The sequence below is a fragment of the Nomascus leucogenys genome, chromosome 12, assembly GCF_006542625.1.
Source record: "Nomascus leucogenys isolate Asia chromosome 12, Asia_NLE_v1, whole genome shotgun sequence".
Lineage (NCBI taxonomy): Eukaryota > Metazoa > Chordata > Mammalia > Primates > Hylobatidae > Nomascus > Nomascus leucogenys.
Genome location: NC_044392.1, coordinates 78,027,072 through 78,171,250, shown reverse-complemented (window position 1 = coordinate 78,171,250; position 144,179 = coordinate 78,027,072). Strand labels below are relative to the sequence as shown.

General features: G+C 36.3%; 1 protein-coding gene across 5 annotated transcripts; it reads left to right on the top strand.

Annotated features, from left to right (window-relative positions):
• The first annotated feature begins 56,989 nt into the window (after nt 1-56,989).
• Nucleotides 56,990-143,926, top strand: PTBP2 (polypyrimidine tract binding protein 2). 5 transcript variants are annotated; one of them, XM_003260089.3, is made up of 14 exons: nt 56,990-57,257; nt 58,948-58,978; nt 87,988-88,063; nt 100,598-100,770; nt 101,595-101,738; nt 105,844-106,008; nt 106,095-106,205; nt 113,350-113,545; nt 132,896-133,035; nt 134,512-134,545; nt 134,959-135,051; nt 141,592-141,808; nt 141,912-141,989; nt 142,163-143,926. In XM_003260089.3, the coding sequence occupies exons 1-14, from the start codon at nt 57,250-57,252 to the stop codon at nt 142,290-142,292; spliced, it is 1,596 nt and encodes a 531-aa protein (XP_003260137.1). In that variant the 5' UTR covers nt 56,990-57,249; the 3' UTR covers nt 142,293-143,926. The 5 variants fall into 5 exon arrangements, with proteins under 5 accessions (XP_003260137.1, XP_012356007.1, XP_012356006.1 ...); XM_012500553.2 differs by having other exon boundaries at nt 132,881-133,035; XM_012500552.2 differs by having other exon boundaries at nt 57,073-57,257; nt 132,881-133,035; nt 142,160-143,926.
• The last annotated feature ends 253 nt before the right edge of the window (nt 143,927-144,179 follow it).

Below are 144,179 nucleotides of genomic sequence, written 5' to 3'. Positions count from 1 at the left end.
GGACTTGAACTCAGCTCTGCACCAAGCGGACCTAATAGACATCTACAGAACTCTCCACCCCAAGTCAACAGAATATACATTCTTCTCAGTACCACATTGCATTTATTCTAAAATTGACCACGTAATTGGAAGTAAAGCACTCCTCAGCAAATGTAAAAGAACAGAAATCACAACAACCTGTCTCTCAGACCACAGTGCAATCAAATTAGACCTCAGCATTAAGAAACTCACTCAAAACCGCTCAACTACATGGAAACTGAATAACCTGCTCCTGAGTGACTACTGGGTATAATGAGATGAAGGCAGAAATAAAGATATTCTTTGAAACCAATAAGAACAAAGACACATGTACCAGAATCTCTGGGACACATTTAAAGCACTGTGTAGAGGGAAATTTATAGCACTAAATGCCCACAAGAGAAAGCAGGAAAGATCCAAAATTGACACTCTAACATCACAATTAAAAGAACTAGAGAAGCAAGAGCAAACACATTCAAAAGCTAGCAGAAGGCTAGAAATACCTAAGATCAGAGCAGAACTGAAGGAGACAGAGACACACAAAACCCTTCAAAAAATTAATGAATCCAGGAGCTGGTTTTTTGAAAACATCAACAAAATTGATAGACCACTAGCAAGACTAATAAAGAAGAAAAGAGAGAAGAATCCACTAGATGCAATAAAAAATGATAAAGGGGATATCACCACCAATCCCACAGAAGTACAAACTACCATAAGAGAATACTGTAAACAACTCTATGCAAATAAACTAGAAAATCTAGAAGAAATGGATAAATTCCTCAACACATACACCCTCCCAAGACTAAACCAGGAAGAAGTTGAATCTCTGAATAGACCAATAACAGGCTCTGAAATTGAGGCAATAATTAATAGCTTACCAACCAAAAAAAGTCCAGGACCAGATGGATTCACAGCCAAATTCTACCAGAGGTACAAGGAGGAGCTGGTACCATTCCTTCTGAAACTATTCCAATCAGTAGAAAGAGAAAATCCTCCCTAACTCATTTTATGAGGCCAGCATCACCCTGATACCAAAGCCTGGCAGAGACACAACAAAAAAAGAGAATTTTAGACCAATATCCCTGATGAACATCGATGCAAAAATCCTCAGTAAAATACTGGCAAACCAAATCCAGCAGCACATCAAAAAGCTTATCCACCATGATCAAGTGGGCTTCATCCCTGGGATGCAAGGCTGGTTCAACATACGAAAATCAATAAACATAATCCAGCATATAAACAGAACCAATGACAAAAACCACATGATTATCTCAATAAATGCAGAAAAGGCCTTTGACAAAATTCAACAACCTTTCATGCTAAAATCTCTCAATAAATTAGGTATTGATGAGACATATCTCAAAATAATAAGAGCTATCTATGGCAAACCCACAGCCAATATCATACTGAATGGGCAAAAACTGGAAGCATTCCCTTTGAAAACTGGCACAAGACAGGGATGCCTTCTCTCACCACTCCTATTCAACATAGTGTTGGAAGTTCTGGTCAGGGCAATCAGGCAGGAGAAAGAAATAAAGGATGTTCAATTAGGAAAAGAGGAAGTCAAATTGTCCCTGTTTGCAGATGACATGATTGTATATCTAGAAAACCCCATCGTCTCAACCCAAAATCTCCTTAAGCTGATAAGCAACTTCAGCAAAGTCTCAGGATACAAAATCAATGTGCAAAACTCACAAGCATTCTTATATACCAACAACAGACAAACAGAGCCAAATCATGAGTGAACTCCCATTCAAAATTGCTTCAAAGAGAATAAAATACCTAGGAATACAACTTACAAGGGATGTGAAGGACCTCTTCAAGGAGAACTACAAACCACTGCTCAATGAAATAAAAGAGGATACAAACAAATGGAAGAACATTCCATGCTCATGGGTAGGAAGAATCAATATTGTGAATATGGCCATACCGCCCAAGATAATTTATAGATTCAATGCCATCCCCATCAAGCTACCAATGACTTTCTTCACAGAACTGGAAAAAACTACTTTAAAGTTCATATGGAACAAAAAAAGAGCCCGCATTGCCAAATCAATCCTAAGCCAAAAGAACAAAGCTGGAGGCATCACGCTACCTGACTTCAAACAATATTGCAAGGCTCAGTAACCAAAACAGCATGGTACTGGTACCAAAACAGAGCTATAGACCAATGGAACAGAACAGAGCCCTCAGAAATAATGCTGCATATCTACAAGTATCTGATCTTTGACAAACCTGACAAAAACAAGCAATGGGGAAAGGATTCCCTATTTAATAAATGGTGCTGGGAAAACTGGCTAGCCATATGTAGCAAGCTGAAACTGGATCCCTTCCTTACACCTTATACAAAAATTAATTCAAGATGGATGAAAGACTTACATGTTAGACCTAAAACCATAAAAACCCTAGAAGAAAACCTAGGCAATACCATTCATGGGCAAGGACTTCATGTCTAAAACACCAAAAGCAATGGCAACAAAAGCCAAAATTGACAAATGGGATCTAATTAAACTAAAGAGCTTCTGCACAGCAAAAGAAACTACCTTCAGACTGAACAGGCAGCCTACAGAATGGGAGAAAATTTTTGCAATCTACTCATCTGACAAAGGGCTAATATTCAGAATCTACAATGAACTCAAACAAATTTACAAGAAAAAAACAAACAACTCCACCAAAAAGTGGGCAAAGGATATGAACAGACACTTCTCAAAAGAAGACATTTATGCAGCCAAAAAACACATGAAAAAATGCTCATCATCACTGGCCATCAGAGAAATGCAAATCAAAACCACAATGAGATATCATCTCACACCAGTTAGAACGGCGGTCATTAAAAAGTCAGGAAACAACAGGTGCTGGAGAGGATGTGGAGAAATAGGAACACTTTTACACTGTTGGTTGGGCTGTAAACTAGTTCAACCATTGTGGAAGTCAGTGTGGCGATTCCTCAGGGATCTAGAACTAGAAATACCATTTGACCCAGCCATCCCATTATTGGGTATATACCCAAACGATTATTAAACATGCTGCTATAAAGACACATGCACACGTATGTTTATCGTGGCACTATTCACAATAGCAAAGACTTGGAACCAACCCAAATGTCCAACAATGATAGATTGGATTAAGAAAATGTGGCACATATACACCATGGAATACTATGCAGCCATAAAAAATGATGAGTTCATGTCCTTTGCAGGGACATGGATGAAGCTGGAAACCATCATTCTCAGCAAACTATTGCAAGGACAAAAAACAAAACACCACATGTTCTCACTCATAGGTGGGAATTGAACAATGAGAACACATGGACACAGGAAGGGGAACATCACACACTGGAGCCTGTTGTGGGGTGGGGGGAGGGGGAGGGATAGCATTAGGAGAAATACGTAATGTAAATAATGAGTTAATGGGTGCAGCACACCAACATGGCACATGTATACATATGTAACTAACCTGCACATTGTGCACATGTACCCTAAAACTTAAACTATAATAAAAAAAAAAAAGGGAGGAGGAGGGTGAGGGAGGGAGAGAAGAAAAGAAATGAGAGAAAGAAGGAAGGAAAATGAGAGAGAAGATGCATTATTAGTGGAAGACAAAGGAAGAAATTGTGTCATTAAGGCAATAATAGAATGAATAAAGGTATAAATCCATATTGAAAAGGTTTGGGTTTCAACAGAATACTTTTTTTTTTTTTTTTTTTTTTTAGATAAGGTCTCACTCTGTTGCTCAGGCTGGGGAGCACTGGCATGATCATGGCTCACTGCAGCCTTGGCCCCCAGGCTCAAGCAATCCTCATGCCTCAGCCCCTCAAGTAGCTGGGACTACAGGCATGTGCTACCATGCCTGGCTAATTTTTGTATTTTTTTATAGAGATGAAGTTTCACCATCTTGCCCAGGCTGGTCTCAAACTCCTGGGCTCAAGTGAACAGTCTGAAATTTTTAAAAAGACATATGTGGAGAAAAAAACTTATGAAGGACAAAAGCATCAAAGATTAAGAAAAGATTCTAGAATGTTTCAGACAGGAGAACAGGTGCTTGAAAACAAAGAATAACATTTGCATCAGTAACTCTGCATATTAGAAGATAATAGCAGAAGGCCTAAAAAAAGTCTAAAATTGAAAACTAGGGTTCTAAACCTGGTCAAGGATTGGATGCATGCAAGAACTTTAAAAGTTTACTACCCATATATATTTTTGTAAAACTACAGGAATATGCATTCCATACACACACACAAAATCTTACAAAGAGTTAGCAATGTGCTTAAAGGAACTGTGGAATTAAGACAGGCTATAGAAGTAAGAAAATCAACCTGCACATCCTGCACGTGTACCCTGGAACATAAAATTAAAATTAAAATTAAAACAAAAGAAAAGAAAATCACAGATGGCAGATCTACAGTGAGACTAGAAACTACTGGTCCACATTGATTCAGAAGTCAAGCTGCCTCTGTGAAGCATCACTTTAAAAAAATAAAAGTTGGTTCTTTTTAACAAAAATATGATTCCAAAATGTGGATTTCCACTCTCAATATAGAAAAAGAAAGGCAATTAGAAACTCCGGAAAACACAAAAGGCTATACAAGAAAGCCATGGTTTTAAAATGAAAAAAAAAAAAAATATATATATATATATATATATACCATGATTTTCAGTTGTTTATGTTTTGTAAGAAAATAACTCATCTGGCCCAACTTCAGAACATTCCATTTTGAGCAGTACAGCTTTAACCACCTACAATTGTATTTTCTTCTCTACAGGCGAATCACACAATTCAGATATCAGCATCTGATGTTTTATAATTATTATAAATACTGTTTTTCAGTTTATAATTTTTAAAATTTTATTTTGTTTACAGGGTCTTTCTCATTCACCCAGACTGGATGATTTATCTTGTTTTCTTTGACCTCTACTGAAAGGCAAAATGTTATAGTTTTTATTTATTTTTAAGATTATTTTTAGAGCAATTTTAGATTCATAGCAAAATTGAGAGGAAAGTACAAAGTTTTCCCATAGATTCCTGCCTGCCCCATTACATGTAATAGCCCGTCTCATTATCAACATTCCCACCAGAGTGGTACATTTGCTGAAACTAATGAAACTCTACTGACACATCGTAATTACCCAAAGTCCATATTTACATTAGGGTTCACTTGTGATGTGTACATACTGTGAATTAGGACGAATGTATAATAACATGTAACCATATATATAACACAGAGTATTTTCACTGCCCTAGAAATACCCTGTGCTCCACCTATTCATCTCTCCTCCCACCTCCAACCACTAGCAACCACTGATCTTTTTACTGTCCCCACAGTTTTTACCTTTTCCAGAACGTCGCATAGTTGGAATTACACAGGATGTAGACTTTCAGACTGGCTTCTTTCACCTAATGCATTTAATAGTTCTGCCATGTCTTTTCATGGCTTAGTAATTCATTTCCATTTAGCACTTAGTCTTTGGTTGCCTGGATGTACCCCTGTTTATTTATCCATTCACCTACTGAAAAACATCTCAGTTGCATCTAAGTTTTGGCAATTATAAATGAAGCTGCTATAAACATCCATGTGCAGATTTTTGTTTAGACATAAGTTTTTTCTTTGAATAAACACCAAGTAGCACAATTGCTGGATCATATAAGAGTATGTTTAGTTTTGTAAGAAATTACCAAGCTGTCTTCCAAAGTTGTACCCACCAGCAATGAATGAGAGAGTTCCTGTTGTTCCACATCCTCACCAACATTTGATGTTGTCAACTTCCCAGAGTTTAGGCATTCTAAAAGGTATATAGTATAATAGTATCTAGTTGTTGCTCTAATTTGCATTTATCTGATGACATATGTGGAACACTTTTTCACATGCTTATTTGACACCTGTATATATGGTCTCTGGCCCGTGTGTGTGTGTGTGTGTGTGTGTGTGTGTGTGTGTGTATTTGAGACAGAGCCTCATTCTGTCACCCAGACTGGAATGCAGTGACAATCTCAGCTCACTGCAACCTATGCCCCCTGGATTCAAACAATTCTCATGCCTCTGCCTCCCAAGTAGCTGGGATTACAGGTGCACACCACCATGCCCGGCTAATTTTTGTATTTTTAGTAGAGGAAGGGTTTCACCATGTTGGCCAGGCTAGTCTCAAACTCCTGGCCTCAAGCGATCCATCCTCCTCGGCCTCCCAAAATGCTGGGATTACAGGCATGAGCCACGGTGCCCGCTGGCCTTTTTTTTTTTTTTTTTTTTGTGAGACAGAGTTTCGTACTGTCGTCCAGGCTGGAGTGCAGTGGCATAATTTCAGCTCACTGCAAACTCCGCCTCTCGAGTTTGAGCGATTCTCCTGCCTCAGCCTTTCGAGTAGCTGGGATTACAGGCGCCCGCCATCACGCCTGGCTAATTTTTGTATTTTTTTAGTAGAGATGGGGTTTCACCATGTTGGCCAGGTTTGTCTCGAACTCCTGACCTCAGATGATCCACCCGCCTCGGCCTCCCAAAGTGCTGTAATCCCTGCTGGCCCATTTTTTAATTGCATTATTTGTTTGTTATTGTTGAGTTTTAAGAGTTACTCATATATTTTAAATAGCAGTCCTTTATCAGATTTTTTTTTGTGCAAATATTTTCTCCAAGTCTGTGGCTTGTCTTCGGATTCTCTTGACATTGTCTTTGTCAGATAGAAGATTTTAATGGATTCCAGCTTATCAATTTTTTTAATTGATTGTGTCTTTGATGTCATATCTAAACACTCATTGTTAATCCTAGGTTTTCTATTATGTTATCATCCAGGAGTTTTACAGTTTTGCATTTTATGTTTAGGTCTATGACTCCTTTAGAATTAAATTTTATGAAGGGTGTAAGGTTTGTGTCTAGATTTATTTTTTGCATGTGATTGTTCAGTTGTTCCAACATCATTTATTTAAAAAACTATCTTTGGTCCATTGCATTGCCTTTGTTCCTTTGTCAAAGATCAATTAACTATATTTATGTGCCTATTTCTGGGCTCCCTATACTGTTCCATTGTTCTATTTGTCTCTTCTTTCAACAATACCATACTGTCTGGATTACTAGATTCTTTATGGTATGTCTTGATGACAGGTAATATCAGTCCTCCAACTTTATTCTTTTCCTTCAAAATTGTATGGCTCTTCTATGTCTTTTACCTTTTCAGTAATCTTTAGAATCAATTTATCAAAAGCCATAGAATAATTTGGTGTGATTTTGACTGGGATTGAATCTGTAGATTAAATTGGAAAGAACTGACATCTTGATAATATTGATCTTCCTACCCAGGAACACAGAATATCTCTGTTTAGTTCTTCTTTTATTTCACTCTTAAGTGTTTTATAGTATTCCTCACATAGACCTTGTACCTAATTTTGTAAGATTTATACCTATGTATTTCATTTTTGAGGGTACTAATGTAAATAGAATAGTGTTTTTCATTTCAAATTCCATTTGTTCATTGCAAGTGTATAGGAATGTAACTGAGTTTTGTACATTAATCTTGTATTGTGCAACCTTGCTATAATTGCTTATTAATTCCAGGAGTCTTTTTTTTTTGGTTGATCCCTTCAGGTTTTCTACATAGACATAATTATGTCATCTGCAAACAAAGATAGTTATATTTCTATTTTTCCAATAAGTATACCTTTTATTTCCTGTTCTTGTCTAATTGCAATAGCTAGAACTTCAAGTACAATATTAAAAAGGAGTGGTTAGATGGGACATTTTGGGCTTATACCTGATCTTATTGAGAGAATTTCAAGTTTCTCACCATTAAGTACAATGTTAGCTTTAGCTTCTTCTAAGTTTATTGGTATGATCATGTGATTTTTCTTTTGTAGCTTGATGATATGATGAATATATTAATTCATTTTGAATGTTGAACTAGCCTTGTATACCTGGGATAAATCTCAGTTGGATGTGTTATAATTATTTTTATGCATTGTTGAATTGAATTTGTTAATATTTTGTTAAAGATTTGTTCATCTATGTTCATGAGAGATATTGCTCTGTAGTTTTGTGTTTTTGTGTGTGTGTAATGTCTTTTTCTAATTTTGTTATTAGAGTAATTATGGCCTCATATAATGAGTCAGGAAGTATTCCTTCATCTGCTTCTATCTTCTGAAAAAGATTGTAGAGAATTGGTAATTTCCTCATTAAATGTTTTGTAGAATTCACCAGTGAACCTATCTGGCTCTTGTATCTTCTGCTTTGGAAAGCTATTAATTATTAATTCCATTTCTTTAATAGCTATACTCCTATTCAGTTTTCCTATTCTTGTGTGAGTAGATTATGTCTTTCAAGGAACAGGTCCATATCATCTAGGCTATCAAAATTGTGGCCTTATAGGTGTTTATAGTATTCCCTTCTTATCCTTTTAGTGTCCATGAGATCTGTAGTCAAGTCTCCTCTTTCACTTTTGATATTAGTAATTTGTATCCTTTTCTGTTAGTATGCCTACAGAATTATCCATTTTATTGCTCTTTTCAAAGAAATAGCTTTTGATTTTGTTGACTTTTCTCTAATTAATTTCCTGTTTTCAGCTTCATTGATTTCTGCTCCAATTTTTGTTTTCTTTCTTCTTCTTACTTTGAATTTAATTTGCTCTTCTTTTTCTAATTTTCTAAGATAAAAACAGGTTATTAATTTTAAAGCTTTCTTCTTTTCTAATATATGCATTTAATGATATTAATTTCCTTCTGTGCACTACTTTCACTGTATTTTCATTTTCACTTGGTACAAAATGCTTTTAAATTTCTCCTTGACTCATATGTTATTTAGAAATGTGTTGCTAATCTCCACCTTTTCAGGCATTTTTCTGTTATTGGTTTCAAATTTAATTCCACTGCAGTCTGAAAGCAAATATTATATGATTTCCATTATTTTTAAATTTGATCTTTTAAATTTAAACAAATATGTTTAAATTTGTTTTATCACACAGAATGTGGTCTGTATTGGTGAATGTGCCATGTGAGCTTTAGAAGAATGTGCAGTCTGCTGTCAATAGATGTCAGTTATATCTAGTTGAATCTTTTGAGGGTTGCTGAGTTCAACCACGTCCTTTATGATTTTCTGCTTGCTGGATCTATCCATTTCTGATATAGAGGTGTTAATGTCTTCAACTGTAATAATGGAGTCACCTATTCTTGCTGTAGTTTTATCAGTTTTTGCCTCACATAGTTTGACACTCTTGTTAGTTGCATATATGGTAAGGATTTGTATGTCTTCTTAGAAAATTGACCCCTTTATCCTTGAGTAATACTCTTCTTTATTCTTTATTCCTGATACTTTCCTTACTTTAAAGTCTGCTCTGTCTGAAATTAATACAGTTTCTCCTGCTTTCTTTTAATTTTTGTTAGCATGGTATATTTTTTCTACATCCCTTGTACTTTAAATCCATAGGTATGTTTATTGTATTTTTTATATTTGATTTTATTTTATTTATTTTTTGAGACAGCATCTTGCTCTGTCACCCAGGCTGGAATGCAGTGGCACGATCTCGGCTCAGTGCCACCTCTGCCCCCCAAGTTCAAGCAATTCTCCCTGACTCAGCCTCCCAAGTAGCTGGGAATACAGGTGCCTGCCATTATGCCCAGCTATTTTTTAAAATATATTTTTAGTAGAGATGGGGTTTCACCATGTTGGCCACGCTGTTCTCGAACTCCTGATCTCAGGTTATCTGCCTGCCTCAGCCTCCCAAAGTGGTGGGATTACAGGTGTGAGCCACCACACCCGGCCTATATGTGCTTCTATATTTAAAGTGGAATTTCTATTTAAAAAAACAAATAAATGGCTTTCTTGTAGACAACATAAAGTTTTTTTCTCAACTCTGACAATCTCTTTTATTTATTTATTTTTATTTTTTATTTTTGGGTGTACATAGTACATGTATATGATTATGCGGTATATGGGATATTTTGATACAGGCATACAATGTGTAATAATCACATCAGGGTAAGTGGGGTATCCATCACCTCAAGCTTTTATCCTTTGTGTTTCATATAATCCATTTATGCTATTTTAGTATAAACAATCCAATTATAAACAATTTATAAACAATCTAATTATATTATGTGATTTTTAAAATATACAATTAAATTATTATTGACCGTACTAGATCTTATTCATTCTTTCTATTTTCTGGTAACCATTAATTATCCCCACTTCTCCCTAACCCAGTACCATTCACAGCCTCTGCTAACCATTCTTCTACTCTCTATCTCCATGAATTCAGTTGTCTTAATTTTTAGCTCCCACAAATAAGTGAGAACATGTAAAATTTATCTGTCCGTGCTTGGCTTATTTCACTTAATTAAGGGATCTCCAGCTCCATCCACATTGTTGCAAATGAGAGTTCTCATTATTTTTTATGGCAGAATAGTACTCCATTGTGTATATGTATATGTACTATGTTTTCTTTATATATTAGTCTGTCGATGGACACTTTGGTTGCTTCCAAATCTTGGCTATTGTGAATAGTACTGCAATATACATGAGAATGCAGGTATGGCTTTCATATACTGATGTCCTTTCTTTGCGGTATATGCCTAGCAGTAAAATTGCTGTATCATATGGTAGCTCTATTTTTAGTTTATTGAGGAACCTCCAAACTGTTCTCCACAGTGAGTGTACTAATTTACATTCCTATCAACAGTGTACAAGTGTTCCCTTTTCTCCACATCATCATCAGTGTTTGTTACTACCTGTCTTTTGAATAAAAGCCATTTTAATTCGGGTGAGATGATATTTCACTGTAGTTTTTACTTCCATTTCTCTAGTAATCAATGATGTTGAGCACCTTTTCATACACCTGTTTGACATTTATATGTCTTCTTTTGAGAAATGTCTGTTCTAACTTTTTGCCCATTTTTAATTGAATTATTAGATTTTTTTCTGATAAGAGTTGTTTGAGCTCCTTATATATTTCTGGTTATTAATCTCTTGCCAGATGGGTAATTTTCAAAAGTTTTCTCCTATTCTGTGGGTTGTCTCTTCACTTTGTTGATTGTTTTCTTTGCTGTGCAGAAACTTTTTAGCTTGATATAATCTTTGTCCATTTTGCTTTGGTTGCCTGTGCTTGTGGGGTATTACTCAAGAAATCCTTGCCCAGTCCAATGTTCTGGAGAGTTTCCCCAATGCTTTATTTTAGTAATTTCATAGTTTAATATTTTAGATTTAAGCCTTTAATCCATTTTGATTTGAATTTTGTATTTGGTGAGAGATAGGGGTCTAGTTTTATTCTTCTGCATATGGTCATTCAATTTTCCCAGCACCACTTATTGAAGAGACTGTCCTTTCCCCAATGAATGTTCTTGAAACCTTTGTCAAAATGAGTTTATTGTAGATGTATGGATCTGTTTTTGGATTCTGTATTGGTCTTTGTGTTTGTCTGTTCCCTTGGTCTGTGTGTCTGTTTTTATAGCAGTACCACACTGTTTTAGTTACTACACCTCTGTTTGAAAATGATATGCCTAGTTATACTTTTTTGGGCATTCATTCTACATGGTGTTCTCTGAACTTCCTGGGTCTGTGGTTTGTCATCTGACATTATTTAGTGAATTTCTCAGCCATTATTTTTTCAAGTATTTTTTGTTGTTGTTCATTTCTCTCTTTCTTCTCTTTCTGGCAGTCCCACTGCACATATATTACACCTTTTGTAGTTCTACCACAGTTCTTGGATATGCTGTTCTGTTTTTTTCAGTGTTTGTTCTCTTTGCTTTTCAGTTTGGGAAGTTTCTATTGATATTCCCTTAAGCTCAGAGATTCTTTCCTCAGCTGTGTCCAGTCTAGTAATAAGCCAATTGTTCTTTATTTCTTTTACAGTAGTTTTTATGTCTAGCATTTCTTTTTGATTCCTTCTTAAGATTCCTATGTCTCTGCTTACATTGCCCATCTCTTCTTATATGCTGTCTGCTTTATCCATTAGAGCCCTTAGCATATTAATAATAATGTTTTAAATCCCCAGTCTGCTAATTCCAACATCCATGTCATGTCTCACTCTGATGTGTGCTCTATCTCTTCAAAGTGTGTTTCCTGCTTCTTAGTATGCCTTGTAATTTTTTACTGATAGCTGGGCATGGTGTACCAGGTAAAAGGAACTGCTGGAAATAGGTCTCTAGTAATGTGGTGCTAAGATATGGGGAGAGGGGAAGTGTTCTATACTCCTATGAGCAAGTCTCAGTCTTTTTTGTGAACTTATGCTTCTAGACTGTGAACTTCGCAAGTGTTTCTCAGTTCTTTCCTCTCTCCTTTGGTGGGAGAGGATGGCCAGAGCTGTGTGGAGCTGAGTATTTCCCTTCCCTGGGTCAGTTAGGCTCTGATAATACCATAGCAGGTTAAGCTCTGGTTAACTAGTTTCTCCCGAGGGCAAGCTTTCTTAAGAACAAAGTGCTCTAGCACATTTAAAAATGGTTTTGTTTTCCCTCCTGCTATAGACATGAGTGAATTTTTCTCCAATATTTACTCTGTTAAACTGGTTGAACCCCTAGAGGTAAATATCACAAAACTGTTGAGCACCCTCCATGACTGGGTCACTCTGGAGTTTTTAACTCTGAGACTTGTCCACATTGAGCCTCCAGCAATCTGTTTATAGTTTATAGTTCTCATTTGCCTACTCAGGCTCTGGTTCTTGCAGCATTTCAACCCATGAGTGTCTACTCTGGTAAACCATGACTCCTTGTATTGGCTTATCTGTCTCTCCAATCTTGAGGGAAGCAGTTTGCCTTTTTTCCTCACCTATCTTATGGATCCTAGAAGAGCTGGCTATTTTTGAGTCTGCTCAGCTTTTTACTTGATGTTAGGATGAAGTGACAGCTTCCAAGCTCCTTACATGTGGAACCAGAAACTGAAATTCTTCATCCTGTTATAGTTCTTTAAGATAAACCTTAATTCGAATCCCACAAATTAAATGTGGCTAACCATTAAAATTTTTTTACACTATTTAGGCATTGTTAAAAAGAACATCGATTTTGAGGCTCAGATACATTATGGCACTATCTTCTGATTCGGTTGATTGGCAACATATTCTACAACCTAAATTCACTTTGGAAGGATTCCAAGTGAATTATCAAGCAAAACTCCCTGCAGAGACCACAAAGTGCAAAATGAGAATCAGGCCATTTTTCACTTGATGTTTCTGTTTCTTGTTGTCATCTCCTTTCTTCATTTCCAATGAAGGAAATAGCATCCTAATGCAAACCTAGTTGAATAGTTAATGTGAGCTTACCCTAGCTTCCTGGCTGTTCCAGCTGTAACAAAATTTCCAAACTGTTAGGTTGAGACCTGTACATACTTTAAGGATTAACACCAATATACATACCTGTACTGCATAGATTAAGAGTCCTACAAAGGCTTGCATGATCCTCTAAGGTCAAACACAAGGGAATATACTAAAGAAAAAAAGCAATAAAATTTCAACTGAATTAAATAATTTAGCAAAGCCCTTTTTCCATAAACTTATACAATACACATTTTTATGATATTTCAGGCATATAAACATCTCATTAAACCTACCTTAAATATATTCCTGACTTGTACTTTAATGGCAAATTAATAATTTAGAGCAGTAGTGTCAGTGGGGAAAAAAAAATTGTCCAAGAAATATATCCAAGTGTGATTCACTTTCTAAATTTGTATTTGAATTTTTAAAAGAAGGAATTAAATGCAGATATCTGTGATCTCTTTCACTAAATGATCTTTCAAGTGTTTTTTGAGTTAAACTTTTGTCTTTAATCGTCTTTTTACTAGTCAAATCTCTCATTCCTATAATTGCAATATTTAAATATTTAATTTAAAATAAGTACATAATTTGAATGCCACTAATTCAGGTTAGTCCATATCTTCCACAACCAGGCCAAATTGGTGATATTTCCTGGTACAAATACAGGGAAAGTGAAATGCTTAGCAAACTATGCCTAGTACACAGTAGATACTCAATAAATCTTTGTTGAATTATTCAATGAATGAATTCTATAAAACCAGGAACTGAAAAACCAATGTGGATCTTTTTCTTTTCACAAAACGTCAGCTCAAAAACATAGGAAAGGTCTCTTAGTGAAAGAGAAAGTGCATTTAATTCCTTCTGCATGAATATCCAAAAGATTTCAAAATCAATTTATGAAATGAATTTGTCCTGGATGTATTTCTTGAACCATTTTTTAAAAAGGTGGTTCACTATCCAGGCAACCTACAGAATGGGAGAAAATTTTTGCAATCTACCCATCTGACAAAGGGCTAATATCCAGAATCTACAAAGAACTTAAACAAACTTACAAGAAAAAAACAAACAACCCCATCAAAAAGTGGGCAAAAGATATGAACAGACACTTTTCAAAAGAAGACATTTATGCAGCCAACAGACACATGAAAGAATGCTCATCATCACTGGTCATCCAAGAAATGCAAATCAAAACCACGATGAGATACCATCTCACACCAGTTAGAATGGCAATCATTAAAAAGTCAGGAAACAACAGATGCTGGAGAGGATATGGAGAGATAGGAACACTTTTACACTGTTGGTTGGACTATAAACTAGTTCAACCGTTGTGAAAGACAGTGTGGCAATTCCTCAAGGATCTAGAACTAGAAATACCATTTGACCCAGCCATCCCATTACTGGGTATATACCCAAAGGATTATAAATCATGCTACTATAAAGACACATGCACACGTATGTTTATTGCGGCACTATTCACAATAGCAAAGACTTGGAACCAACACAAATGTCCATCAGTGATAGACTGGATTAAGAAAACGTGGCACATATACAGCATGGAATACTATGCAGCCATAAAAAAGGATGAGTTCATGTCCTTTGCAGGAACATGGATGAAGCTGGAAACCATCATTCTTAGCAAACAATCACAAGGACAGAAAATCAAACACCACCTGTTTGCACTCATAGGTGTGAACTGAACAATGAGAACACTTGGACACAGGAAGAGGAACATCACACACCAGGGCCTGTCGTGGGATGGGGGGCTGGGGGAGGGATAGCATTAGGAGAAATACCTAATGTAAATAAGTTAATGGGTGCAGCACACCAACATGGCACATGTATACATATGTAACAAACATGCACGTTGTGCACATGTACCCTAGAACTTAAAGTGTAATAAAAAATAAATTAATTAATAAAAAAAGATGGTTCACTATCACCACTGTTTTAAATTATTAATTTGCCATTGAAGTATAATTCATGAAAACATTTAAAGAAGGTTTTGTGAGAGGTACTTATGCAGGCACACCATGAAATAGCATTCTCTATAACTTTATGAGTATATAAATAAATACAATTATTTTTGAAATATTCAATGAAGGAGTTTTGCTGATATGATTATATAAATGTGCTTCTCAGATCTCCTGCAGTGGAGAGCAAAATTCACCAAAGCCTCAGCTGCTCATGCCCTTCAAGATCTACCCCAACCCCAGCCTGATCATGGCAAGACCACGTTCCCAGAAAATGGATATGGTGGGGGACAAGCTTAGTCCTGCAAGGCATGGCATTCCTTAAATGAGTTGCTTTGGCTCAAAAACTCTTTATTGGCCTGACCAAAACTCTTAAATATGGCTTTAGTCTGCAACTCCTACTACTGACTCCTTCCTTCCTCCTCTTCCTCACAGAGAGCAAATCTACCTTGCACACCATCTGAATGCTCTTTCCACTTTCTCTGGCTCCTTCCCCTTTATATTTCTCAGATATTTCCCCCAATAAATCTCCTGCACTCCTAACCCCACCTTTGTATCTGTTTCTCAAGCCAATCTAAAGAACAAAGCTGAATAATTCAGTTTAGTTGAAAGTTTGATTGTTTTCTCTTTAAAATCTTCTCTGGGATTTGAGGATCATGCAGGCTTTCATAGGACTCTTATCCTATCCAGTATAGATGTACATACTAATATTAACTATTAATATATGTATAGAATTCGACTTAATAGTATGGAGCTTTTATTGAGACTGGGAAGGACAGCAGGACAAGGTAAGCCCCAAATAGCTGTTCAATTAGGTTTGCATGAGATACTAGGCCCCTGGACTGGAACTGGAGAAAGGTGTTGAAAATCAGAAAGAGAGAAACATGGCCTCCTTCTCATTTAGCCCATTGTTGACCCTGCTTCTGAAATGCTTCTAAAGTAAACTCAGGTTGTTGAACATGAAAGCCAGTCAACCAAATCCAGGAGATATTGCCATTATGTCTTGGAACTCAAGAATTATTATAACATTTCTTTAGGATCGAATTGTGGTTAAAAAAATGAATCTTAGTGGTGAGCCATGCCTTGATTTGTGAAAATAAAACAAAGTTTAGCTTTGAAGATCTTATAAAACTTCCCTATTTTAGTAGAGGACAAAAAAAAGTTAAGATATGATTTTTTGGGGGCTGGGCGCAGTGACTCAGGCCTGTAATCCCAGCACTTTGGGAGGCCAAGGCAGGTGGATCATTTGAGCTCAGGAGTTCAAGACCCGCCTGGCCAACATGGTGAAACCCCGTCTCTACTAAAAATACAAAACTTAGCCAGGCTGTAGTGGCACATGCCTGTAATCCCAGCTACTTGAGAGGCTGAGGCAGGAGAAGGGAGAATCATTTGAGCCTGGGATGGTGAGGTTGTACTGAGCCGAGATCCCGCCACTGCACACTAGCCTGGGTAACAGAGTGAGACCCTGTCTCAAAAAAAAAAAAAGATGTGTTTTTTTTTTTTTGTCAAAAAAGTATTCTTATATTTAAAGAGCTCTCAAATATATGCTTGCATGTTAGTTAATTTTAAACACCGCAGTTTACTCCAATTTAACCTTCACCACTAGGCTGACAACTCTCTAGATGTGTCCTTGTTTATCCAATGTAACGATTCTTTTTCTGCATGTATAATTTCATATCAAGCATGTTTCATTGTTTTAATGTTGTTTTCTTATTACAAACAGGAAAATAATTGTGAAAGAATGCCTGGAAGAGAAGAGTAATAAGTTGTATGACCTGTAAAAACATTAAAATGTAACATAAAAACTACGGTAAATAACTACCATGAATTGGTTGACAAAACAGAGAAAACATTATTTGCAGTGATTATAATCGCACAACTGTACAGAAGCAAGGTTTTAGTATTAACTATCAAGGGACACAACTGAGGCATCTGCAAGACATGAGAAAAAGAGTAGAATGTTGTAGAATTTTGAAAGATGTGAATAAATGAAGAGGCCAGCTAGGCTTGCTGAGGGTATGCATGGGGTTTGGTAGCCTGTGAAGGGAGCCACCACAAAGACCCCCCCAAAGTAACAGATTCCCAGGTTTCAGCCATATCACATGTTTCCTTTGCAAGTACAAGGCTGAATTCCCTTTTTCCAACAGGAGTGTCCTTTGGAAGAAATGTAATCACAAGTACATCACATTGTGCCTACATATTTCAATGCCTTTGCTTGGCCATAAAAAAGTAGGGAGTGCAGGCCATAGTGGAACTATAGCATGTGAAGGGGAGTTATGGCATAGACCAGCCACACTCCCTTCCAAAGACTACTGCCAGAGATAAACTCTGGGTTTAAATAAGATGATCCATAATTTACTAATATGTTTTCCTGATTGTAAATCAAGTATCTCCCCTAAAGCCAGTTCTAATAGAATATGAACTCAGGAGCAGACATCTTTGCAGGTTTTGCTCACTGTTTTATCCCAAGCACCAAGTATAGTGCCTGGCACAGAGTAAACACTCAAAAAACTAACTGTGTGTTGAATAAAAGATCATCCTTCTTCAGGAAATAGTGAGATCCTTGGGAGCAAGATCTGTGTTTAATTGGTGTTTGTAAATCCAGCATCCAGCTTACTGAGACCTCCTTGGCATCAGTGAAGGCTTGTTGCATTAATAAATTGACTATTTAGAAATAGAACTAATAGAGAAAACACTTTCCTTCCAATCCAGAGATAGTACTTGGGAAGCTGTCTTTGGGTCACATGTATGTGGCTTTTGTTTAGCAGGTGTCCTGGAAACTCTTCTAGCCCGCTATGAGGTTCAAGGATAAGAATGAGAATGTAATTCGCTTTTCTATGAAATCCACACAGAAGCTGATGCAATGCTTAGGAAACACATTACAGTGCCATTTCCTAGACCTCAAGCATTCAAATATCACTTTTAGTGTTGCTGCTTGCCCTATGCCTTGCTGCACTGTTATGCAATATGATCTTCAACTATTATGAAATAATTTTAGACTTACAGAGAGATAGTACGTGTGCAGATAGTACAGAGAGTTCCCATATGCTCTTTACCCATTTTCCCCTAATGTTGACATCTTGCATAATCATGGTACATTTGTCAAAATTATGAAATTAACATTGGTACAACACTATTGACTAAGCTACACTGTATTTGTATTTGGCCAGTTTTTCCACAAATATCCTTTTTCTGTTCCAGGATCTAATTCAGGATACCATGATACCAATTTAATTATAAAGACTCCCTAGTCTCCTCTAACCTGTGAGAGTTTCTCATTCTTTCCTTGTTTATTATGATCTTGACTGATGAACAGTTTTGAAAATTCTTGGTCAGGTATTTCACAAAGTGTTCCTCAATTTGGGTATGTCTATTATGTCATCATTAGACTAAAGTTATAGATTTTTGGGGAGCAACGTCCCAGGGGAAAAGTGCACTTGTCCATTAATTTCTAATGTTCCAAATTATAATGCTATTTTAAGAAGCAGTGTGAGCATTTCAAATTACATACAACACATATCATAACTTAAGCCAGTTTTTGGTTGTGCAAAATCTAGAAATCTTGGTAAATAGTTTTTTTGCTTGCCAGAAGAATTTAATACATATTGTAGATATACAAAGGTAGGCTGGGAGTCTAATCTGGGGGTGGGAGGGTCAAGACCTAAATTAGATGGTTGAGTAAAAACATCTACTCCTGTTTTGCCCCTATCATTACTGATCCCAGCAGCCACTAGAGAACAGGAAAAGAAAAATAGACTATTTGGTGGGCATACACTCAAGTTTTTTTTATATTGATGTCATAGGGGATGATACACTGCACAGTACTTGGCACATACTAACTGTAATAAATATTTGTTAGATGAATAAATAAATGACTGAATGGCCAGTCCGCAAGGCACATCTACTGGTACCAATGACAGAATATTGGGCTCTGGGGACAATGGATTTGACCTAGTATGTCTGGCAATTTTTCTCTTTAGATGTCACAATAACCTGCCAAGATTAGCTTTATAATAGACAGTTGAAGAGAAACTGCCAGTAGGATCACATCAGAGGCTATGATAAGTATAAAAGCTAGAAATTAAGTTGAACCACACAAAATAAGTTCATTTTTGCTTTCTTTTTTGAACCAAAAAGAAGATCCTAGAAAAAATTATTCTTTCCATTATTTTAATTGGATATATGTATGTAACAACCTTAAGTCATTACATTTTGTATAACATTAAAATCAAGTGTATTGTGGGCAAAGATGACAAGAATTTTCTTTCTGTTGCCAAACTTAAGTGTAGTATATATTATTGGCAGTACTTCATTTTCATTATTCTCAAGGGGTTTACTTGGATAAATTCAAAAATGCACATATTACTGAGAAGGCAGTTTTCTATTTCTGAAATAATTCCCCCTTAAATAATGTTCCTGGCTTAAAGAAAATTTGGAAAAGGTTTTCTCTTTGAAAAAAAAAAACTCAGATGATTGAAGAGATTTCACCTTCAAAGAGTTTTACTCCAGAGGGAGCCCCCTTTGAGAATTTTAAGCATTGCATGAGAAATGTATTCTTTGAAGATTTTCATGTTAAAAAACAGTTGCATAACTTGGGTATCCTCTTTGAAGTTTTTTTAAAAACAATATTTAAAGGATTTCCCCCTTCGAATACTTTCATGTTCCTGAGTTCTGTTTTTCTGAAAAATATGACTCTCTACTCAGGTGGTTTGCGTTTCTTTTCATTTCCCCCCATTATTATTATAGCTTTAATTATTTTGTTCTAATAAGAGAGACTGAAGACGTTACTATGCTAGGGCTCCTCCTATGTACTGTAAAACTAAGATTGGCTTTCCCACCGTCTCCCTGCATCAGATCAGAATCAACAATACTGTAAAATTACTACCTCCTAAAGTGAACCAATGTAGAGATGTGACCTAACATTGGAGATTTTCTTTTTTTTTTTTTTTTTTTTTTTTGAGACAGAGTCTTGCTGTCGCCTGGGCTGGAATGCAGTGGCGCGATCTCGGCTCACTGCAGGCTGCGCCCCCCGGGGTTCACGCCATTCTCCTGCCTCAGCCTCCCGAGTAGCTGGGACTACAGGCGCCCGCCACCTGGCCCGGCTAATTTTTTGTATTTTTAGTAGAGACGGGGTTTCACTGTGTTAGCCAGGATGGTCTCGATCTCCTGACCTCGTGATCCACCCGCCTCGGCCTCCCAAAGTGCTGGGATTACAGGCGTGAGCCACCGCGCCCGGCGTAACATTGGAGATTTTCTAAGAGTTGTTGGTATTTGGTGAATTACTCAAGAGCATCATAACTTGATTGTAGGTAACACAGAATACCTCAATGAATAATTTAATTATCATATTCCTAAATCAAATCCAGCTAAAGAAGAGAGAAAGAAATATTTTAGGGTAGATTGGGAGAGGCATAACTTGACTAACAGCAGGTTTCTTTCATCTGCCTAACTTCTAGTGAGACTCTGTTTTATTTCCGAGGTGCCAAAGAAGACACAGCACAAATAAAACACCACACTTACTTTCAAATAGTTTAAGGGTTTACTTGGACAGTCTAACACGGAGTAAGTGTATAGTCTTACAAGGAGCCTAAAATGTACACAGATATCTACAACACAATGTCTTGTGTTAATAGGTGCTTCAGTGGAAAAAATCCCTTAGAGCTTAGAGAAAGGAAAGGCTATTTCTGATTAGGGGCATAAAAGTCTTTGTAAAGGAAAGGATATTTTATTAGGTTGGTGCAAAACTAATTGCAGTTTTTGCCATCAATAGATAAGCATTAAAGCAATGCTTCCATTTGGGAGCATAGTAATCCATAATTGGGTCAAGAAAACAATTTGATGGGATGAGACTAGCATTTTCTTTTAATAAAATAGAATGGTAGAGAATAGAATGCAATATAGTTTAAAAAAAAGAACGTTCATCACAGAAAGTGGGAAAATGTGCTTTAATGAAAATTGTGTTTTATTTTTTAATTTCTGTGTATGTGTATGCATGTTTGGTTACAATGTAATATATTTCTTACAATAAGTCTCAGTAAAACCACTATGTTAAAAGATGGAAAAAAGAGTCCAAGGAGAAAAATGAGCTAGGAAAATGAATGCATATTTTGTAAAGGCCTCTGCCTTTGGAAAGATGGAAACACGTTGAAGGACAAATTAGCTCACTTTCTGGAAGAGTGTTCACGAGAGGAGTGAGATAAGGCTGAAAAAGTAAGATGAGGTGAGAAAAGTGGTGAACTATAGAGGACTTGAAATCCAAGCCAAAGATTTCAGGTTTTGTTCTCATGTAGAGGAGAGCCATTGAAGATTTTTGGACAGGGAAATAACAGTGTCAGAGTTACGTATTAGGAAGATTAATCCATCGGTGATAGATTGCAGGAAGTAGGAATTAGGCCTGGGCAAGAGACTAGTGGTGTATTATAATACTGACTGAACAAGAGTGATGTTTGTTATTTCAAAAATAAAACATAACTATATGAAAAATACTTTATACATTCGTAAACACTAACATAGGATAAAGCATCATTGCTATTATCCCAAATAGAGATTTGTTTTCTTATAGAGAAATTAAAGTTTAAAAAACCTTCCCCTTTAATTGTGTTCTTTCAAATAAAAAGAATAAAAATTACATGATAGTGACACTATTGCAACACCGCCTACAAACAGTATAAAAATTGGGAATTAATTTGTAGGCCTTTTCCTGTTTTCTTAATATTAACATTAGGCTTTCTTTTTCCTAGGCATGCAAAAATTATAACTCAGAGATTTCCTTTGAAGTTATAGCACTCTCATGTTTAGTAAATTACCAATATAGGTAGAATTTATATTACTGGTATGTCTAAGAATTACCATAACTCAAGAAAACCCTTCAAAAGGCCAGATTATGTCTATGCCTCATTGTATTTCAGGCCCTAGCATAGTGCCTGATGCATAATAGGTAAGGTTGCCATATTTGACAAATAAAACTGCAGTATTCCTAGTAAAATTTGAATGTCAGGCAAAAAATGCATATTTTTTGGTGCAAATATGTTTTATTTCAGAAAAACAACAAATAATTTCTTAGTATGCATATGCCCCAAATATTGCATGGGACCTATTTACCCTAAAAAATTATTTATTATTTCTCAGATTTCACTGTGTCATATATTTTATCTGACTACTCTAATACTAGGTGTCCAGTAATGTTAAATGAATGAGTGAATGCTTATATGTGTATGTGTTTTATTGTGAACAAATATATATAATATAAAATTTACCACTTTAGGCCAGGTGCAGTGGCTCATGTCTGTAATCCCAGCACTTTGGGAGGCTGAGGCAGGCAGATCACTTGAGGTCAGGGGTTCGAGACCAGCCTGGCCAACATGGCAAAACCCTGTGTCTATTAAAAATACAAAAATCAGCCAAGTGTGGTGGTGTGTGCCTATAATCCCAGCTACTTGGGAGGCTGAGGCAGGAGAATCGCTTGAACCCTGGAGGCAGAGGTTGCAGTGAGCCAAGATTTCACCACTGCACTCCAGCCTGGGTGACAGAGGGAGACTCCGTCTCAAACAAACAAACAAACAAAAAAAGCAAAAAAGAAAAAAACCACTTTATTCACTTTCCAGTGTACAATTCAATGGCATTTAGTACATTCACATTGTTGTGCAACCATTAATGTTATCCCTCTCTGGACTTTTTCACCATCCCAAACCGAAACTCTGTACCTATTAAAAAACAGCTCCCCATTCCCTTTGGTCACCACTGTTCTACTTTGATAACCACTATTCTACTTTCTGTCTCTATGACTTTGCCTATTCTAAGTACCTCATATAAGTGGAATCAGAATATTTGTCCTTTTATGTCTGAATTATTTCATTTGGCACAGTGTTTTACCGTTCATCCATGTTTTATCATGTATCTGAATTTTACTCCTTTTTTAAGGCTGAATATATGTGTTTTTGTTAGAGCAACTTAGTAGAATGTGAGTATAAAGACGCCTCATAATCCTCACATAGTCTTTCAAGCTTTACCCCAATTCCAGCCCTTTGGGGACCGGAGTTTTGATCCTTATTATTGCCCATTTACAGGCCAACAGCTTTCCACCCCCCTGTAAGGAGTATATAGGGGTCGGAGGGCAGCACTACCTGCAATAGAATCATTGAACAAATACATCCTCTTGTTCTGTCCCTGTGTGATGCTGCCTCCAGCTGTCACAGCTTCCTCATTTCCTAAACACAGGAGCTTATCAGCCCAGTCCCTGCAGAGCCAGCCACCGGAGTCTTCTGGCTTTGCCAAATTTCCTGAACTTCTAACACATTGTCTCAACATAGATCCTTCCAAAGCTTTCTTTGCAACTGCTGCCATGTACTGGGGTGATAGCCCATTACAACATATCCGGTAAACAATTGCAGTAAATATGTGCTAAGATGAATTGAATTCTTTTGTATTATTTTGAAAAATTTACAGTCATTGACACATCACTGGCCATTTTGAAATCATGTTGGGTAACTGTACATTTAATTCCATGATAAGACTTTTTAAAATCTTTTGAAATATGTTTATATAATAATATTTTTATATAGCTGAGATTTGTTTGATTTTCAGCTCTTAAAGCAATTTTATGCCATTCTCCATATATATGAGATGGTTGCTAGGGAACTATTCAAGGTAAATATCAAGTAATTTGAGTTTGGGCTTCAAAGGGCAAAGATCTAAATTTGAGAGATCAGAGAAAGATAATAGCAGTTTGTTTCTTTTTTTCTTTCTTTTTCTTTCCCACTTGAAAATCCAGAGACACATACTAAAGTCTCCTTTGTTCCTGTGCAAAATAAGTCAATTATGGCACCCTGTACCTTGCCTGTGATGACACTCATCGCATCTTACGGCGTTTGTTTAACAGTTTACTCCTCTGTGCTATGCTACATACGACATGAGGATTGCTTAGTGTTCCCTCTTGTTCCTTCCTCAATTCCATGTTACAAATCCAGGCCCATAGTGGGCTCTCAATAAATATTTGCTGTTTAGGTGAATAAACTGGCTAGATGAATGTAATCATTTATTTGATTTTTCCCAATTTTGCCTCTATTTCTCTTTCTTCTAGAAGTGACAGCTAGGTGTGCAGGTGATCTAATAATGGTGGTCATTTTGTGTAATTCATCCTGACCTCACCCCAGCAATGATTAGTACAAGAGTGAAAATATGATCCAAACTTGGGAAAATCAAAAGGAATTTTAGATTTTTTGCTTGTGGAAAAGGGGAAACCGTCTTTGTCTGGGGTTGCTAAACTAAGGAATTATAAACCCAGAGCTTAGAGGGGCCACTCTGTGAATAAAGCCAACAGAAGAGAACAGAACTGACAGACTGAGGCCTCCTGACAAGTTCTGAATTTCTGAATCCAACTCTGCCTGACCTTTTCTAACTTTGCACATTTCAGTTTCATGAGTTATTGTATTTCCTCTCACTGTTTAAAAGAGTCTGAGTTTTCTGTTACTTGCAAATAAGAGTCTTGCCCGAAGTAGCAAGTTTTAAAGTAGACGGCTAGTATGAAAAACCCTAGTAATTATGAGTAAAATTTCTCATTTTCAAAGTAATGAGAAATTTTCCTCAAATTTTTCTCTCTGTGTGTGTGTGTGTGTGTGTGTGTGTGTTAACTGTATAGCAAACATTGTTGGTCTTCTCTCCAGAAAATATTGCATGGCTTTACACTGTGAATTAGCCATGCATTTTTCGTAGGAGTAACCTTTTCATCTATTTCTGTTCAGGTAAGCACATGGAATCATTTGGCTACAGTGATTACTTTGAGGATGGGCACATGACCTTAGTTGGTCCAATCAGAGCAAAAATCAGCATTTTATTTTAATGATTGTGGGAAGAAAAACTCTCTCCCGAATGATGTGGTGTGCAGATATATGGCCTGAAAATTGCTGCAGCCATTTTGCTCCTGAGTGGTGAAGCCAGCTGGACTTCCTGGGTCCAGTGGGGACTTGGAGAATTTTTCTGTCTAGCTAGAGGATTATAAATGCACCAATCAGCGCTCTGTGTCTAGGTAAAGGATTGTAAATGCACCAATCTGCACTCTGTAAAAACACACCAATCGGCGCTCTGTGTCTAGCTAAAGGATTGTAAACGCACCAATCAGCACTCTGTAAAAATGCACCAATCAGCACTCTGTGTCTAGCTAAAGAATTGTAAATGCACCAGTCAGCACTCTGTTAAAACTCACCAATCAGTGCTCTGTGTCTAGCTAAAGGATTGTAAACGCACCAATCAGTACTCTGTAAAAACGGACCAATCAGCGTTCTGTAAAATGGACCAATCAGCACGATGTGGGCAGAGACAAGGGAATAAAAGCTGGCCACCAAAGCCAGCAGCAGCCATGCGCTCGGGTACCCTTCCATGCTGTGGAAGCTTTGTTCTTTCACTCTTCACAATAAATCTTGCTGCTGCTCACTCTTTGGGTCCGCACTACCTTTATGAGCTGTAACACTCACTGTGAAGGTCTGCAGCTTCACTCCTGAAGTCAGCGAGACCACAAACCCACCACAAGGAAGAAACTCCGGACACATCTGAACATCTGAAGGAACAAACTACGGACACACTATTTTTTTTTTTTTTTTTTTTTTTTTTTGGGACGGAGTCTGGCTCTGTGACCCATGCTGGAGTTCAGTGGCGCAATCTCCGCTCACTGCAAGCTCCGCCTCCCGGGTTCACGCCATTCTCTTGCCTCAGCCTCCCGAGTAGCTGGGACTATAGGTGCCTGCCACCACGCCCAGCTAATTTTTTTTTTTTTTTTTTCAGTAGAGATGGGGTTTCACTGTGTTAGCCAGGAGGGTCTCGATCTCCTGACCTTGTAATCCACCCGCCTCGGCCTCCCAAAGTGCTGGGATTACAGGCGTGATGGACACACCATCTTTAGGAGCTGTATCACTCACCACAAAGGTCTGCGGCTTCATTCTTGAAGTCAGCAAGACCAAGAACCCACCAGAAGAAACCAATTCCGGACACACTACCGGGAGGAAAATCAGTCTGAGGACCATCAACACACACAGGAAGATGATGCTTTGAAACTCAGAGAGAAGCAGAATCTGATTCCTAATCAATTCTACTCTATTTTCATGCACCAGTATGTTGTTCTCTTTATTGTTGAAGCCAATTGCATTTAGTTTTCTGCTACTTGGGTTTGAAAGTGTTCTATTACAATGTCTTAATTAAATCCCCAGTCAGTCAACTAATAAGACAAGATAAATTCACTGCAAAATGCCTTATTTTGCTAAAATATCTCTTTTTCAAAACCAAAGAGGCTAGCACAAGGTATGGCACATAGTAGGAGTCCAATAAATGTTGACTGAATTGGAACTAAATGTTTTAAATAATAGCTATTATTTTAACAAGTTATGCCAGGCTATGCTGAGGACATGTACTTTCCTCATTAAATCTTCAAAGTTGTAGTTTATTATTAATCTTCATTTTATAGAGGAGAAGACTAAGGATTCAATAAATAATTAGTCAAAGCTGTTCTGATTTAAGAGCACTTACATTTAATTTTTAAACTATTACATGCCATTTATAAAAGGGTTTTATGTTCTGAAGCTTGGCTAAGTAATAACTAACTCACATTTGAACTGTGAGAGCTTCGAAGGCCAAAAAGGGCAAATAAATTGACCAAGGTTATGCATCATGTTTGACAAAGGGTCCAGATAATTTTACCAAGTAGGAGCTACTTTCATTTTGCCAAAGTCTTCAGATCACTGAGGAGAAGGAAGTAAAGGGAAGGAATTTACTGTCAAGGAAGTCCTTTAATAAGGTGGTCTGGAAATTTTACTAATTAAGTCCCTGTTGCTTTATTCTTGCTCCTCCCCACTGAAGATCCTGGAAAATCATAGAGAAGTAGTTGTGGGGTGATTAGGTGAAAGGAAAAGAGAGCTGGAATGGAAAATAGAATGGGAGGTGTATGAGCCACTGTTAATAAAACAATAAATAATTAAGAAGACTTGATCTAACACGCAAGTGGAGAACCCTTTCAGGAGGCTCTTGGGATTATGGTGTGTTTTCTGCCAACTTGAACATGATGGATATAGGTTTTGGCTTTTATTCTAATTATATCTAACATTAGTTACTGACTTTCTTTTATGGTTTTACCCACTCTCCTGACACTCATCCCATTGGTTAGGAAAGTAATAGTCAAAGTGCTAAACATCACTAGAGTACAGAAATAAATGTACTGACTGGGGTAGGCAGAACAACAATACCCCCTGCCCGCCCAAAGATGTCCATGTCCTAATCTCTAGAAATTGTAAATATGTTACCTTACATAGCAAAAGGGACTTTGCACATTTTATTATGTTAAGGATCTTGAGATGAGAAGATTATCCTGGATTATGAAGATGAGCCTAATGTAATCACGAGATTCTGTATAAGAGGAAGGCAGGGGTGTCAGTGAGATAAAGCAGGTGTAAAAGAAAGCAGAACTTGGAGTGAGGTGCTTTAAAGATGTTGGAAGGAGCCACAAGCCAAAGAATGCAGGTAGAAATGCATTTCTAGCCTTTGGTAGCTAGAAGAAGTAAGGAAATGGATTCTCCCCTGAAGGCTGCAGAGAAAACACAGCCCTTCCAACAGCTTGATTTTAGGCCTTCAAGACTAATTTTGGCCTTCTGACTTCCAGAACTATAAGATAATAAATTTAGGTTGTTTTTAAGCTACTAAATTTGTAATAAGCCCTTCAGTTTGTAGTAATTTATTACAGTAGCAAGAGAAAACTAATACACCAACTAATTTTAATGGATGCTGATCATAAACACTGGCACAGCAGTAATCGTATATACTGGCTGAATAAAGTACTGTCTGCAGGAAAACCAGTCCCTATTCCAGGGATGTGATTCAAGCCTGAGCCAATGAATACAACAAATTCCAATAGCTACAATGATTACTTCAAGGATGATTACATGAGCCAAGCCATGCAATCAGAGTAAATCTCAAAACTTTTATAGAAGCTACTGAAAAAGAGACTACTGTTTGCCATTGGGTGTGAAGTTGGAAGAATATAGGCCAGAATAATCTTCACACACTTAATGAAGGTCCTGTCTCAGAATAAGACTAACACAGAAGAATCAGAACTAAGAGTTAAAGAAGGAAAAGCAGATCCTTTTTTTTTTTTTTTTTTTTTTTTGAGACGGAGTCTCCCAGGCGGGAGTGCAGTGGCGTGATCTCGGCTCACTGCATGCTCCGCCTCCCTGGTTCCAGTGATTCTCCTGCCTTAGGCTCCCGAGTAGCTGGGACAGTGATTCTCCTGCCTCAGCCTCCCGAGTAGCTGGGACTACAGGAGCCTGCCACCACACCCAGCTAATTTTTTGTGTTTTTAGTAGAGACCAGGTTTCACCATGTTAGCCAGGATGGTCTTGATCTCCTGACCTCGTGATCTGCCCGTCTCAGCCTCCCAAAGTGCTGGGATTGCAGGCGTGAGCCACCATGCCCAGTCGGAAAAGCAGATCTTAATGTAACTGTTTAAAGTTGCTTTGCTCAAATTTTTCAATTGTGTTATATCAGTTATCTGTTGCTGTGTAAAAATAACATCAAAACTCAGTGGCTTACACAATTGGCATTTATTATTGCTCGTGAGTTTACGGGTCTGGGTAGTTCTGCTGATCTAGTCAGGCTGGCTCCTTTTGATTAGGCTTGTATGTGGTCGTCTGGGGACTGACTGGTCTAGGATGGCTTCATTTACATACTTGGTGATTAGTTGCCTGTAGGGTGGAGCAAAGACAACTGGTTTTTTGTCATCTAGCAGACCAATGTATGTTTATTCACATGACAATTACAGTATGTATTGGATAGCAGAAATGTACAAGGACTCTTTACTCTTGTACAATGACAGTTATTTCTGCCAAATTCTATTGGTCAAAGTAGTCACAAGGAAAACCCAGATTCAAATGCTACTGAAATAGACTGTCTTGACGGAAGGAGCTGCTAAGTCACCTTGGAAAGCATGTGAATACAGGGAGGGATGAAGAATTGGGGATAGTTTTAAAATCAATCTATCACATGGGCCTAAAATGAGTTCTACTCTTAGACGTCTCAATTATAAGAACCAATAAAGTCATTTTTTATTGAGCTTAGTTTCTTATCTCTCATATCTACCAGAATTCTAACTAACGCAATGATTGTTTGACCTATGCAGCCAGATTTTAGGCTACTAAAGGATGAGCTTCATATGCACATATATGTCCCTCAAAGTTACTCTTGGTTGGTGCTTGGAAATTTTACTGTTTTAAACTACCATAGTTGAGGAAATATCATATCAGGACTGCCCAATAGTAGCAACTAGCCACATGTGACTATTGAATACTGAAATATGGCTAATTTGTACAACAAATTGACTGGTAATAGTATTTAATTTTTATTCATTCAAACGTAAATAGTCACATGTAGTATGTGAGCATGCTATAGGTTGAATATTTGTGTCCCCCACAAAATTCACATATTAAATGCTAACTCCCAACGTGATAGTATTTGGAGCTCAGGCCTTTGGAAGGTAATGGGGTTATGAGCTCCTTCACCCCTTCTGAAACATAAGGACACAATGAGAAGACAGCCATCTATGAATCAGCAAAAAGGTCCTCCAGATACCAAATCCGTTGGCACCTTGATCTTGAATTTCTCAGCCTCCAGAACTGTGAGAAATACATTTCTTTTACTTATAAGCCACCCAGTCTACGGTATTTTGTTATAGAAGCCCAAACAGACTAAAACAGAGCACTAGAGAAAACTGACAATATCAGAAAGAAGAAAATAAATCTCACCTATAACTAGGATGACTATATTACTTATTGTCCAAACTGATATTCTTTTAAGAGTGAAAAGGGCACTAATGACAATTACAATGGGACAACAGGTGGAAACCAAAACTGATCCAAACAAATCAGGGTATAATGTCACTCTGCATAATCCACAATGTGCCTTAATGTAAGCTAAGAGCATAAAATGAGGCCAACATAATGTGGTCTGGGGACATATGCTCTCTGATGTCTGTCATACTGTAGGGATAGATTTTGTAGTATATAAAGAAGCAGATGGATGGTGTTGCTTTCAGTCAATTCTTCAAAAATAACTTTTCTCTGGCCAGAGCTTTGAAAGTCTTTGAGTAACAAATTGAAGATTGGCACATCAGGATGTATCTCTATTGAATATTGCAGATTAAAAACAGGCCCATGTGTTTTAACAGTCAGTTAAAGAGACAGTCGAATTTGCATCTTTGGAAGCTCACTTGGAAATTCTAGCAGGGGAACACAGCTGCTGGTATACCCTTGACCAAAGAATGGTCCTCCCTCTATGAGGGAGGTCATCCTCTTTGAATGAGCACAGGAAAGATGCACATGAAGGGGATACCCGCCTAGCCAGCCAGATCAGCCCAACCAACCCAGGTAATCAGTGGGGTAACAGATGTCACAGCCAGAGTGCCATCACATCCTGCATCTTTTATTAGTAGAATTAGCAATGTCTTGTGAAAATATTTACTATCACTTTAATTCTAGGAAAATAGGAAAAAGTAATCACTCATTTATGTGAATGATAATTTGCTTACAAAATGAGAAGGTAGTTTAACTGTGACTTAATAATAACGGTGTTTTATTTGTTTCATTACAACATTATAGAAACAATTTTATTTGGAAAATAAAACAGATTTTAAAGATTAAATGTAATCATTTTAATGTAACATTTCAACCAATATTAACTACTTCCTTTTCTTCCCCTTCTGAACCCAGGTCTTTACATTTAAATAAATATATTTATATTTAAAGTTAAATATAAACTATATACTGGTGGACATCATACAGTTGATTCTACTTTTTACCCAAACTGATAATATCTGTCTTTTACTTGGACTGTTCACACTATTTATATATAATGTAAGTATTGCTATAATTGCATTTAAATCCCTCACCTGGCCAGATGCGGTGGCTCAAGCCTGTAATCCCAGCACTTTGGGAGGCCGAGGCGGGTGGATCATGAGGTCAGGAGATCGAGACCATCCTGGCTAACACGGTGAAACTCCGTCTCCACTAAAAATAGAAAAAAATTAGCCAGGCGTGGTGGCGGACGCCTGTAGTCCCAGCTACTCGGGAGGCTGAGGCAGGAGAATGACGTGAACCCGGGAGGCGGAGCTTGCAGTGAGCCAAGATCACACCACTGCACTCCAGCCTGGGTGACAGAGGGAGACTCTGTCTCGAAGAAAAAAATAAAAAAATAAATCCCTCACCTTAGTTTTTTTCTTTTTTTTCCTATTTATCTTATCTGCTTCTTCACCTTTTTTTTCCTAAATTTTCTTGCCTTCTGTTGGATTGAATATTTTTCTGATAATATTGTAACTTCTTCTTTGTCTTTTGGCTATAATTCTTTATAGGTTTTTTAATATGCACCTTTGACTGATCATAATCTCACTGTAAATAATATTGAATCTCTTCATATATAATTTAAGAACCTTAGGCTTAGGGGGCAGTGGCTCACTCCTGTAATCCCAGCACTTTGAGAGGCCAAGGTGGGCAGATCACCTGAGGTCAGGAGTTCGAGACCAGCCTGGCCAATAAGGGGAAACCTCCATCTCTACTAAAAATACAAAAATTAGCCAGATGTGGTGGTGTGTGCCTGTAATCCCTGCTACTTGGGAGGCTAAGGCAGGAGAATCCCTTGAACCTAGGAGGCGGAGATTGTGCCACTGCACTCCAGCCTGGGTGACAGAAAGAGACTCTGTCTCAAAAAAAAAAAAAGGAACCTTACAACATTATCTTTTCATGGTCCCCTTCCACTCCATGTATTGCTGTCATACGTTTAACATTGACTAAATTTTTTCACTACAACATTGTAAAAAAAATTTTACTTTGAAAATAAAAGAGATGAAAATATTATATATCATTTATATGTAGTATTTTAACCAATACTAGCTACTTTCTTCTGTTTCAACTCATAATAAATAGTTGTTTATTTTTGCTTTAAACAATCAATTACCTTTTGAATAAATTTTTTTTTTGAGACGGAGTCTCACTCTGTCACCCAGGCTGGAGTGCAGTGGCGCGATCTCGGCTCACTGCAAGCTCCGCCTCCCGGGTTCACGCCATTCTCCTACCTCAGCCTCTCTGAGTAGCTGGGACTACAGGCGCCCGCCACCACGCCCGGCTAATATTTTTCTGTATTTTTAGTAGAGACGGGGTTTCACCGTGGTCTGGATCTCCTGACCTTGTGATCTGCCCGCCTTGGCCTCACGAAGTGCTGGGATTACAAGCGTGAGCCACCACGCCCGGCCCCTTTTGAAGAAATTTAAAAGTGAAAAAGATGTTTTTAAATACACCTTTAGAGCCAGATGTAGTGGCTCACACCTGTAATCTCAGCATGTTGGGAGGACAAGGTGGGAGAATTGCTTGATGCCAGGAATTCAAGATCAGCCTGGGCAACAAAGCAAGACCCCATCTCTCCAAAAAAAGAAAGAAAGAAAAAATGAAAATCAAAAAGTTAGCTGAATACAGTGGCACGTGCCTGTAGTCCTAGCTACTCAATGGGCTGAGATGGAAGTTATTCCTTGAACCCAAGAATTTGAGGCTGCAGTGAGAGATGGCTGCATCACTGCACTCCAGCCTGGGTGACAGAAAAAGACCCAGTCTCTAAAAGATAAAAACGAAAGTGAAAAAAACTATATATATACCTGTGTATTTACTTGTTCCAGCACTCTTCATTCCTTTATGAAGATTCAGTTTCTCATCTAGTATAATTTTCCTTTTATCTGAAGAACATTTTTATTACAGTGCATATCTGCTGATAAATTTTCCCAGCTTTTATCTGGAAAAAAATACTTTTTTTCTTCATTTTGGAGATATTTTCTCTGAATATAGAATTCTCATTTGACAGAATTTTATTTTATTGATTTTTCTGGAGACAAGGTGTGTCTCTTGGTCACTCAGGCTGGAGTACAGTGGCACAATCTTGCTCCCTGCAACCTCTGCTTCCCTGGCTCAAGTGATCCTCCCACTTTTTGAAGAGGTGGGGTTTGGCCATGTTGCTGAGGCTGATCTGGAACTCCTGGGCTCAAGTGATCCACCCACCTCAGCCTCCCAAAGTGCTGGGTTTACAGGCGTGATCCACCCCGCCCCTGGCCCAACAGAAGTTTTTTTCAACATTTTAAAGATGTCATTGCATGTCTTCTGGATTATTATTTTTTTTTCTCGTGGTGAGAAGCCTGCAATCATTCTTATCTTTATTTCCTTTGGCTGCTTTTAAGATTTTCTCTTTATCACTGGTTTTCAACAATTTGATTATAATGTGGCTCCATGTGGTTTTCTTTGTGTTTATCATGCTTAATGTTATTTGAGTTCTGGGATCTGGGTGTACTGTTTTCATCAAATTTGGAAAACTTACAGTCATTATTTTTTAAAATATGATTAGCCCTTTCTTCCAACTCCAGTATTTTAATTATACTGTTTAGACTGTTTAATATTATCCCATGGGTCACTGAGGCTCTGTTCATTATTTTCAACTTTTTTTTCTCATGTCAGTTTGCATAGTTTTACTGATTGCTCCCTGTAAGTTCATCGATCTTTATTTTTGCAGTTTCTAAACTCCACTAGGCTCATCCCAGCAAATTTTCATATCAGATATTATCTTTCTCAGCTCTAGAAGTTGTATGTTATTTCTTTTAATATCTTAGTCATATATATTATGTAATAATGTTATATACAGTAATCTTTTTATATCTGTTATATCTGTCCTCCTTATGTTTATATTTTTATTTAAATCTTTGAGCATATTTATTATAATATTTGTTTATTTATTTAATTATTTTTGAGATGGAGTCTCGCTCTGTTGCCCAGGCTGAGGTGCTGAGGTGCAGTTGTGCAGTCTCAGTTCACTACAAGCTCCGTCTCCTGGGTTCATGCAATTCTCCTGCCTCAGCCTCCCAAGTAGCTGGGACTACAGGCACATACTACCACGCCTGGCTAATTTTTGTTGTATTTTTTAGTAGAGACAGGGTTTCACCATGTTAGCCAGGATGGTCTTGATCTCCTGACCTCATGTTCCACCCGCCTCAGCCTCCCAAAGTGCTGGGATTACAGGCGTGAGCCACCACACCCAGCCTGTAATATCTATTTTATTTATTTTTATTTGTATTTGTATTTTTATTTTTGAGAGAGTCTTGCTTTGTTGCCCAGATTGGAGTGCAGTGGTGTGATCTCTACTCACTGTAACCTCTACCTCCTGGGTTCAAGAGATTCTCCTGCCTCAGACTCCTAAGTAGTTGGACTACAGGTGTGTACCACCACTTCCAGCTAATTTTTGTATTTTTAGTGGAGACAGAGTTTCACCATGTTGGCCAGGCTGGTCTTGAACTCCTGACCTCAAGTGATCCACCCACCTTGGCCTCACAAAGTGCTGGGATTACAGGTGTGAGCCACCATGCTCGGCCTTATAATGTCTGTTTTAAAGTATCTGCTAAAACCCATCGTCTGTATAATTTCTGGATATATTCCTACTGATTGATATTTTTCTTGCACATGAGTCTCATTTTCTCCTTATTTGCATGTCTTGTAATTTTGGGTTAAGTTCTGGACATTGCAAATGTTGTCTGTGTGTGTGTGTTTTTTTTGTTTTTTAGAGTATTGAATTTTGTTTTGTAGACATCTAAGTTACTTTTGGATCAGTTTGATTCTTTCAAGATTTGTTTTGTAGCCTGGTCAGGATGGTAAGATTAGTCCTACCATGAAGCTATGACCTTTCTGGGGTCCCTACTGAATTTCTAGGGAGTTCAACAAGGACTTTCTACTATGGCTTGCTGGAATTCAAATACCTCCCAACCCTGTGCGAGCAGTGGGATTTTCTCAGTTTACAGTTCCTCAATCATTCTTTATCAGCCTTATGGAGTTTCGCCCTATGCATATGCAGCTCATTATTCACCATCAGACTTAAAGGTAACCCTTTTAGCAGATTTCTGGAGCTCTTTCTATGCTCTCTTTTCCTTTTAATTTTCAGTACTTCAAATTTCAGGTGACTTAGCCTCGCCTAAATTTGCTATTTGATATCAAGTCTGCTTTTCTTAACTGTCTCCTCACCTCACCAGAAAATGCCTTCAACACACAAAGCTAGAGAGAACATAGAGCTCATCTCATTTTTTTCCCTTCTGTTAGCCCTGCACTGCTTGTTTCCCAAATGTATGAAAACAGTTTTATATGGTTTGGCTCTGTGTCTTCACCCAAATCTCATCTTGAATTATAATCCCCTTAATCCCCACGTGTCAAGGGAGGGACCTGGTGGGAGGTGACTGAATCATGGGGGTGGTTTCCCCCATGATATTCTCGTGGTAGGGAGTGAGTTCTAATGAGATCTGATGGTTTTATAAAGGGTTCTTCCCCTTTCACTCTCTCTTCTCTCTCCTGCCACCATGTGAAGAATGTCCTTGCTTCCCCTTTGCCTTCCACCATGATTGTAAGTTTCCTGAGGCCTCCCCAGCCATGTGGAACTGTAATTCAATTAAACCTCTTTCCTTTATAAATTACCCAGTCTCAGGTATTTCTTTATAGCAAGGTGAAAACAGAATAATACACAATTTTTTTTTATATTTTCTCAAGTTTTCTGGTGTTTTTTTATTTTAATGTTTGGAGGAGGATCCAATCCCAGCTACTCTCTAATGACTAAGGACAGATTAATTGCACATTAGAGCAACCATGTTGTCCATTAGAGTGCGGTCTAGATTCTTGTCTGGGGTCAACTAGTCTTGACTATTTACTAGTAAAGTTTCTGTTTCCCCCTGCATGCAGTGCTGCTGTGTTAGCTAGGAACCCAGATTCTACCACATGGAAGTGGGTTCAGTTTGATCTACTCCTGAGAGTTGGAGATACAGCACAGTGATTTTTGAAGAAAAAATATACAGCAGACTACTCCTGTGCCCATTATGTTTTCTGTAGCTAAAGGGACTTGTCCCCAGATGCCTAGACCGTGGTGAACCTTATACTACTACAGACTCACTCAGGATTTTGGTCATTATTTCTTAACCCAGGTGGTATCACTTTAATATTCTTTAAAGTATTTGTGAACATTTATGTATGGTATGCATGAAATATTTCACAATAAAAATTAAGAGTTTTGCTTACAGTAAAGTTGAAACTTTAGAATTATGAAGTTCACGTTTTGGGTTTTAGCATTTGTGAGGTGAACATATTCCTGTGGACATATTGTGATCAGAAAACAGCAAGCCACCAAGTAAACAAACCAAGAAATATAAACCTACCTCGCAATGTTCTATCAATTCTAAAAACAAGATGTCCAGGGAAAATTATTAATTGTTATGAGGAACCTGATTAACTATATTTCAGTATTGTAGTACTATTAAAAAGTTGGTCAATCCAGGTGAATAAAATGTAGTTTCTACCCTCAAGGACCTACAAGGTGTGTATGGTAGTAGAGTCAGGGGAATGGGGACAGATCATAGGCTTAAGGAGATAATTAAGAAACAACAAATAAGAATGGGTGATGGAGAGTCACAGGATATTATTAGAGCACAAAGGGAAAGATTTTTAGGTAGAAATGGCTCATTAACTGACTCTAATAACGTAAACAAATTATTTAGGCAAAGGGCATGGGTGATGTGATGTGAGGTAATGCAGTGTGGGAAAGTTGGGAAGGTCATAAACAGACATAAACAAGGGCACTAAAACAAGAAATGGCATGGTGGGTGCAGAAATTATTGATGTTCTATTTGTCTGGGGCATAAAGTAAGAGACTGGGATTGCCTGGAAATGAGGCTCAACACTGTAGTTTTCATACCATGTTAACAAGCTTGAACTTTACCTACCTTAAAGGGGAACCGTTAAAGGACTTTAAGAAAATTGGACCCATAAACACATCTGTGTTTCACATACGGTGGAGTGTGGAGTTAATATGGACAAGAACAGAGGTTAGAAGAGTCAAACGATTATTATAGTAATTGAGTTCAGAGATGATGCCTGCCCCTAAACAAAGGTTAACGATGGAAGAGAGGGAGTAATTGATGAATCAATGACACAGATGATATACCATCAAGGAACTAGAAGAGGTAGCCAGACTAGAGGAAAGGAGTTTGAATGGTTTATGTTTATTATTTCATAGGAAAAGGTCTGCAAGTTAAGAGAGATTATACTTTATGGCTCTGGTTTTCTCAATGAAAGTAGTCTGAAAGTAAGTGGAGTATTTCATAAGATGTGTGCAGATTTAGACTACTAGTTGAGGGAAAGGAGGCTAAGTACAAATCAAAGAATTGATGGGCACTGAGGATCCAGCTGAGGTTGGAAAATATGACTTTATTGTGACAGCATCTAAAAGACTAGGAGATTTCTCACTAGCAGCACTCAATTGTTAGGGTGTAGGAAAGAGGAGATTAAAGCCCTGATTGGGGGTTTTGTTGGACTAAGTTGAGAGGATAAAGTTTCAGAGTTTGTCTGAGTAGTAGTCAAAAGCTTTCTTTAGGTGAGCAAAACCTATTTTTTAAAACGTCTGTCCAGTACTCCTATGACAAGGAGGAAAATTGCATTTATTGGAGTTTCTCTTGGGAAGAACGATGTACACTATTTTTTGAAAGAACTATTTCTGGAATAGTTCCCCAAAGGTATGTTGAAGCAATAAATTATACGAAATGATATGCATAGAAGGGGGATTTTGTTTTGATCAACAGAGAGAGGACACAGTACAAAAACAAGAAAAATGGAAGAAAGAGAAGAAGGTTGCAGAAGTCTGACTCCTGTACAATATAACTCCTCATCACCACCCCTAAGTATTTGGGGACATACTTATAAATACCTAATGGAAACTAATTTATCATGTAAACTACACAAGAAACTAATGCAATGGATATTTCAATGCAAGGGATAGAGATGCAAAATACAGATGCAGGAACTGGAGGCACAGTGGATCATGAGAATTTAACCTCTCAGGGGTGAACATTGATGATTCACATTGTTTACCTTCATTGGCAGGAAGGCCCGCACTACAGTGTCTCAAGAACAAGATTCAAACTCTTTTCTCTCCATGTCCTCTGACTGCCTATATGCCTTATACACAGGAAGTCTTCAATAGATAAACTCTATTCTGAGGCTTCCCCTCAAGGATGTATAAGAGGAAATGAAGAAAAAGTGACTGGATTTCTGACCTTTCACTGCCTCTGAATAAACAACTCAAAGCACAGCTCAGTACTGTCATTTTCATATAACAAGGGCATGACATTTTCAAACATCAAAGAACTATGATAGCACATGAAAATTTTCTGAGCAAGACTGGGTAACCAAAAACATATGTGCATTCAGTACTTATTGTACCTTCCTGTGGCTGGGCTAAAAACTAAAACCACTCTAAAAGCAACCATATACCAAAAGCCATAGGTATCTGTTCCTAAAGGTAAATGCTCTCTCCCAGGTCCCTTGTGGCTGATCCAAAAAAGACATTGTCTGGAAGCAGCCTGTCAGATTGGTCACTATAATGGCTAATGCTGGATTTATCAATAATCAGGTTAAATTTGCGCTTAGTATGTCAGCAAAGCAGGGCTGCCACATTTTTTTTCCCCCAATGAAATGCTTCCAAGTAATCACTGTAGGAAAACGTACTGGGCAAGGTTTGGAATTCTTTTGATTTGGGATTATACTGGGAGCTGGAGAGATAGAAACCATACGTTTATCAGTAATTATATCTTCAAAAATTATTCTGTGGCTTCTGAAGATGGGTATTATTGGCAGACATATTGGTGTTGGTTCTTAAACACAGAGATACCAAATTGAGACAGTCACTGAGGGGGAAAAAGGAAAATGTCTAAGTTCATTTGATGAAGATGAAGGACAGAAAATATTTTACAATATTGTCTTACACATTCAGCTATCAAGTCTTAAATAACTCAAACTCTTTAAGCTAACAATATGTTGACTAATAGAAGTCCTTAGGGGACTGATTTAATGAATAGATAATAATTATTCATAAAATAATCATAATTAGCATATCAATAGTATGTAAATCTACTACTTCTGAAGTATTATACTTGAGGGTGTTGAAGGTGCTTAGAAACACTCTATAGTCTACATTATTTTAAACCTTCTGCTTATAATTAAATTGTACTGTCCGTAAGCAAAGAATTATTTTTGGCAAAGAAAACTTTATTTAAGTCCAGTTCAACCTCAGATATCCTAAACAATCATAAAATCTGAATACTGCTGTTTTAAAAAAGATTTTATTGTAGCTTTTATATTTTCCTCCTCCTCTTCCTCCTTTTCCTCCTCTTCCTTCTTCTTTTAGTAATATAGGGAAGAAAATCCAGAAGATGTGCCTATATTTGACATGAGTAAAAAAGAGTCCAAAGATAATTTATAAAATTATAAATTATTAACAGTTTATCTTAAAATACACCATAATTGCTCATTTTGCATTCCAAAGCACATGTAACATCAGAATGGTCAGGCTGGTATCTTCTATTTAGCTATAGCCATGTAACCAATGGGATAGTGTGTTGCTTGTTACTGCCAAAACCCAGCAAAACTTTTCTTTTTTATGGAAGATATGAGAAAAGGATAGCTTTTGATGAGATGTAAATAAGCTGTGTCTCTGGTTACTATCAAAAAGTATTAATCCATTATATTAACCAAGGTAAAGTTATTATAATATTATTAACATTAATATCAGTGGGAAAATACCCTATTGGCCTACTATTCAAGCTTCAAATCAAAGATAGTTTCCAGGCCATACTAAGAATTCTTAAAAAGTAACTAACAAATATCTTGGAACTTAAATATCCTCTATCCTGTCAATATTAAAGAGAAACTATAAAACACTATACTGGTTTTTCCCTCCTTTTCTGAGATATCAAGAACCTCAAGTGGCCAATTGTTTTATTAAATAATCCTATAACTAAAAAAAAGTTAAGATCTCATGTGCCGGCCGGGCGCGGTGGCTCACACTTGTAATCCCAGCACTTTGGGAGGCCGAGGCAGGCAGATCACGAGGTCAGGAGATCGAGACCACGGTGAGACCCCGTCTCTACTAAAAATACAAAAAATTAGCCGGGCGTGGTGGCGGGCTCCTGTGGTCCCAGCTACTCGGAGAGGCTGAGGCAGGAGAATGGCATGAACCCGGGAGGCGGAGCTTGCAGTGAGCCGAGATCGTGCCACTGCACTCCAGCCTGGGCAACAGAGCAAGACTCCGTCTCAAAAAACAAACAAACAAACAAACAAAAAAAACTCATGTGCCAATTTTGAATCTCTACCTAAATAGCTCATATACTGATGTATGTATACACGATAGTCCTTCTGCTGCTTAAAATCTTCCAGCACCTACCTATTGCATTGCCTTTAGAATGCAATTTACATTTATTAGCATGGTATACTCAGACATTTCAGGGACAGATTTCCTATTCATTGTCCAGTCCTTACCAAAATTCTTAATGCCATTATTATCTATCTACAGGTTCCAAGTATTGCATCCTCTCTCATGACTCCCAGTCTTGGCACACACTGCTTTCTCTATTGGTAATGCCCTTCCCTGCTGTACCTACTGGCAACCTGACACATGAATCCACAATCATTGATAAAAGCTGATCATGTGTTCCCAACATTTTCCAACTCACATTCTGAAAAAATTGCGCAGAGATTCTCTCCTTTGTGCTTCTCCTGGTTATACTGGTGCTATGCTGAATTATAATCATTGATTTTCTTTTCTTTTTGCCAGAACTTGCTTTACTTGAGGTTGAGGACTGTTGTTGCTGTTTCATCTCTATGACTCTAGGATATCACACAGAGATTGCGACATGGTGGATTTTTTTTTTTTTTTTTAAGACAGAGTTTCACTCTTGTTGCCCAGGCGGGAGTGCAATGGCAGGATCTCGGCTCACGGCAACCTCCGCCTCCCAGGTTCAAGCGATTCTCCTGCCTCAGGCTCCTGAGTAGCTGGGATTACAGGCATGCGCCACCACGCCCTGCTAAGTTTGTATTTTTAGTAGAGACGTGGTTTCTCCATATTTGTCAGGATGGTCTCAAACTCCTGACCTCAGGTGATCCACCCGCCTCGGCCTCCCAAAGTGCTGGGATTACAGGAGTGAGCCACTGTGACTGGCCCAGATATGGTAGATTTTTAATAAGTATATGTTAAATAACTTAATTTTTTAAAATTTTGAAGAACCACAGTTAATATATTCCCATATCTTTGCCAGCCTGGATTATTATACCTGTAATCTCATACTGGCTTTTTTTTTTTTTAATCTTCCTCAAGTTTCTGCTTAAATGCCACTTTATCAGAATGGCCTTCTCTAAACTCCCCATTTTAAAAAAAATCACTCGATCCTCACTCTATTACCCTCTTTCTAGCCAGCCTTGCTATCTTTCTATATAATAGTTATCATATCCTTATATATATATTTTTTTTTCTCCTTGTTTTTTTCTCTAGAAAGTAAGTTCTTTCAGAGCAGTCAGAGTATCTGGTTTCTTATCGGCTGTATCCCTAGTTCCTAAAATAGTGTTTGAAACATAGAAAGTATAAAATTCATTCATTTAACAAATATTTATCGAGAGTCCAGTATTGTTCTAAGTGCTTCTGATACATTGGTGAACAAAGCACTTTGCCTATGTAGTTTACATTGAGTTGCTGGAGTGGAGGAGTGAGGAGGGTGAAAGAAAGATAATAAAAAATAAATATAATAGGCAAGGTAATCATGTACTATATTGGAAGACATACGGAAAAAATAAAGTGCAGTGAAGAGGATCAGGTGTACTAAGGAGTCAGATTACACTGTTAAATAGGGTGGTCAAATAAATATTTAGGAATAAATAATATTTATTGAATAAATAAATATGTATTATATGAATGAATAAATATTTGTTTAATGAATGAATAGGTCTCCTATTTGGTCAATTATTTCATATATATATATATATATATATTCCCTTATCTAGAACAGTGCCTGGCACAAAATAAATAACCAATAAATAATTATGGAATGAATGAATTAATAGACTTTGTTAAATTTTCAGGAGTAATTATCTCTGTATCCTCAGTGCAGCAGTTGAAATAAGTAATTAGATATTACAATAAATAATTAGACATACAACATTTATATGTATGTAAAGTAGCTGACCAAACAGAATATATACACATACATACATACATAAACTTGAATTAGTTAAATAACTTTGGCTCACTAACAAAAACAACATAAACGAAAATTTCGTGAACAGAAACTTACTTTTGTTTGAACTAGATATTTCAGCTAATGTAAAAATAATTTAGAAATCTATATTCTTAAATAAGGTAACCTGATCATAGGACATCTGTGTTGGAAATAAATTTGTACAATTTCTAGTGATGTCATTCCTTTCACTGAAAGAAAGCTGTGTTATGTTTCACCCAGATAGGGCTTTAGAGGAAGAGCCAAATCTCCTAAACTACCAATCTAGTGTTCTTTCCATTGTATCAGACCAATTCAAATCCAAATTTTCATTTCTGAGTTGACCTACTAGCCTTGTATAAATGCAACATATGTTATATCTCTAGGTAAAGTCAATTTGTTTTCTGTATTTCAGTCTCCTAAGCTATAAAAAAAGATAAGGAAGAAAAAATTTGCCATCTGCTTTGTGAGCATATCGCTAGAAATAATAATGTTCCTATGTGAACTTCTAACTCCCAACTTTAGCTCATTTATCTTGAATATCTATATATTCATATATTCAAAGATTTTTATTGGGCTGGTTCAGGCACTGTGCTAAGCACTAAGGACACAGAGATGATTACCACTGGATAATTTTTTTTTTTTTCCCGAGACGGAGTCTTGCTCTGTCACCCAGGCTGGAGTGCAGTGGTGCGATCTTGGCTCACTGTAAAACTCTGCCTCCCAGATTCAAGCAGTTCTCCTGCCTCAGCATCCTGAATAGCTGGGATTACAGGCGCGTGCCACCACGCCCAGCTAATTTTTGTATTTTTAGTAGAGACGGGGTTTCACCATGTTGATCAGGCTGGTCTCGAACTCCTGACCTCGTGATCTGCCCACCTTGGCCTCCCAAAGTGCTGGGATTACAGGCATGAGCCACCACACCCAGCCACCACTGGATAATTTAACAAAGCCCACTTATTAATTCATTCCATAATTATTTATTGGCTATTTACTTTGTGCCAGAAATTGTTCTAGATACGGGAAGAGCAGCAAAAAACAGAATATGCAGTCACTGCTCTTATGTAGTATGCGTTTTAGGAGATGGGAGGTGAGACAAATAATAATCAACTAAACATAGATAGGCAATGTTAGGCTGATTATTCCTAAGAAGAAAACTAAAATACAGAAGGGGATAGAGAGTGATGGGATAGTTATGATTTTAAATATAACCATCAGGAAAGGCCTCTCTGAGGGGGTCACTTTTGAGCAATACCTAAATGAAATAAGAGAGAAAACTGCAAAGATGTGGGAGATGGGCATTCAAGGCAAAAAGTAGAGCCGGAGGCTGATCTGCTTGACAGCATGTTCTAGATACAACAAGGTGGCCTGTATGAGCAGTGTGCTGGAGCCAGCTAGTACTGGCCTGTGAGGACTAATTATGTGCATCTCTTCCCAACTCTGTGTTTATCATATTTGTAGCTTGAAATTGGCCATAGTGGGAGTACTTACATTAAGCAAATCAGCAGACACAATGAAGCAGTGCTTCTCTGCCAAAGAGCCGTTTCTTAAACTTTCACTGGCACACCACGGCTTTCGTTCCAGTGCACTGAAGAAAGGGAGATTAGTAAAGGCAAAATCATCTCATTAGTATTTAGATCTGACTTCTATGAGCCCAATTCACATGGTGGAGTCCTGGTCAAATGATTGTGCTTGTTTCCTTATAAATCCTTATAAACTCCCATACCCCAAAACTTGAAGTAAACTTGATAGTTACTGCTTTTCTTATTTGCAAACAATGTCAAAGAAAAAAGCCTTTCTTCCCCATCCTTGAACTTATGCGCCATTCCTACTTTTCAAAAATGTTTAGCCTCCTCCTTTGATCTGTAACATTGGTTTTATTGTGTTCACAATACCACCATCTAAACCTGAAAGAACATAAAACAGCCTAGAGAAAGGCTAGGAATAAAAAATACTAATACCTCTCAAAGTGAGTAGGACATAATAATGGTTTCATAATACCCATATAGAAAGATATAGTACTTTCGTGCGGCGCTAAAATACTCAGCATCGTAGAACTGCTATCGTAATCTTTTTAGAACTTTTTGTCAGCTATGAGTGTGATGGTAGTGATGGTAAAGCAAGTAAAGCATTGCAAGAAATGTCGTATGACATTGTTTTCTTTTTCTTTTCTTTTTTTTTTTTTTTTTTTGAGATGGAGTTTCACTCTTGTTGCCCAGGCTGGAGTGCAATGGTGCCATCTCAGCTCACCGTAACCTCCACCCCCCCAAGTTCAAGCAATTCTCCTGCCTCAGCCTCCTGAGTAGCTGGGACTATAGGTAGACACCACCACGCCCGGCTAATTTTGTATTTTTAGTAAAGATGGGGTTTCTCCATGTTGGTCAGTCTGGTCTCAAACTACCAACCTCAGGTGATCCGCCCGCCTTGGCCTCCCAAAGTGCTAGGATTACAGGAGTGAGCCACTGTACCTGGCTTCATTGTTTTCAATTAATTCACAGTGTATGCAATTACAATTAATGTGTAGAGAGAATTTTATTTTTACTCTTTTATATATAAGTGATAGAAGATTTCATTTATTAACTCAGATACTTAAATACAGATAAAAAGAGGTTAAAAGCAAAATAAAAGTTTTACTGGTTATGAATCTGGTTGCAAGTCACAGAAATAACTTGACTAGCTTAAAGAAAGGACAGAGAGACACACACATACAGAGAGACAAAGAGAGACAGAGACTCAAGGGAAAGATTAGCTTTGGATCTTAGGAAATACTGGAACTAGGAATTGGAAAGCCATTATAGATACAGTCTCTGTCACTTAGTTTTGTTCTCTCTCCATCAGCTTCATTCTTTTATCCCTTCTTTGGATCTGTTATCTCTCCTCTTAGCCCACATTGTAGAAACTGGCTATCCATTATTTCTTTTTTTTTTTTTTTTTTTTTTTTTTTTGAGACAGAGTCTCCCTCTGTCGCCCAGGCTGGAGTGCAGTGGCGCAATCTCGGCTCACTGCAAGCTCCGCCTCCCGGGTTCACGCCATTCTCCTGCCTCAGCCTCTCCGAGTAGCTGGGACTACAGGCGCCCGCCACCACGCCCGGCTAATTTTTTTGGATTTTTTTTAGTAGAGACGGGGTTTCACCATGGTCTCGATCTCCTGACCTCGTGATCCGCCCGCCTCGGCCTCCCAAAGTGCTGGGATTACAAGCGTGAGCCACCGCGCCCGGCCTATCCATTATTTCTGGGTTGCCATGTTACCTTTCTAATCACAAAAGAGGGCCAACTGCGTCTTTTCTCCTATTTCTAAACTTCCGTGTGGGAGAATCTGACTAGCACACTTTGATAAGCTGCCCATTCCTGATCTAATCAGCTATGGCCTAAAAGACTGGGCTCACACACAACAAATATGGCTGCTGAAAGCCCATCTGTTTGAAGAGGGTCAAGGAATTAGGAAAGAGATAATTCATACAGAAAAAGGATTTTTTTATGGGCTAAGCCGATACCTCATAAGTGGCCACATCAAAATCTTTTTTTTTTTTTTTTTTTTGAGATGGATTCTCACTCCTCTGTCACCCAGGCTGGAGTGCAGTGGCACCATCTTGGCCCACTGCAACCTCTGCCTCCTGGGTTCAAGCGATTCTCCTGCCTCAGCCTCCCGAGTAGCTGGGACTACAGGCGCCCGCCACCAGGCCCGACTAATTTTTGTACCTTTAGTAGAGACGGGGTTTTGCCATATTGGCCAGGCTGGTCTCTAACTCTTGAGCTTATGATCCGCCTGCCTCGGCCTCCCAAAGTGCTGGGATTACAGGCGTGAGCCACCGCGCCCGGCCCAAAATCTTTCATAGTAAATTCTAGAGTAGAAAGGGACTTAAAAAAATCACCAAATCCAATCCAGTGCCCAGTACAGTGATCTCTCCTGCCATCTCTCTAACAGATGCATTCAGCCTCTGCTTGAACACACATAATAGTAGAGAGCTGACTAAAGCGTCAGGCAGCTCATTCCAGTATGAAGCAGTTTTATTGTTAGAAGTTTCATTCTTAAGCTGAGCTGCAATGTGCCTCTCTATAACTTTAATCCATTCTGCTTTGTAGAACAATAAAAACATGCCTAGTTCCTCTTTTTTGTATGTCAGCCCTTTGTTTATTACAAGCTAACATGTTCTTCACTAGTCTTCCCCATGGTAAACATCTCCAACTCCTTCAAATATTCTTTCTTGGACATGGATCCCCTAGCCTTCACTATTTTAGCAGTCAGTTGGCTTTCATTTGTCTAAAAAAAAAAATTTGTTCTTTAAATGTATAAAGCAGTAAAGGAATACCTTGGCTCATATCAGAGTCAGTCTTCAGAAAGTGGATGATTCAGCAGCTCAGTTACTCATTCATCCTTCAACAAATGTTTATAGAGTGTCTACTATGTGCCAGGTATTTGTACTAGGCACTTGAGAGGCATCAGGGACAAAACAAATTGTCATTCTAGAACTCGTATTCCAGAGGAGGGAGACAGATAGTAAACAATAAATGTAAAACTAAATAAATTATATAGCATATTACCATATAATATATGCTTTGAAAAAAGAATAGAGCAAGAAAAGGGGGTTTCAGATTGTCAGGGAGGAATAGCAAGTGGCTGTATTAAATAGTGTGACCAGGATATTTCTCATTGAGAAGGGAGGACTTGAATAAAGACCTATAAATGAGGGAGTTGTCTAGGCGAAGAGGGAAGCAGGGCAGTTTGAGGGAAGAGCAGAGAAAGAGCTTAAACAAAGGCTCTAAGGTAAGACAGTGTCAGGCATGCTTTAGGAATAGCAAAATAGGCCAGTGTATTGGTGAGCAATGAGTGAAGAGATGTTAGAGAGGAGGTCAGAGAGATGACAGTTTATAAACTTTTGTAAGGACCTTGGCTTTTGCTTAGGATGCAAGCAAGTTCCATATCTAGATTCTGAGCAGAGCAGTAACATGATTTTATAATTTTAAATGAATCTCCCTGGTTTTCTCCTATTAAGAATAGATTGTTGGGGCCGGGCATGGTGGCTCACACCTGTAATCCCAGCACTTTGGGAGGTTGAGGCAGGCAGATTACCTGAGGTCAGGAGTTCGAGACCAGCCTGACTAGTATGGTGAAACCCTGTCTCTACTAAAAATACAAAAATTAGCCAGGCGTGGTGGTGTGTGCCTGTAGTCCCAGCTACTCTGGAGGCTGAAACAGGAGAATTGTTTGAACCCAGGTGGCGGAGGTTGCAGTGAGCTGAGATGGAGCCACTGTGCTCCAGCCTGGGTAACAGAGTGAGACTCCATCTCAGGAAAAAAAAAAAAAAAAAAAAAGAAAAAAAAAGAATAGATTGTTGGGACACAAAAGTTTCTTTCCTCTTTCTGTAGGCTTTATGTTTAGGTAAGCACCTTTTGTGTTTTAGTGTGGCTGCCAACATTGATCAGAGCTATATGCTTCCATTGGATACATTTGTGTTTACCATCACACATAAATTTCATGCTTATTGACTCACCTTTGAACCAGCTCTGGGATTCAAGGAAATGCTATGCTTTGATTGGTTTTAGGTCTGAATTACCTGAAACTATCACCACGAAAGGAGAATGATCACTTTGATTGGTTACCTCTGGAGCTGGGAAAGAGGGTCAAACCTACCCAACTTGCATGGCTACTCCACAACAAGAGCACAGAATGAACACTAAGCTACCGATCAGAATGCCCTCCCTAATCATCCTAGTATAAGGAGAACTGTTTTCTTCATATTTATTCTTACTCAACATAAGTTGTGGGCAAAATTGAGTGGAACACAATGAGACTATGACAACCTTAACTGAATACTTACTTAATTAACAAAACCTAAGATTGTAATTGCTTTGGGTCAGTGCCTCATGATTTCTTTACAGGGACTGTTACCAAGCCACACATCTCCTTATATGGAAAGTATTTATGCAGCTTGCTTTTTTTTTTATACTGTAAATACGTACAATTTTTATTTGTCAATTAGAAATAAAAACAAAAGACTAAAGCAATAGGGCCATTGTGTACATCAATGGACTTTCTAGTTGGCAAGTTCCCATTTAGGTTAAGGGAAGGAAACTTAACTCCCTTTAGAATTCCTAAAAACCAGAATTAGGAATGGGTGTATATATCCACAGTAGTATACTGTCTCTCTCTATAAGTTCATTCAATTTTTTAAAGAAAAATTAATCCTTTTTGTTGTTCGGAGCTGTAACATCCTTCTCTAACCACCTTTATAAAACAGTACCCTCACCCAGCGACTATTTTTTTAACCTGTTATATTTCCTTCAAAACTCTTACCATCCTCAAAACCATTTAACTTGTCTACTTGCTCATAGTTTGTCTCTTCCACTACAATGTAAGGTTCATGAGAGAAGGGCTTTTTTACTTCTGGTTTACTGTTGTATCCTTAGTGCCTGGAACAGTATGTGACATACAGTAAGTGCTCAGTAAGTACTGACTGAATTAATGAATTAATTATATAATGGATAAATGAATAGAAATGCTATGGCTAGACCACTACAATCTCAAGAAATAATTCATATACATTATAAAAATGGGAAATAACAAAAGTTGTTTGATGTTATAGAAAATTGAGCATACTTACTATTTTTTAATTTTGTGTGTGTGTTGTTTTTGTTTTGTTTTTAACTTTTAAGTTCAGGGGTACAAGTGCAGATTTGTTACATAGGTAAACTTGTGTCATGGGGGTTTGTTGTATAGATTATGTCATTACCCAGGTATTAAGCTTGGTACCCATTAGTTATTTTTCCTGACCCTCTCCCTCCTCCCACCCTCCACTCTCCTAAAGGCCCTAGTGTGTGTTGTTCCTCTCTATGTGTTCATGTTTTCATTATTTAGCTCCCACTTGTATGTGAGAACATGCAGTATTTGGTTTTCTGTTCCTATGTTAGTTTGCTAAGGATAATTTCCTCCAGCTGTCCCTGCAAAGGACGTGATCTCATTCTTTTCCATGGCTGCATAGTGTTCTACAGTGTATATGTACCACATTGTCTTTATCCAGTCTATAGTTGATGGGCATTTAGGTTGACTCTATGTCTTTGCTTTTATGAATAGAGTAGCTCAATTTTTTAACCTATGAGAGACCTTCCATTTATATTCATTTTATATTCCTTTCAATATCATTCGGAATGCTGATTCTGTCTTCCCAATACAAGTTATTTGTCATTTGCAAATTTGGTAAACATACTTCACTGTAAATATTAAATAAGAACAAAATCATATTCCCTTCCCCTTCCTTAAAAGGATACTTTATTTCTATAATTGAAAATGGGTATGGGGGTGAGGGGATCATAGTCTGAAGTGACAATCCTTCAACAGAGACATCTATTGCAAAACAATTAAGAGACAACCAAATTGGAACTATTTTCAGCTTCATTTCTTAGTTCTTCATTGCTACTGTAGAGAATTAAAACTACTTTGAAAACTTTAGAAATATTAAAAGATTTTGAAAAGGCTGATGGCTTTCATTTGTTGTAGTTCCTTTCTTTGTGACATTTTCAAAGAATTTAGTTTTGAAGTGTTATTCATTCCAGGTATGAGCTTAAAACCTGTATGTTGACTTAAACTGCAGTTTTTTTGTTTTTTTTTTCACTCTTGTTGCCTGGGCAGCTAGAGTGCAATGGCACAACCTCGGTTCACTGCAACCTTCACCTCCTGGGTTCAAGTGATTCTCCTGCCTCAGCCTTCCTAGTAGCTGGGATTACAGGTGCCCACCACCACACCCAGCTAATTTTTTGTATTTTTAGTAGAGATAGGGTTTCACTATGTTGGTCAGGCTGGTCTAGAACTCCTGACCTCAGGTGATCCACCTGCCTCAGCCATCCAAATTGCTGGGATTACAGGCGTAAGCCACCGTGCCTGGCTCAACTACAGTATTTTTATTTGCAAATCACTTTCTTTGTTTTCGTCTATGCGGCTGTTTGCATAAGGCCACATACATTATGATGTGGATTGTATAAGATTTTTGTATTTCATAGTTGATAATATTACAAAGCAAAATGATGTCGTTTCCTTGGTATTTAGCATTTTTTCCCATCTTTTACTTTTCTGTGTATTTTTCTTTACTTTTCTCATTTTCTCCCCTAGTTTAGGTCTTTATGTATGATCATTCTAAAAACTGCTGATCCACTCAAACTATTGTGTTCTCTTCCAAGAATAATCTTTATTATGTGCGCAATATAGGAAGGACAGCCAGCTATGCTGAGCTTTTTTCAGTAAACATGGAGATAAGCAGTCACTATTGCTGAATACAAAAGAGGCAATGTTTGTGCTAAAACGGTCCTTTGCTCACTGCCATCTAATTCCTTCTCTTTTTTAATGTAAAATTTATTTTTATCAAAGTAACACATGCCCATAGCTTAAAAAGTAAATAGTTCTGGAAGATTTACCATGACATTTTTAAACCAAAAGTATCTGAGACAGGTTTCAATCAATTTAGAAGTTTATTTTGCCAAGGATGAGGACATGTCTATGACAGCCTCAGGAGGTTCTGAGAACATGTGCCCAATGTGGTCAGGCTACAGCTTGGTTTTATATGTTTTAGGGAGACATAAGATATCAATTAATACATGTTCTATCTGAAAAGGCAGGATAACTCAAAGCAGGGGCTTCCAGGTCATAGGTGGATTCAAAGATTTGATGATTGGCAATTAGTTGAAAGAGTTTATCTAAAGACCTGAAACAATAGGAGGGAGTGTCTGGTTTAAGATAAGGGCTTGTGGAAACCAAAGTTTTTATTATGCAGATGAAGCTTCCAGGTAGCAGGTTTCAGAGAGAATAGATTGTGTTAAGATCTCTGTTTTAATGTTAATGCTGGTCAGTTCCTTGATTCTGAAGACAGGAGGGTATAGTGAGGCCACCCATTCCCATCAGGGCCTGAACACATGTTTTGGGTTAACTTTGGAATGCCATTGGCCAAGAGGAGGAGTCCATTCAGTTGGAGGGGAGGGGCTTCAAATTTTATTTCTGGCTTACAACAAAAACAAAACTCAAAAGTATACTCTTCTATCTTTTTATTTCTCATCCTGTGGTGTGATGCCCCAGAAGCATAAGAGATAGAAGAGTATACTTTTCAATTCTCCCTAATCATCCTGATATTTACCTCCGTACTTCTGAAAAATATGTTCATGTGCCATTTTCTCACCTATTAATTCTAGACATATTCCATTGACTTCCTACTTTTGAAGATGAGAGTTTATAACCCTACCACATACACATATGTGCAAATCTATATTTCTCTTCCTTCTCTGACAAAATTGTTTCACAAACTTAATTTTATTAGTATTCAGTGCTTATATTATTATCAAGATGTAGTTACTTTTACAAACCAAGCCACAGAGTGCGCTATAATTGTATTTCTTTACAACTTTTTCCTTATCCTGTAGTTAATTTAAAACATATTTCATGTGTTTTTGATTAATGCTTTCCTAAGCTTACCAATAGCACCACAAACCTGTACTAAACATATACAGACGTATTATGTTTTATCTATAAAAATTCCATATTTTTCTTAGAGACGTCTTTCCTTGAGCCTTCTGGTCTCATATTCCATTGTAATCATAGCTATTGAAGCTTCTTTCACCAACATACAATTTTCTTCTCTTCTATAGTGGATCTCTGGTTTCCTGGGTTCAACATCTTCCTTCCTGGTGTATTAGCCTCATTGGGAAATACATCTTCCAGAAGATTCCAAATTAAAAAAATCCATAGAAAACAAATTTTTGACATTTGGTGTATCTAGATTTATGTTTATTCTATTTTCATATGTTACTGATAGTTTGGAAAGGAATACTTTTTCTCAGTACTGCACTCAGAAGCTTTGTGCTAGTCTGCCTAGAAGGGGTGTTGACAAGTGAAAAAAGTATCTTCGTACAGTTTCACCTTGAATTGCTTTAAAATGAGGCTGAGCATGTTTGTTTTTACTTTCCTGTAATATGTCATTATCTATTCATATGCTTTAACTATTTTTCTATTTGATTGTTCGCTTTTGATTTTGTATTTGTAGGAGCTCCTTATATATTAAAGAAATCAGTACATTTCCCTTTTTAAATGGTAGGAATTGCTAATATTTTACACCAAGGCTCACGTTCATGTAGGCAACTTGACAGCCTCTTTTAAAATAAAAAATATACTGTATCTAGTAATTTTTATGTATAGTATTTATCCAGAAGACATATTCACACTTGCGGGGAACATCTCAGAAACAAGGATATTCATTGCAGAATTGTGTGTAAATAGCAAGATTGGAGGCAATCTAAATGTTCCTCAATATGATCTAGATAAATAAATCATGATTTAGTTATTCAGTGGAATATTATGCAGGTGTATATAAAGAATGAGGCAGCTCTAAACATACTGATAAGATCTCTAAGATGTAAATTTTTCAAGTTGAAAAAATGTTACAGAATAGTGTGCATAATAGTTACCACTTTTGAATCAAAAGAAAAACTATATATATATATAATCAATATATGTCTTTGAACATCTCTGAAAAAATGTGTAATTAACTGGTAAGATGGTTTGCCTCTGGAACATGGAACTCAGTAGCTGGAGAGCAGGAGTAAAAAGTATATGCTTTTTATCTTTGTGACACCCCCTCCAAGTAGACATAGTACAAAGTTTACAAGTACTGTACTGAGAAAAAGCATTCCTTTCCAAACTGTCAATAACATGTGAAAATAGAATAAACCTATCTCTGAATAAGCAATATGTTAAAAAAATGTGTTTCCTATGGATTTTTTTCTCTGGAACCTTCTGGAAGTTGTATTTCCCAATGAGGGAATATATCAGGAAGGAAGATACGGGATCTAGGAAACCAGAGATCCAATATAGGAGAGAATTATATATTGGTGAAAGAAGCCCCAAGCCAATAGCTATACAGCAGCTTTGTTGATATATAATTTATATCCTCTGAAATTTATCAGTATTAAGTGTTTAATTCAATGAATTTTAATATACTGTAGAGTTGTACCATCATCACCACAATCTGGTTTTAAAACATTTCCATCATCCTGAAGCGAAATTTGTGTCCATTTACAGTTATTCCCCATTCCCACTCCCAGCTCTAGGCGACCACTTCGCTTTCTATCTCCACATATTTGTCTTATCTGGAAATGTATGTGATTTCATGTCTTTTGAATTTGTTCTCCTCTATTTTGTATTTTGATGACCTATTCAAAAGTAAAATACTATCTAATTGATCTTATTTTTATTCCTTCTTCTTAAATGAAGAAACTACAGGATGAAAAATGTAAATGTCTTTGGTAGTATAAGCAGTCAAGAGGTGGGGCTAAGAATAAAATCAGAACATTATGAACCAAATCCTACTTCCTATTTTTATTGCATAAATATTAGGCTTCATTTTGGCTTAGCATACACTGAAATGTAATCATTGGTCACATAAGTGTAAATCTCTGTAAAAGGTCAAAACATTTACCATTCAGATGGGAAAGAACAAATCATTATACTGCAAAAAGATATGGGTATGAAAATAATACTGTACAGGCACTTCACTTTTTATTGCCTTATTTTGTTAGGAATCCATAAACACTAATAGAATCTTGTCATATATTACAAAGATTGGCCATCTGCTAATGTTGAGATTAATAATCTACCCCATGGTTAACTCATAAAATCATACAAATTTAGATTTGGATAGAGGTTTAGAAATTTATCTATGACATTTTCTCAGATTTATTCCTGTAGATAGCAGCCAATCTAATTACTTTAGTGACATGTTTAACCTTTGTGAAAATCTCTATATAGATTTATTTTTATGAGTATTGTTGGCTGTTGAAATCTAAGCTACAAATTTGTGGCCTGTTCCTTCTCAAACGAATAATAGTAATAAAAATAATAAGCATGATGATAACACTCTTTGCTAAGTATTTACTGTAAGTAAGTAGTTACTGAGCTAGGGAGTTGCCTTACATACATTAAGGTATTTACTTCACAGTCATCTAGGATGAAGGCCCTATTTTTTTCTTTTTTTTTTTCTTTTGAGATGGAGCCTCGCTCTGTCGCCAGGCTGGAGTGCAGTGGCTGGATCTTGGCTAACTGCAACCTCCGACTCCCTGGTTCAAGCGATTCTCCTGCCTCAGCATTCTGAGTAGCTGGGACTATAGGCATGTTTCACCACACCCGGCTAATTTTTGCATATTCAGTAGAGACGGGGTTTCAACATGTTGGCCAGGATGGTCTCAATCTCCTGACCTCGTGATATGCCCGCCTCGGTCTCCCAAAGTGCTGGGATTACAGACCTAAGTCACCGCACCAGGCCCAAAGGCCCTATTTTTAATCCTATATTCAGCAAAGGAAAGTTTCCTGGAGAGGTTAATGAACATGCCTAATGTCGCACAGGTATTAAACGAAAGAGCTCAAATCTGAATGCCGGCTTTAATCAATATGCTTCTATGTACACTGTTGCATTAGCCTCATTCCTGACTCATGCTATGCTTTGTCCTCTTGTTTTATTCTTATTTCACTTCATGTCTTAATCTAGTACTTTATGTGCCTTGACTTGTAAATTACCTTGCATTTTTCCAAGAAAGTGTTAGCTTAAATAAGCAAGCAGATTAACTATTGTATGTTTGTGGTCTTGTACCATATTAGGAAAAAAAATAAAGAAAAATGTGTTTTTGTGAACACTGTAATTTCTTCTGCTGCCTAAGGACAAGCTTCCCTCCTCAGAATGGTTTGTCTTTGCCAAGATAAAGTAAGAACCAATCAATCAATATCGATCGAGCCAAGGTGGGGAATAACGAGAATTAATACCATAGTTCCTGCCCTTTGGTAGCTTGCATATTTAATTGTTGAGGGAAAACATGTGTATGAAACCACAAATATGTGAAAAGTGATTATTAGTGGCACTAATAACAGATCCTTTATTTTAAGGTTTACGGTGAAGGGGGTTACTGTAGGAAATTTGATATGTGTTTTTTTTTTTTTTTTTTTGAGACAGAGTTTTGCTCTTGTTGCCCAGGCTGGAGTGCAATGGCGTGATCTTGGCTCACCGCAACCTCGGCCTCCCGGGTTCAAGTGACTCTCCTGCCTCAGCCTCCAGAGTAGCTAGGATTACAGACATGCACCACCACCCAGACTAATTTTGTATTTTTAATAGAGAATGGAGTTTCTCCATGTTGGTCAGGCTGGTCTTGAACTCCCGACGTCAGGTGATCTGCTTGCCTTGGCCTCCCAAAGTGCTGGGATTACAGGCGTGAGCCACCCTGCCTGGCATTTTTTTTTTTTTTAAGGATTGACAATCCCATAGGCAAATCAAGAATTTGTAAAACTTTGGGTGCTTTAAAGAGTTCTATAGCAAAGTGTTTGGACAAGATGCTCTTTAAGGGTCTATCCAATTTAAAAGTAATATTATTTATGGCCCGGCGCAGTGGCTCACGCCTGTAATCCCAGCACTTTGGGAGGCCGAGGAGGGCGGATCACCTGAGGTCAGGTGTTCGAGACCAACCTGACCAACATGGAGAAACCCTGTCTCTACTAAAACTAGCCAGGCGTGGTGGCGCGTGCCTGTAATCCCAGCTACTCAGGAGGCGGAGGCAGGAGAATCGCTTGAACCCGGGAGGCCGAGGTTGCAGAGAGCCGAGATTGCGCCATTGCACTTCAGCCTGGGCAACAAGAGCCAAATTCCGTCTCAAAACAAATATTCTAAGAATTATACAGAATATCATTTAGCATAGTGAAATTCCAATTAGTAAAGGATAAGAGCTGTGCCTGAAGGAGATACGGAAAAACCCAGAGTGAGTATTGAGAGTAACTGGAGGGACACAGGGAGTATTTGTCATTTTTCAGAATTAGAAGTGCATTTGTGCTTGTGTGTGTTGGGGGTGGAGGTGAAGGGTGCAGAAGGATGGGTACCGGCAAAGTCGTTACTCACTGAGCCAATTTTCAAGCGGGTGCCTCTCCCAATTTTGTTGAGCCTCTGATAAAAACACGTTAAAGTAAAATGTCCTCTATAGTATCAAGTAAAAATTGAGACCGTAAGGTATAGCAAAGGGAGTCAATTTGCATAGCCCATTTTAATGCTTCTGCTTTCTCTGACCAATCTGAAGACTCAGTTGTTCCCACTCCCATCTCCACTTTCCCTTTCATGCCTCCAAATGTTAAACTCCAACTATTGTAGCATTTTAACACATCGCTCCATTTGTGTCTATTTCCACCTAGGGTATTGTGAATATTTTCTACAGGCGCACACTAATCACCAACTGAAGTGAGAATCACATTTTCCTCCACTTGGCTTGGTACTACAGGTCTTGAAGCAAAAGCCTATATTTCAGTCTAAGGAGTTATACTTGCTTGAGAAAGTACTGTTGTTACCTAGTGGTCTTGCTCAGTGGGGTAAAGATTTTTGTTTTAGAGGCTGGAGCCGGTCTGCAAATAAAAGATGGCTTAGGAGAAAAGCTATCCAATGTTTTTTCCTCGGCCCGCATAGGTTGACGGTAGCCAAGCTGGTACTTGGCTTGGAGTGAAAAGTGGAGGCTGCTTGGGGGCGTCCTGCAGTCAGGGCAGAGAGAGTGTGGAGAGCTGTTGGGATGTGTCCCACCCACGTCCCCCCAAGGAGGGGAAACCAGGACGCCGCGGTCTGCAGCAGCAGGCCAGGTTCCAGAGGGCGGCAGGCGGAGGGCGGAGGGAGGAAGGCGCGCGGCGGCGCGGAGGAGGCGTCGGCGGCGGCGCCCACTCCCCCTAGTCCCAGCGCCCCGCCGCTCGCCTGCCGCTGCCGGGCGCCGGCGCGCTCGGCTCTTTCCGCCGCCGCTGCTGCCGCGCGCTGGCCCGTGCGCCTCGGCACCTTCGGCAATTTCCGTCGGGCCCCAGCCGCCATTTTCTCGCCGCTTGTGTGGCTCGCTGGCTGCGTGGCTCGGTTCTTGTGAGCGAAGCTTTGTCCGGTTCGGCAATGGACGGGTATGTAATCGGGCCGGCGAGAAGGTGTGTGTGAGAGAGGAGTTGGACTGTCCTTCGGCCCGGTCCCGGGCCGGAGAGAAACCCTCCCGCGGCCCCTCCCAGGGCTGGGCTGCCGTTACCCAACCCCCGCCCCATCGCACACACCCCTCCCTTTGCTTCCCCCGGCGGGCTTTGGTCGAGAAAATGAGAAGAAAGCGGGCTTGGAGGCTGGGGAGGCATTGGGGCGATGGCGGGGGTGAGGATCCCGGAGTGGGAGCGGGCACCGGCGTGGCGGCGGGGGATGGGGTGGGAACCCCATAACGTCTCGTCGGTCTGTCCCTGCCCCCTCTAGGAGCCATTTCGATCCGTACCCTGGGACCCGACCCTTGGGTTAGCGGTGCCTGTGAGAGCGAGTGGGATGGGCAGAGACAGGCCTTTGGAGTGGGGGAGCCTCTGGGGGAAGAGGAGAGAGGCACCCCTTGTGGACCCCAGCCATGCGCAACCTCTCCGGCCTCGCCCGGCCCGCCGTGGTCGGGAGAGATGCCGGTGGCGGGAGCTCCGGGGAAAGCCTAGTGGGAGCCGCTGGGCAAGGGGGGAGGGCGTGCGGCGGCGGGAGGAAGGGGGAGGGCAGATGTCATACTCCTTTGTTTTCATTTGAGTCTGGTAGTGGGGGCGGGAGGGAGGAAAAAATGCCTTTTTGTGGGGACTGAAAACATTCAAGGCTTGGCAAAAGGGCTCAGAAATTAAATCATCTAAAAAACGAAGTGTTTGAAGCCGACATCAGTCACATGGGCAAAGGCCAACAGCAATGGCAGAAACAAGAGCAGATAGTCAACAAAGGGCTATCTCTTTAGCTACTTTGGTCAGTTTCTGGAAAAACGACTACAAAAACCCAGAACCATGCTGCATCTTTGCGAACCTGAGTGAAGACAGAATGCTGAGTGAGGTGAGAGGCAAGACTGTGAAATGGTAGGGACCGATGTCTCCCTGATACGCTTCACACCTGAAAAGACTCAGTAATTTAACTCATTGTTAGAAAGGGGGCACACTTAAGGTCAAAAATACAGCAGTATGCAGCTCTTTTGGGAGTGTAAGCATAGTATCATTTAACAAGTACATTTATTAAAATCAGTGAGTATTTGAAGAAGCAAAAATTTGGTTAAGCGCCTAGAGTTTGGTGTTTTTTAAAAGATATGAAGAACAAGATTTTATAAAAGTTAACACAGTCTTAGAGAATTCAGATCATCCTAGATGTTACCTAAAGATTATTTTCCAGATGAAACAAATCCAGAAAAGTTCAATATTCCCCCCAGATCAACACAGAAATTGATGTCAAAACTTGCACTAGAATTCATGTTTCCTGATTCTTGGTTCCTATGGCGACTACTAAAGAGTTTAAGCGTTAAATTATTAATCTCAGTATACTGGCATTGTAGAAATGGCATAGTGTTTTGGGTTTTGTTCTTTTTGGCTATTGAATGTGTTGTTAAAAAATACCACAAGTTGTCTCACGTTTGAAAGTTACTTTTAGAAAACCAGGTTGATAACAGTACAGGTAAGTCACTGACCATCTGTGGTATTTTTTTCCCCATCTGTGTGTGAGTGGCTGGAAGATTTATGAATGATGAACTATCCTAAAAAGTTTTAGAGCCAAAGAGTGAGTGATTAGAAGAATAACAGGAAGTTGAAACTATTTATTTTTTCTTCGCAGAATCGTCACTGAGGTTGCAGTTGGTGTGAAGGTAGGAAAATACTATGTTTGAAACTGGGATTGTTGGATCTACTATTATCATAATTACTGGAAAATTTTAGCTTTTGCTTTTGAAAACTATAATGTAGCTAACAAAACCCAAGTGTAAAATGTTTCCTTTCATTTGTAAAGTTGGACCATATAAACAGTTTGTAATCACCATAAGTTTTTCTAGAACTGGCAGTCTGTAAGAATAACCTTTTAAAGTAAGTATGAATGATCAAGAAACTAAAAATGCTTTCACACATGGCTTCTTGTAATATAAAACGATACCCCAATTTTCTGAGGGGAAATAATGATTTTAAATGGACGGTAAGTGGTTTGACCTATATCTTATAATTTTGTTAATCTAAGTTTTTTGTTTTCTTTTTTTACTTTTTGGTCATATGAAAATGAATATATTTTGGTAAATAATGAGGCACATTAGGAATGAATTATCCTGATCCTTAAAAAGAAAGTTTTTGAGGCAGTTAGCTTCAAATTTGAATTAGAAGTTAAGAGCTGTTTTGTCTATTAAAGAAAGGCTTTATGGTAGAGATCCTTTGGAATCCTTCCTTTTTGGCTAAGAAAACTACTCGTCGTTTAAACTTTAGTTTTAATGCTTAACATTTTCTTGAGTACTTCAAACTTTTAATGTCATGATGTATTGTAATTTTTTTCGTTTGTTTGTTTTTGAGATGGATCCTCTCTCAGTCGCCCAGGCTGGATGCAGTGGCATGATCTTGGCCCACTGCAACCTCTGCCTCCTGGGTTCAAGCAGTTCTCCTACCTCAGCCTCCTGAGTAGCTGGGATTACAGGTGCCCACCACCATGCCCAGCTAATTTGTATTTTTAGTAGAGACGGCGTTCCACCCTGTTGGTCAGGCTGGTCTCAAACTCCTGACCTCGTGATCTGCCTGCCTCGACCTCTCAAAGTACTGGGATTACAGGTGTGAGCCACCGTGCCCGGCGTGTAGTGTGTAGTGTCATTTTTCATTTGCAAGCCTGTGTCCTGAGAGGCTGTCTGCTTAGTCCAGTGATGCTGGCTGTTCAAACATTTTTTTGGAGTTCTTAAAATTGTTTCCATAATGATGCGATGTTCTTTAGAATACTTTTGGGGATGGTACTGTGTTTTCTTGCTTATTTTCTGACCTCTTACCTACAGTGAACTAGATATTTGTCCATTCTTTAAGCTTGTTTCTTGAGTTCATTTTGTACAGACTGAAGGAGAAATAATACGCTCTTTTTGGTGATAGTATTTTCCAAGTTGAATTAGTCATGGGATTTAAAATCAGGAATAGCTAAAGAGTACAAAATGGTAGATGTCGTAGGTTTCATCTAAACAGATTTCTGTAAATTTTGTAAAAGAATAAATGATACAAGTGTGAGTTGTCCACTATTAGTGGAAAAGGAGAGGAGTTTGTAGACAAGGCTCAGAATGAATAGACAAAAAAACTGAGGAGACTCGGAATAGGATGTCCAGATGTAATGTATTGGTTACACCATTTTTTTTTTTTTTTTCTGAGACAGAGTCTCACTCTGTTGCCCAGGCTGGAGTGCAGTGGCACGATCCCGGCTCACTGCAAGCTCCACCTCCCGAGTTCACTCCATTCTCCTGCCTCAGCCTCCCGAGTAGCTGGGACTACAGGCGCCCGCCACTACGCCCGGCTAATTTTTTGTATTTTTAGTAGAGACGGGGTTTCACCGTGTTAGCTAGGATGGTCTCGATCTCCTGACCTTGTCGTTAACACCAGTTTTTTATTAGTTGTTTGAGGAGAACACTTTAGAAGATGATAAAAAAAATTGCAAACCATTTTTAAAAATCCATTGTTTAATATGAAAGTCTGAATAATTAAAGTTAATTTTCTGGAATAATGGTTAAGAATTTTTGCTTTGGTGTCAGGCCTATGTACAAGTAATTAAGTGTTCTTTAAAACTTAAAACATTTGTAAATTTGCTTTAAAGACACTGATGCATGTGCATGTTTAAAAAAATCAGGCTGGCCGCGGTGGGTCACGGCTGTAATCCCAGCACTTTGGGAGGCCGAGGCAGGCGGATCACAAGTTCAGGAGATCGAGACCATCCTGGCTAACACGGTGAAACCCTGTCTCTACTAAAAATACAAAAAAGTAGCTGGGCATGGTGGCGGAATCCTGTAGTCCCAGCCACTCGGGTGGCTGAGGCAGGAGAATGGTGTGAACCTGGGAGGCAGAGGTTGCAGTAAACCGAGATCACGCCACTGCACTCCAGCCTGGGTGACAGAGTGAGACTCCATCTCAAAAAAAAAAAAAAAAAAAAAATTCAAACTGATTCACAGTTATTTTTTTATTTCTTAGGTGTAGGTAATTGTGTTAAAATTTTGTGCCTTTTTTCTTGAAATTATTAATTTATATATCAGCACACATATAAACATCTTTATTTCTTTATTTACATGATTGAATTAAACTATTGTTTTGGCCCACATCTTGCCTTTTTTTTTTTTTTTTTTTTTTTTTTTGAGTCTGAGTCTCCCTCTGTCATCAGGCTGGAGTGCAGTGGCACGATCTCGGCTCACTGCAACCTCTGCCTCCTGGGTTCAGGCGATTCTCCTGCCTCAGCCTCCCTGGTAGCTGGGACTACAGGTGCCCGCCACCATGCCAGATTAGTTTTTTTTTTTTTTTTGAGACGAAGTCTCGCCCTGTCTCCCAGGCTGGAGTGCAGTGGCGTGATCTCTGCTCACTGCAGCCTCTGCCTCCTGTGTTCACACCATTCTCCTGTCTCAGCCTCCCGAGTAGCTGGGACTACAGGCACCCGCCACCACACCCGGCGAATTGTTTTTATTTTCAGTAGAGACAGGGTTTCACCATGTTAGAGAGGATAGTCTCGATCTCCTGACCTCATGATCCGCCTGCCTCGGCCTCCCAAAGTGCTGGGGTTACAAGTGTGAGCCACCGCGCCTGGCCAAAACGCCAGACTAATTTTTGTATTTTTAGTAGAGACGGGGTTTCACCATTTTGGCCAGGATGGTCTTGATCTCTTGACTCCATGATCCGCCTGCCTTGACCTCCCAAAGTGTTGGGATTACAGGCTTGAGCCACCATGCCTGGCCCACATCTTGCCTTTAAAAAAAATAGCTTTATTGAGATATAATTTGACATAAAATAACCTACCCATATTAAATATGGTGAAACCATCACCACAATCAAGATAATGAACATCTGTCACTCCCCACAGTATCATCTTGTGCCTTTGTAGTCCCTCCTTTCTGCTTTTCTTTCCCCAAGGAACCACTGATCTGCTTTCTGTCACTATAGATTAGTTCACACTTTTTATAGAATTTTAGGTAAATGTAATCATATGGTATGTACATTTTTGGTCTGGGTTAGTCCACTCAGAATAATTATTTTGAGATTCACCCATGTTGTGTTTCAATAGTCCATTCTCTTTTATTGCTTAGTAATATTACACTTCATGGCTATACAGCAATTTGTTAATCCGTTCAAGTCTTGAGGGACATTTGTATTTTCCATTTTGAGCTAATAAAAATGTAGTTGTGAACATTCCTGTGCAAGTCTTCATTTCTCTTGGTGGGGGGGGCGGGGCTATGATTGGAAAGTCTGGATCATGTGGTAGGCATATGTTTAACTTTTTAAGGAACTGCAAACTTTTTAAAAGTAGTTGTACCATCTTACATTGCCATCAGCAGGATATGAAATTTCCAGTCCTTCCACAACCTCTCTAATGCCTGTTATCTTGTCTTTTTGATTATAGACATTGTGGTGTATATGAAGTGATACTTCATTGTGGATTTAATTTGCATTCCTCTAATATCTATGATGTTGAACATCTTTTCGTGTGCTTTTTGTCAACTGTTATCTTTGGTGAAGTGTCTGTTTATATCTTTTGCCCAACTTTTTATTTGGTTATTTATTTTAAATTGAATTTTGAGAGGTCTTCATTGTGGTTATAAGTCCTTTATCAGATATATGGCCTGCAAATATTTTCTGCCACTCATCTTCTCATTCTCAGCATTGTCTTTTAAAGAGCAACAGTTATTAATTCTGATGGACTCTACCAGTTTTTTCTTTTATGAATTGTAGTTTTGGGGTCTTGTCTGAGCCATTTTTGCCTGGCTGTAAGCCATGAAGATTTTTTTCCTTTTGTTTGTTAATAATAATAATTTTTTTTTAGAGACAGGGCCTGACTTGTCACCCAGGCTGGAGTGCAGTGGTGCAATTGTAGCTCACGATAACCTTGAACTCCTGGACACAAGGGCTCCTGCTTCAGCCTCCCAAGTAGCTAGGACTACAGGCACACAGCACCATGCCCAGCTAATTTTTAAATTTTTTTATAGACCTGGGGTCTCTCTGTTTTGCCTAGGCTGGTGTTGAACTCCTGGCCTCAAGCGATCTTTCTGCCTCAGCCTTCTAAAGTGTTGAGATTAAAGGCATGAGCCACTACACTTGGCCACCTTTGTTTTCTAATAGAAGTTTTATACTTTGGTTTAACATTTAGGTCTCTTTCATTTTGACTTAATGTTTTGAATATGGTACAAAGTGTGGGTCAGAAGTATTTGGTTTTGCATGGGGACATCCAGTGTTTACAGCATCATTTGTTGAGAAGACTATCCTTTCTCCATTCATTTAGCTTTGCAGCTTCATGAAAAATCAGTTATCTCTGTATGTTTGATTTTATGTCCGTACTCTACTCTTTTGTATTGACCCATTTTCCTTTACCTAGATGCTGGAAACATACTGTCTTAATCATTGTAGCTTTATATTGAGGCTTGAAACCACTTACTTAGTCTTGGCCCTCCAACTCTGTCCTTTTTCAAAGTTTTTAACTCTTCTGAGACCTTTGTATTTTCATATGAGTCAGTTTTTACAAAAACTGCTTGGATTTTACTGGATTTGACTTGAATCTGTAGAGCAATTTGGGGAAAATTGGCATCATGACTACAATTGATGTCTCTATTAGGTCTTTAATTTCTTTAAGCAGTGTTTTCTTTTTCAGTGCACAGGTTTTGTGCATTGTTTGATTAGATTTATCCATAAGTATTTTATGTATTTTGAAGTATTGTAGATGATATTTAAAAAACTTAATTTCCAGTTATTTGCTAGTGTATAGAAATGATTATGGCATATTGCTCTTATGTTCTGAACCTTTGCTAAACTCATTTAGTAGATCTAATAGTTTTTTTTATATATTCCATCAGATTTTCTTGAGAGGGAGTCTCAGTCACCCAGGCTGGAGTGCAGTGACGTGATCTTGGCTCACTGCAACCTCCGCCTCCTGGGTCAAGCAGTTCTCCTGCCTCAGCCTCCTAAGTAGCTGGGACTACAGGTGCACACCACCATGCCCAGCTAATTTTTGTATTTTCAGTTGAGGCAGGGTTTCACCATGTTGGCCAGGCTGGTCTCGAACTCCTGACCTCAAGTGATCCACTTGCCTAGGCCTCCCAAAGTGCTAAGATTACAGGCGTGAGCCACCACCCCCAGCCTATACCATTACATTTTCTACATAGACAATTTATACCCAATTGTTTTAAATAGTTTTCTTCCTTTTCTATCTGGATGCCATTTTTTGTCTCCTTTTTCTTGTCTATGGTATCCAGTACAATGTTTAATAGAAGTGCTGAGAGAATATCTCTACCTTGCTCCTGATATTAGGGTGAAAACTCTAAAATTTCTTCCTTAACTGATACAGTTCACTAGTGAAGCCATGTGGGCCAGATGTTTGTTTTCTTTGTCGGGAGGTTTTAAACTACATATTCAACTTATTTAATAGATAAAGGGCTACTCAGTTTGTTTAGTTCTTCTTGAGTGAACTTTGGTAATTTGTGTCTTCTGTAGAACTAGTCCATTTCCTTTAAGTTGCTGAATGTATTTGCATAGAGTGGTTCATGATACTACTTTTTTTTTTTTTTTGAGACGGATCCTCACTCTGTCGCCCGGGCTGGAGTGCAGTGGCACCATCTCAGCTCAATGCAACCTCCGCGTCCCGGGTTCACGCGATTCTCCTGCCTCAGCATCCCAAGTAGCTGGGATCACAGGCACACACCACTACACCTGGCTAATTTTTTGTATTTTTAGTAGAGACGGGGTTTCGCTATGTTGGCCAGGTTGGTCTTGAACTCCTGACTTGTGATCCGCCCACCCTGGCCTCACAAAGTGCTGGGATTACAGGCGTGAGCCACTGCGCGCAGCCACAATACTACATTTTTACACTTTTGATATCTGTTGAATCCTTAGTGATGTCAGCTTTCTCATTCCCAATATGGATAATTTGTGTCATCTTTTTTCCTTGTCTGTCTGGATTGAAGTTCATTGATTTTATTAATCTCCAAAATACCAGCTTTTGGTTTCATTGAGTTTTCTCTGTTGTTTTTCTGTTTTCTATTTTATTGATTTCTGCTGTTCTTATTTTGTTTTGCTTTGTGTTTAGTTTGATCTTCATTTTCTTTTTTTTTTTTGAGACGGAGTCTTGCTCTGTCGCCCAGGCTGGAGTGCAGTGGTGCAATCTCGGCTCACTGCAAGCTCCGCCTCCCGGGTTCACACCATTCTCCTGCCTCAGCCTCTCCAAGTAGCTGGGACTACAGGCGCCCGCCACCACGCCCGGCTAATTTTTTGTATTTTTTAGTAGAGACGGGGTTTCACTGTGGTCTCGATCTCCTGACCTCATGATCCGCCCGCCTCAGCCTCCCAAAGTGCTGGGATTACAAGCGTGAGCCACTGTGCCCAGCTGATCTTCATTTTCTACTTAGTTAACATTGAAGTTGATGTCATTAACTTGATACTTTTACTTATATAGGGGTTTAGTGCTATATGTTTCCCTTTTAAGTACTGCTTTCATGGCATTCCCCAAATTTTGATGTGTATATTTTTATTCACTTCAAAATACTTTTTTAAAAAATTTCTTGCACCCATGGGTTATTGGGAAGTATGCTATTTATGTTATTTAATTTCCAAATATTTGGAGTTTTCTGTATATCTTTCTGTTATGTGTTCGTAATTTTAGTTTTATTCTGGCCAGAGAACATATTTTCTAAGACTTGGATCTTTGTAAACAGGGAGACTTGTTTTATGGTCCAAATATATGTTGTTAGGTATTCACTGAATACTCTGATGATTCTCTGCAGATTTGGAGAAATCTCTGTGCAGCTCTTTTCTCTGGTACTTTGACCTGTAAACTCTAGTTACTTTGGTCTTCTCAGGCTCTCGGCTCTTTCACAATTAAAGTAGTCTTTGAGGCTCAGCCTGCTTTGCTCATAGCTGTGCTATGGCCTGGACACTCAAGGGAGTAAGCTGAGGCAAACGTGGACTCATTTGTTTTCTAACTTTCAGAGATTATTGTACATCATTGCCTGATCTCCAGTGTCTTGAAAAGCAGTTGTTCTGTATATTTGCTTGATTGTTTGGTGTTGTTTTGGCAAGGCAAATCTGGGTCATGTTATTCTATCTTGACTGGAAGTAGAAGTCCGCTGGTTTTTTTAATTACATAATATGGTCTCAGCAGTTGTAGATCTACCTCATACTTTGTTAATGACAATGGAGGATACTCTTGTGTGGCTGCACCACAGTGTAGTTACTGGACATACCACAATTTAGTTTCCTACATTGATGGACATTTAGGTTTGATTCCAGTTTGTCGTTATAACGTGTGGACATATTTAGAATAGAAGTAAAAATGCTGTGTCAAATGAAATTTATACTTAAAGAGTTACTGAAAACCACAATGCCAGAACACTCATTTGTTTTTCACAAGTGTGTATGGGAGTGCCTATTTTTCCATATCCTTGGCAATTCTAGGTTTTATCAAAATTTAGAATACTAGCTTATTTTACAATAAAAATTATTTTGTAATTTATATTTTGAAATGGGTGCGCTTTTTCAAATTTGGCTATTTATATTTCATTTTCTGTGAACTGCCTGTGTACTGGACCTAGTTTAATGGTCATCTTTATCTTATCACAGTTCTTTGTATAAAAAAATTGATTTCATATGCATTGTAGATATTTTTTCTTTGAGTTTTTTTTTGCTTTTTTGATATTCTTTGTATAGTTTTAGGCATATATATATATTTGAATTAAGTGATTTCACTTTTTAAAATCCATTTGATATGTAAACGTTTTTGGCCTCAGCTTCTCCATCTTTAAAATTAGGATCTTAATAGTTCCACAAACTAGGTCTAATGTTAATGTATTTACATTTAGAATATCCAAGTTTTTATGGCTTTAGGATACAAATGAAATCTCATTTTCCATTATTTTATAAATTTGCTGTATTCAGCTTTTCTTGATTTTAGACTTTTTTTTGTTAGCCCAATGAGACTATTAAGAAAGAATATTTGTGAGTTTGTAATAGGAGATTTGTTGCATTTCCTTAAAATGGCTTTTTTATTCTTCGTAATTTGTAACGTCGGGGTGTCATTTCTGTACTCTTAACCATTTTGCCAATGTGAAGTCCTTGCAAAGTAATGGGCCTATTACTTGGGAAGACAGAATTGTATGAAATGACTGTAGAATAATTCAGGATGGTCCCCAATACGGTAAAATGTTAACTTTTTACATGTAGATTTTAAGTATGGTGAAATTTGTAGCAGTGTTCTTTAGTAAGTTAACTATTAATATATCAAGACCTATAACTGGACAACTAATAACCTATTTCTTAAAATACTAGCATTTTCTAAGTATTCTGAAAGTACTGGTTGTAAATTGCTCAACTCACGATTTAAATTATAATATGACTATTGAATTCACCATCATTGGCTTGCATAGAAAATTACAATCAAATAATGCTAAATGTAACTTTTTTGGTAATAGTTGAGTGTAACTGGTTGTTCATTACAGATGTGTTATTCAAAACTTTGGGTTTTTGGGTTTTGACTTTTCTTAAAATACTTTTCTTAAATGCTACTTAATGCTTTTTCTAAGGTATTTTTATTAGAATTTCAATTAACAGATATTTTAATGTCTGCGAAATGACAGTACTATGTTAGAAATTGATGTATTGGCTCCTTGAGGGCAGTGACCCTATTTGTTATGTTTGTTCCTCCATCATTAATAGTACACGTATTAAATAGTGCATACACACTTAATATTTAATAACTCTTAGAAGTGTCATAGGCTTTAATATGCTCATACTATAATGAGCCATTTATCAATAAAAAGATAAATACCAAGACTATGTCTTTTAGGACTTCATCTAGTTAGGGAAATAAGGACTCAAGGTTTTAATTAAGTGCTATATGGCTACAGTAGGAAAGATTGGTTTGGGTTGGTAGGCTCAGAATAGTGGTCTGTGACCTAGCTAGATTGGGAGATAGGAGAAGGAGGGGAGAGCATTAGGCATTGAGAGAATGACATAACCGAAGTTGTGTCTATAGGTTGGCATAAATTTACAGCCATTGATAGTGAGTTGAATAATTTGGCCTTTATGGCTAACAGCTTGTATACAGATATGAGAGAAAAGATAGAATGGCAGATAGGTTATATAGAAGGCCTCAATTACAGGTTGTGAAATTTGTACTTCATCTAGTAGGCATTATTCTATATACCTGTAATTTTTCCACATAAAAGTAGCTCATTATTCTGCTTTTTTTTTTTTTTCGCTATAGCAAATTTATTGTAACAACACAAATGTATTATCTTATAGTTTTGTAGGTGAGAAATCTGACACAGATGGGCTAAAATCAAGGTGTTAGCAGGGCTGTGTTCCTTTTTTGCAGGATCTGGGGGGAATTTGTTTTCTTGACATAACTCGGCTCTTAGCCTCATCTTCAAAGAAGCAATGGCAAAGAAGACTGTCTCACATCACATCACTCAGACACATTCTTGTGCCTCCGTTTCCCACTTACCAGGGACCTTGTGATTACAATGGGCCCAACTACATAATTCAGGATAAATGTTTAAATTACAGATTAATGAAGTGGCAACTGAAACGAGTTTTAACCTATTCACAAGAAAGGGCTTTGCTGGAGTGGTGGCTCACACCTATAATCCCAGAACTTAGGGAGGCTGAGGCAGCAGATGGCATGAGCCCAGGAGTTTGAGACCAGCCTGGTCCGCATAGCAAAACCCTATTTCTACAAAAACTTTTAAAAATTAGATAGATCTGGTGGCATGGGCCTGTAGTCCCAGCTACTTGGGAGGCTGAGACAAGAGGATCACCTGAGCCCAGGCGGCAGTGAGCTGTGATTGTATCACTACACTCCAGCCTGGGCGAGAGGAGATCCAGTCTCAAAAAAAAAAGGAAAAGGGCTTTCCTGAGGGTCAAATGAAGTACAGTTGACCCTTGAACAACATGATTTTGAATTACACAGGTCCACTTATGCATGGATCCACTTATACAGAATTTTCTTCTCCCTCTTCCACCCAAGACAGAAAGACCAACTCGTCCTCTTCCTCCTCAGCCTACTCAGTGTGAAGACAGTGAGGATGAAGACCTTTATTATGACTGATCTCCAAAAAGATTGGCTTCAATATTTCATGGAGTGCTATGAATTAGAATCCTGAGTCGCTATATTGTTAATTATTTTAGTCTCTTGGTCTATGTGTGTTCCTAAACTGTAGTAGCTTTCTTAATTTAGTTCTAGGCATACTACATTAGGGGATAAGGTGGTTAGGTGATATTTTCACTTTAAAAGTAATAAGGTGTCAAAGAAAGTTATCAGAAGAGATTTTTTTGAGCAGTACTTCTTTTTTATAACTATTATAATGAATTTTAGACCCAATAGTATCATGAACCATTGTGTATCTATCATTCAGTCCCCAAAACCATCAGCAACCCATAGCTAAAACGATGGTATCCACACTCTGCTTTTCCACTTCTGTTATTTTGAGATAAATTTCAGATATTCATATTGTTTTATCTGTAAAGGCTTCAGTGTATATCTTTAAAGAATAAGGACTCTCCTCTCTCTTTTCTTTTTAAAATATAATCAAAAGACTATTAGGACACACACACACATTAAGTTACTTCATATTATAAAATGTCAAATTTGTATTAAATTTGTCTCATAAATTGTCTCATAAAAGTCATAGTATTTTTATAGGGTTTTTTTTTGTTAGTGGGGGAAGGAGTCAACAATAAAATAAGATCAGCAAATTTAACAGGTCGTTATTACCTCTTAAATATCTTTTAATGTACAAGTTCTCCGTCCCTGTTTTTTTTTTTAAGTTGCATTTCATTTGTTGAAGAAAACTGGTTATTGGTCTTACACAGATGCCTATAGACTACATTTACTGATTGCGTTATGATTTTGTAATTTAGTATGTTCTCCATATTTCCAGTAAATTGGTAGTTAGATCTAGAGACTTGGTCAGGTCTCTATTTTTTTGGTAATATTTTTAAGTGGTGGGTTTTTATTTCTGTTAGACATGGTTTCTGACTTTTCGTGTATGTCATGTTTTTCCCAAGAACATTTCTTATACTTTACCTTGTTTGTGGCATAGTCTGTGCTCGATAATTGTCTCCTTTTTTTTTCTTTCCCTGTTTTTTGAGAGACAGAGTCTCGCCCTGTTTCCCAGGCTGGGGTGCAGTGGCTCAGTCTCAGCTCTGCAACATCTGCCTCCCGGGTTCAAGCGATTCTCCTGCTTCAGCTTCCCAAGTAGCTGGAACTACAGGCGCCTGCCACCACACCTGGCTAATTTTTGTATTTTTAGTAGGGATGGGGTTTCACCACGTTGGCCAGGCTGATTTCGAACTCCTGACCTCAAGTGATCTGCCCACCTTGGCTTCCCAAAGTGCTGGGATTACAGGCATGAGCCACTGTGCCTGGCCAATAAGTGTCTCTTAATGAGTATTCTTAAAGGATATCTAAAAAGAAATGTAACTTAAAATTCACATAATAGTAATACTATACAATGTTAACATTTAATGTAAGTTGGAACTATTGATGGTGGACAAGAATGTTTTCTTGTCAAGAACATATGATTTAGAATGAAAAGATGAGGGTTTGACTTTTACAGCATTGAACAGGTTAACCTCTGAGCTGCAGTTTTATACATTTTTAAATGGTTTTAGTTGTACCTACCTCTAAAATTATTTTGAATGTTAGATGAGATAAGGAAAAGACTTACGCTGAAAGGATGAGAATGGTGATTGTTGTAGTTCTTTAATCTGTAAATCTACATTTGGAGGGAACACTTTTATGGAAATCAAATACTTTAAATTAATTTCTAAGAGATCCTGGAGTTCAGGTTAAAAATAGCTGCAGACAGCACTAAATGTCTTTATTAGTGAACAAAAAAATAAAAATAACTTTGAATTTAGCACAGAGAAACAAAGAGATGAAAATAGCAGAAGGGTTAAAAATGTGTTGGAAAGGAAGAGAAGTTCTAACGAGTACCTAATTAGAGTTCCAGAAAGAAATTAAAGATTGCAGAAAGGCAAAATTTGAAATGCTAAAAAGGCTGACAATTTTTCAGAATTGGTGAGCTATATGAGTTCTTAGATTTACGAGGCTCAAGAAAACCTGGACACATAACAGTGAAAGAGCAGAGCACCAAAGACATAGAGATCTTTATAGCAGCCAGAGAAAATCAGATTCCCTGAAGAATAAGAACTAGAAAGTCCCAATATGCTTCATCAGCATAGGCATCCAGAAGATAGTGGAATAATATTTTCAATGTGTCGAGTGAAAATAGCTGCCCACCTATTATTTTATAGTCAGCTAAATTATCATATAAGGAGAAGAACAAAATAAAGACACTTTTTGAAACACGTCATTCTGCCTCCAAAAAAAGCAATTTAGGAAATGTATCAACAGACCCACTGAAGGAATTTCTGGAGCTTGTACTTCAGGAAGAAAGCCAATGACACCAGAAAGGAAGTCTGATATAGAAGTGAGGCTAATCAAGAAATTGGTAGGTCTGTGAGTAAATCTAATTACTGACCATATAAGAATGTAATAGCAGTGACTGATAAGGGGTTTAAAAATAGAATTAAAAATATTAAATCATAACAATATGTAAGAGAGCGGTAGAGACACTGGAGTTTGAGTTCTGATGATCTAGTATTGATTGGAGCTGTGTTGTGAGTTACAGTAGCTACTAGTCATTTGTTACTGAGCACTTGACATGTATGTAGTTTAAGTTGATCTTCTACCTTAGTTGAAAAATACACATTTCTTAGCCTTAGTCTGAAAGAAGAGTGTAAAATATCCCAAGTTTTCATATTGGTTACATGTAGAGCTGATAATATTTTGGTATTTTGGGTTAAATGAAATTTATTATCTGTGTTACCTTTTCCTCTCTCTTCCTGTCTTCCTTTCTTTCCTTTTTTTAAGATAGGGTCTTGCTCTGTCCACCAGGCTGGAGTGCCATGGCATGATCATGGCAGCCTCAACCTCCTGGGCTCCAGTGACCCTCTCACCTCAGCCTCCCAAGTAGCTGGGACTACAATTGTGTGCCACCACACCTGGCTAATTTTTGAGTTTTTTTGTAGACAGCATCTCGCTATATTGCCTAGGCTGGTCTCAAACTCCTGGGCTCAAGTGATCCTCCCGCTTTAGCCTTGCAAAGTGCTGGAATTACAGGACTGAGTCTGGCCACCTTTTTCTTTCTTTCTTTCTTTTTCTTTTTTTTTTTAGGTGTAGGCTCGCTTTGTTGCCCAGGCTGGAGTACAGTGGCTCTATCTCTGCTTACTGCAAGCTCCGCCTCCTGGGTTCACACCATTCTCCTGCCTCAGCCTCCCGTGTAGCTGGGACTATAGGCGCCCGCCACCACGCCTGGCTAATTTTTTGTATTTTTAGTAGAGATGGGGTTTCACCATGGTCTTGATCTCCTGACCTCGTGATCTGCCTGCCCCGGCCTCCCAAAGTGCTGGGATTACAGGCGTGAGCCACTGCGCCCGGCCCACCGTTTTCTTTTTACTTTTAAAAATGTGGCTAACAGAAATTTATGAGATTATATTTATGGTTCATACTACATTTCTTTTGGACAGTGCCAGAGTGAATCAGATAAGCTTGCATTTTAAAATCCTAAGGGTGAATGCAATAGAGATAGAACGCAAATAATTGGGGAGGGGGGTTGACTGAAATTAAAGATGTATAATCCAAAAGAAGGCAAAAAAAAAAAAAAAAAAGGAAAGACACAAAGTGAGCTTATATGTTAATAGTGTGGAAAGGTTCTATGAAGGGTTTCTTAGAGCCTTTAAAGGTAGAATTTTCTTGTCTGGTTCCAGGAAAGAGTGGCATTGTTTTTGTTCACTTTTAAAGCTACAAAAACAAGTAATGATGAGGAAAATTGGGACATGTTGAGGAAGTAAGTAATTTTTTGGAATGTAGGTTGAGTTAGAATAGCAGAAGACAAAATTTAAAAAGTAGTTTTTGACAGTAATATGGAGAGCTTTGAGAGCAAAGGATTTGCAGTGAGAACCTTTGAAAATTGAACCTGCTTTCTCCTATCAGTATTTATGTTTAAATAAACTTGATTCTTTGTATTGTTATATGTTTGCATAACTGCTGTTGTAGTAACGTTTCTTTTTTTTACTAGCTTGCTTTCAAGTCACGCTGTTGATTAAATATTTATGGGCCATTTTAAGGCTTCTAATCTTTATTTGTGATGAACTTTTGAGGAAGAGTTAGGTTTTATAAGTGTTGAACTCCAATAAACACAGTTCCACTTTCCTTAACTTCTCAGAAAGATACTTTGCTATTTGATACAGATAATTGTCTAGGCAAGCTATTAGCAGGGTTTCAGGTAAGACATACGTGTTTGCTATTTGTTTTAAGCAAACTCTTCCCTCATTTATTCAAATTGTAGCAAACATCTACTACACCCATTTCCAGTTCTTTGTCTTAATAGTTCAACTATTATAAAAGGAGTGGTATATATATATAAACTCTTGCTTGGCTTTGGTTTGATTGAATTAATAAGGCGGGTTTTTTTTTGTTTGTTTTGAGATGGAGTCTCGCTCTGTTGCCCAGGCTGGAGTGCAGTGGTGCAATCTCGGCTCACTGCAAGCTCCCTCTCCCGGGTTCATGCCATTCTCCTGCCTCAGCCTCCCGAGTAGCTGGGATTGCAGGTGCCTGCAACCACACCTGGCTAATTTTTTGTAATTTTTTTTTGAGACGGAGTTTTGCTCTTGTTGCCCAGGCTGGAGTGCAGTGGCACTATCTCGGCTCACCGCAACCTCCCTCTCCCCGGTTCAAGCGATTCTCCTGCCTTAGCCCCCTGAGAAGCTGGGATTACAGGCACGCACCACCACGCCCGGCTAATTTTGTATTCTTATTTTTTTATTTTATTTTATTTTATTTTTTTGAGACGGAGTCTCGCTCTGTCACCCAGGCTGGAGTGCAGTGGCGCGATCTTGGCTCACTGCAAGCTCTGCCTCCCGGGTTCATGCCATTCTCCTGCCTCAGCCTCCGGAGTAGCTGGGACTACAGGCGCCTGCCACCGTGCCTGGCTAATTTTTTGTATTTTTAGTAGAGGCGGGGTTTCACCGTGGTCTCGATCTCCTGACGTCGTGATCCACCCGCCTCAGCCTCCCAAAGTGCTGGGATTACAGGCGTGAGCCACCGCGCCCGGCCTAATTTTGTATTTTTAGTAGAGATGAGGTTTCTCCATGTTAGTCAGGCTGGTCTTGAACTCCCAACCTCAGGTGATCCGCCCACCTCGGCCTCCCAAAGTGCTGGGATTACAGGCGTGAGCCACTGCGCCCGGCCTTAATTTTTTGTATTTTAGTAGAGACGGGATTTCACTGTGTTAGCCAGGATGGTCTCAATCTCCTGACCTCATGATCCGTCTGCCTCGGAAATACTTTGCATTGTTGCATTGATTGGGTTTGAGCCCCTGTTGTACTTAAGTGATTATGAATAAGTCTTTTATTCTCTGAATTTCCCTTTCCTAGTTTGTAATATTGAGCATAATAATTCCTAACTTGCATGATTGTTATGAGGATTAAATAAGACAATAATATTGGTAGGAGCTCTTTATAATCTTTCTCTCTTATGTACAATTCAAATATATGTCGGTTTAAATACCAAAATACCAGTTTTAAAAATCTGGGCTGAAATGGACACTTCTAATGTAGGAATAGTGCTTTAGAAAAGAATGTTTTGTTTCATATTCTTTTCCTAGTGTTTTATGTCTAGTAACTCATAAGGAAAAAATGATCAGATAAGTATATTTTTAAATGCTGATTACGGCATTATTTAAATAATAGAAATAACAAATTTTCAGTGATAAGAAAATGAATAAATTCTGTTCATAAACATTACAAATGTTTTTAAAATATTTTTCCTATGTGTGAAAAGTAGGATTAAAAATAACTTTGACAAATGCATACAATTTATGTGTGTCCCCAAAAGTTGGAGGGCAGTGTACCAAAATAGAGTAGTTTTCTTCAGGTTGATGGGATTTGTTTTTTATAATTCTTTATATATTTTCTCTATATTCCACATTTTAAGTATTGTATGATAGTTATTAATATTGATAAAGTTATTAATATTGCTTAATTGATTAAACACTGACATTTTCTTGTTTCTTTAAAAAACTTTGCATAACTTGATATAAATCTTTTTAATTGTACAAAAAGCACATAAAATTTACCATCTTAACCATTTTTAAGTGTACACTTAAATTGTTTAATTATTGTTATACGTACTTAATAATATTACATTGCGAAACCCATCTCCAGAACTTTTTTCATTTTGGCAAACTGAAACTCTATACTGATTTTAAAACTCCCCCTTTTGTCCTTCCCCTGGTAACCAGCATTCTATTTTCTGTGTCTATGAATTTGAGTACTTTAAATACCTCACATAAATGGAATTATACAATATAGGTTAAGCATCCCCAATCTGAAAATCCAAAGTCTGAATGCCACAAAATCTGAAACTGTTTTTTTTTTTTTTTGAGACGGAGTCTCACTGTGTCATCCAGGCTGGAGTGCAGTGGCGCGATCTCTGCTCACTGCAAGCTCCACCTCCCAGGTTCACGCCATCCTCCTGCCACAGCCTCCCGAGTAGCTGGGACTACAGGCACCTGCCACCACGCCCGGCTAATTTTTTGTATTTTTTTTTTTTTTTTTTAGTAGAGATGGGGTTTCACCATAGTCAGGATGGACTCTTATCTCCTGACCTCGTGATCCACCTGCCTCGGCCTCCCAAAGTGCTGGGATTATAGGCCTGAGCCACTGCACCCGGCCAATCTGAAACTTTTTCAGCACTTACGTGATGCTCAAAGGAAGTGCTTAGTGGAGCATTTTGGATTTTAGCTTTTCAGATTAGGAATGCTCAGGTTGTGTTTGTCCTTTTGTGACTGGCTTATATTCACTTAATATAATGTCCTCAGGGTCCATCCGTGTTGTAGCATGTGACAAGATTTCCTTCCTTTTTAAGTCTACATAGCATTCCATTGTGGTACACAAAAGTTCATTTGAAGCCCCCTGTGTCATAACTCAGGCTTCCATAACAAAATACCATAGACTGAGTGACTTCAGAAATTTATTTTCTTACAGTTCTGGAAACTGGGAAGTCCAAGATCAAGGTACCAGCAAGGCAACTTTCCTTCTGAGGCCACTTCTGTTGAAGTGAGGCCGCCATTTTACTTTGTGTGCCTCACATGACCCTTTCTTTGTGAGCACACTTTGGGGGAGTGGGTAGCAGAAGCTCTCTGGTGTTTCTTCTCATAAAGGCATTAATCCCATCATGAAGGCCCTACTCTCATGATCTCATGAAATCCCTCAGTTAACTCCTAAAGGCCCTATTTCTAAATTGTATCACATTTGAGGTTAGGACTTCAGCATGTGATTTTTGGGGAAACATAAGCATTCAGTTCATAATACCCTGCATATAGTTGACCCATACTTCTCCACTCCAGGTAATTACTATACTAAATTTGATGTTTACCATTCCCATAAATTTCTCATTTACTACATGTTTATGTATTTTTATCTTAAGCAATATATGGTTTTGTTTTGCATGTTTAAACTATAGATGTACTGTCATGCTGTATGTATTCTGTAATTTGCTCTTTTTGTTCGGTGTTTTTTTTTAAGTTTATATATATATCTAATTTCCGTTGCCATATAGTATATGATATATGAATATATCATCTTGACAAATGAGTTAATATTTGACGAGATTGATTTGTCAAATATTTTAAATTTTTTTGCATTACAAACTGCTGCTGTAAGCATTAATATGCATATTCTAACATGTTAATATTAGAGTTTCTCATAGATTGTGTCTTTTCAAATTGATTGAATATTAACATTGCTTTCATAGGTGATTGTACTAATTATACTGTTAGTGTTGCGTGTAGATTCTCGTTTCTATACATTCTTTGAAAATCGACATTGTTGGACTTTTAAATTTTGCTGATCAAATGTACATGGGAAGGATATCTTGTGTTTTTAATTTGCATTCCCTATCAATGCTTTATTTTAATGATATATTTTATTAGTTTATTGGCCATTAATGTTTCCTCTCTGTTAAATGCCTGTTTATATAGTTTGTTCATTTTCTTTTTACTGTAGTTTTATCTCTTTTTAAAATTGATTCCTGCTCAGCGCGGTGGCTCACGCTTATAATCCCAACACTTTGGGAGGCCGAAGCAGGTGGATCACTTGAGGTCAGAAGTTCGAGACCAGCCTAGTCAACATGGCAAAACCCCGTCTCTCCTAAAAATACAGAAAATTAGCTGGGCTTGGTGGTGGGTGTCTGTAATCCCAACTACTTGGGAGGCTGAGGCAGGAGAATTGCTTGAACCCAGGAGGCGGAGGTTGCAGTGAGCCACAATCCATTGCAGGACAGAGCGAGACTGTCTCAAAAAAAAAAAAAAAAAAGCATTGATTCCTAGGGGTTTTTATATACTGTGCACACTAATTGTTTTGTTAGTTTTTTGTTTTGTTTTGTTTGGTTTGGTTTTTGTTTTCGTTTTGAGAGACAGTCTCACTATGTCATCCAGGCTGGAGTGTAGTGGCTCGGTCACAGTCACTGCAGTCTTGACATCCCAGGCTCTAGCAATTCTCCCACCTTTGTTTCCTGAGTAGCTGAGACTACAGGAATACACTACTATGCCCAGCTAATTTTTCAATTTTTTTGTAGAGATGGAGTCTCACTATATTACCCAGGTTGGTTGCAAACTCCTGAGCTCAAGCAGTTCTCCCACATTGGCCTCCTAAAATGCTGAGATTACAGGCATGAGTCACTGTGCCTGGCCTGTTTTGTTACATGTCCTACAGATAACTCTCTCCACTCTGACCTGTTTTTTTTTTACACTGATGAATAGTTGTAAATTTTAGTGTGACATTTATGTTTTTCTTTTAAAAAAATATTTAACCTAAGGCCTTACATATAGGCTTGTGTATTTTATTTGAAAGTATTAAAATTTTGATTTTCACATTTATGGCCTTAATCTACCTGGAATTTATTCTTTGTGTAGCATATGGTACAGGTTTAATTATTTTTTCTATATGGATAACAAGTTTAGTATCTACTTGATTGAATAGCTCAGCTTTTCTCCAATGATCTGTTTTCTCAGGTCTTCAGGTTTCCATATATTCACAGAACCATTTCTGTGCTGTGTGTTGTAGCAGTACAACAGTGTCTTAATTACTAAGGCATCAGCATTAAGTTTTGGAATCTTGTACAGTGAGTGTCAAAACTTTGTTTTTCAAGATTGTCTTGGTGTTTTCTTCACTGTGTTTATGTTAAGATCACTTGGCTAAGTTCTGTGAAGGCTTTTTGGGTCTTATTTATACTTGCCTTAAATTTAGTAGTTAATTGGGAGAACATTATAGTTGCATTATCAAAATAAAATGGCAAATTTTTTTTAGCTGAAAGGCAGAGAGCTATAACATTTCTTTGAAGAATTTTCCACTTTCTTCTTCATGGTATTTTCCCTAAGAGACATGCTTAATGCAGAAAATATGTTAAAAGGATTTTAAACACCTTATATGTAAGGGATGAGGGAACAGGGATACTTGGACTAATATTTCAATATTTCTAAAATTATTGGTTTATTGAGTACGTTCCTAGAAAACTGTTTTACTGAGAGCTTCAAACTTCTCAGAATTGTGTAGCATTTTTGAATTCTCTCTTTTATTACTAATATCAAGCACCTATGTTTTCTCCTATTTCTTGATTTGTCTTGTCACAGAATTTATTTTACTGGTCTTTTCAAAGAACCAACCTTTTTACTTGTTTTCTTTTTTGTTGGGGGCAGTGGAGGGATTCACTTTAAGTTGATCCTGAACTCTTTATTTTCTTGTTTTAAAATGCATTCAAGGTTAAAGGTAATCAGCTGATAACTTTGGCAATTTTTTTTTTTTTTTTACTTTTAGAGTTCTCTTTTTGTTGTAAACTTCATTATAAAGGTTTTAAGCTACACAAAGTAGAGGGAATGGTATATAATACGCTCTTTTTTTTCTGTTGGATAATACTAATGCAAATCTCAGATCATTTCATATAATCTGCAGATATATCAGAATGTGTCTCTCTCTTTTATATGTGACATTGGTACCATTATAAAGTTTAAAATAATTTCTTGATGTCGTCTAATCTCCAGTATTCAGAATACTTTTTTTTCATTATTTTATTTTTCTTGCCTTTTCTCTTTTGTTGTTGTTAAATAAACTGAGTCATCTGTACAATTTCCACTTTCTGGCCAAGCACGATGGCTCATGCCTGTAATCCCAGCACTTTGGGAGGCTGAGGCGGGCGGATCATGAGGTCAGGAGATCAAGACCATCTTGGCTAACACAGTGAAAACCTGTCTCTACTAAAAATATGAAAAAATTAGCCGGGTGTGGTGGCAGGCGCCTGTAGTCCCAGCTACTCGGGAGGCTGAGGCAGGAGAATGGTGTGAACCCGGGAGGCGGAGCTTGCAGTGGCACCACTGAACTCCAGCCTGGGCGACAGAGCAAGACTCTGTCTTAAAAAAAAAAAAAAAAAAAAAAATTCCACTTTCTGGATTCTGCCGATTATACTGCTATGTTGTCATTTCATATGTTCCTCATGTAAACAAGTTTACCTGAAATACAGGGGGTTGATCAGACTCTGGTTTAATTTTTACCAAGAATATTTTGCAGATGTACTCTATGTAATTCCTATTGTATCTCACTAAGAGGATCAGAATGTCTCGTTACCTCTTCATGATATTAACATTTATCAGTAGGTTCAGGTGTCAGCTTGATCCATCTATTACAGAGTGCATCATCCTTTCACCTAATAGTTTTTAGTAGCTAATGATTGCATAATTTTATTAGGTATTGCAAAAGTGGCGCTATTCCTTTTTTCTGCGTATATTAGAATTCTTAAGAATTTTGTCCATCAACTATTTGGTCATACATAAGTACCCTTTTTATAAGAAAAGCAGGAGAGATTTTGACTTCTTAAGTTTTCTGATGAGTTGGTACCCTAAAACCTCCAGTATAATCAATATGAGTTCCTTTTTGTTGCTTTTAGTATCATCGCAACAGCAAAGAGTTTAATAACATTTATTTTCTAGTGTATTGCAGAAATCATTCTTTAAAATTTCTAAGCTGTTTTATTAAATGAAAAGAGAACAATGCTAAGCAGCTTGTATGGTGTGTGTGTGTGGTTTTTTTTGTTTTTTTGTTTGTTTGTTTGTTTTGGTATGAATGTTAAAAACACGGTGGCTCAAGCCTGTAATCTCAGCATTTTGGGAGGCCAAGGTGGTTGGATCACAAGGTCAGGAGCTTGAGACCAGCCTGGCCAATGTGGTGAAACCCTGTCTCTACTAAAAATACAAAAATTAGCCCTTTGTGGTTGCGTGCGCCTATAGTCCCAGCTACTCGGGAGGCTGAGGCAGAAAAATTGCTTGAACCTGGGGAGGCTGAGGCAGAAAAATCGCTTGAACCCGGGAGACGGAGGTTGCAGTGAATCGAGATCGCGCCACTGCACTCCAGCCTGGGCGACAGACTGAGATTCCGTCTCAAAAACAAAACCATGTATATATGTAAGTTTGAGGAAAAGAATTGTATTATGAAAATTCAGGATAATTAATAAAAGTAAACGAGAACTTCTTTATATTTTCTTTTTTTTTTTTTTTTTTTTTTTTAGTTTTCTCAGTTAATGTTTGAATTTTTTTAATGTAGAAGATGTCAATGGGGTTATCTGGGGAGAAAGATTATAGTCCATGATTCCTCCTATTGTATATATACCTGTATTAAAATATGCAATAAATGCTATTTTTAAAAATGTCTTATTACGTAGAAAAGAAGACCAGAATACTAGCTCTCCACATCTCATGTCTTGATCAGTGATGATTAGCTAGCAAAACAACCATAACTTAGGGATAGCTTTATTTGTGGGAAGTGTCATTTAGTATGTCATGTGTTAAAAATCATTTGTAGTCTTTCAGAGAGCATCTTATCTTTCTTGTAGGTGATAATATTGGCTGTCTATGTAGTGTCTTAAGTTCTTTAAATTATCCTTATTCTTACTTTTTGTGTACATTGTTTATAAAATAATGTGATCATCTTAATCTACCATTCTGATTATGGTTTGATCATTCTTTTACTATTTCCACTTGTTAGTAAAGCCGTTATACTGCATAAAAATGATGATTATAATATGCCTGGTTTTACTTAAGTGTCTTATTTAAACTTTCTGATTGTTATTCTTTCTTATTCAGGTTTCTTATTGTCATGGTTTACATTCGTTTTCAGGTGTAATTGTCCTCTCACAAATGTATCCCATTTTGGGTGACAATACCTGATCACCTTATCCTTATAGTTTTATCCCTAGAATCTTTTTTGTTACATTAATCAAAGTTTATTTGTGAGAATGTTATGAAATATAAGAAAACGAACATCATGAACCTGCCACTCAAATAAAAAAACTTGAATATTACCAATACTGTTGTATATTCTATATGCAACAATATTGCTTTTTTTAAGAAAGAGTCTTGCTCTGATACCCACGCTGGAGTGCAGTGGCGTGATCTCGGCTCACTGCAAGCTCCGCCTCCCTGGTTCACCCCAATCTCCTGCCTCAGCCTTACGAGTAGCTGGGACTACAGGCGCCCACCACCACACCCGGCTAATTTTTTGAATTTTTAGTAGAGACGGGGTTTCACCCTGTTAGCCAGGATGGTTTTGATCTCATGACCTCGTGATCCGTCCACCTCGGCCTCCCAAAGTGCTGGGATTATAGGTGTGAGCTACTGCGCCCAGCCCAATATTGCTTTTTAATCCCCCTTCTTACCCTGTCATGGGTAGGTGGCTGCCACAACTTTTGCCTTATTTTTTCAATATGGATTTTTCATGTAAATGACAAAAATGTATTTAGGTTTTTTTTAATTTATGGAAATGGTGTGCCCATATAATGTTTTCCATGTCTTGTGTTCTAATTCATTAATGATTCTAATAAATAGCCGTATTTTTTGGGTAGTTTTATAATACTCATTGCTGTGATATACTCTTTTGTGAAAATACCCATTTTATCTCTTTTATTGGACATTTGGGTTGATGGACATTTGAATATTCAAAGATTTTGACTTAGGCCGGGCGTGGTGGCCCAAGCCTGTAATCCCAGCACTTTGGGAGTCCAGGGCGGGCAGATCACAAGGTCAGGAGTTCGAGACCAGCCTGGCCAACATAGTGAAACCCTGTCTCTACTAAAAATACCATAATTAGCCGGGTATGGTGGTGGGTGCCTGTAGTCCCAGCTACTCAGGAGGCTGAAACAGGAGAATCGCTTGAACCCCGGGAGGCGGAGGTTGCAGTGAGTTGAGACCGTGCCACTACACTCCAGCCTGTGTAACAGACCGAGACTCCATCTCAAAAAAAGAAAAAACAAACAAACAAAAAAAAAAGATTTTGACTTTAAGAACAATACTGCTGTGAACTTTTTTGTACTTGTTAATGGTGCATTTATGCAAGCGTTTTTGAGAGGGTGTATTTAAAGATATAGGTATATATTGCTAGTGTGTAAAATAAACTTTATGAGACAGTACTAGATTATTTTCCAGTGTATTGTTCCTATTTATGTTCTCACCAGTAGTGCGTAGGAGTTCTTGCTGTTTCAGATCCCCACCAGCAGTTGGCTAGGTATTTAATTTCTTAATTTTTAACAATTTGGTGTATAGTATATTCTCTGGTCTTCCTTTGTCTTTCCCTGATTATTAATGAGGTCTTACATCTTTTTTTTTCCCCACATTTATGGCCATGGATGTTTCTCTTTCGTGAAATTCGGTTAAATGCCTATTTGTGTTTTTTGCTTCATAAAAATGTGAGTTTATTATTTAACTGATTTTGTAGTTTTGAAAAATTGCTGGGGGCAGTGGCTTGCGTCTGTAATCTCAGCTATTTGGGAGGCTGAAGGAGGAGGATTGCTTGTGGGGCTCAGGAGTTTGAGGCAGTGAGCTATGATCATTCCATTGCACTCTGGCTTGGTGACAGAGCAAGACGTTGTCTGGGGAAAAAAAAAAGTGTGTGTTTTACAGTTACTGATTGTCTTTTGGTTATTTGTGTTGCTGGTGTCTTTTCCCAGTTTGTAGCTTGCCTTGTCACTTCTTTATGCTGTCTTCTCTGTCTGTCTCCCTACCTCCCTCCCTCCCTCCATCCATCCCTCCCTCCTTCCCTTCCTACTTTACTTTACTTTAGATTCAGGGTTACATGTGCAGGTTTGTTACATGGGTATATGGCATGAAGCTGAGGTTTGCAGTACAAGTGATCCTGTCAGCCAGAGAGTGAGCTCAGTACTCAACAATTAGATTTACAATCCTTTCTCCCTCCCCCCGCCACTAGTTCCCAGTGCATATTGTTGCGGATTAATACAGATTCTTGATGTATAGAGTTTTAATGTGGCCACAGATTCCCTTTGGATCTTAGATAAAAATAATTTATATGATCCCATTCTTTACACATTCCAAATTTTCCTTTGCTCTTCTGGACATCTTCCATGTTTATTGCTGGAAGTCTTGAAGGCAATCCCTAATAACAGTTTTTAGCTTTTCAACTGTTGCTGTGATATGGTTTCTTATAAAGAGATTTTTGTAGTAGAATTTATCAGTATTTTCTTTCATGTTCAGTTTTCTTGTGTCTTAATTTAAAAATCCTCACATACTCAATAGTTCATAAAGATATTATATTTTCTTCTGAAATTTTAAAAAATTTTGCTTTTTATGTTTATCAGAAAATTACTTTTGTGTATTGTATTTAATAGGGATCTGGTTTTATTTTTTTGCCCTTATTAAGATAGTCAATTAAATTGAAATCTCTGTAGTGACTTTTTCATATTTCAGGTGTATATATCATAAGGTGAAGGCTGAAAAAACAATCGTAACAAAATGCAGAACATAGTGGCATAAACAGAAGGTTTATTTTGTTTGTTTCTTTTTCTGTCAGCAAAAGTCCTGCTGGTATAAGAAAGTGGTATCAATCTGCTCCATAAGGTTATTCACTGGGCCAAGTTTCTTTCACATTGTTGCTTCACTAATCCCTAGGCTTTTGTTCTTGGCTATGTGGTCTGTTGATGTGTGATTGTGCTCTCCTTGTTTAAAAAATGTTTTCCCTGTAGTTGTCTATTTCGTTGTCTTTTTTAAAAAAAGTCAGCTTTTGATTTTACTGATCCTCTTCATTGTACCATTGTGTTCTCTATTTTTATTGGTTGCGTGAGTCAGGGCTTTTGCCAGCCTTTAATAGGTAAGTGGTATTCAGTCCACCTCTTCATCATCTTGGTGGCACCTCTGTTTAAGGAGACCAGGAATACTCACCTGGGTACATACCTTTCTTCCTCTCTGATAATCTGCTTTTCCTCAGGAACTTAATATTTCTGTCCTTGCCCTGTGTCTTTCTGTCATGTTTCCCTAGGCTGACATCTCCAGAGGAGAAAATGTTTGGTTAGTTCTCAGTCCCAAACCATAGCAGGGCCCAGAGACTCTTGTCACCCTCAGCCTTCAGTCCTTGGTTGCCTTCTTGGCAGACCTGGCAGCTCTTCCACCTGAAAGTGATACATGGTATTAATAGTTGGACTAGACTATTATGATAAACAGAGTATCTAATAACCATGAGAATAAAAAACAAGAAATTTCTAACAATGAAATGAGTGCCAGATGGCCTTTAATCTGTACTTACTGTTGCACATTTTTTTTTTAAGTGGTTTCTTTCTCTGACGTGTAGGGTGTATCTTCCTATTTCTGCATTTTCTTGTTTCTGTGGAATGTTAGTTTCTCTTGAAATGGTCATTGATATTACTCAGGAAGAAAAGTTTCTGTGGTCAGATTTAATAAGAGATAACTATGCTAGTCTTAACATTTAATTTCTTTTAGGTGAATCTAAAATTGATATCATTCTTAGATGAATTAAAAATTTTTTAAAGAGCACGTATTCTTTAGTAAGTATTTTGATTCTAAGTACCACTAATTTGATTTGTTTCAACAGTCATTAATGTGGGGCAGTCATCAATCACTACCATTGATCATTTATTTCATATGCATTGTAAGTTAAATGACCAGGCTGAAATAATTCAGGTGAAATTATTCTGTCAGTTAATGTGGTAATGTTAACATTTATCAGTAGTGCTGAATCACTTCTTTTGGTCATAATAGTGGTAAGCTTTTTGCTCAGTGCAAAGACAGGCATAATTGCTTTTTAAAAAAAAAATGTAAGTTGGAAAAATACTCCAGTAATTTTTGTAAAATCTCAAAATTGCAAATAATTTGACATTATTCTCAGTAATGAAGGCTGTTAAATCTGCTCTCTTAACAGCAGGTATGAAATCGTTTGAGGAAGAAAAAGTTCATAAATACAAACTTAAAAAAAATGGAAAGACTTTTCTATGCATAAAGATGCATTGCAGGAAGGAGGAAGAGTGTCCTTCATAGCACACCACAAGTCAGTATTAGAGGCTTGCTTTTCTACTTGAGTAGACCCAAGATTCCCCACCTATCGTCTTCCAAAATTACCTGTGATCCACTGCAATCACAAGTTTTACAGTGGAATACTCTAGGTGTATGGAAGGATTTGAATTCACAAATAGTCAAACATCAAAAGAATAAGCTGATAATAATACATTTGAAAAGAGGTCAGGTATATTTTTGAAAACTAGGAGAGTTAAAGTGTTTTTGCAAACTTGGAAACAAAGCATTAACAATATTTTACTTGATTAGGAATTTTGTTCAGGTGAGTATAACTTTAAGCATCACTTAAGTTTTGTTGTTTGTTACTTTTAGAATATCTGATCTGGACTTCTGTGGATTTATGGAAGGGCTGGGTTTATTTCTCTATCCTGTGGTGAGGGGCCAACTTTGGTTTTGTATGCGGAGTAACTTGACCTTCAGTTTCTTTGGTCTGAGAACAAAGGCCAAAAAATATGTAACAGTTAATAATAACGTTAATTCACTTACTTAGTTAATAAATATGTGGGGACGCTGTACTTGGTTGACACTTGGGAATATTATAGTGAGCACTACTGATGTGAGCCAGGCACTTTGCCCGGTAATCACTGTTCGTGTATTATTTAATTTAATCCTAACGGCTGTGATGTAGATGTTATCCCTATTTAACAAATAAAGAACTTCAGGCTTAGAATGATTAAGTACTGTTACCTAACTGATAAGTGGAAGCTGAGCTCCAGAGCACCCTTTCTTAATACCATATTTTCTACTTGTCATGAAAACATGAAGAAAGCTAGGAAACATTTTCTGTTGTTGATAATGAGCCAATAATGTGTATCAGTGGTTCTTAAACTTTAGCATGCATCAGAAACACTTGAGGATTTTTTTTTAAAACCTGGGTTTTTAGATCCCACCCTCAGAGTTTCTTATTCAGTAGGTCTGGGATTGGACCTGAGAACATGTACTGTCAGTAAGTTTCCAGGTCTAATCGTAGGATTAGGGACCACACTTTGAGAATCACTAGAGTATTCAATTAGATCTTAGGGACTACACTGTGAGAATCAGTAACGTATACAGTTCTGCTCATCATGTTCTTATAAAACTATGCCATGCCACATCTTCCATATCTTGATTAGAAATTGGTTAAGAAATTAGGCTTGGTGTAAATACGGTATCAACATGGCTTGAAACTGGTTGTATTTTTCTTTTTTTTTTTTTTTCTGTGCATTTGACGCTAATAAGTAGAAAGCTCTTAAAATATTTAAGGGAGACAACCTATGGATATCTGTTTACTGTTCTCATATTTGTTGTAGTACAGTTTATTCATTATGAGTTTAAATACAAATTAGCGTAAAGCTTATGGTTTATTTGGATTTTTTGGACTTTCTGAAATGCTTTGATAATTCATTATCTCTTTTGCACATTTTTTTTCATTTTGATGGTTGCATTTAACTTCTTTGTACTGATTTTTTAAATCAGCCAGTATTGATTTAACCTATTTTAAATACTAATATCCATGTGTGTAAATATACATAACCAAGGCAAAACAGTTGATTTTAGCTAGTTTAAATATTAGTCCATTCATATTTTTGTAAATACATAACATTTTCAAAATAGCTAAAATGTCACTGGCTGGTTTGAACAACTGTGCAGTTCCCAAAGAGATGAATGTATAACCTTTTCTCTAAAGAATTTTAAGACATGACTTTATTTTTTACAGAAATCTCTTATTCCAAAGATTTTGCCTTTGCTTTCAGTGTTCTAGCCACTGAAGTATATAGCTGTTTAATTTTGATGATGATGATATTGATATCTAACTCACCAGAATGAAGTTCTAATTTTCTAAAGACCTGAATTATCTGGATGAATAAAGGACCATTGGGATGGAGGATTTATAGAACATTTCTGAGAAAGTCTAGCTAGTGTGGCTTTGGTTTGTTTGTAAACAATTGAGATAGCTTTCCAAAGCTTTTGCTTATAGAATCTAATCACTTTTTCTATTTATTGTCTTTTGGACTTAGATTAAAGAAGGGAAGGGAACACTGTTGCCTTTGTGAGAATGGGAGAGGGATAGATGGGAGAGGAGAGGGATGAAGTTAATTTGTTATTATAGGGATTAACATTTTTAACTATTCCTAATAGTGTAACATTTGACATTTAAGTGAAAGGCTTTTAGATTAATATTTTTTAATTTAAAGATGTCTTATGCTAATTTGTTTTTGTTTTTATAGAGAGGATCTGACGAACTACTCTCAGGCAGTGTTCTCAGTAGTCCAAACTCTAATATGAGCAGCATGGTAGTTACAGGTAAGTGTTACTCTCTTAGCACTCTGTCATTTGCCATTTTAGGGGGCAGAATGTTAAAACTCAAATTTAATTCTGTTATACCAGGAAAGCCTTTCTTTTTATTTATTTTTATTTATTTATTTTTTTCGAGACGGAGTCTCGCTCTTTTGCCCAGGCCAGACTGCAGTGGCACTATGTCGGCTCACTGCAAGCTCTGCCTCCTGGGTTCATGCCATTCTCCTGCCTCAGCCTCCCGAGTAGCTGGGACTACAGGCGCCTGCCACCGCGTCTGGCTAATTTTTTGTATTTTTAGCAGAGACAGGGTTTCACCATGTTAGCCAGGATGGCGTCGATCTCCTGACCTTGTGATCCGCCCGCCTCAGCCTCCCAAAGTGCTGGGATTACAAGCGTGAGCCACCGCGCCCAGCCTCTTTTTAAATGCTGTGTTGAAACATTCTAGAGTAAATTTTACTAAAGTATATATGAGCTGAGTGAAAAAAAAAAAAACACATGAAGTTGGTAACTTTGGTGAACAAGTTACTCTTAAGTTTGATTGCTTTCCATTTTTGAACCACAAATGTAATTCTTTCTCACATTATAGTCCCTTCATGTGCCCCTCTGGTATTTTTATTTTGTTTTTATTTTTTGTGTTTGTGTGTCATATAATATTTTTACTTTAAGTATTTATGCCACAAACCCTAAAACCCAAATTTTAAGTAAAAACCAAAGAATTCAGCTACATAGTTGTTTAAAACCAATGCAACTATGGTTGTTTGTACTGATTTTTAAAATCAGCCAGTATTGATTTAACCTATTTTAAATACTAATATCCATGTATGTAAATATACATAACCAAGGCAAAACAGTTGATTTTAGCTAGTTTAAGTATTAGTCCATTCATATTTTTGTAAACACATAACATTTTCAAAAAAGCTAAAATGTCACTGGCTGGTTTGAATAACTGTGCAGTTGCATTGCAACTATGGTTGCAATGGTTTTAACTAATTTTTTGCTGAAAACAGTATTTTAATTCTGAGTTGATCCTTTTATGTTGTCTACCTGCATTTAAGATGATTTGTTTTAATCTTCAAAGTTAGAGTTAAAAAAAAATTGTATATGTCTGAAATAATGTTGTTTGTATCATCTGTCAGTAAAACAATATAGACCAAATTTTAGACCTTAGTTTTATGGCTGATGGGCCAAATTTTTTTTTTTGTATTTAGTTTTGCTTGAATTGACATGTTCTCATCTGAATGGGCCAAATTTTGAATTTGATTATTATTATTATCAAATGAATTTACCTCACAACTCCACAGTTTACATTATTTACCTGAAACCAAAGTTCCTTTTTCTGTATTTTAACTTTGAATTATTTGCTTGAGGAACAAATTATATTTGGCAATAAAAGGATCATGAAAGACTAGAAGACATTTTGATTTCCCTTAGGTAGCTGTGCTTATGTATACGTACATCTTGACACACACAAACACATATCTCTGACAATTCAGTTAACTAAAAATTATAAGGACTTAACAGATAGTAGTCATGATGTGAAGATAAATTTGTCAGCAGGTCATTATCATTGATTTTGCTATGTAATGATTACAAAGCAAAATCACTGGGCCTTGATTTTGATAGTCAAAGTACCATGTACACATAATTGAACAAATAGAAGTGTGCAACTCTGGTTTTTCAGTTTCTCTTTTTGTTTTTATAATGCATACTGTGATTGATAATGGGAAATTAATTGGGAATTAGTTTCCAAATATTTAGGGCCAGTGACAGAGTAACTAGTAGCAGCCTTGGCCCTTTTTTCAGTCTCTCCCCAAAACCAAAAACTATGTAACTGAATACAATACGTGGAACAACTGTTGTTTGGAAGTGATGAGCAGACGGTATAAGATCATCCTTGAGAGAAGGGGTGCACGTGAGGTAAGTATCATGAACACTCTGGCTTTCTGCCTTGGACTATTTTACTGCTCTAAACCACAGAGAAATGGAGAGCCCATACAGGTCTCACTGAGCTGAGGAGACCAAGAGTGGGTGTCAGAGCTGCTCAATCATTTGGAATTTATGGAGAAGTCCTGGAGAAAAGAGAGCTGTCCAGGGGTTTAGGAATAGAGCAGGGGGGCAGAATTTAGTGTGGTCATTCACTTCATTCAGAGTTTTGGATAATGACTGGGTTACATGTGTGCAGGTTGAGGCTTTGCCAGGTCTATCAGAAATTGTCTGCTCTGGGGCTAAATGGTGATTCCATAGGTTGCACAGTACTGTGAAACATTGGAGTTCTGAGAAGTCAGAATCCAGACATCTTGCAGGGTACTTCAAACACTCAATTTAGACTACAGAAAGCCTGGACCTGAATAGAAAGGATCACACCCTATAGGAAGTGCCATCTATAAGACTGAGATAAAAACCAAAAACCTAACCCGATAGGAAGTGAAGGGATTCACCAGTTAATCTAACCAGTAACTGATGAAAGATTAACCAGTAATTTAGTTGCCTTCCAAAACAAAACAACACCCCCAAGAAAGACATGATATAGTTTTCCTGCAACTATCTTCCATAATATCTAGCATACCAACAAAAATTACAAGTGATGTGAAGAAGCAGGAAAGTAACCCATGAAATATAAAGACACATTTAATAGGAACAGATTCCAAAATAACCTAGAGTTAGAATTAGCAGACAAGGACGATAAGTATTTTAAGCTGTAAAGGAAAAGATTGAAATAATGAGTGATGGAGGAGTGTGCTTAAGAGATAAAAAAAACTATAAAGAAAGCATGTAGAAATATTCTAATTGAAAAATACAGTTTTTGAAATAGTTGGGACTGATTTCACTGGTTGGAACTAATAGCAGATTGGAGACAATAGAAGAAATGTTAGTGAACTTCAATACAGATGAATACAGTGATTAAATCTGTCAGAGAGGAGAAAGTATACCTAATGGACAATGAAGCAGTCTGACATATAATTTGAATTTCAGAGTGAGAATGTGGGGGAAAAAACATGTATCTGTTTGAGAGAGTAATGACTGAGAACTTCTAAAATTTGAATAAAATATATCAACTTACATTCCTGAGAAGCTCAGGTAAACTCCTCATGTAGGCTAAATAAAAAGAACCATACTTAGACACATAGTAGTCAAAATATTGAAAACTAGAAAGGAAGAGCAAATCTAAACAGCCACGAAAAAAACGTCTAACAGGAAACCAACACCTTGTCTTAAAGGGGAAAAAAAAAGCGAATTTCTTTAGACTGAATGGGATGACATTAGATAACTTGGCTCTGCAGGGGATAAGAGGAGTACTGGGAATGGTTAATATGTGTATAAATTTTAAAAGGGCTCTCTTCCTATCAGTTTCTTTGAAAGCCTTTATGTAAACAGGAACTTTGTATTATGGAGTTTATTATGTAAATGGATGTTTATATGACAACAGTTAGTACAAAGTGAAGATAAATGGAATTCTTAAGTGGTAAGGTTCTTATATTTTACCTGAAGCGATATACAGTGTCAACTCTAACATAAAAAGATTCTGTTAAGGTTGTATATCAAAATTCTAAGTGTAATCTCGTTTAAAAAGATATAAAGAAGTATAACGAAAAGCCAATAGAGGAAAAATTGGAACATTGACTACCTGTTTTCAAGAATTACTGCAAAGCTACGGTAATTAAAAATAGCATCATAATGACATAAAGAGAGATAAACAGGTCAGTGAGACAGAGCAGAGAGTTCGGAAGTTAACTCACACAATTATGGATAACTGATTTTTGACAAAGATGCAAAGTCAGTTCAGTGGAGAAAAAGTAGACTTCAACAAAGGGTGCTATAGCAGTTGGATCTATCCATTGCAAAAAAATGATCTTGGATCTGTATCTCACACTACATATGAAAATTAACTCCAAATGCATCATGGCCTAAGTGTAAAACCAAAAATTATAAAACCTCTAGAAAAAAATACAGAAAATCTTTGTGACTTTGGATTAAGCAGAAATGTATTTGATATGACCCTAAAAGCACAATCTATTAAAAAATGGAATTTGACATCAGAATTAAAATCTTCTGCCATTCAGAAGAAACTTAGGGAATAAAAAGACAAGCCATAAACTGGAAGAACATCATAACAAAGCATATAGCTGATAAAGGACTTATATCCAGAATATTAAAAGATTCAGTATATGTAAAATCAACAGTCAAGCAACAAACCACTCAATGAATTGGCCAAAATATTTGAACAGGTAGTACAGCACAAAAGATACACAGATGGTAAGTAAGCACATGAAAAAGCTGACCAGCATCATTAGTCATTAGGGAAATGAAAATTAAAACTACAGTGAGATAATATTACAAACCTATTAATAGTGACTAAAATTAAAAAGAGTGCCATCTTGGAAAGCATGAGTTGGGAAGCATGTGGAAGAATCATAATATTCACAATACTGCAGATGGGAATGTAAAATCATAGTACTTTGGAAAACAATTTGGTAGTTTCTCCATGATCCAGGTTATTTGTCTCCTAAGCATTTACCCAAGAGAAATGAAGGCATCTGTTCATTAAAAAACTCTCATGTTTATGTTCATAGCCATTTTATTTGTAATCACCAAAATGTGAAACAAACATTCATCAACAGATGAATTAATGAGTAGATTGCTGTTTTGGCATCATATGCTTTTCCGTACAGTGGAATACAGCAGCCATATAGAATGAGCTGTTGATACACACAACAGCAAGAGTGAATCTCCAAACAATTATGTTATGTAAAAGATGGGAGAAAAAAAGAATGCATCCTGTATGATTCCATTTATATAAAACTCTAGGAAATGCAAACTAATCTAAAGCAAATTCGTGGTTCCTAGGAGTTTAAGAGTGGGAAAGGACAGGCAGGAGGGGTGGCAAAGGGACACAAGAAAACTCAGGGGTGATGGACATATAAATTATTGTGATGGTGGTTTTATGGACATATATATATGTCAAAACTTGTCAAATTTTATAATTTAAATACATGTGCACATACTAGAATGGCCATACTTCAGAACATTGGTAACACCAAATGCTGGCAAGGATGTGGAGCAACAGGAACTCTCACTTATTGCTCGGTGGAATGCAGAGTATTACAGCCACTTTGGAAGACAATTTGGCAATTTCTTAGAAAACTATATGGCCAGGCACAGTGGCTCACGCCTGTAATTCCAGCACTTTGGGAAGCAAGACGGGCGGATCACCTGAGGTCGGGAGTTCAAAACCAGCCTGGCCAACATGGAGAAACCCCATCTCTACTAAAAAACACAAAATTAGCCAGGCGTGGTGGTGCATGCCTTTAATCCCAGCTACTCAGGAAGCTGAAGCAGGAGAATCGCTTGAACCCAGGAGGTGGAGGTTGCAGTGAGCCAAGATTGTGCCATTTCACTCCACCCTGGGCAACAAGAGCGAGACTCCATCCCAAATATACTTTTATTGTATGATCCAGCAGTTGTGCTCCCTGGAATTTGCCTAAAGGAGTTGAAAACTTAGTCTGCGCAGAAAGTAGCACATGGACGTTTTTAGCACCTTTCTTTATAGTTGCCAGAACTTCACAGCAACCAAGAAGTCCTTCAGTAGGTGAATGGCCAAATAAACTGTGGTATATATTCAGACAGTATAATGTTAATCAGCACTAAATGGAAATGAACTATCAAGCCATGGAGAACCTTCAGTGTATATTACTAAGTAAAAGAAGCCACTCTGAAAATTCTACATACCATATGATTCCAACTATATGAATATGACATTCTGGAAAAAGCAAAATTATGGAGACAGTAAAAATCAGTCGTTGCTAGGGTTTGGGGGTTGAGGGAGGGATGAATTGGTGGAGTACAGAGGATTTTAGGGCAATGAAAATATTCTGCATGATACTATAATGATAGATACATGTCATACATTTTTCCAAACCCATAGAATGTAAGACACTTGGAGTGAACCCGGAGGTAACTACAGACTTTGAGTGATTATAATGTGTCAGTGTAGGTTCATCAGTTGTAACAATGTGCCATCTGGTGGGAGATGTTGATAAAGGGGAGGCTATTTGGGGCAGGAGGCAGGGAAATCTCTCTGCCTTCCTCTCCATTTTGCTGCGTACCTAAACTTACTCTGAAAAATGTCTCTGAAAATTTACTCATGTGTTTGCATTGCATTTCTTTTGGATATTACTTGTCTAAGTAATCCAGTTAAAAGACAAAGATTGTCAGACTTGATTAAAAAGCAAGGCTTAACTACGCTGTCTATATGAGGGTCAAGTGGAAATACCAAGATGCAGGTTGAAAGTAAAAAGATGGAAAATGATATTCCGTGCGAACAGTAAGCACAAGAAAGTTGAAATGATTATGTTACTAGACAGAGAAAAATTTAAGACAAGAAGTATTACCAGATATAAAAAAAGCATATTTCACAATGCTGAAGGGTCAGTTTATCAGAAAACATTTCTTAATTTGTATGCCAATAATAACAAATTAAAGTATATTAAGAAAAACATCACAGAACTAAGTAGAGAAACAGAAATCCACAATCGTAGCCTGATTTTTTAAAACATAATTTATGGTAATTGATAGGACAGTTACAGTCCTATCCCCCAAATAAAAAGATACATAATTTGAAAAGTGCTATCATGTTGGCTTAACTCACATTTATAAAACTATACCCAGTAACTGTAAAATAACTTCAGGTGTACATAGAACATTCACAATGATAGACCTTATATTGGATTATAAAATAACTCAATAAATTTCAAATGATTGACAGCTCATGTACTATCTGGCTGACTATAGTGGAATTAAATTAGAAATCAAAAATAGACATCTAGGAAAGTACCAAATATTAGAAATTACACAGTTGTGAACAATGCATGGATACCACAAGGACATATTTTTGACTGAATGAAAATATATCAAAATTTGTTGGATACGACCCAAGGGTGTGTATGGTGAAAAGTAGGTCTTCAAATACCTATATTACAAAAAAAGTTTAAAACTCCCTATTTAAGACTGACCAAGAAAAAAGACATAAATTACCAATACTGGAAATCAAAGTCGAGATAATCACTTTCAGAGAAAGTGGAAATATACAGAGTATAATAGTATAACATAAATAATATAAAGTAGAGATAGCACTTTCAATAAAAGAGATATATAGAATATAATAGGAAAATAAGTCAATATTACTAATGTTGTTAAGGCTAACAAATCCAACAACTTAGTAATCCAACAACTTAGATGAAATAAGTTTCTTGACAAATGCAAACCTGACCTGAGTATATAGCTTAACAGCTATATACTACTGTATTATACAAATTGGAATTTATAATTTAAAAAATCTTTAGGTATACATATTTGTGCCAGTGCTGATTGTTGCTCTGTAATAGCAGGATTTTTTGAAAATTATTGCTAAACATGACATTTTGCTCTACCTGAAAGCAGTTAAACCATTCCATAGAGTCTGGAACATTTTACTTAGAACTCTTTTAAGATTTTCATTTTAACTTTTACAGACATATTTTTGGGGTGATGTCATTTCGTTTTGCTATAATGTTTTGAAAGTATTCCAGTAGATTATTTCATAGTTTCACTATTTATGAAGGTTTTAACAACTCATCTTCTTGCATATAAAGGTAGTGAGAGCCTTATTTCATAGTGTTACTATTTATGAGGGTTTTAACAAGTTATCTTCTTGTATATAAAGGTAGTGAGAGCCTTCTCTAGGTGCCTTCTGTGTTTTTCCAGCTCATGCCTAATATACTTTTGACAACTAGGCCACACAACTACTTGGAAAGACAAGAGTTAATAGTTACCTTTTACAGAAACCTAGTGAGGCTTTTTGTGTGGTGGCTGTTGCAGAAACAGCCAACAGAATAACAGAAGTACCACCTATTTGCATCTACCTGCTTTTTTTCTCGTTAACTCTTCTTTGGAATTTGTTTCTCATACAGGAAAGAGTAGCAGCATTCATTTTTTTTCTTAGCTTAGAGCCTTTTTATTTTGTTTTTTGTTTTTCTAAAGCTAGAAAACACTGCCTTGAAGTCTAAAACTGCTTAGAATTAAAACTGCTTTGCCTCTCAGTTTCATATTTGATAAAGAGAGTTAGGAAGACTTTTATAAATGTGTGTCTCTGAAAGACTTGGAGAATGAAGATGTACTTAAGTTTTGTCACTGGTTTTCATTGGACAGAAGTATAAGGTTTTGCAGTGTTGTATTTTATATTTGTACACAGTTGAAAGTATAACGGTGAATGAGTAGGACTAAAATAATTTACAAATTATATGAGAAAGTAGGCCAGGTGCTGTGGCTCATGCCTGTATTTCAGCACTTTGGGAGGCTGAGGCAGGTGGATGGATCACTTGAGGCCAGGAGTTCGAGACCAGCCTGGCCAACATGGTGAAACCCCATCTCTACTGAAAATACAAAAATTAGCTGGGTGTGGTGGTGCATGCCTGAATTCCCAGCTACGTGGGAGGCTGTGACACGAGAATCACTTAAACCTGGGAAGTGGCGGTTGTAGTCAACCAAGATCACGTCACTGCACTCCAGCCTGGCAATACAGCAAAACTCTGTCTTAGATAGATAGATAGATAGATAGATAGATAAGATAGATATTGTGAAACCCAGTGCTAGAGTGTTTATATTTAATAAGTAAAGTTAGGTAGAGTATCGGAACAAAAACAGCATGGGAAACTAACAATTTTGGGGAATGAATGAGTAATCAGGATTCAAAGCAAGTATCAAATGAGTCGGGGGAAATTAGAAAAGTAGAAATGGAAATTTTTAGGGGTGCTATTAGAACAGAGATATTCGGTGAGGAAGAGAGGGTTCACAGTTCCTTGCTGACTGATAGATGTGGTGATTTAACAAATTACCCATGATCTTGCTGACACCCATTTATGTAAATATTGCTAGTAAAAGCTAGTGGAGAACAAAGGTCAGTCAGCAGGAGAAAAGTGATGTACTGATCAGAGGGGAAGATCCTGGCTTTAGAATTGGGGTAAAAAACTGGTTTTGAGTTTGGAAGAGAAGTATTCAAGTGGAAACCATTTTAAAATTTTGTTTGCTTTGAATCCGTGATTACATGAACATCTTCCCTAAGCAAGAGACTTTAAAAGAGTTGAATAATATATGGAAAATGGTGTGCTTAAAGATTTTTACATTCATATGCAATGAATAAAATGTATATGCATAAATAAAAGCATTACCTCATGCCTTCTTAACTGAACATAAACGTTTGAATTATTACTGGTTTTACACATCCAAACAAAAGTTCTGGGTTTACTGGAGGAATGGAAGGGAAAGATCTCTTTCATTCCCCCAGTAAACCTTTCCCATTAAGGATCGTGGGAAGATGCTGAAGAATCGTAGAACTGTAACACAGACAGACCTAACATAAGCTGTGAACCACACATTTTTGGACCCTTTTTTGGTGTTACTGAAGTGTTTTTATATTTGAAAATAGGCTTTGTTATATTATTAAAGGAGCCCCCATTCCCAGTTTCACATTCTCATAGTATCATTTATTTAAAATGAAGACTTTTTATAATATTTGGCACTAAGATTAATACTTAGTAGTCACCCCATGGAAGCTATTAACTAACTGAGACACGTGTCAGGTAGTGTAAATGTTGATAGTTTACTACAGTAACTGGCTTGGTCTTTGGTAGAAAAGGACAGATCTTTTTTAGGCATCCTGTATGTAATGTAAAGTTTGTTTTTGAGATCCTTCTATAGTGTAGTTGTTGAAGAGCACAGACTATGGAATCATGCTCCCTAAGTTTAATCCTTTCTCTGCTACTTCCTATCTATACCACTTAGTAACTATCTAATCTTGGGCATTTAACTAATTGTTACCTGTAAATGGAGTTGATAGGTCATGATGATAGCAATCTGAGAGTTGTAAATTGCCTGGCATGTAGTAGAATAGCAGTGAATGTTAAATATTGATGCAAAATAAAATTACATCTTTTCTCTATTTTTCCAAGAAGTCAAGATCTTTGTCTTATCCTTTGATTCTCGTAAGTTTCCTACCTTCTTTCTGTGTTATTCAGCTGTTTTACTTCTGCTCAACATCCACCATCCAGAAAACATCCAACGCAAATCCAAAGTAAATTATTTAGTTTCCTTAATAATAGGTTTAGGCAGGCTTTTGCCTTTTGGGAATTATTTTCGGAAAATCATTTGAAAGGGGAAGCCTTTTTTCTCCTTATGGGTACAGTGATAGGTAGTATCTTTATTGGTCTTTTTTTTCCCCTTGTCTTTCTCCCAGAAGGAAAAGGACAGACCAAATTAGGAGAAACTGAAATTTGCTTTTTTGAGTATCCTGATACCGTAACCTATAACACATGGGGCTTTAGGTTGGCTTGTGAAGTATTTGTTCTTGTTATTCAAACAAACTAATGAACAAGAACAAATTATCAAGTTTCAGTACTCAGACTGCTTTGTCAAAAAAAGGTCTTAGTCCTGTATCAGAAGAATATGTGTTCCTTGTTGACTGATGCCGATTGTTGTGTGTGCCAATTACATGTTTTAAAGTATATGTGTATTTTTTGGATTCTTTGCTTTAGCTTATATTTTCAATTAATGGGCCTAGAGATGATTTTGTTAGATAAAATACTACAAAATGCAAAATTCAGTCTCTTCCTTTTGACAAATTCAGGTGCTCTGTGCACACACAAATCTTTGTCAGTAGTGGAAGGACATGTGATAGCTTCCTGTAGTTTTTTCATATTTCTGGAGTGGTGAAGAGCTAGCCAGCCAAGATTTTCAGGGTAATATATTCAGAAGCCAGAGCTTACTCTTCTGTACAAAGACAACCTAAGGGGATTTTTAAATGCATTGGCTGGCCGTTCAAGTATATAAATGTAAGTGAAACTCCTAGAGTAAAATATGACTTAAGTATAACTTGAGTCCATATATTATCTCTTAGAGATACCTTCTCTGATCATCCAGTGAAGTCATTACTACTATCATCTTCCAGTCCTAGACAAAGTCACTTTTAAGCACATCACTGTTTTACCTCATAGCACATACCGTAGAAAGTATCTGGTTTAGTTACTAGTTAGTCCAGCTCCCCACTATAAGGTATCAGGAATGATAATCGTCTTGTTCACTCTGCTGTACCCTCAGAACGTAAAACATTGCTAAACACATCCCTGCATACCCAGTAAATGTTTAAGGAATTAATGAGTGAATTAATTTTGAAGATACTTTGGAGACCAAGATAATTTGACAGTCTTATAGATATTGTTGAATATACACAAACACATTATATTGTTTATAGATTGTGTCGAATGTTTTGGGAAATACCATAAATTACCTAAAGTTTCATACAAAATGGAGTATACATGTATATTTCTGAATGTGTCAAGATCTTTTATTTTAGCTACAGTCTCAGAAATATCCTTGAGAACCTAAAAGACTAAGAACCATTGATCTGGCATAGTAGATATACTGCAAGTCCTTCAAACAACTGTATTTAAATATTACCTATTTTATAGGCATTTTGAATAATATTTTTATTTTTTGGTGAAGATTTGGAATGAAGACAGTTAACTAATTTGTTGATTGAATTATGTTACTTTAAATCTCACGGTAACAGAATAAGGTAATTAAGTTCATGAGTGATTTAGAGTATATTGATGTTAATAGTCACAAAATATTAGGTAGGTTAGATGGTAATAGTATTAGATAAGCCATAATATGGATTGACTGCATTATCATTTTTATAAACGTTACATTCTTTGATCCCACCTTCAAGTACATTTTTCAAATCAAACAATTTATAATTTCTCAGGTAAAATTATAATCTTCCTAATTTTTGTCAACCCAGTTTTTTCACTTTTTAAAAATGTTCATATTAGTTCATTATAAGATGATTAAATTACAAGATACAGTCATAGATCTTGGGAATAGCGATGGGGATATCCTCGGAGAAATGCATTGTTAGGTAATTTTGTCACTGCATAAATGTCATAGAGTACATTTACACAAACCTGCTACACACGTAGGCTATATGGTATATGTAGCCTTTTGCTCCTAGGCAACAAACTTGACAGCATGATACTGTTCTGAATACTGGAGGCAGTTGTAACACAGTAGTAAGTATCGATGTATCTAAACAGAAAAGGTACAATAAAAATATGGTATTATAATCTTATCGGACCACCATTGTATATGCGGCCTGTCAGTGACCAAAATGTAGTTATGTGGCACATGACTGTGATTGTATTCTTAGTCATTGGACAGTTTCTTTATGAGATTACATTTTAATGTTGTTGCTTATTAATAATTACTTTTTATAGTACTGTTGAGAAACATTAACAGCAATCTTAACTAATTGATAATTTCATTTAATAATAATAGGTGGATATGATTTTATTCCTTTGAAAGCCTAGCGTTTGAATTTTCAAGAATTACTTAAGTATTCTCAGCTATGTTTCTAAGTTCTTTTTAGAAATTTGTAGTTTTTTTACACAAATAGGAAAATTCATACATTCTTTTATTGTTGATATATAAAGACTGTTTTTTAATGTCTTTCAGCCAATGGTAATGATAGTAAAAAATTTAAAGGAGAAGATAAAATGGATGGTGCTCCTTCTCGTGTACTTCATATTCGAAAATTACCTGGGGAAGTAACAGAAACTGAAGTTATTGCTTTAGGCTTACCTTTTGGTAAGGTGACCAACATCCTTATGCTGAAAGGAAAAAATCAGGTACATTTCTTTCGGGGTTTATGAAATGTTAAACCCCAAACTATCCAGCAGGTGTGAATTAATTGTAAAAGGGAGAAAATAGTAGGTTATTTTCCTTAAAGAACAGAAGTCTTATTCTCACTTTTTTGAGTAGATGTCTGTGGGAAACTAATGCTAGGTAGCCAAAGTGAATGAATCACTATAGTTTTTAAGCTTTGCCTTTTGAATTCACTTTAGGGCTCTAATTGAGTAATTGTTACGAAATTGTGGAAAATACAAATGAAGTATTTCTTTTACTGTGGCTCTGTTCTTTGATATCAGAAATCAGTAGGGGTAGTAGTCGCATCTTAAGCTTTATGAGAATATGAAATTTTATTTAAAAATGTTAAATGATACCATTTAGAAGAATTTATGAAATCTAACACTCCCTTTTATATACTTAAGGTTAATCTGACATTTAATTTGTAATTTTGTTCTTTGTCTATACAATTATACTGCTTTTTAAATGACTTGGAAGTCTTATATTCTCTAGGGTAGAAGTGGTAAAATTCTGATGCTAGAAAATGTTTACGTTTTCTCTAGCATTTGTTGCGGGAATAGCTTTGTGGGTGTGAAAAATCATAGGTGGAAGGCAGAAGCAGCATGTACTCAGTTTTCTTCTGAGGTTAGCTTTAACTGTATACCTAAACTTCAACAAGAGATTTCTAATTCTACTTATTAGAACATTTAAAAGTAACTTGAAAGATTATATTCTAGATAATTAATTAAAATCAGCTGAATAGATTGCTTAGCTATTAATTTTATTTGAATTTATAGTATTAAAATTGTGCTACTTAAATTTTCAGGCATTTTTGGAATTAGCAACCGAGGAAGCAGCTATTACTATGGTTAATTACTATTCTGCTGTGACACCTCATCTTCGTAACCAACCAATATATATCCAGTACTCGAATCACAAAGAACTAAAGACAGATAATACATTAAACCAAGTAAGTATGTGTAGGTACATAAATAAAATGGCCTAGAACATATTATGAATCTCATAAACATTAACAGGAAGGAAATGTTTACCTGTTCAGATGTTCCTTATAGGCATTTTCTTGTTATTTTTAAGGTATTTTCATGCAGAATGTTTCTGAGTATTAAATACCATGTCATTTTGAATTCCTTTAAACCCCTGGTCAAATGTTCTTTGTCTTGTTGCAAGTTAAAATTTTTGTGTAGAAACTTACCAGGTAGGATTTATTATTAGCATAAACTATTTATACAACTCTCCTGCTTAGAATTTAAGGTATGAAGTTCAATGCCTTTGGTTATTTGACTTTTTTATAGGTCTTAATTTCTTACGAAAAATTTTTTTTGAAGATGTGTTAATGGTTTTCCTGGAAAAGAAATCTTAAGGATGAAGAATATATGAATGTATTGATGTTTTAAAAATGCAATATAGAAGATATTATTTAAAATTAATGTATTTAAAAATAACATTAGAGTGTTTTCTGACCTACATTATAAGACTGCTGTAATGATCTAAAACTTTAGCTGTTTTAATATAGTTTTAAAACTAATGATATCTTTCTCTGTCAGTAAAATACAAACTTTTTCTTAATAAAAATGTAATGGAAAACTATTCCTCATAGATTTTTGTCACTTTACAAAGTGACAAAATCATTTTGATAGTTTATGGAAAGTAAGCTTGTAAAACTTTTTACCTAAAAGATAGGACTGAAATTTCAGATGCTTTTTAAATTTGATGATGAGTTTTTAATTTCTTTTGAAAAAGAATGTACGCTTCTAATAATTTTTCAAGAGGAAGAATACCAAAAGAAAACATCTGCTCTTCTTTCTTTTGACTTAGATTTTTTTGCATTTTTAACTTGTTTTTAACAAATAATTGTATATACTTATGGTGTACAATGTGATGTTTTAATACATATATATTATGGAATGATCAAATCTGGCTAGTTAACATATTCATCACTTCCAATACTTACAATTTCTTTATGGTAAGAGCATTTAAAATTCCTTTAGCTATTTTGAAGTATACGGTGGAATGTGGAAAAACTGTTTTTCCTCTGCTCACACCACAACAATCAACATAGAAGGCTTCTGTGGCCACAAATGGGGGGAATTTTTTTCCACGCCAAGCAAGCAGTCAGGTCTGCAGTGTTCTCCAACTTAGCTCAGTTTCAACACTGTCTGCTGGGAGATGGCATCAGATCCCACAGGTTGAGGGCTCAGTCCCACAAGATCTCCTCAGACACCAGCAAGTCAGGCCTCTGGAACTTCTGATTGCCCAGCTTCAAGTTGGGGTTCCCACAACCCCCCTTTTGGATTTCATTAATTTGCTGGAGCAGCACACAGAACTCAAGGGAACGTTTACTGAGATTCACTAGTTTATTATATAGGATATTACAAAGGATAATAAGCCTCTAATCATGCCTTGGTCTTTCAGGTGACCAGTCCCCATCCTAAAGTGGGGCTGCCAGCCATCAGTCAACTCATTAGCATACAGAATATATCATTTTGGAGATTTATTAGGAATTTAGAGTTGTATGCCAGGAAATGGGGTTGAGGACCAAATGTCTATTTTACAATGTCACAATACAATATTATACATTACAGTAGTTGCCATGCTGTGCGTTAGATCACCAGAACCTATTCTTCCTGTCTGAAACTTTGTACTTTGACCATCATCTCCCCTTTCCCTGTTCACTCCTCCCTCCCCCAGCCTCTGGTGACTCTTTTTCTACTCTCTACTAATGTGAGTTCAGCTTTTTTAGATTGCATATGTAAGTGAGATAATGTGGCATTTGTCCTTCTTTCTTTGGCTTATTCACTTAGCACACACAGTGTCCTCTTAAAATGACATTAAATATCCCATTTCTAGTTCATTATTATTTAAGTAATTTGCAAGTACATTCTCATTGCAAGTACAATCTACTGCCTGCAAAACATGGGTAATGTACATCATAATTATTGAAAGAAGCCAAACCAAAGTAGAATACATCTGATATGATTCCATTTATGTAACTTGGAGGAAGCATGAGTATGGCTTCTAGAGTGTTGATAATAATATGCTGTTTTTTATCTGGGTAATTATTTCACAGAGATGTCCAATTTGTGGTATTTTATGGAGCTTTATTACTTAGGTTTTGTGTCCTTTTCTGCGTATGTGTAATATTTTGATAAGAAGTTTTATTAAAATCGAGGTTTGCAAGCCAACGCTTCTCCATGAATTATAAGAAAAAATATATGAAGTCATTAAAAACATGAAATTATAAAGAAATGTATGAAGTAATTTGTTACTGATGTGAGAGAACATGATTGTTAAGCCATAAAAGGAAGATAGAGAACAATGAATAGTATTAAATAAAAGTATGAATAGTATTGAATTAAAAAGTATGAATAGTATTGAATAAAAATATGAATAGTATTGGAAAAAAGTATGGAATAAGTATAATATTTATATATATATATATGCTTGTAGATGTAGCTAGTATCTCTGGAAGGATACCTAAGATATACTGTGAGGGGTTGGTAGGGGAAAATAGACTGGGTGACAGAGCTGCAGGGGAATTTTTAATCTTTTATACCACTTTTATACCATGATCATGGATTCCTATTTTAAAAAACACATTTTATTATTTGAAGCAGCAGATGTTAGTGTTTTTCTAAGTTGTGGTAGTCTATGCTTGTTATTATAGATAAATACAGTAAGAACATGTTCACTAATGAAGAAGATAATATTGCAATGAGCTACTTAAAATATTTTAATATATTTAAACATTTGAATAGATTCTGCTCTATAATTTTACCAATTTACAATTATTTTTTCAATAATAGTATCAAGATGTCTACAAAAATAATCTATCACATTTCAAAATGTTGAGTTTTAATTAGTAAGTCATTTTGGCTAATACATAAATTTGTAGATAAAATTAGGTAGTATTTAAATGATTGTTTAGATATGTATCTGGACTCTCAAGCTGTGTGATCTGTCGTTATATAATATTTTAGTAAAATGACTGTTTTTGTTTATTCTCCTGAGTGTCCTAATTCTTTTGTATTCTCTTTCATTAACCTGTTAATACAGGTTTTTCAAACTGTAAACCTATATATAGGTATTTGTAGTATTTGTCATTGTTATATTTTAGAATTGTTTGCCTTTGTATGTTTTTTGCCCACAGATAAGGTGGAAAGAAATATTTCCTTATCATAGACTCTGTCATAATAATAATAACAGAAAAGGGATAATAGTAATAAAGGCAGTCTTTTGGAGCATTTAACATAATATTTGATTGACAGATTTCCTACAAATACTGTGTTTATTCAGTTTTATGGGTATATTTTTTTGCATTTTAAAATCTCAGAAATTTGATATGTCCTACAATAGTCTATCTTCCATAGTTAATTGGCAACATCTTATTAGTCATACATAAAACAATAGTGCATTTTATAATTGATGGTGTATTTGATACCATAAAATGTATGGGAAATATCCTTCATATTTTATCTTGAAGTTTACCTGAGAATTTTGTGGTTTTGGACTAGACTACACGTCGGTTTCTATTCTAAAAATTTTGGTGTCAGAAGTTAAGTGTAGTATGAAAAATGTATTTTCTGAATGTCCCTATTTTAAGATTGTATTAGAAATAATAAGCTTTATGGGAGTTCTTTTGGATAATTCAGTAAGCCCCTTGTTGAGATTTACAATGTACCTGTTTTATGGAGTGATTAATGTTAAAGTTTTATTGTTCTCTAAATTTCTGTTTAAAACATTTTCTGATGGGTACATTTGTCTGTAAAACTACATCTTGTTCTTTTGAGAATAAATTACATATCATACCTTTGCTTGTTCAACACTGATCCCAAAGCCTGGATAATTTTTTTGAATGAAATACTAGTAGAATATTTGATTTATTAAACAGGTAGTACCTGGCTCATGGCAGGTGCTTAAAAATATTTGTTGAGTGGCCATTTAATTTTGTTTAATCTGTGTAAGTTCTAGGAACAAAGTGAACTAGTAGTGTAACAGGTAGCAAAGTATGTGACAATAATGGGTATGTTTCTAAATTACATAATCTTAATTTCCAGCGTGCTCAAGCAGTTCTTCAAGCTGTGACAGCTGTCCAGACAGCAAATACTCCTCTTAGTGGCACCACAGTTAGCGAGAGTGCAGTGACTCCAGCCCAGAGTCCAGTACTTAGAATAATTATTGACAACATGTACTACCCTGTAACACTTGATGTTCTTCACCAAGTAAGTTTAATCTGCATAATAACCTACAAATTAGAGAAATAATAATATAGTAAATAAGTAATGTTTTGATTTTAATATTTTAACAGATATTTTCTAAGTTTGGTGCTGTATTGAAGATAATCACATTTACAAAAAATAACCAGTTTCAAGCTTTGCTCCAGTATGGTGATCCAGTAAATGCCCAACAAGCAAAACTAGTAAGTCTTTCTTTTGAGATGGTGATTTTTTTTATTGAAATGTATATGTAGAAAAATATATATTGTAGAAAAATATATATATGTATATATACTTAATAAAATCTTGTAGCATTATAGATAGTAGAAACTGATGGCATTAAAATGATATTAAGAGACTTTAATATTTATCATAAAAGAGAAATATTTATTTTTAGGAAAACTGTAGTTGTAGTTAACCACGATGTAGGCTTCTATTATTTAACTTTTTTTTTTTTTTTTTTAATTTAAGGACAAAAGTTTGTACTCTTAAGAAAAAAGCAGGACTATATTGTGGATGTGCACCAGCATAAGATTTGGAGTGGCTTTTACTGGGAATTTCAAAGTAATTAGTTTTCAAGAGAGTTTGGCTGAAATATACAGATGTGGCTCAAATGCTATGATAGGCTCTCAGTTTATTTAAAACTATATATTCTCTTTAATGTCTTTTTTTTTTTTAAAGGTTTTATGAATAGGTTTCTAGTCACTTTTTATTCATATCATTTATCTTTTTTGTCATCGTTATATATGGAGGATGTAAGGTCATTGAGAGATGTAAAATTTCCCGTCAAGGCTGCCACTGAAAACTGCATACCACATCTTTGCTTCCAAGTACCTTAATCTTCTGTTTGTATATCTTAAATCTACTTTTGCTCTGTTTCTAACTTTTTGTGCCATAGTATCTCATTATTATTACTATTCCATTATTAAGCTATTAAAAATTCATTATTAAGCCATTATTATGAAACCATTTAATAAGCTTACATTTGTCTTAACTGGTTTTCTTCCTTTCATTCTTTCTTTTACTTTCAGATTAATTATTGTCTCTAATACTTAAATGCTTCCTCCAGATCAAGATTACTTCTGTGGAGCCCAGACCATTTTTTATAATTGTTTCATTGCATTTCCATCCTCACAACCTCATTTTGGGAGCAAAATTAGTTGTAGGTAGCAGAAAGGCTATACAAGTAATAATAGCATAATTGTAATAGTTTACCAAGTGCTGTAGTCTCATTTTTTTTGACCACTACTCTATATTGTCAACAAAACAGGGTTTTCCCCTGCGTTACAAGAGGATGCTAAGATTTAAAGAGGTGAATTACTTACAGTGAACACCACCTATAAGGTAGACATTTTTTCAGTCTTAGCCTTTCTCTCCAGTATGCTGCTTCTCACTGGTTCTCGGGTATAATCTAATCTTATTATGCTTTCCACTTCAGGCATAGGTTAACAATTAGAATTCTCTCTCTCTCTCTTTTTTTTTTTTTTTCCAAAAAATGATTATCCTCCTTTAACATGCCCTGGCTACCAAAATCAATGTGGTATGAGGTTTTATGAATAGGAGACAATATAGAAGTCATGGTTTCTGTGACATTTTTCACAACTTCAAACATTGAAATATAGTCTATATTTTTCTTGGTGTGGAATATTTTCCTTGCTCTTCTGACCCCAAAGAAAAGTATTTGTTAGAGGACCAATTAAATGAAATTTGATTGGGGATTATACTGTATTTGAGCTATAATTCTTATGGGGAAAATAGTTTATATGTGTATCTTGTCTGAAGTAATACATAGTTACATTTAATCTCATAAAAGTACCTCAATTATGTCAACTTTGAAATTTTTGTTTAATCTTCTGTGAACAGATACTAAGCATCCAACTATAATATTGATGTTTGTGCGCAGATATGCACTCAGGTCTTCTTGACAAAGATCTAAAGTTATAATTCTAAGAGAGTAGATAATTGTTTTACTAAGTACTTATTCTGTTATCAGAACTCACACTTCACTTATTAGAGAAGGAAAAAGAAATTTGTTTCCTAAACTTGCTTTGCCCCATTACCTTGTAATCTAGACCCTTTGGTAAAATTTACATTTTTGATAACTACAGTAATGTTGATTTTACATGCCTGCATCTGGGCTCTACTTAGAGAATATCACATAATATTACATAATCTGACAATTGGTACCAGTTTAAATCCATCAGCATCAACTACAAATAAGCCCTCTACTCTACTTTAAAAATCTCTTCACGTTTCTTCAGTCAACAGTTTTTCTGTTTTTCACAATGCGTATATCAGATAGAAATTTTCCCTTCTACCATATCTCTCCTCATTCTCACTTGCTTGAAGAGGAAAATCACATGGAAGCTTCCTCAGCTTTTCTTGCAAAATCTGCTAATACTCAACACTTGTCTTTCTCTTTTAATAAAAGGCATAGATGTTTAGTTATCTAAGACCAATAAACACCAAAGCCTATCATCTTCTGCCTCTCAAGAGACTGCACTATCTGTCATCTCCTCTTTCTCATTTATTTCTCTCTATATTGGCCACTTTTCACCAGTTTCAAACATTTTCAGCTTCTTTCATTTTAAATGAATTTACCTTCAACTTTCAATCCATCCATCTATAACTCATTACATGCTTTCTATCACCCTACCTCCCCTCTCCCTTTTCACTCATAACCAGACTTCTTAAATAGGCTATCTTTGTTGTTTGTTATCTCCTCATTTCTCTACTTACTATAATTTGGTTTTAGCATTGTTGACCCAAATTGCTCTTCCCTAGTGTCACCAGTGATTATTAGAGTGGCTAAATGCTAGTAGTATGATTTAGTCCTTGTCTTACTTAATATCTAGATAATATTTGGCACTGTGCACCATTGTCTTAAAATTCTCTTTCTTCTTCGTCTCTGATACTTCTCACCTAGATTTATCCTACCTCTCTATTTCTTCCTTGTCCTGTAACTCCCCTTCTACCTGGGAGGCCTCACCTGCTCTCACAGCTCCATTAAACCTCTGTGATTCAGACAGAGTTCACATCACATTTTCTAGCTCAGACCTCTCCTAAGAGACCCACACTAAGAACCTGGCAGACTAATGAATATCTTCAAACTTAGTGTGTTCAATCCAGCTCCTGTTTTTGGTGTCTGCTGTGTTAGTAAAGTGCAAGATACCAACTTCAGTCTCATTAACAAGCCAATAAACATGGTATTTTTCCCCTTCCTTCCAGCCTGTCATCAGATATTATTGATTATACCTCCTAAATTTTTGTTGAATCTGGCCTTTTTTCTCCAACTCTTTTGCTACCACTGCAGTCTAAGCCAGTGTTACTCAAGATGCTGGTCTCTAAAGGTAGTAGTGTGTGTCAGACTGAAATCAGCATGCTTCTAGCAACAGTATGCTTAATGTCGATATTGGCATAAATTTTGACACAGACTTCTTATATTCATGCAGAGTAGCCTGTTCTTCTGGACCGTCAATCATAATTTAAGTAGCATTGATGTAGTAATAATTCTCTTCATGTCTCTACTTCCTTTGCCTTCTGACTGAACTCACCATTTTGACATCTTCCCCTACCTCCATTATTTTTCCACAGATTACTAAGAATCATCTCAACCTCAAGTCATATTGCTTCTAATCACAATACCCTTTAGTGACTTTTTTGTCCTTGCAATAAAGTCCACAGTCCTTATCATGGCTTGTAAGACTGTAAATGAGTCCTCAGCTTGCCTCTCCATCCTCTTCTCATGCCTTTTTAGCTATATTGGACTTCTTTAAATAGCTTGCATATACTGTATTTTCTGTGATGTCTCGATTTACAGATTGCTGTTCCATTTGCTAATACTATTTTTTCTCTTCATCTCTTTATGCCCAACTTCTGCTTCTCTTTGTCTTTCAAGTATCAGTTTGGAAGCCTCTTCCTGAGATAAGTCTTCTGTAACATTTCAACTAGATTAGATCCCGTCCTTTCTTAGTTCTCAGTATCACACATAAAATTTATAATTCGTTAAATGTGTATATTTTCTTTTGGACTGTAAGTTCTGAGTACCATGTCTGCTTTGTTCTCTGCTGTATTTATTAAGCATTGACATTTAGGGTGAAAATCAGAAGTCATAGTAACAATCCTAATTATCAATAAAAAGTATTTTATGCAATCCTCATTTATTAAAGAAAACACTTGAATACTTTTTAGAAAATTTTGTTTATTTATTGGAAAGTAGTGTATTAGGCAAAGATGTGTCTTGGCATTCTAATTCAGCTTTTATGATGTTGAGGAATGTAATTACTTGATGCATAAAAATATCAATCTTTTTAATAGTATAAAAAGACAGATAATGTAATCTCCTTTTTGCCTGGGATTTAAAAATTGTTTTACATAGTCCTTACATTATAACACACATAAGTAGGAAATGGTTCTTTTTGGTTTTTGTTATTAGAAACAGCTTTTCAGAAACATTATGTCTTTATTAGGAATATCTTTAGTTGACACTGGACAGTATATTGTGTCTTCTGGAAGTCCTGTTTATATGATCATTTTATTTTAACATATAAGTGGTTGTTTCTTATTATTTATTTCTTCCAGGAGATTCCATTTCATCACTAACTGATAATAAAAATAAATGTGAAATAAAACATTTGCGGCAGTAAGATTGTGTCATTCATTTCCTTCTCACAGAGTACACATTGCTTTATGCAGATTCTTTGAGAGACCTAATGGAATTATCCTTTCCTAATTTCTTGGGCAAAGATTCTCCTTGACATCTGCTTAATTTACAATCTGTATATTTTACATTCATATTAATGGAGAATTTATGATGAAATCAGTGGTTTTAGGATGCTTTAGGAAAATCCTGCATAATCTACCAGGGTGGGGTTATTTGATATTGGTAAATAGTCTGAAGTATTACATTAGTATTATATGCTTAATTTTGTGTTGTTGATTTTGATAATTTTTCATGACTTGCCAAAAATTAAAAAGTAAATATTTAAAGAATTTGGAAGTTAAGGTTTCTCTCAGCGTGTGTTAAATCTGATTCCCAACAATCTCTTCAAAAAAGTAAGTTATAAATAGTAAACAATGAGAAAAATGGAAATAGTTTTATTTTGGCTTTTCATGTTTTCAGTCCGTATGCAACGTTTCATTATGCTGCTTTAATTATGCTTTCTGTGCCTAGTATCTTTCCTGTGTTTTGATTTCCATGTTTTAGCCATAAACTTTAAATTTACATGAAAATTTTTTTTCTGATTGTTTTTGCTTACTGTCTAAACCTTCGCTGTGAGTAGGCACATTTGGAAGGTTTTTCTGCAAATTGTCTTGAGCTTTTACTGTCAGAAATCTTTGCTCCAACAAGATCACCGCATTCCTGATTGCTGATCCACAGGACTGGTTTGTGTGCTACTGCTATTTCTTGGGATTTTGCAAATATATGAGCTTGAAGTGAGCTTGCATATATTTTTTAAATTTGATTTTACTCCCTTTCTTATTTGTGGTCATCTACTTTAGCCAACTATTTAAAATATCTGGATTTTTGTTTTCATACACCCTCCGCTCCTATTTCTTTCCTCTTTTGCTAACAGATGATTAATTTACATCTTGTTTGCTTATTTCTCTAGCTCTTGTACCTTAGGTATACTTGTGCATCTTTCACCTACATAAAGTTTTTGTTTTTGTTTTTAATGTTCAAAGGGAAAATTTCAAAGTTTCCTGGAGGGCTTTCTAACAATTTGCATATTAATTGTTAGATAATTTGGCAGTCACCTCAGTATTGCTGGGAAAGAATTCAGCTCCTAAAAAACTTAGTGTATGTTTAGTAATTTTGTATCAGCACTTTTAGCATTAACCTAGTTACTGGGACTCAAACCGGGCTCTTTTCTCATAAGGTATCATTTTCTCTTTGATAACATTGAAGTAGTCACCTAAGAGTGAATTTTGCTGCTTGTCTTTTGGTATTTATCTATTGTATAGAAACATCAATTCTATTACTTATCTCACATTTTCCCTATAGGAATGCTACATTAGTAAATGAATACCTATCTTCAGTGCTTTGTTTGCCTTTACACCAGGGTGTTGAATTAATAGTTATGTTATTCTGGCTGATAAAGTTGATTGATACATGGCTTCCACTTTATGTGATGATAGGTACCTTGCCTAACCCAAATGTAATTCAAATTCTGATGTGTATGAACTCTCTTTGAGTTTTTACCAGTGCTGTATTGAAGTGGATGAACCTGTGTTGAATTATTTTCTAGGTTAGTTTTTAGCTAGGTAAATTAGTCCATAAAAAAATTCGTGTATTAAGAGAAAAGGTTTTATATTCCCAGAGGTGAGAATATTTGAATTAAAAGCTTTATATACTTAAGCAACTGTAGAGGTTTACTTTTTCCATAACACGACATGTTTATTCTTCTAATGAAAAGTTAACAGTATGTTCACCTGTTCTCTAGTTTGTTTCCAGCTTATATCCAGCTGAACTAGAAATGGTGATTATATAGGAGCAGAAAAATACAAGATAATCATAGCGGTAACATAGTCCTTTATAATTCATGATGTATTTTCACATATGTTGTCTTTAATTTAGTCCTCTTAATAACCCTGTGAAGAAGCATGACAGCCATTGTCATCATTCCTGTTTTCCCGATTAATAAATTGAGATTTGGAGAGGTTAAATAACTTGCTTAAGATGACCTAAAAGAGTCTAGGCTTTTAATTAATCCTAGACCTGGCACTTGTCAGTTTCAGAACTTTTCTGGAATGACATTGGATTTGCTAATTTCATCAAGATAATCTGATTGGGGGTGAACATTCAGGTTAAGGAAAATACTAGTTTTTTTCTTTTTTGCCTCATTTTATGGGAATTACTATTATGTGTTAGGATAATTTGGTTTGAAGCAACTTTGTACAATGTGGCATCAAATAGCAGTTACCTTATAAAACTGTACTGAATCATGTAAGTACTGCCATCCAGCAATAAATATATGCGTAATAAAATTAATCTTATTGAGCAGAGTAGTGTGGTACTACTTTGGTAGCACTTCCTGTTTGTGACCCTTATTAGTTTTTTTTAAATTAACCTATTTGCAATTTTTAAAAATTAAAAGTATTAGCATGGATGCTTAGCTGGTTGTGTTTTAGGTTGAAGTAGCATTTTCTATTTAAGGAAGGTAATATTTGGGGGAAACTAATACATGGACAGCTGGAATAGCAAAATTTGATATATGAAATTTGAATCCTTTTCCTGGTAGCTTTTAAGTTCGAGTTTTTGTTGTTGAGTTTTATTACTAAAATTAAACTTTCACTAATTTTTATTTTTTGTTTAAGATTGCTGATATACCTTATTCACTTTTACAGGCCCTAGATGGTCAGAATATTTATAATGCCTGCTGTACCCTAAGGATTGATTTTTCCAAACTTGTGAATTTGAATGTAAAATACAACAATGATAAAAGTAGGGATTATACTCGACCTGATCTTCCATCTGGGGATGGACAACCTGCATTGGACCCAGCTATTGCTGCAGCATTTGCCAAGGAGACATCCCTCTTAGGTATGATTTTTATTGTCTTAACCACTTTTTGCCCATTTTGCCAAATGGAAAAGTACCAGTAAGTATAATGAATCCGCCCATTTTGGACCTTACCAAATTGTGTTAGGTTTCATGAGTTTTCTTTTTCTCAAGTGAGAAGGCATACGAATACTGTTAAGAAAAACCCAAAGTGTTCTTCGTAAGTCTAATTAAAATTATATGTTAGTTTTGTTCCTTTTAGTACTTTCGGCTTCTCTTCCATGCCACTCTCCCAGAACAAAAGAAGAAAAGCTCTAATGAAGAGATACTGTTGAATTCTTAATGCCATATTTACACTTTAAACTTGATGTCACTATACCTGAGTCTAGGCCTGAAGTTCTTGTGTGTGTTTTTCAGTGCTGATCTGATTGTTTTAATTTAGCATTGCATGGAAACAGTGAAATGTTAAGAGACAAAACATACATAATGGGTGGAGGCATATGGGATTTTTTTTGAAGCATATTGTAGTGGCCTTTTCAAAAAACAATTTAAACTAGAAGAAATTTTTTGTAAAATTAATTTTGCTGTTTCTTTGCATTTTGTCTTAATCATTTATATTTTACTTTGTACCACAATGGACTTGAACCACCTCATAAAAATACAGTGCAAACATATGCAACTTATAGTTGATAGAGTGGAATCAACATGAAGAAAAAAATAAAGGAAAATCTTACTTTGTAAGTAAAATGTGCGAAGTGATTTATAAGTTAAGCTGGAATTTTAGAGTTTCCTTTTATTTGGTGTATTTCTTGATTTCTAGTATTTGTAAGATTATCTTTAAGTCATTTTTATATATATGGAACTCAAAATTGAGAGTTGACAAACTAGCTTTTACAATTTAGATTATGTCCGTCATTTCAAAAAGAAAAAATAGTATAATGAAGTAGTTATTGGAAATATTTACTTCTCAATATATAACAATCATGCCATCAGTTTGTGAATATGAAATCTGTAAGTGGTATATATGTAGAGAGAGATACTCTAAGGCAGTTGGTATTTGATTCTGGTAACTAATCAGAATCAACTACCTGTTAATTCTGGCAACTGCAAACCTGACCCTTTATTCGAATTTTCTGGTGTATCTAGCACAAGTCATAGTGTTTATTATGACTGTAGTAGATGCTTTAGTTCACTTACACTCTTTTGTGTCTAGCTTAATTCGTAATTCAAGTTACTAAGATTGAATATTTCACAGTGTGCAGCAGTTTTTAAAGGCAAAGAGTGAAACAGTGAAACATGGTTTTTGCTTATAATTATTACTATAGATTATTAAACTCTTTACTGATAGACATTGTTTTAGAAAGAATCAGAATTTATTGAGTAGCTTCTAGGTCATAGGCATTCAGCTAGGCGCTTGGCAGATACATTACTTTATTAAAATAAATGGTGTCATCAAGATTTTACATACAGTTTCTAAGAAGTTGAAAAATTCACATGCAGCTCATCAAAGAAACAATTTAAAGATAAAATACCAAGAAACACCAGTTAGTATTAACAATGGACTACAATAATCACTTCTTTGGACCCTACTGAGCTATGTGTGTTTGCCCATCTGAATATACTTAGATGTGCTTGGATCCTGGGTGGGAGGCTTGGTTAGAAGTCACCTGGATTCTTCTAGGGAATTTATCACCATTTTTCTTGTGATCTTACGACCTTGGTGAAACTTTTAAAACAATAAGAAAGTCATTTGTTTTTTCTTTGAGACGGAATCTCACTCTGTCGCCCATGTTGGAGTGCGGTGGCGCCGTCTCGGCTCACTGCAACTTCACCTGCCGGGTTCAAGCGATTCTCCCGCCTCAGCCTCCCGAGTATCTGGGACTACAGGCGTGTACCACCACCCCTGGCTAACTTTTGTGTTTTTTCGTAGAAATCAGATTTCACCATGTTGGCCAGGCTGGTCTGGAACTCCTGATCTCAGGTGATCCGCCCGCCTCAGCCTCCCAAAGTGCTGAGATTACAGGTGTGAGCCACCATGCCTGGCCGCTTTTGTTCATTTTTTAAGTGTTCTATATTTTTACATTAAAGGCATGTAAATTAAGTTGCTCCCTTCGCCAAAAAATTGTCTAGTGTCTTTTTCCACTTCTGTGTTGAATTTTTTAGTATAACGCATTTTTGTTTCTTCATCTCTGCCTCACAAGAAAAAGGAAAAAATGTTTAGCCTTTCCTAAGTGACTTCATTTTTGTATCTGTTTTAATGTTTTTGCATCTTCTTATAACTGGGCTTTTTAACTATACTCAAAAATAGGTTAAAAATAGGTGAGTTACAGGTTTTAAAAATCAGATAATGGACCCTGGTTTTGATAATTCACAAGAGATAACTGTTTATTTTTATATTTTTAATGTAAATACATGTTTCTGTACAAAATTAAAATTGCTCTGTATTTGCAGATTTGCATTATCTTTTATTGTAATTGACATTTTACTTAGAATTTGTTTTAAAAGATAGTTTTACTATCTGCATAGCATGTTCATGGGTATGTCGTACCTTTGAAAGTGGACATGTAGGCTATTCCATACTTTTTATTAAAACACCCTTGTACTTTTTTGCCTCTCAAATTATTTTCTTAGACTAGATTCCTAGAATTAGAATTATTGGGTCAAAGAAAATGTTAAAGCCTATTTGCATTATTTGCAAATTTCTTCATCTAAAGGTGATATTAACTTAAACTAACATTAATTATGTATGAGGCTGGGTGTCCTACTTTTTCCCCCATCAGCATACTATTTTTTAATTTCACAAGACTAATTTGATAGGAAAATGTCTATTATTTTAATTTCTGCTAAGATTTAGTTTACAGTCTTTAAATGTTTATTTGATAGTCACAATTCTCTAAATTGCTTGCCTACATTCTTTCTGTTAGGTTGTACAGTAATTCTTATAAAATGCATAGTAAGGATATTAATATGCATATTTTGGATGAGCCAAGCCTTCAGCTTTATTCACGTATGTTAGGTCAGTTTTTGGAAAAGTATTTTTCAGTAATTTATCTTTTTAAATAATTGATCTCTATCCCAAAGTATTCATTTGTAGGACATGAAGACACAATTTTCTTCTTCATACATTTGGTGAATATTTTGATCTCAGTTTCCACTTTTCTTTTTGCTTTTTAAACATTGTTTACGGTGATATCCAATATCACATGAGTGAGGTCATGCCTTTTAGAATAATAACTGAATCTTTTCCTCTAATTATTTAATCAGATGACTTCAACAGACTAGTATTGGTGGAATTAACTTCCTGCTCAGTCTTCCTGTAACAGTACTTGTTCAAAATGAAATAATTGATAGAGTATTTCAAAAATTTTGTAAGAACACAAATATAAGGTGATACTCTTTTGCTAAATATTTGTAGGGGGCTTCACTTTACCTTTTATGATTTTTATATTAGATCTAGCTACTTGACTGAATTTAATTACTTTAGAATCAGTACTATAAATTTTAATTGATTTATTTTACATAGTAATTTTTTAAGACTAACATTTATGTCTGGCTTTTCTGTTTCCTTTAATGCTAGGTATCACAGTGTCTCAGAAAATGTAATTTGTTCAAAGAAAGAAGACTAAGTGCTTTGTAATGAGTTTAAAATCTGACATCTAAAATACATAATCACAAACGTGGCCGACTATTAGTCATTCACATACTCTGTTTCAAAGAACACGGTGATCAAAAATCCTTCAGATTATAAATTGAGACATCATTATAATGGATCATTTTATCATGTTAAGAGGTGTAGTTAATTTATTAAGGGGTAGATCACTTTTAGAAAAATTGCTGGAAGTAATTTTTCATGATCATGTTATCTACATTCTAAAAATTAGGAGAGAGAGTGTGTACAAAGAGTATTTATTTTAGAGCTTTCCTTGTATTTCAAATTGAATAACAGGCATTCTCATCATAAAGTTTTTAAGAGAAAGGCAAAGCAGACTTGTTGTAGGAAGTCATTGACGTTAAAACAGTTATCATTGTGAACAGATACAACATTTATTCATGAAGGTAAACATATAGGTCTTATAGAACATTGTTTCTCAAAATTTTGCTGCACGTTGAAGTCACCAGATTCTACCCCAGGCTGAGAATAGTTAGAGTGGGTCACAGGCATTCCTATGTTTTTAGGATCTCAAGATGGTTTTACTATGTAGCAAGAGTTGAGAATTACTGCTACAGAAAAGAGCTTGTAACTTAATGTCATTTAAATCTATTTTGGTACAGGTCTGCTGGCACAATTTTAATTAGCTGTTAAACTGAATTTTAAATTTTCTATATGTTCGTGATACATAAAATTAACTGGAAAACATTTTGATTTTCTTTCTTTGTTTCATTTGTATGGGTTATTCATTTGGTAATATTTATTAATTTATTATTAGAGATTTCAGCTATATGCTAATATAATGAATCCCATACACCTGTCATCTTGGTTCAATAGCGCTGACACTTAGTTTTATCTATTCAGTTTTTCTTTTGTATTCTAAAGCAAATCCTTGACATTATGACATGTCTTCTCAAATATTACCTTAGTATCTCTAAAATAATTACATTTTCTTACCAAACCATAATACGATAATTACACTTACCAAAATTGACGATGATTTCTTAATGTCATCAAATACCCAGCTCACATTAAAGTTTCCCCAATTATTTCGAAAATGCTTTTAAAGTTTGATTTGTTCAGAACAAGGTCCTATGGGGGGCCGCACATAGTATTTGGTTGTTATATCTCATTAGTCTGTTTCAGTCTGTAATAGTCCTCTCCCTCTCTCTACTCCCAATCTCACGTCCATTTACTTATGAAGTGATGTGGTTATCCTTTCAGAAAGTTTTACAGATTAGACTAGTCTGGCTGTTTCCTTAGAGTGTCATGTTAACTTGTTCCTCTATCTGCTGCGTTTCTTATATAAACTTAAAGTTAATTCCAAAGGCTTGATAAGATTTAGAGACTTTTTTTTTAAAGTGTTTCTTGTGCTTCCTATTGTGTCTCAGTAGGAGACATCTAATATCTGGTTGCCCCACTTTTAGTGATTTTAATGATGCTTTAAGACTGATTGTGGATTTGGGTATTGACATTCTGATCCTTTCGTTACATTTTTTTGTACTAATGATTTTTGTATCCACTAATGGTTGCTGCCTTAATTAATTTCACTAGTGGGTTGCAAATATTGCTTTTTCTCCCCTAATTCACATATTCCTTCTCTACATTAATTAGCTGAAAATCTTTATAAAGTAGAATTTTCCTTCATCAACTAGAATTATCAACCTTGTAATTCAATTTGTGCAGGACAATTAGTTAAATTCTTGCATTTATTTGCTAATTTTAAGTTGGTGCCCGCTTTTGTTTTCAGGTAAGTATTTAAACCAGCTTATGAACAGGTACATTATAGATTCTTCCCACTGTCTGCTTTAAACTTTTGAAACTGTCAGTTGTTTACAGGTTCTGGTAGCCCAGAGTGGTTTGAAATGGTGACCTTAGCCCAGATGTATGTAATTATTTAATTTGGCCTTGACCAATGGCCCAAAAAAAGAAGGAGGTGGGGTGGATAAAGGACTAAACAAAATTAATTAAAATTTAGAAATTTTTCTCTCAGAAGGAATTCATGCCCATAAAACAAAGACCAGGATACATTCATATTTTCTCGGTAAATACCAACAGCTTATAAATCACTTTTCTTATATACATAATTGTGAAAGAAACCATCCAGGTATGCATGTTATTTATTCATTGAGAGGATATACGTCTCTCAGGTGTTTTTTGTTGTTGTATGTGTACTTTTGTGTAGTCTGCCTGTTTATTATTTTTGAATAGGATGATATGTACAATTAAAAAAACATCTTTTGTGAAATGTGGTTTTCTTAAATACATTATTGCATTTCATCTACAGTGATGAAGGGAAAAACTACAAAGCTAGACAGATTGCAAATTAGTATTGCAGTAGTGAGGTAATAGAGCAATACCCATATATTTTCTTACAATATATGTAGGTGGTGCCTGTGTTCTTTACTTTTGTGTGTGTGTATGTGTTTTTAAACAAGATTCATTGTAGTCTTTTAGATATAATTTAATAAATTTAGGCTGTTCAGGGTTTCAGTATCCTACAAAGATGAATGCTGCTTCTAAGTTTTTGGGTTTCTTGAACCAGAGCTTAGAAAGAACAAAAGTATGGCATGGTATTTTCATGGTTTAGTAAGGCTACTTTTAGTTAATTATTGTGATGTAGGCCATTAAGTAAACTTTTCTAAAATGAAACCCCAGAGAAAAGGGGTTTTGAAGATACATATATACTGGTTTCTAAGAGCTAATCTTTTTGGATCATTGGTATTGGTAGAAAGGATTCGCTGTGTTTTCTGCCACCATTGGATCTCTGTGTAAAGTTTGGCTCCACTATGAAAATGCTTAGATAGATCCCTTTGCAATAGTTGCCACCCTAGGAATAGCTCGAAAAGTATTAACTTAATACTAGTTACTTAGATTCCACCTCTGTTGCTTGGAGTTTTTTTTTTTTTTTGAGACGGAGTCTGGCTCTGTCACCCAGGCTGGAGTGCAGTGGTGTGCATTCTCGGCTCACTGCAAGCTCCGCCTGGTTCACGCCATTCTCCTGCCTCAGCCTCCCAAGTAGCTGGGACTACAGGTGCCCACCACCACGCCCAGCTAATTTCTTTGTATTTTTTTAGTAGAGATGGGGTTTTACCAGTTAGCCAGGATGATCTTGATCTCCTGACCTCCTGATCCTCCTGCCTCGGCCTCCCAAAGTGCTGGGATTACAGGCGTGAGCCACCGCCCCTGGCCTGCTTAGAGTTTTTTATGTAATTATTTTGTGGCACAAACATTTAAAACACTGTAGCTTAGAATGAAATTGTCTCAATCCTAGAAGCCAAAAGTTTGATGGATATGAATACTAATATTAGCTAACCATTTTCGTGTTCTGTGTCAGGCACTGTTCTTAGCCCTTTACAAGTAAGTTAATACATCATCTCTAAATGTAGTTACCGTTATCGATCCCATTTTATAGATGTGGAAAGTAGGGCACAAAGAACAGTTTGCTCAGATTCCTTTAACTTTTGAGTGGCCGAGCCCTAGCACTCAAAGCCAGGTAGTCTAGTTCCAAAGTCCGTACTCCTAACTAATAAATAGTGGAATAAAATTAGATTAGCTTGACATTTTAGCCTGTCGTCTTCTCCCCTGTAGAATAGTTATCAAGAATAGTAATATACGTATAGTAAAAATGTAAGTCCCATCATTTTAGCGTTTTTTTTTTTTTTACATACTAAGATATTTTTTGTTACCAAGTCCATTCAGTATTTAGCCTGATTATCTTATTGATTAAAAAACCAAAAATGAGTATTGTTCATGCATTGATTCAAAATTGGGTACAAAATAGGGGTAGATGTGTAACATGCAAATAATAAACTGAACTTATATTTTTTATCTTTGACAACACACTAAAATTTATGTCAATCTTATTTTTTCAAAATCCTTTTCTATATTTTATTAAGACTAATTATAGCAAATAATAGCCATAAAATTAAACCAAAAAACTCATCTACTGCAGACATATTTGAAAGCTATCCCCCAAGAAAGACCAGAGTAATCACACATACCTAAACATGCTAGTATTTCCCAGAAATATTAAAAATACATAGATTTTGAAGCACATTGCTGAATGCGATAGTAACACCAAACTAAAAAATACATGTAAATTAGAAATTGATATTTTATTTTCAACATGAATCAGAAATACTTGGTCTGAGGTCACACGATAATACCTGTCCTAATGTCCCATAACTTTGGCTTTCTCATTTCATGTGTTTTAGTATCTAAGAAGTAAAAAATAATTGGAGCATGTCTCTTTATATGTGCAATTTTAAATGATGTTGACTTATTTGGATTATTGAACTGTCCTCTGCTTTGCTATAGCTGAATTTTTAAAATGTTAATTTTGAAGTCTTAAAATGTGTCTTTTGGAAAAAACATTGGAAGAACCAAAGTAGATACAATTGTTCATTTAAATTTTTTATTTTTCATTTTTTATGTTTTTTTGAGGTGGAGTCCTGCTCTGTTGCCTGGGCTGGAGTGCAGTGGCGCGATCTCCGCTCACTACAAGCTCCGCCTCCCGGGTTCACGCCATTCTGCCGCCTCAGCCTCCTGAGTAGCTGGGGCTACAGGCGCCCTCCACCACGCCCGGCTAATTTTTTTTGTAGTTTTAGTAGAGACGGGCTTTCACCGTGTTAGCCAGGATGGTCTCGATCTCCTGACCTCATGATCCGCCCACCTTGGTCTCCCAAAGTGCTGGGATTACAGGCGTGAGCCACCGTGCTTGGCCTCATTTAAAATTTTTTAACACTGGATAAAATTTTTATTTTTGAGTCACAAATTAATTTGAAACTGTGTCGTTTAGAGAGCTTATTCAACTCCATTCCATTATAAGTAATATTTGAATGAATGTGTTTTGCGTCTGGAATGATTTTTATCATCTGAGTAAAGGAAATATGTTTGATGGTAGTTGGGTACTTTGAAGGTATTATGGGCTACAGATGAGAAAAAAATGTTACTACATCATTTCATGTTTACATACTGACCAGCATTTTCAATGAAATAAGCTTATTACTATAGGATTATAAAATATTTTTCAAAGGTTTAACTGTCCAGGGCAGATAGTTAAGACTATGTGATCATCCACTAAAAACTTTTCACATAGTCTTGCTTAAATTGATCCATTATGTTTACCCATTATATTGTTCTCAGCTGTAGTTTTAAGAAATTTATTTCATTTATTAATACTTTCCATTATCTCCCCCTTTCCTATGACAATCTGTTGATACTTGAAGACTCTCTTGTATTCACCTTAGAGTTACTATTTTTAAGGCCAAACAGCCTAAATTCTATGGTAATCAACTCCAGCCTTAATGAACTTCTGCATAAAGATAGGTTTAAATCAAATCAGATTGCAGATTTTATTGAAGAAATTGTGTTTTTAAGAGTTGACAAATATATATTGTATGGCTAAAACAAAGAAAATACTTCTGTTGCTTCTGCATTTAGTAGAAGAAAAACTATATATGTTTGTGACCAAAGTATAAAATATGATTCTTTCCAGGGAGGTAAAGGTTATGCAGAAGATTTTCACTAGCAGCTCTAAAAGGCTACCCTCAATTAATTGCCATGAACATTTCATAGCCCTAGAACGATGTTGGCTCATTTCAGTGTCATCCTGGTTTATTCATTTATTGTATTATTCAGCAGTCATTTTAACACTGCTAGACACTGCAGGGATTCAGAAGAGTAACAGGGTTTCTGTTCTCATGAAGCTTATCAGAGACAGCAAACATATGAGTTAGATCTAATTGGAGGCAAACTGAAATGTATAGTGGAGTTAGTGTGGTTATCAGCACATAAATGAGTGATCCATCAACAAAAGGAGAAATTGGGAGGGTTTTATGGGCCAAGAACAGCATGATTAAATGTGATAGAGTATACGTTATGTTTTAGGAGTGATAAACATTCAATTATGTGTGACGAATAGGATAATTGAAAAAATGAAAGGTAATGATGCCAGAAAGTATTATGGGACAAGATCTTAAAACCAGTGTTATCCAGGGAGTATGAATTTTATATGGGAATTCTTAAACTCCTTTATGACTGGAAGATGAGTGTCAGAGTATCTGCGACCATTTGATGATATTATATACCAAGTTTTAGATGTTTGGCTTTTTTCAGGTTATCAAAGTGGGGGAAATGAGTTAAGAACCGTTGCTGTGAAGGATTCATCAACTATTTTTAGGCAGTTGGGTAAAAATGACCAATTTAGTTTTAAGAAACCGACTGTGGCTCCAGAGTATGTTGGAGAAGTGAAAATGGAAACTAGGAATAACAGGTAGGAGACTATTAGTCTAATTAAGATGTAATTATAAATCTAAGCTAAGAATGTAAAATGAGAATGCAAAGTAAGAAATATGGGGAAAATTATATGTATAAGTAATAGGACTTGGCATCTTATTGATGTAATTGATTATGAGAAAAATGAAGCATGTGGTGGAGTCCACTGGACAGTAGGAAATTCAGCCTAAGACTTGGGCAAGAGTTCTGTGGAGTTGTGAGTTCAGAGGCCAGAGATGTGATATTTAAAATTTTGGTTTAAGATTTCCCAGATATAAGAGAGCAAGAGGATTATAGCATTGTAATTAAACTTTAAGCAGTGCATATTTATGTTATAGATAAGAAATCTAAGGATCAAATAGGATTAAACTTAGTAGTGATTATTCAGTATACTAGTTACATACGATTATTCACAAGAGTATATAAATCAAATTACAAGGAATTAAGGATATAAATGTGATGAGAAAGTATGCACTGTACTCTGAGGAAGTGTGCCATAGAAAGGAAGAAGAAATAGGATGGTAGTTCAGGAGTAAAGCAGGACCCAGTGGGGGGACTGTTTGCAGTGAGGCAGTATGTATAATCATTTAAAACATGGGCTTGGAGTCCTCTCAGGTTCCATGTTTGTAATGGACATAATGATAATAATCCCTTTCATTTAAGGCTGTTGTGAGAATTAAATGTGTTAATGTGCGAAGAACTTTGCACAGTGCCTGGCATATAATAAATGCTTGCTACCTATTAACTAGTATTTGTTTCTAAGGCTAGTTTAAGTCCTAGAATTGATTGTAAGGATTAGATCAGGAGTATAGTGGACATGTTGGGATTTAAATATAGAGATGCTTTTTGGGACCATTGTTAGAACCAGAAGAGATTTTTTATCAAGTTCACACAGAAATGTAGGTGCATTGGCTGGGCATGGTGGCTCACACCTGCAATCCCAGCACTTGGGAAGGCTGAGGCAGGAGAAATGCTTGAGGCCAAGATTTTGAGACCAGCCTGGGCAACATAGTAAGACCCCAACTCCACCAAAAAAAAAAAAAAAAAAAAAAAAAAAAAAAGTAGGTGCAGAGCTGGAAGCAGAACTGAAAGCATCAGTGTTACAGTCATTATTCTTTCCTGTCACCATTATATGTCTTTATGAAGCAAGGGAGAAAGAACAGATGAAAGAAGTGAGGATTTTGAAGTTGGTTGAAAAATTTGATTGAATTCTGATCTGAAAATTATAAGGCACTTGTTTAACAAGTTGAAAGTAGGAAAGTAGACTTAAGACTCTACTAGATTTGGGGAAACTCTCAAAAATGGACTGGAAATTCAGCTAAAAGTGGATAACAAAATATTTCTAGAATTAGCATTTGTGGGGTGTGTGTGTTTTCACTCTAATATTTGTCAAGCCCAGATGAAAGCATAGAAAGAATGTAAGTGGATTTATCTAAGTCTGGAATTGTGTAACATTAAAGGAATAGTTGCAGATGAGCAGAGTGTTGGCTCAAGCTTAGGCTCTATGGTAAAGTCAAGTCAAGGGAGAATAGAAAGGGTGGTCATCATAAAGGTCAAAAGTGGGTTTAGGCCGGGCGCGGTGGCTCACGCTTGTAATCCCAGCACTTTGGGAGGCCGAGGCGGGCGGATCACGAGGTCAGGAGATCGAGACCATGGTGAAACCCTGTCTCTACTAAAAATACAAAAAAATTAGCCGGGCGTGGTGGCGGGCGCCTGTAGTCCCAGCTACTCGGAGAGGCTGAGGCAGGAGAATGGCGTGAACCCGGAAGGCGGAGCTTGCAGTGAGCCAAGATTGCGCCACTGCACTCCAGCCTGGGCGACAGAGCGAGACTCTGTCTCAAAAAAAAAAAAAAAAGTGGGTTTAGTGGTTGTGTGGGAATAGGAGGATCAAGAAAAGAATGAAGTTAGGAAAGGAGATATGTGTTGAATGACCATTACAAAAGGAGAGGAAAGAAAAATGAAGATGTAGCAAAAGAAGTTGCTAATATGGATGGCAAAGTAGACGTTTTTAAGAAATCATGAGACCAGAGTCTTGGAAAAGTCATAGGATGATGCAGGGAATGGAGAAGAAGGCAATAAAGCCAGGTGCTGAAGTCTTTATGTAATGGGAGGAGATGTTCCAGTAACCCAATGGCTATTTTGATGGGAAAGAGTGTGGTATGATTGGGTGGCATTGACATCGGAAGCCATCCTCATTGATGGTGGTGGAACAGCAGTTTGAAAGTAACATTGTTGGTGAGGTAGAGTGGTGCATGACGCATCCTTATTCTTTCCTTTGGAGAAAAGTTGAGGGAGACCAAAAATGACTTTTTGAGGGAACTGTAGAAGTTTCATTGGAAGAAAAGTAAGTTTTTAATTAAAAAGTTAATCTGAGGAACAGGTAGAATAAAAATGTAGTTGTTAGTGGTAGAAGAGAATGGATTCCATAGGGCAAAATAAGAACTCAAGGGAAGGTTGGTGGAAGAGGAAGAGGATTGAATTGTTTCAAGAAAGAATAGCAGTTGTCATCCTTATGAAAAGTGAAATTTTTATTTTCAAATCAGGAAATAAAACATAAAATGTGCCTTCCAGACCCCTTGGTATACATGGGAGATTGGTTCTAGGACACACAGTCCCACACCCCACCTCCTGCCCCCATACACCCTCTGGATACTCAAATCCACTGATGCTCAAGTTCCTTGTATAAAATGGTATAGTGTTTGCATATGACCTATACACAACCTCTTATATGTACTTTAAATCATCTCTAGATTACTTATTATTACCCAGTACAATATAAATGTTATGTAAATGGTTGTTATACTGTATTGTTTAGTGAATAATGACAAGAACAACTTTCTATACATTTGCATTACACCGTTGTTTTCCCCCCAAATATTTTTGGTCCAAGGTTGGTTGAATCGGAACCCAGAGATACAGAGGGCTGACTATAAGAATTAGAATTAGCTGGACGTGGTGGTGGGTGCCTGTAGTGCCAGCTACTTGGGAGGCTGATGCAGGAGAATGGCGTGAACCCGGGAGGTGGAGCTTGCAGTGAGCCGAGATCGTGCCACTGCACTCCAGCCTGGGCGACAGGGTGAGACTCCGTCTCAAAAAAAAAAACAAAACACACACACACAAAAAGAAGGGGCTGTCAGGCATGGTGGCTCATGCCTATAATCCCAGCACTTTGGGAGGCTGAGGTGGGCATATCACTTGAGATCAGGAGTTCAAAACCAGCCTGGCCAACATGGTGAAACACTCTCTTACTAAAAATACAAATATTAGTCAGGTGTGGTGGTGGGCGCCTGTAATCTTAGCTACTCAGGAGGCTGAGTCAGGAGAATTGCTTGAACCCAGGAGGTGGAGGTTGCAGTGAGCTGAGATCATGCCATTGCACTCCAGCCTGCGTGACAGAGTGAAACTCCATCTCAAAAAAAAAAAAAAAAAAAAAAAAAAAAAAGAATTAGAAGGGGCTTTAGAGTCCCACCACTAATGCTCTTCTGTTCAGTAGTACACAAGACTAATAACTACCAGATGTTGTGAACAGGGAAAAGAAGTAAGACCAAAAGAAATCATAAATTACTTTGGATGGAACTTTTAGAATGGAAGATGGAGGGATAAATTTGACATTCTTCAAAATCATAGAGTAAACTCTCACAAGTAAGGGGAACCTAAGGAGACAAGATGATTAAATGTAATAGGAGATACTGGAACAACAAAAAAGGGACATTAGATGCAATTTGAGGAAATCCGATAAAGAATGGACTTTTGTTAACTTACTGATATTGGTTGATTAATTGCAACAACTAATAAATTGCAATACCATACTAATGTATGATGCTAATAATATGGGAAAACTAGGGTTTCCAGGTTATATAAGAATTCTGTAATGTCTTAAATTTGTTTGTAAATCTAAACCTTTTAAAATAGCTAAAAATTATAGATACAATCTCTAAATGATTTAATTAACAAAACCAGTTTAATTCTTCAGTTGGAATGAGCAAGGTTAAGGATACCTGTGTTTCAGTGTAATATCTGAAAGGAAAAGAATAGATACATAATTTATATCACTTCTCTCTGGACTTAGGGTCTCTTGTCATATACATGACTGGGCATCCATCAGCTTCAGTGGAGGAAAGGTTAGGAATAATAGTGTCAGAACTAACATGAGAATTTTAGGAGATTACTGAGTCACTCAAAATGTCTGGGTGACCCAGCTCACATGACCCATTTCACATGAAAAAGATTCCTGCAACACCTTTTCTTCAGCACATGATCATTATGAAGCTCTTTTACATTGTTTTATTTTTATAGCAATCCTCAGAGCAGATCAAGCTTTTTTTTTTTTTTTTTTTGAAACAGAGTCTCGCTCTGTCACCCAGGCTGGAGTGCAGTGGCGCGATCTCGGCTCACTGCAAACTCGGCCTCCTGGGTTCATGCCATTCTCCTGCCTCATCCTCCCGAGAAGCTGGGACTACAGGCACCTGCCACTACGCCCGGCTAATTTTTTGTATTTTTGGTAGAGACAGGGTTTCATCGTGTTAGCCAGGATGGTCTCGATCTCCTGACCTCGTGATAGATCAAGTATTTTTATCCCTCCTCCTCAACATGTGTAAACAGTTTTTTCCCCACATATCTGCTGCCTTAGCTAAAGACACAAATCATTAAAGTTAAAATTATAATTTCTGTAGCTAAAAGTAATCTGTTAGAGCCAGTGTATACAATATGTGTAATACGCTTTCTGTAACTTTCTCAAAGGGCCCATGGTCAGTTTATTGTTCTCTCATTTAGCTGGGAGTTAAAAACAGAATTATTTTCTAGAATGTATTAATTATGATATAAATAGTGCATCATGAAATATTTTGTAGGTTTTTATATTTTTATTGCAGCAGACAGCATTTAGATTAAACCTAAAATTACCTGATTGACAAAGTAATTTTTCAGACAAAAGTATATTGAGGGAAATTGGAGAATCTTCAGGGGCTTTAAAAGTCCAGGAAAATCTTAGACTACTCCAGTGATTTAGAACTGTGTAAAGATAGCCTAAGTAGTTTTTCTAAGTGATCAGCCGAGGGGAGGAAATAATGAAAGAGAAATACATACGAGTGGCATTAAGGACAGGTGGTGGCTCCTCTTACCTATTAAAGCATTCTTACACCATACTGTGAACTGTGTAAAAGGAAGGATCACTGGACATAGTAGATCATCTGACAAGGTGGCCCAGAATGGTGGAAGTAAATCGACAAGTGAGGAGACCGAATTAGCATTCAGACAGTGGGGACCTCACACCCTTTTTTGGTAAGATTTTTATTACCTCCTTAGAAAGAGGTAAATTCATCTATTTCGAGCCCAAATTTTTCGTTCTAGAAGATTGGTAGTCTTATTTTTACTAAAGTACAAGATTATTTAGTAAAAGGTAGCATTCTCTTTTTTTTTTTTTTTTTTTTTAATGTTTCAGATCTATCACACTAAAAAGGGCTTTAGGCCAGGTGTTGTGGCTCACACCTGTAATCCCAGCACTTTGAGAGGTCAAGGTGGGAGGATTGCTTGAGGCCAGCAGTTTGAGACCAGCCTGAGCAACACAGTGAGATCTCAGTCTCTACAAAAAATAAAAAAAATTAGCCATGCCTGGTGGCATGTGCCTGTAGTCCCAACTACTTAGTAGGCTGAGGTGGGAGGATTGCCTGAGCCCAGAAGATAGAAACTGCAGTGAGCCATGATCATGCCACTGCACCCTAGTGTGGGTGACAGAGCGAACCTTGCCTCAAAAAATAAAGGGTGGGGAAGCTTTAGCCTAGACTTTTAATTCTCAATTACCATTATAAATTTATTTTAATTATTAACTAATTAATTCTCAATTACTGTTTTTCCATGATAAGGCTTGATGTTCTAAACAATATTATACCACCAAGTTATCTCTGGAAAACCCAGATTTCAAGAAAAAAAAATGTATTTTGAAAGCAATTATGTCTTAAATATTTAAAATTCTTTTTAACATGTTTTTAACCATCTTTAAATTTTTTTGGTAAGTAATTTTCATTAGATTGTTTAAATGTATAGTGGCACGGTAGGGTTGTATCTCAAGATATGAAGCAGTTTTTCATAAAAATAAAGTATTAACCTTAGGCTGGTATGTTTAGATCAATACTGAATTTAAATAGATTGATAATTTTTTTATATATTTTATGAATTTGTAATTTTTCCTGATATTTCAAGAGGGAAAAATGAGTAGGAGATGACTGAGAGCTGTAAAGTTTGGGAGTGTCAATTAACTCAGCATTCTTTTAAAAAAAATATGTCATATATTATAGCATTTTATTTGAAGTGAGTCAATGTATCTTTTAAATTCCTTAGTAATTTTTGAGCACTCCATCAAAGCATATGAATATTTGGTAGCATTTTACAAATGTCCAGAGATTGTGAGAGTTCCTGAGATCCTTGTAGGGGGCCCACAAAGTTTAGTATTACTTTTCACGGTAATACTAAAATGTATTTTGCCTTTTTTTTACTTTTTCTCATAATAGCATACAGTGGTATGACTCTGATGGCTAACAGTATGTGTGTTTGTGTGCTTTAAAACGTTCGTGGTTTTGGCCAGGCGCAGTGGCTCAGACTTGTAATCCCAGCACTTTGGGAGGCTGAGGCGGGCGGATCACCTGAGGTCAGGAGTTCAAGACCAGCCTGGCCAACATGGTGAAACCCCATCGCTACTAAAAATATAAAAATTAGCCAGGCATGGTGGCGGGTGCCTGTAGTCTCAGCTACTCGAGATGCTGAGGCAGGAGAATCACTTGAAGCCGGGAGGTGGAGGTTGCAGTGAGCCAAAATCTTGCCATTACACTCCAGCCTGGGGGACAAGAGCGAGACTCCGTCTCAAAAAAAAAAAAGTTCTTGGTTTTAATTTCGGAAATAACAACCATTAACAGAACCCACATTAACAAAAACTCCTTGTGATTCTCCATAGTTTTTAAGACTATAAAGGGGGCCTGAGACCAAAAAGTTTGAGAACTTTTTCACTGTGGGATAAAGTTTAAGACAATTATAGTTAAATAAGCAGGAGATACAGAGTATTTTAATTAACAGTAGATGGTTATAAGAGTCAAGAGATGTACAGAGAAAATGCTAGTGATCAGATTTTTTAGATTATTTTAATTTTGGTAACTATAATTCCTCAGTTAAGATTTTTTGGCTTAGTGGGCCCTAGAATTACTTCTTCCTGTTAGAATTAAAAGTGAAACCAGAAATTAAAGTGATTTAATTTTTTTATTGTGGCAAAGATCTAGTCCAAATATCTTTGATGGACTTTTTAAAAACAGGCTTTTTATTGTTAAAAAGGGAATTTGAGGCTCAGTACTCAACTTCTTCTGCATGCCATATTGAACTTGGTGGTTTTGTGTTTGTTTGCCATCAGTTGGATCTCATACGGACTATGGAATTTAATAGAATTTTTAAGATACCGTTTTTCCTAAAAGGTAGCTAACTAAAGGCAGGAAAATAGGAGAATGATGCAACAATACAATGACTACATCTGGAGTTTCCGCTACTAATAAATAATTGTATTGTCAACTTTAGTCAAATATTCTGTGCATTCAGTCAGAGCTGTCTGAAAATACTGACGAATAGTATTACAATGTGGGGAGGTCACTTCTCAAGACTGCAAGAAAAAAAATTATTGTGTGTAGGAATGCATGCCTAGGAATTAGGAATGTATACTTGACAACAAGGGAACATATCCATTGAATGTTAAATGAGAATAACTTATGGGGAGGATAGTGAGAGGTACAGTATTTAACATGGAAAAGTTAGTAATATAGTAGAATATTTGGTTGAAAAGATCCACATTGGTGTATTCAAAGTCACACTGAAGACTTGTGCATTAGTAAGTGTTAAACATGAGAATTTTTAATTTTAAAATTGGATCCTAATTTCTGAGATTTACTTTAAGAATAAAAGGGGATGAAACGAGATTGGCCATGAGTTGATCATTGTTAAAGCTGGGTGATGGCTACATAGAAGTGCATTATTTTAGTTTCTTTACTTTTGTATATGTTGGAAATCTTCCAAAACAAAATATATAGCCGTAAAAAAAGGGAGCAAAGTAAGAAAAAAGGAGAGCCTAAAAAAAAGGTACAGGCAAAAAGCTGTGAAAAGAAACTCATCAAGAGCAAGAGTAGTAAATGAGAAACATATGCCACTGACAGAGTTCTCAGAAGAGATAAAGGCTGAATTAAAAAGAGATGGAGGGGAAAGTTTTATAAGTCAAAAACTTAGGTTAAGGATTGTGAATATTAAAGAGCACTTCAGATTGCCAATGAAAGGTCATAGTAGTTTCTATAAAGTAAAAAGATCAAAAACTTGACTTAAAAGAGTAAGATCTCTAAAACCAAAGGTAACAGCAGATTCTTATGAAATGCACCAGAAAGCTGGAAAGAAAGAAATAAAATGTGAACTTATGGGGCAAGAGTGTTAAGGGCCTGTTCTACCCAGGTATGTTATGAAATCAAATTCATTTAGTTTGGGTGTTTGTTCCTTTATGTTGGGAAGGTAAAAAAGAACATATAATTCGTTTCTTGAGTGAACCAGTATTTATGAGAAATAAGCTGGGTGTGTAAGAATTTAAGGGATGAAAGTATTCCAAGTTGATTGGTAATTGAAAAGTAGATGAAGGGTGCTAACACAAAAGGGAATTCTGTCTAGAATAAATGACTGAAAATGTGGTGACTTAAAGATAGTAGGACAGCAATAAGACTGGAAACTAGAACAATAAAATAAGAAGGAAATGATAACATAGATTGGGAAAGGATAGGAAAATACTGAAACAAAATCTGTTGTATAGTGATGGTTTCTTGTTCTTTCAACTGGAGAGCATTGTGTTGAAGGAACTTGTATTCATTATAATTACTTGAGTGTATAATTAAGAAGGCAAGCACATTTTGCTAAGATTTTCTTTATTTGCATGAATTAAATAATGATGTTTAGAGTGATTTGTCTCTAGGAGCTGAAAGACTACTACCTTTGTTTCATAAGCTGTAATTATTTGATTTCAAGTGTGAGTTTATGAAGAAGATAGCACTTGCGGAAAGAAGTGAATTACCATTATGTCGAAAGTGATACTTTTTTACATTTGGCCTTTTACTGTAAATCATGGAAGTGAATTTTCCAAGCCTGTGACTTGGAATTATATTCTTCATGCTTTGTTTGCTTTTCCAGAGGAAATAGAGTATTATATATTTGATATTTTAACATAATACAGGTATGTATTTTAGTTCAAATAATTAATGGTTTTGTTGAAATCAATTATTTTTCTCTACTACACATCAGCAAACAATTTTTCTAAACACTATAAAAATTAACTTTCAGGAACCATTTGGAATGGTCAGCCGTAAGCCATGCAGCCATCGTGCTTAAATTGGTTTTTGTAAACGACTTGTGTGTGTTTCGTAAAATTTGCTTTATTTTAAAATTAGGGCTTCCTGTTGCAGCTGTTCCAGGAGCTCTGAGTCCTTTGGCTATTCCAAATGCTGCTGCAGCAGCTGCTGCAGCTGCTGCTGGCCGAGTGGGTATGCCTGGAGTCTCAGCTGGTGGCAATACAGTCCTGTTGGTTAGCAATTTAAATGAAGAGGTTAGTAAAATAATCTCTAATGTTTATTCTTTAACTCCATTTCATTCGTGAAAGTTTTTCATGTTTATTTCATTTTACACTTGCCTTTCTTTTTATGTACATTCATTAGTCAAAGTATTTTCTGTATGTTTCTACTTCTGAATAAAATCTACGTATTGTTTAGGTAATACTTTATTTCCTTAAACAGTCATGTCTCTTTATATCTATATCTATATATGTATATTTTTAACCTAACCTATTTTTCCTAAGAAAAATATGGTGAAGTACTGTAGTTTGGCTTATCTTTTTGTTGTTCTCAAAGGCAAATGTGATCTAATTTGCAAATTTAACTGTAAAACAATTTTGCTCTTTGCCTTTTCTAATTATTTGCTTGTTCATTTCATGCTTATATGTCATTGCATTTTTTTTAAATCTTATTTTATGTGAACTACTCTAATACATTTTTCTTTGAAGGTTCTTCCAAAGATCTTGACGAGGCACTCTTCCAGTCTTTCTTAGTAATTTTTTCTTTGCAGTTATTAGTCATTGTCTTCTAAAAATATTTTTTAACTTTATTCCCCCACCCCTTCCTTCCTTACCACCCCCCCCCACCCAGTTAAATAAAATTTATTGCTAAGTTATTTTCTTTAGTTGTACATTTTATGTCTGGTATATTTTATTTTGAATGCTATGGAAGCTGGTATGAAATGTGGGAAGCTCAGTGTATCAGGTTTATGATGTCTAATTTGAATATTTGTTTCATTTTTAATTGGCCTCTGTTAATATGAACATTAGCTTATTTTATCCATTTAATACTATTATCATTCACAGTTCTGCATGCTAAAATGTTTGAATCAGAGTGCCTTTGTTTTTATTTTAAGACTTTTGCCTGCATTTCATAACCAGCCATGCTTATGCAGTTAAAGTTCAAAGTTTAAAATTCCTATGCATGCTTTCCTTCCCTATGTTGAGATGAAATGCTGTAATTTACTCTTTGATATAGATGTACTTTACCCATATTTGTCTTGGATGACTACATTTTACTCAGTTTTTCTTGTACAGTACATAAACCATTTTCTGACCAAATTCCTGCATTTCCTATGTACTGACCTATATTTTATTTTGTTTTTGTTCCCCAATTCCTTATTTTTTTCTTCTGCATTGCTGTTTCCCTTCCCCATTTCATCCTTTTCCCTGTGTGTTCACCTTCCCTTTCCTTGTCTTTTCCCAAATGCCCATTCCCTTCCCTGTCTTATCCTTTATTTTCCTTGTCCTTGTCTTCATTCCCTGTCTCCATTCCCTATGTTCATGCTTCTGTGCTTGAACAAATGTTCCTCGGACCAACTTGCCCCAATTAACCGCCTTGAACCATGATCCATGACCACCTCACCATTCTGCGGGAACCACCCTTCGTTATGGATGATCTGTTCATCTCCGCTCTTCCTCGACTCTTCTCTCTTCTTGTCTTACGCTGCTTGCTCTTCTCTCCTTCTAAAGATGGTTACGCCCCAAAGTCTGTTTACCCTCTTCGGTATGTTATTGTTAGCACTATACTTTTATTATTGATTTGATTTTTGTTTCACCTTAATTCTTATTTGTAGCTAGCACTTTGGCTTAAAGTTGAATAGTAAATCTTTTGCTATTTTTCTTTGCTATTTAAAACTCTCCATAGACACAAAATTTGTTTTAATGCATGCTAATTTATTTTGCATGGTCTTTAATTTAATATCATTCACATAGCTTTGAGGGTTTATCAAAAATTATTCTTTTCAAAATTCACTGTTCAAAATCTTGATCTTCTTTATTCATTTGTGAGAATGATGAGATTGAGTGATCATGTTGATGTCTGAATGTTTCATTGATATGTCAGAAAGATAATCTTTAGGTGACTTTCACGTAAAATTAATTCCATTTTTGGATTACCTCTCTGTGGCTCCAAAAAAGGTGTTTATGGAGATGTGCAGCGTGTGAAGATTTTGTACAATAAGAAAGACAGCGCTCTAATACAGATGGCTGATGGAAACCAATCACAACTTGGTAAGACTAAACTATGTTTTATCTATACATCTTCACTTCTGCTTTCAAATGCATAATGTGAATCTGTGAATAAAAATAAACTCCTTTTCATCAGTAAGAAATTATTTATTTTAATGGCCAGGGCTCAAAATGTCATTTTAATGTGAATAGTTGTATGTGATGAACATACTCGTATTTTTCTGCTATCCTCCTACTGTTTTTCAAATGCACTCGTAATAGGAAAAGATTTTAGCTTCAAAATTGTAATAATAGTTTTACATGAGAATTGTATCATTTATATTGAAGATTCATAGTGATTTTTATTCTAGCTACTCCTTGTTAATAGAGGCTAACTGTTCATATAGTCCATAGAATCCTTCTTAATGCCATGTTATTTTAATTCTTCTAAAGTCTTGCGATACCAGGTTCTTACAAAATGAAAAGCTTGTGCTAAAAACACTGTTGTTAATCCCTTTGGGAATCTTAAAAGGTACTTTAGTCAAGTTACACTTTATATCATTACTTAATTTAAACTTATGTCATTTGTCTTCGTACATAGTCGAATACATAAATCTAGAACACACCTGCACATTCACACCAGTGATTGACTGTAAATGCCAGGATGTTCTTACAGTTCTGTTCATTGAGATTCAGGGATAATGGTGCTTCAGACTGATTGTATTCGCATTGTTAATTTGTAAATTTACCATTTTTGATGTAAGAACGAGTGTATTTTTGCTCAGAGATGAACAGCTTGTTATACTAGACCAATTTTGGCCTTTGGCATCACATAGAAAATTTTGAATTTCAAACACATAATAGGTTTGAATTTTAGTGTTTCTTGGCAATAGTCTTAGCAACTCAGATGAGGTATAAAACTATCCATCTGGCTCTCCATTTTAAAAATGGTGGTATGTGTCTTAAAGAGATATGCAAGTGCTGATTATGTCAAGATACTTAGTGTATATTTTCCTCTTTCTCTGTGTGCACTTCTGTACTCTGGTTGGAATAGTCATTGCTGTTGCTTTCATATATGTTGTAAGTAGCGCTTAACAGTACTTCATAATCAGAGTGTTCTCAAATATGTCATTTTTTTCCCCTAATTGTTTGAGGTGTGGGTGGCATTGTGTCATTTAAATAAGGGATGCATAGTCTTTATGGCTGATAATTACCTGTGGTAGAATTACCTCAGATCTTCCAGATAGTTTTTGTTTTATGTAAAGACTGTTTTAAGTAATATTTTAATTTTTTGCCATACTTGTCTGCTTGGGCTGCTGTAACCAAAATACCATAGACTGAGTAGATGAAACAACAAAAATGTATTTCCTCAAAGTTTTGAGAAATAAAACTTTGGGGTCTAGAAGTCACAGATGAAATTGCTAGCAGATTGTTTCTGGTGAGGTCTCTCCTGGCTTGCAGCCAACCATCTTCCCCATGTATCCTCGTGTGGCCTTTCCACTGTGCAAGCATGTTAAGAGTCTTTTCCCCTTATAAGGATACTAGTCCTGTTGAATCAGGGCTCTACCCTTAATGACCACATTTAACCTTAATTACCTCCTTGAAGGTCCTGTTTTTAAGTACAGTTACATTGGGGGTTAGGACTTCAACATACAAATTTGGGAAGGACACAGTTCAGTTAATAGTATTTAAATTTGTAAATCATTTATCCCCAATTTTGTAAGATATTGTCACTGAAGTTTTGACTTGCTAGTAGGGCTTATAATTTTTGGACTATCTGTAGTGGTAAATAATTAATCATTTCTCATTGCTGCTAGGTAGATTTTGCTTTCTTGAACTGTGTGACCTTAAAAATATGTACTGACACCATCACTTCCTTTAAAACACACACACACACACACACACAACTCTATGGTGTACTATTGAGAACAAATAAATGAGGCCAAAACATTTTTTTGTTTCTGTACTCTATTCTTATTATTTTTGGTTTTCAAGGGAACTCTGTTTGTGAGTATTCATTGCTTTGTGTTGTAGGCAGATGTCTTTATGCTTAAGAGGTAACATGGGAAAAATAAATGGTAAGGAATATTAAGAGATACTTAGTAATGTTTAAATGTGAATGGAATTGTAAATCTTACAGGCCATGTTAAATTGTTTCAGACCACAGTTTTAAAATTTGCAAACATTAAGATGTTTTCAAAGATTAATACTCTTAGAATTATTCTTAGAGTATTATTGGGTAATAATTGTGTAATTTGTAAATTCTCATCTTTAAAAATAGTATATTGATCTCCAAAGATTAAAATAAATTCTAACAAAATGCCACATAGTTTATTCATAGTAAAATAATTTAGTTTCTCCAGTTCATGTTTCAAGAACTATTTTTTTAAATGCCTGCTTTTAATATATAGCTGCCATCTCAAAAGTAAACTTAGTTCTTGTTTATAATAAGCCTATACTTTACAAAATTATATCAAAGTGTTCTGTAAAGTGAGTGGAAATCATTCTGGTGTTATGATACTTGAACAATTTTTGTATATATTGGTTTTCACTTCCACTGTTATGAGTAATGAGTAATTGCCACCCTTTGGGGTATTGCTGTTTACATAAAAGAGAGATCTTACCCTCCAAAACAAAACAAGGGAAGGAGAGGGAGACAGCAAATTATATGGGGAAAAATTAAAAATTATGGTAGAATCAAATTCTGATGCATCAATAATAGTGAAAAATGTAAAGGAATAAATTTTTCAGCTAAAAAGATTGTCAAACTTGGTATTTGAAAAGTTACCTATATACTTTTTACAAGAGACATGTAAAGCAGAAGGATGTGAAAGATTGAAAGGAAAAGGATGTAAAGAGATGCGAATATACTGGGCAGATAGTAAGCAAAACAAAACTTAAATACCTTTATTAAGACAGAGAATTGATAAAGGATTTAGTTCACTAGAAAGATACAACAGTTCATGTATATGTGTGCCTAGTGAAATAGCCTCAAAATATATATATAATAAGTGGATAGAACTACAGGTAGACTTGAGCAAATCTGTTATAGTGGTGGATTTCAATTCACCTTTCTGAATTACATGTCGGACTGACCGAAAAAAAGACAAAATCAACAAAGACACAAATGGTACAATACAATTACCTTAACAGAATTATGTGTCGAAGTTATGCATCCAACACAGTTTTTAAACGCATATGGAACATTTTTGAAAAATCAGTCACATACTAAACCATAAAGCAAGCTTCAGCTAATTTCAGAGTATCATACAGACCTCATTCTCTGACTATTGCACAAGTAAGTTAGAATTAATAACAAAAAGATACATATAAAATCTGTATCCTGAGATTTAAAAATAAGTCTCAGTATTGCATGAGTCAAAAGTTTGTTTGTTTTTGAGACAGGGTCTTGCCCTGTCCCCCAGGGTGGAGTGCAGTGGTGCTATTGTGGCTCAGTGCAGCCTGGACCTCCCAGGCTCAAGCAGTCCTTGCATTTAAGCCTCCCAAGTAGCTAGGACTAAAAGCATGCACCACCTGCCCAGCTAATTTATTATCATTTTTTTTTCTGTAGAGATGAGTTCTCACTATGTTGCCCAGACAGAAGTTATTTTAATGGGAATATAAAAATACTTAAAATTAAGCGATAAAGTACTATATACAAATTAGATACATGTGGTACAGTGAAAGAGATGTCTTGACGGGAAGTTTTAACTTTAAGAATAACAGTGTTACCCCCAGGGAAGGAGATATTAAAGACAAGACTAGAAATCAATGGTATAAAAGACAGTTGAGAGAAAAAAACATGCCACAAGTTGGATTCTTTGAAAAGACTAAAAAAAAAAAAAACAAACATCTAAAGATTGATTAAAAAATGAGAATGGTAACACAAAGAAATATTTTTTGAATTATAAAGGGGAGAACCATTGATAAAGCTCCAGTTTCCACATAATATAAACACCACCTATGTCTGTAAATTTCTTGAGGTCTTTTAAAATTTTTATTATTCATTAATATTTTCTTCATAGATGGATTAAGGGAAAGGTGAAAAATTATATTCAATCAAAAATGCCATTTCAGTTGTGAAACGTTGACTTTTTCCTTTATTATTGCCTTGTCCATTTATGCCATGTTTCTTGGAATAGGAGACTTCAAAGTGTAAGATTCACATTGTTTAAAATTTTATTCATTTAAAATTAGTAATTCAGGTAGTTTCCTTCTGCTCTGTTTACTCATTGTGTACTTTCAGTTTTTGACAAAGCTTTTGTTTTCTTTTTTACTTAAAAATTTTGGTATTCTAATTATCCTCCCCCTTCCCCTTTAGATCACTTCAGATCCTATTGTCAGCAATCAGCTGGCTAGAACTCTCTCGTTACCTGGCTACTTCCTGAGGTAGCTGTTTGGTTATTTTGCTTTATTTTAATCCCATTCATCTATCACTCATCTGTTCTGTATGCAGTTACTATGCCTGGGACTTGTTATTTTCTTATTCCTTCCCTCCATTATCTCAAAGCTCTGCTGTTTGTGCTGTCTTTTTATTTAGACAGCTTTTTTTCTGACAACCTTAAGTCTACTTATTTATATCACTTTATTTCTCAAACTCACACTTAATAGCACATTTTGTCTGAGGTAGTTTATCTAAACAAAAGTTTGTTCACTTAAAACAGTTATAGAACTTTAAAATTGTATAATTCAGTGGGTTTTATTGTAAAAAGGTTTTATGTACTGTCTCTGTAGATAATTGGTTTTACAGGTGTAAGCGTAAATTTGCAAGTATATGAAATTAAGTATGTGAAATGCAGTGTGAGAAACAAATGAGAAAATTCAGGCTTGTGAGAAGATTGTTTTGTTTTTTTTTTCTATGCTTAGCCTTGGCAAAAAATCTGAGAAAACTTAAAATATATAACACTGGAGTGACAATCAGGAAGAGTGGACTCTTTTTTTTTTTTTAATTTTTTTAAACAAATTAGGGAAGTAAGTTCAATGGCTAGTGGTTATCATAATAAGAAAAATTTAAGGAAGTTATAGGTAAAATAAGAATTTACTGTTTGTTTTCTGAATGGTACCTCATATTTTGACAGCATTATCCTTTTAAGATCTGTTTTATATTTAATTGGTTTATTATACATGTAAGTATGATGAGATTTCATGGATTTAACCAGTTCTTTGTATCTTCTGTGTCAAAATGTATACTGTAGTATACTGTTTATATTAGAAACTCTTTGAAAGTGGATGTTCTATTCTCAGTTTCCTGATCTTCCACATCGTCTTTATCTGTAACTCTACTGTTTTTTGTTTGTTTTTGTTTTTGTTTTTGTTTTGAGACAGAGTCTCACTCTGTCACCCAGGCTGGAGTGCACCATGGCACCATCTCAGCTCACTGTAACCTCCGCCTCCTGGGTTCAAGCAATTCTTCTGCCTCAGCCTCCTGAGTAGCTGGGACCACAGGCACGAGCCACCACACCCAGCTAATTTTTGTATTTTTAGTAGAGACGGGGTGTCACCATATTGGCCAGGCTGGTCTCGAACTCCTAGACCTCGTGATCCACCCACCTCAGCCTCCCAAAGTGCAGGGATTACTACAGGCGTGAGCCAACGCGCCCAGCATCTACTGTTAATACTTTAATGTTTTTATCTAGTTGATTATAGTCATTTAGACCTTCAGTTTAGCCAAAGTGCATGACATATTAGAAATAGTCTTTTTTAGTTATTTTGACTGGTGAATAAAACATATAACTGTTTCTAGCATCAGACCAGTTCATTTAGTTTAAAAATGATCCAGCAGCTATGTCAAGATATAGTCATGTAACGTTCTATTTTCACACACTGCACTACGTTCTGGGGTAGAGACAAAGGTTTGGATTTTGGAATATTTGCATTATACCAATTGAGCTTCCCGAATCTGAAATGCTCCAGTGAGCATTTCCCTTGAGCATCATGTTGGCACTCAGTTTTGGATTTTGGAACATTTCAGATTTCAGATTTCTGCATTAAGGATACTCAACCTGTACAGACTGGGAAAGGTATAAGCCATGTTAAAGAATGAGTTTCGACTTTGTCCTTAAGGGTTTTAGGCAGGTATTGACATGATCAGATTTGTAATTTATGAAGGTCATCAAGCTGCTGTATAGAAAATGGATTGGAGAAAAATATCCAACAGGAAGATAAATACGAGACTAAGTTATCCAGATAAAAAATAATGGCAGTGAAAAGTCGAGAAATAGATCGTGAATTTGAGAGATAATTAGGAGGAAGGCTATCACAATATTTAGCAATTAGGATGTGTAACAGAAGGGAGAAAAAGAGCTAGGGATGCTTATTAAGTTTCTTTCTTGTATAGCTCACTATATGATTTGTTAGCAGGATTGTTGAGGAAGATAGATATTCATAATCTGGATTTTCATTCTATGAAAGTAGCTGGCTTTTTTGCCAGAATGCCTTGTCAAGTACAAATGAAAATGTACTTAAGTCTTGTCACCAATGGCTATGGTAAATTGGTGATTTATTTTAAAATCGTAAGAAAATTCAAATTTTTAAACTTACTTTAAAAGAATTATGTTTTGAGCTTTGATATTGTTTGTTAATAGACATGCTTTCTTTTTATAGCCATGAATCATCTTAATGGACAGAAAATGTATGGAAAAATTATTCGCGTTACTCTGTCTAAACATCAGACTGTACAGCTACCTCGAGAGGGACTTGATGATCAAGGGCTAACAAAAGATTTTGGTAATTCCCCATTGCATCGTTTTAAGAAACCTGGATCCAAAAATTTTCAAAACATTTTTCCTCCTTCTGCCACCCTTCACCTATCTAATATCCCGTAAGTATATAAGCTAGAGTGTATTAAGGAGATACATTCTATTTTGATAAAATATGAAATTTATTATTAATCTTCACTTTTTCTTCCCATTCAATTTTCCTAGTCCATCAGTAGCAGAAGAGGATCTACGAACACTGTTCGCTAACACTGGGGGCACTGTGAAAGCATTTAAGTTTTTTCAGTAAGCAAGCTTCCTTATCTTTAAATTAGTGACCTGATAAAACTTTTTTTTAAGTAGTTTTTGTTCTTTTTGCTTACAGAAATTTTTGATTCTGGAATGGCCAAAATTCAAGTATTTAATAAGCCCTTTCTAATTTGTATGAAGTATCTAATTTTGTAATTTTGTTTCAGAAGAGATCACAAAATGGCTCTTCTTCAGATGGCAACAGTGGAAGAGGCTATTCAGGCCTTGATTGATCTTCATAATTATAACCTTGGAGAAAACCATCATCTGAGAGTGTCTTTCTCCAAGTCAACAATTTAAAAACGGGAAGATGAAGATTGGGGGTGAATCACATTGTTCAATGTCATCACCTATTTGACTGTTCAGAAAAGTGGGGACCAGAGTTTGATTTTTTTTGTTTTTGTTTTTTTGGGGTTTCTTTTTTTTTCTTCCATGCTGTTATCATTCCTTGGTTATAAAATGAAATGGCATATGTAAAGGCAGAGTTGTTAACTGCTATATTTCATCTGTTCTATAGGGAAGCCATTTTGTCTGTTTAAAATTTCAGTTTAATTTTGCTTTTTTTTCTCTTTCAACTTAGTTGACATACGTGCCTTAAAAAGGAAAACTAGTGTTGCTATTGTGCATTTACTAGAAAAAAGGAATTGGTTGTTTAGGGCACACTGTTATATGGGAATTAAAATATGTTTAGGCAGGGGTGTGTAAAAAGGTTAAGTTTTTGTTTCTCCTGCTTGGAACTTATTTTGAATTACTGGCTTGTCACCTTTTTTTCTATTTAATCAAATAAGATACATGATATTGAAAGAATAAAGCAGCATTTTTAGTTTTTACTACCTTAGGCTTTATTGCTTTGAAAACGACATTGGCCTTTTGTATCTCACAATTCTGGTCTAGATTCAGTTATGAATGTAGGCATTAGTTAAAATTAACAAGATGCAGAGTATTAATTTCTTAAGACAACAAAGTGATTTCTGTAAGTTTGAGCCCTATGTGGAAAGCATTGTGGAATCTTAACCTTTTTGTACACACTCTTGTGGGACGTATCATATAAATGTCAGCACTAAGTAATGTCTTGTTTGTGGCTGAATATTTTTCGTAGATGTTTTTGAAGTTGACATGACTTACGTGCATTTAAATATATATTGCCATCCTTAGTTTGTAATTAAGATTTGGAATATGGTTGTGGATTTCTGAGCATGTGCAGACTGGTCTAGCTAGTTCAGGAACTGGTGCATGTATTTTTCAAAGATAAAGAAAGTGTACTGCGAAAATATGCAGGAAGATTAATTTTGTGGCAGTTTTCTAAAACTGACAACCAGGTGGGACCAAAGTTTATGTGCCTTTAGTCTTAATTTACCTTGCATTGTAATATTCAGTTTTAATAAATCTTCAAAATATTTTGTATTTAGGAATAGATCTGACTTTAATAAAAACATGGCTCAGAATCTACAGGTCAAATTAATTTGAACAGTTCTTGTCAATCTGAATTGTTGATTCTGTTTAAATGACCAATACTTTTTGAAATTGATGTACTTAGTTTCAAGATTCATAGATTCTGTTATCTATGTAGACAGAATGGTCATGTATATTTTCTATTAGTTGAGTTTTTACATCTTTAGAAATGTAAAATTCAGTATAGTTTGAAAGCGGCACAATTAAAAATTAATTTTCTAACAAAGTTGGGAGGTTTGATGGTTGTTTAATTTCATTTTGTGTGTACTCTGCTTACCTCTGTAGCATGCTCAATAAACACTTCTGTAGCTCTATATTCACCTTTTCTGTCTTTCTCTGCTGCCTTTTCTCTCTCCTCTTCTTTGTTTTCACTCCACTGTGCTTCTGAATTCATGTTTATTCTCTGCCAGGGTGGGAAAGGAGTAATAATATTACAATTCTATGGCTTTATACCATAAATAAATCTAGATGCTGTGAAAATATACCAGCTGTTTTTTTTTAACTTAAAAGATGGTAACTGCTTTTCAGGAGGACACATATTAAACATTTCCCACCCTGTTATAATCTACTGCTTTAAAGACATAACTTTTATTGTAGCTTGTTAATTCTATCTCTTTTGTTCTTGTTGTTTTTTTTTTCCAGTAGATTTATGCACTAATAGATCTTTTGGATTTGCCATGCTCTCTTGCTGCAGTTTCATCTTTCATCTTTTGTGTCTGCTAAAGATTTCTTACT

What these genes read in the sequence shown, in the direction of transcription:
- PTBP2 (XM_030825015.1), top strand. Translation starts at nt 86,121, where the DNA reads ATGGAAGGGCTGGGTTTATTTCTCTATCCTGTGGTGAGGGGCCAACTT. An exon ending in TGGAAACCAATCACAACTTG is followed by an intron (nt 135,052 to 141,591) that starts GTAAGACTAAAC and finishes TTCTTTTTATAG; the next exon opens with CCATGAATCATCTTAATGGA. An exon ending in AAAGCATTTAAGTTTTTTCA is followed by an intron (nt 141,990 to 142,159) that starts GTAAGCAAGCTT and finishes ATTTTGTTTCAG; the next exon opens with AAGAGATCACAAAATGGCTC.